At 41.1% G+C, this 144179-nt stretch overlaps 5 protein-coding genes across 7 annotated transcripts; 2 read left to right on the forward strand and 3 right to left on the reverse strand.

Annotated features, from left to right (window-relative positions):
- Window positions 1-8867: 8867 nt before the first annotated feature.
- LOC311503120 (SCAN domain-containing protein 3-like) lies at window positions 8868-10742 on the forward strand (the record flags this gene model as incomplete). The annotated part of the gene is made up of 1 exon (XM_084565654.1): window positions 8868-10742. The coding sequence occupies one exon, from the start codon at window positions 8868-8870 to the stop codon at window positions 10740-10742; it is 1875 nt and encodes a 624-aa protein (XP_084421780.1).
- Window positions 10743-26301: 15559 nt separating this feature from the next.
- On the reverse strand, window positions 26302-38030 carry rmc1 (regulator of MON1-CCZ1). Its single transcript, XM_084566089.1, has 21 exons — window positions 37849-38030; window positions 36120-36196; window positions 35872-35956; window positions 35742-35798; window positions 35564-35650; window positions 35055-35195; window positions 34860-34963; window positions 34677-34766; window positions 33765-33870; window positions 33566-33674; window positions 33441-33485; window positions 33224-33277; window positions 32945-33073; window positions 32114-32220; window positions 31905-32024; window positions 29827-29904; window positions 29607-29711; window positions 28361-28429; window positions 28110-28197; window positions 27371-27508; window positions 26302-26808 (listed from the first exon to the last, which is right to left on the reverse strand). Exons 1-21 carry the CDS (start codon window positions 37945-37947, stop codon window positions 26729-26731), a joined length of 1968 nt encoding a protein of 655 aa, XP_084422215.1. The 5' UTR covers window positions 37948-38030; the 3' UTR covers window positions 26302-26728.
- Window positions 38031-39040: 1010 nt separating this feature from the next.
- On the reverse strand, window positions 39041-47094 carry riok3 (RIO kinase 3 (yeast)). The gene is made up of 13 exons (XM_084566187.1): window positions 46785-47094; window positions 45745-45860; window positions 44346-44491; window positions 44102-44209; window positions 43897-44006; window positions 43112-43255; window positions 42867-42994; window positions 42578-42760; window positions 41895-42054; window positions 41377-41457; window positions 41118-41207; window positions 40756-40869; window positions 39041-40118 (listed from the first exon to the last, which is right to left on the reverse strand). The coding sequence occupies exons 1-13, from the start codon at window positions 46818-46820 to the stop codon at window positions 40005-40007; spliced, it is 1530 nt and encodes a 509-aa protein (XP_084422313.1). The 5' UTR covers window positions 46821-47094; the 3' UTR covers window positions 39041-40004.
- A 3454-nt stretch (window positions 47095-50548) lies between these two features.
- Window positions 50549-55733, forward strand: LOC311503279 (clavesin-1-like). Its single transcript, XM_084565917.1, has 7 exons — window positions 50549-51018; window positions 51700-51870; window positions 52991-53109; window positions 53603-53777; window positions 53863-53973; window positions 54223-54446; window positions 55315-55733. The coding sequence occupies exons 1-7, from the start codon at window positions 50917-50919 to the stop codon at window positions 55391-55393; spliced, it is 981 nt and encodes a 326-aa protein (XP_084422043.1). The 5' UTR covers window positions 50549-50916; the 3' UTR covers window positions 55394-55733.
- Window positions 55734-57776: 2043 nt separating this feature from the next.
- Window positions 57777-97268, reverse strand: unm_hu7910 (un-named hu7910). Of its 3 annotated transcripts, XM_084566151.1 has the most exons (25): window positions 97130-97268; window positions 88942-89136; window positions 85197-85265; window positions 72976-73029; window positions 71823-71951; window positions 70612-70650; window positions 70285-70320; window positions 68541-68585; window positions 67783-67812; window positions 66910-66942; window positions 66658-66693; window positions 65828-65875; window positions 65511-65591; window positions 64669-64710; window positions 64490-64575; window positions 64278-64364; window positions 64038-64188; window positions 63759-63895; window positions 63562-63660; window positions 63315-63404; window positions 61749-61886; window positions 60437-60572; window positions 60260-60351; window positions 59231-59364; window positions 57777-58743 (listed from the first exon to the last, which is right to left on the reverse strand). In XM_084566151.1, the coding sequence occupies exons 1-25, from the start codon at window positions 97167-97169 to the stop codon at window positions 58593-58595; spliced, it is 2178 nt and encodes a 725-aa protein (XP_084422277.1). In that variant the 5' UTR covers window positions 97170-97268; the 3' UTR covers window positions 57777-58592. The 3 variants fall into 3 exon arrangements, with proteins under 3 accessions (XP_084422277.1, XP_084422279.1, XP_084422278.1); XM_084566153.1 differs by lacking the exon at window positions 70285-70320; XM_084566152.1 differs by lacking the exon at window positions 67783-67812.
- Window positions 97269-144179: the final 46911 nt, after the last annotated feature.

Here is a 144179-nt window from a genome sequence, read left to right on the forward strand (position 1 = left end):
CCTACACTGAGCCATACTATGACATCATGCAATACGATGACATCATGCAATACGGTGACATCCTACACTAAGCCATACTATGACATCATGCAATATGATGACATCATGCAATACAATGACATCCTACAGTAAGCCATACTATGACATCATGCAATACGAAGACATCCTACACTAAGCCATACTATGACATCATGCAATATGATGACATCATGCAATACAATGACATCCTACAGTAAGCCATACTATGACATCATGCAATACGATGACATCCTACACTAAGCCATACTATGACATCATGCAATACGATGACATCATACACTACTATGACATCATGCAATACGATGACATCCTACACTAAGCCATACTATGACATCATGCAATACGATGACATCCTACACTAAGCCACACTATGACATCATGCAATACGATGACATCCTACACTAAGCCACACTATGACATCAAGCAATACGATGACATCCTACACTAAGCCACACTATGACATCATGCAATACGATGACATCCCACAATAAGCCAAACTATGAGATCATGCAATACGATGACATCCTACACTAAGCCATACTATGACATCATGCAATACGATGACATCATACACTAGGCCATACTATGACATCATGCAATACAATGACATCCTACACTAAGCCATACTATGACATCATGCAATACGATGACATCCTACACTAAGCCATGCTATGACATCATGCAATACGATGACATTCTACACTAAGCCATACTATGTCATCATGCAATATGATGACATCATGCAATACGATGACATCCTACACTGAGCCATACTATGACATCATGCAATACGGTGACATCATTCAATACGATGACATCCTACACTAAGCCATACGATGACATCATGCAATACGATGACATTCTACACTAAGCCATACTATGACATCATGCAATACGATGACATCATACACTCAGCCATACTATGACATCATGCAATACGATGACATCCTACACTAAGCCATACTATGACATCATGCAATACGATGACATCATACACTAAGCCATACTATGACATCATGCAATACGATGACATCCTACAATAAGCCACACTATGAGATCATGCAGTACGATGACATCCTAAACTAAGCCCTACTATGGCATCATGCAATACGATGACATCCTACACTAAGCCATACTATGACATCATGCAATACGATGACATCATACACTAAGCCATACTATGACATCATGCAATACGATGACATCCTACACTAAGTCATACTATGACATCATGCAATACGATGACATCCTACACTAAGCCATACTATGACAGCATGCAATACGATGACATCCTACACTAAGCCATACTATGACATCATGCAATACGATGACATCATACACTACTATGACATCATGCATAACGATGACATCCTACACCAAGCCATACTATGACATCATGCAATACGATGACATCATGCAATACGATGACATCCTACACGAAGCCATACTATGACATCATGCAATACGATGACATCCTACACTAAGCCATACTATGCCTGTTGGCAGATGAGGACCACCGCTACCACAGCTCTGGAGCTGCTACAGAAGTCAAACTGACAGAACCACGGAGCCATCCCTAGAAAACACAACAACTCCTTTTTACTGTATCAGCCTCTCTAAAACATTATGCTCATTAATGTATGTTGCAGTTTAATCAGGCGCAGACAGTTTGAACTGTTCTAGAATAACAAGGTCACACAATTTATCAGTAGTATCCACATCCACCAAAGATTGCTGGTACAGACATCTTCCCTTCCTCAAAGCTAGTTTTTGCATCTCCAAATCCAACATCTCCAGTGTTTTTCATGTTTAAACTTAAAAAGCAGCAATTCTTTCTGTTATTCAAGTGTTAACCAGCTATTGAAGCACAGCCATCATGCTTATCTTCCTCCAACAAGCAGCACAAGTCAGCTTTTACAATACTCTTCAGGGTATCCTTTGTTTGTTTCGGATCAGCTACCATAGAGTAGTGATGAACTATCCTTATCACTTGTTCCTTGGTACATTGCTCCAGCAACTCTGCAGGGGGAGATTGAATAAATTCTTCCACAATGTCAGCCATAACCAGTCTATAGCTATGGTGCCTCGTTTGATACCATAGCAACCTGGATAACAGAATTGGGGTAAACTCTATAAAATTGTTAGGCTAAACAAGTGGCCAATGAAAACCTGAAAGGCTGGTATCACCCCATCCTAAAATAACTAACTAGCCGACCAAACTTGACCCCAGTCTATTTCTTAGTCATGCCATACGATGACATCCTACACTAAGCCATATTACGACATCATGCAATACGGTGACATCCTACACTAAGCCATACTATTACATCATGCAATATGATGACATCATGCAATACAATGACATCCTACACTAAGCCATACTATGACATCATGCAATACGATGACATCCTACACTAAGCCATACTATGACATCATGCAATACGATGACATCATACACTACTATGACATCATGCAATACGATGACATCCTACACTAAGCCATACTATGACAGCATGCAATACGATGACATCCTACACTAAGCCATACTATGACATCATGCAATACGATGACATCATACACTACTATGACATCATGCATAACGATGACATCCTACACCAAGCCATACTATGACATCATGCAATACGATGACATCATGCAATACGATGACATCCTACACGAAGCCATACAATGACATCATGCAATACGATGACATTCTACACTAAGCCATACTATGACATCATGCAATACGATGACATCATGCAATACGATGACATCATGCAATGCGATGACATCCTACAATAAGCCATACTATGCCTGTTGGCAGATGAGGACCACCGCTACCACAGCTCTGGAGCTGCTACAGAAGTCAAACTGACAGAACCACGGAGCCATCCCTAGAAAACACAACAACTCCTTTTTACTGTATCAGCCTCTCTAAAACATTATGCTCATTAATGTATGTTGCAGTTTAATCAGGCGCAGACAGTTTGAACTGTTCTAGAATAACAAGGTCACACAATTTATCAGTAGTATCCACATCCACCAAAGATTGCTGGTACAGACATCTTCCCTTCCTCAAAGCTAGTTTTTGCATCTCCAAATCCAACATCTCCAGTGTTTTTCATGTTTAAACTTAAAAAGCAGCAATTCTTTCTGTTATTCAAGTGTTAACCAGCTATTGAAGCACAGCCATCATGCTTATCTTCCTCCAACAAGCAGCACAAGTCAGCTTTTACAATACTCTTCAGGGTATCCTTTGTTTGTTTCGGATCAGCTACCACAGAGTAGTGATGAACTATCCTTATCACTTGTTCCTTGGTACATTGCTCCAGCAACTCTGCAGGGGGAGATTGGATAAATTCTTCCACAATGTCAGCCATAACCAGTCTATAGCTATGGTGCCTCGTTTGATACCATAGCAACCTGGATAACAGAATTGGGGTAAACTCACCAAAATTGTTAGGCTAAACAAGTGGACAATGAAAACCTGAAAGGCTGGTATCACCCCATCCTAAAATAACTAACTAGCCGACCAAACTTGACCCCAGTCTATTTCTTAGTCATGCAATACGATGACATCCTACACTAAGCCATATTATGACATCATGCAATACGGTGACATCCTACACTAAGCCATACTATGACATCATGCAATATGATGACATCATGCAATACAATGACATCCTACAGTAAGCCATACTATGACATCATGCAATACGATGACATCCTACACTAAGCCATACTATGACATCATGCAATACGATGACATCATGCAATACGGTGACATCCTACACTAAGCCATACTATGACATCATGCAATATGATGACATCATGCAATACAATGACATCCTACAGTAAGCCATACTATGACATCATGCAATACGATGACATCCTACACTAAGCCATACTATGACATCATGCAATACGATGACATCATACACTACTATGACATCATGCAATACAATGACATCCTACACTAAGCCATACTATGACATCATGCAATACGATGACATCCTACACTAAGCCACACTATGACATCATGCAATACGATGGCATCCTACACTAAGCCACACTATGACATCAAGCAATACGATGACATCCTACACTAAGCCACACTATGACATCATGCAATATGATGACATCATGCAATACGATGACATCCTACACTAAGCCATACTATGACATCATGCAATACGGTGACATCATTCAATACGATGACATCCTACACTAAGCCATACGATGACATCATGCAATACGATGACATTCTACACTAAGCCATACTATGACATCATGCAATACGATGACATCATACACTCAGCCATACTATGACATCATGCAATACGATGACATCCTACACTAAGCCATACTATGACATCATGCAATACGATGACATCCTACAATAAGCCACACTATGAGATCATGCAGTACGATGACATCCTAAACTAAGCCCTACTATGGCATCATGCAATACGATGACATCCTACACTAAGTCATACTATGACATCATGCAATACGATGACATCCTACACTAAGCCATACTATGACAGCATGCAATACGATGACATCCTACACTAAGCCATACTATGACATCATGCAATACGATGACATCATACACTACTATGACATCATGCATAACGATGACATCCTACACCAAGCCATACTATGACATCATGCAATACGATGACATCATGCAATACGATGACATCCTACACCAAGCCATACTATGACATCATGCAATACGATGACATCCTACACTAAGCCATACTATGCCTGTTGGCAGATGAGGACCACCGCTACCACAGCTCTGGAGCTGCTACAGAAGTCAAACTGACAGAACCACGGAGCCATCCCTAGAAAACACAACAACTCCTTTTTACTGTATCAGCCTCTCTAAAACATTATGCTCATTAATGTATGTTGCAGTTTAATCAGGCGCAGACAGTTTGAACTGTTCTAGAATAACAAGGTCACACAATTTATCAGTAGTATCCACATCCACCAAAGATTGCTGGTACAGACATCTTCCCTTCCTCAAAGCTAGTTTTTGCATCTCCAAATCCAACATCTCCAGTGTTTTTCATGTTTAAACTTAAAAAGCAGCAATTCTTTCTGTTATTCAAGTGTTAACCAGCTATTGAAGCACAGCCATCATGCTTATCTTCCTCCAACAAGCAGCACAAGTCAGCTTTTACAATACTCTTCAGGGTATCCTTTGTTTGTTTCGGATCAGCTACCATAGAGTAGTGATGAACTATCCTTATCACTTGTTCCTTGGTACATTGCTCCAGCAACTCTGCAGGGGGAGATTGAATAAATTCTTCCACAATGTCAGCCATAACCAGTCTATAGCTATGGTGCCTCGTTTGATACCATAGCAACCTGGATAACAGAATTGGGGTAAACTCTATAAAATTGTTAGGCTAAACAAGTGGACAATGAAAACCTGAAAGGCTGGTATCACCCCATCCTAAAATAACTAACTAGCCGACCAAACTTGACCCCAGTCTATTTCTTAGTCATGCCATACGATGACATCCTACACTAAGCCATATTACGACATCATGCAATACGGTGACATCCTACACTAAGCCATACTATGACATCATGCAATATGATGACATCATGCAATACAATGACATCCTACACTAAGCCATACTATGACATCATGCAATACGATGACATCCTACACTAAGCCATACTATGACATCATGCAATACGATGACATCATGCAATACGGTGACATCCTACACTAAGCCATACTATGACATCATGCAATATGATGACATCATGCAATACAATGACATCCTACAGTAAGCCATACTATGACATCATGCAATACGATGACATCCTACACTAAGCCATACTATGACATCATGCAATACGATGACATCATACACTACTATGACATCATGCAATACAATGACATCCTACACTAAGCCATACTATGACATCATGCAATACGATGACATCCTACACTAAGCCACACTATGACATCATGCAATACGATGACATCCTACACTAAGCCACACTATGACATCAAGCAATACGATGACATCCTACACTAAGCCACACTATGACATCATGCAATACGATGACATCCCACAATAAGCCAAACTATGAGATCATGCAATACGATGACATCCTACACTAAGCCATACTATGACATCATGCAATACGATGACATCATACACTAGGCCATACTATGACATCATGCAATACGATGACATCCTACACTAAGCCATACTATGACATCATGCAATACGATGACATCCTACACTAAGCCATGCTATGACATCATGCAATACGATGACATTCTACACTAAGCCATACTATGTCATCATGCAATATGATGACATCATGCAATACGATGACATCCTACACTAAGCCATACTATGACATCATGCAATACGGTGACATCATGCAATACGATGACATCCTACACTAAGCCATACGATGACATCATGCAATACGATGACATTCTACACTAAGCCATACTATGACATCATGCAATACGATGACATCATACACTCAGCCATACTATGACATCATGTAATACGATGACATCCTACACTAAGCCATACTATGACATCATGCAATACGATGACATCCTACAATAAGCCACACTATGAGATCATGCAGTACGATGACATCCTAAACTAAGCCCTAGTATGGCATCATGCAATACGATGACATCCTACACTAAGCCATACTATGACATCATGCAATACGATGACATCATACACTAAGCCATACTATGACATCATGCAATACGCTGACATCCTACACTAAGTCATACTATGACATCATGCAATACGATGACATCCTACACTAAGCCATACTATGACAGCATGCAATACGATGACATCCTACACTAAGCCATACTATGACATCATGCAATACGATGACATCATACACTACTATGACATCATGCATAACGATGACATCCTACACCAAGCCATACTATGACATCATGCAATACGATGACATCATGCAATGCGATGACATCCTACACGAAGCCATACAATGACATCATGCAATACGATTACATTCTACACTAAGCCATACTATGACATCATGCAATACGATGACATCATGCAATACGATGACATCATGCAATGCGATGACATCCTACACTAAGCCATACTATGCCTGTTGGCAGATGAGGACCACCGCTACCACAGCTCTGGAGCTGCTACAGAAGTGAAACTGACAGAACCACGGAGCCATCCCTAGAAAACACAACAACTCCTTTTTACTGTATCAGCCTCTCTAAAACATTATGCTCATTAATGTATGTTGCAGTTTAATCAGGCGCAGACAGTTTGAACTGTTCTAGAATAACAAGGTCACACAATTTATCAGTAGTATCCACATCCACCAAAGATTGCTGGTACAGACATCTTCCCTTCCTCAAAACTAGTTTTTGCATCTCCAAATCCAACATCTCCAGTGTTTTTCATGTTTAAACTTAAAAAGCAGCAATTCTTTCTGTTATTCAAGTGTTAACCAGCTATTGAAGCACAGCCATCATGCTTATCTTCCTCCAACAAGCAGCACAAGTCAGCATTTACAATACTCTTCAGGGTATCCTTTGTTTGTTTCGGATCAGCTACCACAGAGTAGTGATGAACTATCCTTATCACTTGTTCCTTGGTACATTGCTCCAGCAACTCTGCAGGGGGAGATTGGATAAATTCTTCCACAATGTCAGCCATAACCAGTCTATAGCTATGGTGCCTCGTTTGATACCATAGCAACCTGGATAACAGAATTGGGGTAAACTCACCAAAATTGTTAGGCTAAACAAGTGGACAATGAAACCCTGAAAGGCTGGTATCACCCCATCCTAAAATAACTAACTAGCCGACCAAACTTGACCCCAGTCTATTTCTTAGTCATGCAATACGATGACATCCTACACTAAGCCATATTATGACATCATGCAATACGGTGACATCCTACACTAAGCCATACTATGACATCATGCAATATGATGACATCATGCAATACAATGACATCCTACAGTAAGCCATACTATGACATCATGCAATACGATGACATCCTACACTAAGCCATACTATGACATCATGCAATACGATGACATCATACACTACTATGACATCATGCAATACGATGACATCCTACACTAAGCCATACTATGACATCATGCAATACGATGACATCCTACACTAAGCCATACAATGACATCATGCAATACGATGACATCCTACACTAAGTCATACTATGACATCATGCAATACGATGACATCCTACACTAAGTCATACTATGACATCATGCAATACGATGACATCCTACACTAAGCCATACTATGACATCATGCAATATGATGACATCATGCAATACGATGACATCCTACAGTAAGCCATACTATGACATCATGCAATACGATGACATCCTACACTAAGCCATACTATGACATCATGCAACACGATGACATCATGCAATACGATGACATTCTATACTAAGCCATTCTATGACATCATGCAATACGATGACATCCTACACCAGGGGTCGGCAATTAAGTTTGGCCTCGGGCCAAATATTTTCCAAGCCATTACATGGCGGGCCACAACCAAAACAATGGCTAATATAATGAATTAATAGGGGAGGAGGGGTGATAATGAAAATGATAGGCGATCTTGAAATGACGGAGCAGACGCACTGAGACATTCAAGCGGGCTGATGTAGGTTAAATTTGTGGACTGACCATTGGGGGCGCTATTAATTATATGCCTGTTTGTTAAAAAAAAAAAAAAAAAAAAAAAAAAAAAACATTTCCACTTGTTGCTGTTAGCTGTCCGAAAAAATGGCACTATCAAAACATCGCAAGAGAAAAGTTGACAGCGAGAACAGGATCTTTCATGATGAATGGACAGAGAACTATGCCTTCATCCTCCCCAGTTTTGTTAATGCAAAGCCCACATGCCTGATCTGTAACGAGGGTGTCTCTGCATGCAAAGAGTACAATATTAGACGGCACCACGAAACGAAGCATGCTAATTTCAAGGTTGCATTCCCTCAGAAGACAGAGGCACGAAAGCGCAAAATCGAAGCCCTGAAAGGTGCTTATGCACACAGCAACAGGATCCTGGTGCGAGGCCTCACATCCCAACAGAAGGTAACTAGTGCATCTCTGAAAGCGTCCTGGGTGCTCGCAAAGCACGCCAAGCCATTCACTGACGCAGAGGTCTTCAAGGAGATGATGGTGACAGTTTTGGAGGAACTTGATACCAACAAGTCGATGGATGATGTGATCGCGTCAGTGAAACAGATGTCGCTCTCTGCGAGGTCCGCTGCCCGCCGCATAGAAGCGCTGTCTGATGCGGTGCAGGGTGCAATTGTCGACGGTGTCAGTCACGCAAACTACTTTTCCTTAGCCATTGATGAGAGCACTGACAACACAGATGTAGCCCAGTTGTGCGTTTATGTGAGATACTTTGATGAGAAGGATTTCAAGGAAGAGCTGCTGTCTCTAATTCCATTAGAAGGGCACACCACTGGAGATGCTATATTTGCGAAACTGGAAGAGTTGTTTCAGTTGCATTCATTATCATTTGAGAGGGTTAACCTAATCGTGACAGACGGGGCTCCTGCTATGGTGGGAAAGCACAGAGGTCTGGTGAGCAGGCTGAAAGAACTCGCCCCCCAAATGCACGGGCTGCACTGCCTCATCCACCAAAGTGTCCTCTGTGCCAGACTGAATGGCGAGCTAAAGAATGTTATGGACAAAGTGATGAAAGTCATTAATTTTGTCAGAGGTACATCAAGCACCCAGCATAGGCTTTTCCGACAACTTGTGGCTGAGTCAGCAGATGCCGCCCACGATGACTTGCTGCTTCACAATGATGTGCGCTGGTTAAGCAAGGGGAAAGCACTGGATCGCTTCTGTGCGCTACTGAATGAGATCAAAGCGTTCCTTGGAATGAGCAAGAGCAAGGCAGCAGCTGACCATCTTATCCTGCTGGAAGATGAAAAGTTCATGTCCAATGTAGCGTTTTTATCTGACATATTTGGCCACCTAAACCTGCTTAACCTTCAGCTACAGGGGAGAGACAAAACCATCGTGGACATGGTTGAAAAACTGGAGTCATTCACGAGGAAGCTTGAGATACTTGAGGCAGACATATCTGCCGGCAGGCTCCTACATTTCAGCACACTGAAGAAGACAGCAGGAGAAGTGACGGAGCTGATGGTTGACTTCATCAAGAGGCTACGAGCCAACTTCACTTCTCGGTTTGATGACTACTCCATCCCAAAAGACATCATTGACTTTATACGTGACCCTGCAGTAAAACCAGCCGACAACTTCTCTTCCCTGGCGAAAGAAATTATCCCCTCTTTAGATCAGGCTGCGCTGGAAATGGAAATTATTGACTTCCAAACCACCTCAGTTGTGCGAGATGCGCTCAGAAGTGCGGAGTCCGTGAGTGCCTTTTGGATTGGCCTACTATGCTCCGAGGAATACAGCAACCTCAAGAAAGTCGCACTTTACATTCTGACAATGTTCCCTTCCACCTACGTATGTGAGTCGTCCTTCTCAGCTATGAATGCAATAAAAACGCACGAGAGGAATAGACTGACTCACCAAAATCTCGAGAACTGCCTGAGGATTAAAGTGACGTCTATTTCACCAGATATCCAGAAAATAGTGGCCAGCGGGAGATGCCACTTTTCACACTAGGTGAGTAATCTAAACCAGCTATTGTGTCTAAAATCTGAACTGTAGCCTATTTTTAATGAATGTCTCGTTGTAGGCTAGGCATAATTCAGGCCTACAGTAAATGTAGCACGTCTGCTCTGTCGTTTCAGGGGCCGAGCACTCCAGCCCATGGTCGAGTGGATTCAGATTTTTTGCTCTGATTTGCTCCGATTTGACAGTGCAATGCATTGTTATAAGTTTACATTTTTGGTGCCACCACAGTCATAGAAAGGCCTAGCCTAAATAACACGCACGCTACGTTTGAAATTCGTGTTTTACTTTTCACAGTTCTATGTACGTAAATGCCTATGTTTGATGTCTGGCTTGTTTGAAGAAAGTCGTGTTTTAATTTTCACAATAATATGAAGCCTGTCCGTTGTTTGAATGACAACTTGTGTTTTAGAGACGAGTTTGGAGTTTCAGCACCAGGCACTGTCCACTGACTTCATTTGTTTTTGCATGTTGAGCGTTCGCGCTGCACCTCGCTGATGTGCGTATTCACTCTCGTATCCAGTTAAACAAATACGCATTTAGATTGAGGAAATTTTTCTGTTCTGGAAAATGAAGTTTCCAAATAAAGAGCATTTTTGAGACTGGCAGTCCAATTTTTAAAAAGTATATTTTATATTTTTATTTTCTTTCTCTAGTTCAAACAATCTCACGGGCCAGATGTCTTTGCTTGCGGGCCACATCTGGCCCGCGGGCCGCCTATTGCCGACCTATGTCCTACACTAAGCCATACTATGACATCATGCAATACGATGACATCATGCAATACGATGACATCATGCAATGCGATGACATCCTACACTAAGCCATACGATGACATCATGCAATACGATGACATCCTACACTAAGCCATACGATGACATCATGCAATACGATGACATCCTACACTAAGTCATACTATGACATCATGCAAGACAATGACATCCAACACTAAGCCATACTATGACATCATGCAATACGATGACATCATGCAATACGATGACATCCTACACTAAGCCATACTATGACATCATGCAATACGATGACATGCTACACTAAGCCATACTATGACATCATGCAATACGATGACATCCTACACTAAGCCATACTATGACATCATGCAATACGATGACATCCTACACTAAGCCATACTATGCCTGTTGGCAGATGAGGACCACCGCTACCACAGCTCTGGAGCTGCTACAGAAGTCAAACTGACAGAACCACGGAGCCATCCCTAGAAAACACAACAACTCCTTTTTAACGTATCAGCCTCTCAAAAACATTATGCTCATTAATGTATGTTGCAGTTTAATCAGGCGCAGACAGTTTGAACTGTTCTAGAATAACAAGGTCACACAATTTATCAGTAGTATCCACATCCACCAAAGATTGCTGGTACAGACATCTTCCCTTCCTCAAAGCTAGTTTTTGCATCTCCAAATCCAACATCTCCAGTGTTTTTCATGTTTAAACTTAAAAAGCAGCAATTCTTTCTGTTATTCAAGTGTTAACCAGCTATTGAAGCACAGCCATCATGCTTATCTTCCTCCAACAAGCAGCACAAGTCAGCTTTTACAATACTCTTCAGGGTATCCTTTGTTTGTTTCGGATCAGCTACCATAGAGTAGTGATGAACTATCCTTATCACTTGTTCCTTGGTACATTGCTCCAGCAACTCTGCAGGGGGAGATTGAATAAATTCTTCCACAATGTCAGCCATAACCAGTCTATAGCTATGGTGCCTCGTTTGATACCATAGCAACCTGGATAACAGAATTGGGGTAAACTCTATAAAATTGTTAGGCTAAACAAGTGGACAATGAAAACCTGAAAGGCTGGTATCACCCCATCCTAAAATAACTAACTAGCCGACCAAACTTGACCCCAGTCTATTTCTTAGTCATGCCATACGATGAAATCCTACACTAAGCCATATTACGACATCATGCAATACGGTGACATCCTACACTAAGCCATACTATGACATCATGCAATATGATGACATCATGCAATACAATGACATCCTACACTAAGCCATACTATGACATCATGCAATACGATGACATCCTACACTAAGCCATACTATGACATCATGCAATACGATGACATCATGCAATACGGTGACATCCTACACTAAGCCATACTATGACATCATGCAATATGATGACATCATGCAATACAATGACATCCTACAGTAAGCCATACTATGACATCATGCAATACGATGACATCCTACACTAAGCCATACTATGACATCATGCAATACGATGACATCATACACTACTATGACATCATGCAATACAATGACATCCTACACTAAGCCATACTATGACATCATGCAATACGATGACATCCTACACTAAGCCACACTATGACATCATGCAATACGATGACATCCTACACTAAGCCACACTATGACATCAAGCAATACGATGACATCCTACACTAAGCCACACTATGACATCATGCAATACGATGACATCCCACAATAAGCCAAACTATGAGATCATGCAATACGATGACATCCTACACTAAGCCATACAATGACATCATGCAATACGATGACATCCTACACTAAGCCATACTATGACATCATGCAATACGATGACATCCTACACTAAGTCATACTATGACATCATGCAATACGATGACATCCTACACTAAGCCATACTATGACATCATGCAATACGATGACATCCTACACTAAGCCATACTATGACATCATGCAATACGATGACATCCTACAGTAAGCCATACTATGACATCATGCAATACGATGACATCCTACACTAAGCCATACTATGACATCATGCAATATGATGACATCATGCAATACGATGACATCCTACACTAAGCCATAGTATGACATCATGCAATACGATGACATCCTACACTAAGCCATACTATGACATCATGCAATACGATGACATCCTACACTAAGCCATACTATGACATCATGCAATACGATGACATCCTACACTAAGCCATACTATGCCTGTTGGCAGATGAGGACCACCGCTACCACAGCTCTGGAGCTGCTACAGAAGTCAAACTGACAGAACCACGGAGCCATCCCTAGAAAACGCAACAACTCCCGTTTACTGTATCTGTCACGTCTGCCGATATAATTCGGACACAAGTCTCAAACACGAAACCCGAAGCCAGTGTAGTTGTGATAAAACCGGTTTATTGAAGGAACAAAGCTGGCTAGTCAGAAGCAGGTTGTGTGGTATTCCGGAGAGAACGGGGGAGGAGGTGCAGGGAAGAAGGCTGGCAGAATGGTGGAGCTGGTGAGGATCCCAAGGAGATGACAAGAGAACTGAATGAGTGGATTGGTCCAGGAGCTGAAGACAAAGAGACAAGAAATGAGTATACAACGCTATACGGAGTATTAGAGCAAAAAACCAAGGCAATGTACCACTATGGTAAGCAGACGATCTGGCGACGAGTGGAGGACTGAACCAGGATTATATTGATGAGGTGAGTAGGTGGCTGATGAGGCTCCATTGCTTGCAGGTGTGTTAGCAGGTGGCTCCAGCTCCGCCCAGCCTTCAGAGAGAGACAGGCAGAACAAATCCACACAGAAACATAGATCCTGACAGTACCCCCCCCTTAATGGGTCGCCTCCTGGCGACCCCCAGGCTTGGATGGATGAGCAGCGTGGAATTCCCTAACCATGGCAGCATCCAGGACAAAAGACCGCGGCACCCAAGACCGCTCCTCTGGTCCATAACCCTCCCAATCGACCAGATACTGGAGACCACGACCCCTCCGCCGCACATCCAAGAGGCGCCTAACAGTGAATGCAGGGTGGTTGTCGATGAGCCGGGGGGGAGGCGGGGGTTCGGTTGGAGGGCAAAGCACACTGTGACGAACAGGTTTCAACTGAGAAACATGGAAAGTTGGATGGATCCTAAGAGTCTTGGGCAGTTCCAGACGGACAGCAGTGGGACTGATAATTTTCAAAATCTTAAAGGGACCAAGGAAACGAGGTGACAACTTGCGGGAATCCGTCTTCAGGGGTACATCTTTGGAAGATAACCAAACTGACTGACCTGCTTGGTACTGAGGAGCAGGAGTTCTGTGTCGGTCAGCTGCTCTCTTGGTCTGGGCAGAGGAACGAAGAAGAGAAGTGCGGGCCTTCTCCCATGCTCTCTGACAGCGCAGAAGATGCTGCTGAACGGATGGCACTGCCAGCTCTTTCTCCTGACTGGGAAACAAAGGGGGCTGGTAACCCAGCGATGCTTCAAATGGTGACATACCTATGGCAGATGAGACCAGGGAATTGTGGGCATATTCGATCCAGGGGAGGAAAGTGCTCCAGGAAGCAGGGTTTGCCGACACCATACAACGCAGGGTTGTCTCCAGATCCTGGTTTGCTCGTTCTGTCTGGCCATTTGACTGAGGGTGGAAACCGGAAGACAGGCTGGCCGTGGCCCCGATGCCCTGACAAAAGGCTCGCCAAACCTGTGACACAAACTGAGGTCCCCTGTCAGAGACAATGTCCACTGGGATGCCATGTAAACGAATGACATGGTTAGTAAGTAGTTCAGCTGTCTCCTTGGCAGATGGCAGTTTGGAAATGGCAATGAAATGTGCTGCTTTAGAAAAACGATCTACCACAGTAAGGATGGCAGAGTTACCTTGAGATACAGGGAGTCCGGTCACAAAGTCCAGGGCAATGTGGGACCACGGCCGACCTGGGATGGGCAGAGGCTGAAGGAGACCCGATGGTGGTGAATTTGAGGTTTTCCCTCTAGCACAAACTGAACAGGCCAAAACATATGAGCGAGTGTCTTGGTCCATCGTGGGCCACCAGAAGCTGCGTTTCAACAAAGTCAGTGTTCTATTTATTCCTGGATGACAGGAGAATTTGCTACCATGAATCCATTGAAGTACTTGGGCTCGGGCAGACTCGGGGACAAACTGAAGGCCAGGGGGACCACTTCCTGGATCGGGTTGAGTACGAAGTGCCTCCTGGATGCAAGACTCAATCTCCCAGGTGATGGGAGCGACTAGGCAGGAGGGAGGGAGAATATTCTCTGGTTTATCTGGCGACTCCTCCTGGCAGAACTGGCGGGAAAGGGCATCTGGTTTGGTATTGCGGGAACCAGGGCGATAGGTAAGTGTAAAGTTAAATCTGCTGAAGAAGAGTGCCCACCTAGCTTGCCGGGGATTTAATCTCTTGGCAGACTGGATATAAGCCAGGTTTTTGTGGTCTGTCCAAACTACAAATGGTTGTACAGAGCCCTCCAACCAATGTCGCCACTCTTCCAGGGCCATCTTCACCGCCAGCAGTTCCCTGTTGCCCACATCATAGTTTTGTTCTGCTGGAGATAGTCGTTTAGAGAAAAACACGCAGGGGTGGAGCTTGTAGTCTGGACCATGGCGTTGAGAGAGGACTGCTCCCACTCCTGCATCAGAAGCATCCACCTCTACAATGAATGGCAAGGAGGAATCAGGATGAACGAGAACAGGGGCTGTGGTGAAGAGTCTCTTGAGGAGGAGAAAAGCAGCGTCAGCTTCCAAGGACCACTGGAAAGGCACTGCAGAAGAGGTAAGACGAGTGAGAGGTGCAATAACTGTGCTAAAGTTCTTGATAAACCTCCTGTAGAAGTTGGCAAATCCAATAAACCTCTGCAATTCCTTACGGTTGCCAGGAACGGGCCACTTTGTCACTGCTTCCACCTTCTCTGGGGCAGTCTTGACCTGTCCTTCCTCGATAATAAACCCCAGGAAACTGACCTCCTTTGCATGAAATTCACACTTCTCCGCTTTAGCATAGAGTTTGTTCTCCAGGAGGCGCTGAAGAACGGCCTGTACATGCTGCTGGTGCTCCTCTAGGGATTGGGAAAAAATCAGAATGTCATCAAGATATACAAAAACAAATCTGTTCAAGAAATCCCGTAGGACATCATTAATCAAGGCTTGGAAAACTGCGGGGGCATTGGTGAGTCCAAAAGGCATCACTAGGTACTCAAAATGACCCAGAGGGGAGTTAAACGCAGTCTTCCATTCGTCCCCTTCCTTAATCCGAACCAAATGATAAGCATTCCGGAGATCCAGCTTGGTGAATATGGTTGCACCGTGGAGTGGAGTAAAAGCAGAATCAATGAGGGGCAGAGGGTATTTATTCTTAACTGTAATATTGTTAAGTGGCCTGAAATCTATGCACGGTCTTAATGTAGAGTCTTTCTTGGGTACAAAAAAGAACCCAGCTCCAAGTGGGGACGAGGAAGGTCGGATAATGCCGGCTGCCAGGGAATCCCGGATGTATCGCTCCATTGCCTCGTGCTCAGGTCTGGAGAGATTGTACAGGCGGCTAGAAGGAAGGGGAGCACCAGGGAGCAGGTCGATAGAGCAATCATAGGGCCTATGTGGGGGCAGAGAGAGTGCTTTAGACTTACTAAAGACTTGCTGAAGACCATGGTAAACCTCAGGGATGCCGCTAAGGTCTGGAGGCTCAGGAGAGGGATCCAATTCTGTAGGAGGACAGTAGGCAGACTTTAAACAGTTCTCAAAACAAAAAGAGCTCCAACTTAAAACTTTCCCACCAGACCAATCCATGTTGGGGTTGTGGAGTTTCAACCAGGGGAGTCCAAGAATGAGTGGTGAACTAGGTGAGGATATAACGAGGAGGCGAATAGATTCTCTATGGTTTCCTGAAACAATAAGCAAGAGGGGCTGGGTGCAGTGAGTTACCCTGGCCAGGACTCTCCCATCCACAGCTAGAGCAGTCCGAGGCTCCTTCAAAGGCTCTAGCGTTAAGCCGGCTTGTTCTGCCACCTGTTGATCTAGGAAATTCTCCTCTGCCCCCGAGTCCACCAACGCCAACATGGGTAAAGAAAATGTGTTACAACAGAGGGAAGCCGGCAACTGAAAACGATTAAGCGGTTCTTGGGGGAACGTCGTTTGGCTCACCAGGACCCCCACTGCTACTGGTGAGCTTGGTCTTTTGGTCGAATTGGGCAGAAGGCAATAAAATGTCCTCTTTTGCCACAATAGAGGCACTCACCTGCCTGGCGCCTTTGTTGCCTCTCCTCAGGGGTAAGGCGAGCCCGACCCAGCTGCATGGGCTCTACAGGGGTACTGGATGGTAAGGCAAGAGCTGTAGCAGAAGCGGTCGGCTGGTGGCTGGTGGTCGGCAGTGGCAGAAGAGACTTAGACCTGGGGCCTGGAGTCTTCTCCAAACGACGTGAGCGAAGCCTGGCATCAATCCTATTAGTCAATGAAATCAAAGAATCCAAGCTGGCCGGCTCATCTCTTGAGACCAGCTCGTCCTTCAATTGTTCATTAAGTCCTTTAACAAAAGCCGTTCTCAGAGCATTATCAGTCCAATCTACCTCCTCTGCCAGAGTCCAGAACTCAATGATGTATTCAGAAACTGGCCTAGATCCCTGGGACAAATTCATTAATTTCATTGAAGCGTCGCTCTGATAATCTGGGTGATCAAATACTCCTTTGAATTCCGCCAAAAAATCCTCAAAACTCAGATCAGAAAAAGAGCGACGAGAAAAGCGGGCCTCAGCCCAGGTTAGTGCTTTTCCTCTTAACAGACTACAAATATACTGCACTTTGGAGACATCAGAGGCAAAAGAAACAGGTCTTAACTGGAAAACGGTGGAGCACTGGAAGATGAAGCCTCTACAAAGATTGGGCTGACCAGAGTACGGTTCCGGGTCTGGGGCTTTGGTGTCCCTGGGTTCAGGACTCACTGGAACTGCAGCAGCAACAGCAGCGGTGAGGGGAGCTGAGGTCTGCAAGGTAAGAAGGGTGGTAATCTGAGAGGTTAGTTGCGATAAGTGTTGACATACTTCTTGGTTGTGTTTGAAAAGGTCACGAATGTTCTGCTCGTGTTGTCCAAGGAGGTGTCCTTGCTGGGAAACAGCATGGCGGAGGCGAGTTGATTCAGGGTCTGTGTCTGAGGTGTCCATATTGTGGCCAGATCGTACTGTCACGTCTGCCGATATAATTCGGACACAAGTCTCAAACACGAAACCCGAAGCCAGTGTAGTTGTGATAAAACCGGTTTATTGAAGGAACAAAGCTGGCTAGTCAGAAGCAGGTTGTGTGGTATTCCGGAGAGAACGGGGGAGGAGGTGCAGGGAAGAAGGCTGGCAGAATGGTGGAGCTGGTGAGGATCCCAAGGAGATGACAAGAGAACTGAATGAGTGGATTGGTCCAGGAGCTGAAGACAAAGAGACAAGAAATGAGTATACAACGCTATACGGAGTATTAGAGCAAAAAACCAAGGCAATGTACCACTATGGTAAGCAGACGATCTGGCGACGAGTGGAGGACTGAACCAGGATTATATTGATGAGGTGAGTAGGTGGCTGATGAGGCTCCATTGCTTGCAGGTGTGTTAGCAGGTGGCTCCAGCTCCGCCCAGCCTTCAGAGAGAGACAGGCAGAACAAATCCACACAGAAACATAGATCCTGACAGTATCAGCCTCTCTAAAACATTATGCTCATTAATGTATGTTGCAGTTTAATCAGGCGCAGACAGTTTGAACTGTTCTAGAATAACAAGGTCACACAATTTATCAGTAGTATCCACATCCACCAAAGATTGCTGGTACAGACATCTTCCCTTCCTCAAAGCTAGTTTTTGCATCTCCAAATCCAACATCTCCAGTGTTTTTCATGTTTAAACTTAAAAAGCAGCAATTCTTTCTGTTATTCAAGTGTTAACCAGCTATTGAAGCACAGCCATCATGCTTATCTTCCTCCAACAAGCAGCACAAGTCAGCTTTTAAAATACTCTTCAGGGTATCCTTTGTTTGTTTCGGATCAGCTACCACAGAGTAGTGATGAACTATCCTTATCACTTGTTCCTTGGTACATTGCTCCAGCAACTCTGCAGGGGGAGATTGGATAAATTCTTCCACAATGTCAGCCATAACCAGTCTATAGCTATGGTGCCTCGTTTGATACCATAGCAACCTGGATAACAGAATTGGGGTAAACTCTACAAAATTGTTAGGCTAAACAAGTGGACAATGAAAACCTGAAAGGCTGGTATCACCCCATCCTAAAATAACTAACTAGCCGACCAAACTTGACCCCAGTCTATTTCTTAGTCATGCAATACGATGACATCCTACACTAAGCCATATTATGACATCATGCAATACGGTGACATCCTTCATTAAGCCATACTATGACATCATGCAATATGATGACATCATGCAATACAATGACATCCTACACTAAGCCATACTATGACATCATGCAATATGATGACATCCTACACTAAGCCATAATATGACATCATGCAATACGATGACATCATGCAATACGATGACATCATACACTAAGCCATACTATGACATCATGCAATACGATGATATCATGCAATACGATGACATCCTACACTAAGCCATACTATGACATCATGCAATACGATGACATCATGCATTACGATGACATCATACACTAAGCCATACTATGACATCATGCAATACGATGACATCATGCAATACGATGACATCCTACACTAAGCCATACTATGACATCATGCAATACGATGACATCCTACACTAAGCCATACTATGACATCATGCAATACGATGACATCATGCAAGACGATGACATCCTACACTAAGCCATACTATGACATCACGCAATACGATGACATCATGCAATACGATGACATCATGCAATACGATGACATCCTACACTAAGCCATACGATGACATCATGCAATACGATGACATCCTACACTAATCCATACAATGACATCATGCAATACGATGACATCCTACACTAAATCATACGATGACATCATGCAATACGATGACATCCTACACTAAGCCATACTATGACATCATGCAATACGATGACATCATGCAATACGATCACATCCTACACTAAGCTATACTATGACATCATGCAATACGATGACATCCTACACTTAGCCATACTATGACATCATGCAATACGATGACATCCTACACTAAGCCATACTATGACATCATGCGATACGATGACATCCTACACTAAGCCATACTATGACATCATGCAATACGATGACATCCTACACTAAGCCATACGATGACATCATGCAATACGATGACATCCTACATTAAGCCATACTGTGACATAGATAGATAGATAGATAGATAGATAGATAGATAGATAGTTTCTTTATTAATCCCAAACTGGGAAATTTCTCTGTTGAAGCAGCAATGTACAGGCATTCAACCATACATAAATATAACAAAAGCTAAAATCAACAATAAAAATAAAATAAGTATACACAATATTAACAAGATTATAAGATAAGTGAATAAGTGAATATTAAAGGTGAATATTAAAAAGAAATGTTAAATTAGATTGCAATGAGGTATACTGAATATAGGTAAGATTAAAAATTTACAGCCATTTACCTAAAACAAACATGTGCAAATGTGCAAGAAAAAAACAAAAGTCCAGAGTGTCATCTGTCACACACAGTTGAGGAGTTGTACAGACTGATGGCTTGGGGCAGGAAAGATTTCCTGTAGCGTTCTTTGAGACAACGAAGTTGTCTGAGCCTTCTGGAGAAGGTGCTCTGTTGTCTCTCTATTGTGTGGTGGAGAGGGTGGTCAGGGTTATCCATGATTGATAACAGTTTGTTCAGAGTCCTCCTCTCCACCACCGATTCAAAAGTGTCCTGTCTGCAGCCAATGACAGAGCCAGCCTTCCTGATCAGTTTGTTCAGTCTGCTGGCATCACTGGCTGTAATGCTGTTCCCCCAGCAGACCACAGCGGAGAAAAGTGTGCTGGCCACAACAGACTGGTAGAAAATCTCCAGCATCTTGCTGCACACATTGAAGGACTTCAGTCTCAGGAAATAGAGTCTGCTGCAGCCCTTCCTGTACACAGCTGTACTGTTGGTCCTCCAGTTCAGTCTGTTATCGATAGTCACTCCCAGGTATTTGTAATCCTCCACCTTCTCCACATCCCTTCCCAGGATGCTGAGGGGCAGAGGAGCTGTTCCCTTCCTCCTGAAGTCGATCACCATCTCTTTGTTCTTGTCCACATTAAGCAGCAGGTGATTTCTTCCAGCCCACCCCACAAATCCGTCCATCAACCTTCTATACTCCTCCTCATCCCGTTCACCGCTTATACACCCTACAACTGCAGAGTCATCAGAAAATTTCTGTATATGACATGACTCTGAGTTGTGCTGGAAGTCAGTGGTGTATAAGGTGAACAGGAACGGAGAAAGCACAGTGCCCTGTGGGGCTCCCACACCACTCACCACCACATCAGACAGGACATGACCCAGACGCACGAACTGTGGCCTGTCTGTCAGGTAGTCAGTGATCCAGGAGACAGTGGACGCACCAACACCCATCGACTGCAGCTTACCACCCAGCAACAAAGGCTGGATGGTGTTGAAGGCACTGGAGAAATCAAAGAATGTGATTCTCACTGAGCCTCCACCACCATCCAGGTGTGAGTGAGCTCGCTGCAGAAGATAGATGACAGCGTCATCCACCCCCAGACATGGCTGGTAGGCAAACTGTAGGGGGTCTAAAGAAGATCTCACCTGTGGCTTTAGGTGGGCCAACACCAACCTCTCCAGCACCTTCATCACATGGGATGTAAGGGCAACTGGACAGTAATCACTGAGGCCAGATGGAGATGACTTCTTAGGCACAGGAACCAGGCAGGTCTTCCAGAGAAGCGGCACCCTCTCCAGGTTGAGGCTCAGGTTGAAGAGATGCTGGAGAACAGCAGACATCTGGCTGGCACAGGTCCTCAATATCCTGGGGCTGATACCATCAGGGCCTGCCGCCTTGCGTTGGTTCAGTCTCTCCAGCTGTCTCCTCACCTGGCCGGTCGTCACAGTCAAGCAGGGGGTGGGGGTGGGGGGAGTGTCTGTGGGGGGGTGAGTAGTGAGCTTAGTTCCCATTGTCTGATCCTGGAGGCTCACCGCAGGGGGAGGAGTAGGGGCATGAGATGTGGGAGCGTTGGAGGCAGTGGGGAGGTGTGGGGGGTAGGGGTAGAGGAGACAGGAGTCTTGGAGCTAAACCTATTGAAGAAGCTGTTAAGCTCGTTCGCACGCTCCAAGTTGCCTTCAGACAGCCTGCTTCTCCCCCCACAGCCCGTTATGTCCTTCATTCCTGACCACACCTCCCTCATGTTCTTCTGCTGGAGTTTGGCCTCCAGCTTCCTCCTGTAGGAGTCTTTGCACTCTCTGATCTTGTCCCGCAGTTGGTGCTGTACCCTCCTTAGCTCCTCCCTGTCTCCAGACCTGAAGGCTCTCCTCTTGTCGTTCAACAGAGTCCTCAGGTCGCTGGTAATCCAAGGCTTGTTGTTGGAGTAACAACGAGCAGTCCGGGGTGTTATGACGGTATTCTCACAGAATTTTATGTATTCTGTGATGCAGTCCGCCATGCTGCTGATGTCTTCCCCATGAGGCTGGCAGAGTGCCTCCCAGTCAGTGTACTCAAAGCAGTCCTGCAGGGCCTCCTCAGCCTCTGGTGTCCACCTCCTTACAGTCTTTTTGGACACAGGCTGCCGTTGGACAAGCGGGACATACTTAGGAGTTAACAGGACAAGGTTGTGATCTGACCTGCCAAGGGGGGGAAGGGGAGTGGTACTGTATGCATTGAGGGTATTTGCATACAGCAGGTCCAGGGTTTTGTTGTCGCGGGTGTGGCAATCCACATACTGGGTGAAGTCTGCGAGGGTCCTGTCCAAGGTGACATGATTGAAGTCCCCATTTATCACCATAAAGGCGTTTGGCTGCTGCGTCTGCAGACGGGAGATGGTGGTGATGATGACGTCAACAGCCACTTCGGCCTCGGCTGATGGGGGGATGTAGGTGGTGATCACTATGGCGGACGTGAACTCCCTCTGCAAATAATAGGGACGAAACCCTACAGCCAGCAGTTCCACGTTTGGGCAACAGAGACGTTCCTTAACGCAGATATGTCCGGGATTACACCACCGCTCATTCACAAACAGCGCAATCCCGCCTCCCCTCTTCTTGCCGCCAGTAGCCACGTCTCTGTCCGCCCGCACAGTCACAAAGCCAGGTGTTGCAATGCTGTGGTCCGGGATGTGCCAGTGCAGCCAAGACATCATGCAATACGATGATATCATGCAATACAATGACATCCTACACTAAGCCATACTATGACATCATGCAATACGATGACATCCTACACTAAGCCATACTATGCCTGTTGGCAGATGAGGACCACCGCTACCACAGCTCTGGAGCTGCTACAGAAGTCAAACTGACAGAACCACGGAGCCATCCCTAGAAAACGCAACAACTCCCGTTTACTGTATCAGCCTCTCTAAAACATTATGCTCATTAATGTATGTTGCAGTTTAATCAGGCGCAGACAGTTTGAACTGTTCTAGAATAACAAGGTCACACAATTTATCAGTAGTATCCAAATCCACCAAAGATTGCTGGTACAGACATCTTCCCTTCCTCAAAGCTAGTTTTTGCATCTCCAAATCCAACATCTCCAGTGTTTTTCATGTTTAAACTTAAAAAGCAGCAATTCTTTCTGTTATTCAAGTGTTAACCAGCTATTGAAGCACCGCCATCATGCTTATCTTCCTCCAACAAGCAGCACAAGTCAGCTTTTACAATACTCTTCAGGGTATCCTTTGTTTGTTTCGGATCAGCTACCACAGAGTAGTGATGAACTATCCTTATCACTTGTTCCTTGGTACATTGCTCCAGGAACTCTGCGGGGGGAGATTGGATAAATTCTTCCACAATGTCAGCCATAACCATAGCAACCTGGATAACAGAATTGGGGTAAACTCCACAAAATTGTTAGGCTAAACAAGTGGACAATGAAAACCTGAAAGGCTGGTATCACCCCATCCTAAAATAACTAACTAGCCGACCAAACTTGACCCCAGTCTATTTCTTAGTCATGCAGTACGATGACATCCTACACTAAGCCATATTATGACATCATGCAATACGGTGACATCCTACACTAAGCCATACTATGACATCATGCAATACGATGACATCATGCAATACGATGACATCCTACACTAAGCCATACGATGACATCATGCAATACGATGACATCCTACACTAAGCCATACTATGTAAGACTGGGGTCAAGTTTGGTCGGCTAGTTAGTTATTTTAGGATGGGGTGATACCAGCCTTTCAGGTTTTCATTGTCCACTTGTTTAGCCTAACAATTTTGTAGAGTTTACCCCAATTCTGTTATGCAGGTTGCTATGGTATCAAACGAGGTACCATAGCTATAGACTGGTTATGGCTGACATTGTGGAAGAATTTATCCAATCTCCCCCTGAAGTGTTGCTGGAGCAATGTACCAAGGAACAAGTGATAAGGATAGTTCATCACTACTCTGTGGTTGCTGATCCGAAACAAACAAAGGATACCCTGAAGAGTATTGTAAAAGCTGACTTGTGCTGCTTGTTGGAGGAAGATAAGCGTGATGGCGGTGCTTCAATAGCTGGTTAACACTTGAATAACAGAAAGAATTGCTGCTTTTTAAGTTTAAACATGAAAAACACTGGAGATGTTGGATTTGGAGATGCAAAAACTAGCTTTGAGGAAGGAAAGATGTCTGTACCAGCAATCTTTGGTGGATGTGGCTACTACTGATAAATTGTGTCACCTTGTTATTCTAGAACAGTTCAAACTGTCTGCGCCTGATTAAACTGCAACATACATTAATGAGCATAATGTTTTAGTGAGGCTGATACAGTAAACGGGAGTTGTTGCGTTTTCTAGGGATGGCTCTGTGGTTCTGTCAGTTTGACTTCTGTAGCAGCTCCAGAGCTGTGGTAGCGGTGGTCCTCATCTGCCAACAGGCATTTGACCAAGTTAAGAACCTGAGTCATCCTCGCTCACGTGCTTGCGGCAGACTGGACTTGCGTTTCCAGTTGGTAGTTTACGCAAATGATGTTGGGGTTGGAGCAGTGTTACAGAAGAATGAAAAGGGCTAGGATTAGACCAGTTAGCTACTTCTCTAAGAAGTTTAAGGTATACCAAGTCATTACTTAATCATAAAGAAGCGCTTGCATGTGTCTGAGCAGTCTCTGTGTGTCTCACTTCTTTAGTTGGGTTTGGTTGAGCACATGACAGATTTGCTGACTGCATTAACTTTATTTAAAAGATTCATGTGTGGTCTCCACATTTTGTCCTTTGAGCCGGGTTGTGATATAGTACGATATGATGTGCCATAGTATTAAGATGTGACACTATATAGTATGAAGTTGTAGGATGGTATGTCATGTAAAGAATGGTGTTACAGTGTAGTATGATGTCATAGTATGGCTTAGTATAGGATGTCATCGTACTGCATGATGTCATAGTATGGCTTAGTGTAGGATGTCATCGTATTGCATGATGTCATAGTATAGTATAATGTTTCAGCGTTCTAAAAGTTGTTCTGTATGTGTCAGTGTAGTAAACTGTTAGCATGATGTTCTCATGTTGAACTTTAGCATACACTTTTCTGTGCTTGGTGTATTAGTTTTTGTGAATGAATCCCAGAAATCCCCCTTGTCAACACCCATACCTGCAGTTCTGTTTTTTTTTTTTTATTTAGTTTTACACAGAGCCCACTTTAAAGACACGTGGACATAATATATTTCATTTTAGTATCACTGAACATCTTTAAAACACATTAGTTTCTTTATACAGTTGAATTTAAACAGACTTCTCTTCATCTTACAGAATGAACACGTTTACAGCTGGTTCCTGTCTTATGTCCATATAAGACAATAATACACTGTTCCAGCGCTGCTCCTTACAGGTGCAGCTTTTGGCCCCGCCTGCAACAGGTGACATCAGAGCGACATGTCATTGGAGTGGGTTTATTCTGATGTCTTGATGCACACCTGAGCAGGTATGTCTGGATGTTAAAGTTTGCTTTTCCTCTGGGGCGTGTTAAGGTCTCTGGAAGCGTGACGCCTGTGTGCACATGCACGGCGATTCTTGCCCCGTTGGCTCGTGTCTTTGGTTCAGACGGTGGAGGGTTTCATCAGTGCCTGCTCCCCAAACAGCTGCTTGAAGTGGACCACATGCTCCTCACAGTGCTCTCCTGGTAACACACACAGTTTCTGTTCAGTGATCACAACATGATGACAGCTATTAGACATTCATCACACAGGCTGCACCTAATGATTCTTTTCATTAGTGACTATCATTATTATTCACTCCATTAGATCACTACAACTGGAAGCTGAATGTTAAAAAAATAAAATAAAAAAAATACTAAACTATAAAAACTTCAATGTACTCACTTTTCCAAAACGTTAACAAACATCAAACAGAACCTTCTTATAAAAGTAAAGTAACCTTTAACTGGACAAAATACTAAAAGATGATTCAAACAAGTTGAGCTTTTCTTAGTTCTAAGTCAGAACCACTATTTATTATTTTGTGAATTAAAACTCTTGAAACAAAATAATGAAGCAAAAAAGGTTTCAAAATGATCAGTATTCTTCCTGCAACTTCTGGCCACCAAATAATGAGAAAAACAGGAAGTTCATCGTCAACTCTGGTTTTTTCCAGTCATCTTTTTAAGGTGAACCTCTGTGTGTGTGTGTGTGTGTGTGTGTGTGTGTGTGTGTGTGTGTGTGTGTGTGTGTGCGTGCTCTCACCAGGGTTGAAGCTGGGACTTCCTCTGAGCCGCTGGTTTCTCTGCTGGAACGACCGGAACACGGTGTAGAACAACATCTGGTCTCCGGTCTGCCGCGCTGCGTCCAGAAACTTCCGAGCCGACACGTTGTCATGGCCGCCTGCTCCAGGACAGAGACCACAGGTTAAAGACAGACTCCATGATAAGTAGAAGGTAAATGTAAAAATGATGAAACACACACAGTCTCTACGGCAAACCTCAGACCATCGGTATGGGGCCGATTTAGAATTCATTTTTAAATTGTACGAACAAAACAAATAACTTCCAGTCTTTTAGTTCTTGGTTTTAGGTCTGCTGTAAACCAAAACCACATCCCTGTACTGCTTCTTCTGTTTTAATGGCGGTTAGCTAGCGTCAAAGCTGCTGACTTTCCTCAGACAGCAATTGTTCAATGTGGATGTTTGGTGAGGTGGTAGTAGGAGATCATCTTTCAATACTACCAACTAGAAAAAATAATCACTAAACAGACTCCACTCAGGCAAAGGAAGAAAAACAAGGAAGAAAAGAAAAGCCTTTAAATGTTCTTGACAGTCATAGTTTAAGATCAGATCAGATCGGAGCATAAAGTTAACTTTAAAAGCTCCAGAGCACTGATTGATTTGATCCTGAGATCAGCCTCAGCTAATGATCCACCATTAATCCCAGTTTATTGACATGTGACCATGCTTTAAGTCTGTGTCCATGTCAGTGAATTACCGTACCGACACTGCGGATGAATCTGAGCGCGCCCAGAACCTGCTGCTTGGACAGCAGCACCTCCACGATCTCGTCGTTGGCCGTGGACAGACGCTGAAAACACACACAATAAGTACCATGCTCTGCAGATGGGTTGTTTTTCTTTTTTTAACAAACCGAAACATGATAAAAACCAGTTATTCTGTGTGACAAACAGCTGAACCTCGACTCTAAACTTGATTTCTAGTAGTTCATTTTTATTTCAAGTATTGGATACCTTCAACATGTCCAGAGACAGCTGGTGTGCAGGAGGATACGTACTCTCCAGTGACAGAAGCAAACAGGCCTAGAAAGACCAAGAAACACAAAATGAAATAAAAGAACATGTAGCAGAACTAGAACATTTGGATTTACAGTCCCAGAAGTTTCTGGAACGAGTTCTGCTCGTTGGTAGATTCTGGTTTCTTTCTGTCCTCAGTTTTTACAAACAATATAAAAAGGAAAAGTAAATAACATTGACCATCTTGTGATAATTCAATGTTCTGCTGGGAAACCTTTGGACCTGGCATTCATGTGGCTGTTACTTAGACATGCAGCACCCACCTAGACCAGACCAGGCCCCCTCAGAAGGCCCATGTCCATTCTCTGATGAGTCAGAACAAGGGAGACCTTCACAATATTAGGAAGGTGGTCATAATGTTATGCCCGATCTGTGTATTTTTATACTACAAAGTAAAGGCCTCAGAACTAAAGCTGGGTTACAATCAATAATATATCTTTGATCATATCTTTCATCCTTGATTTCAAAGATCTGATATCAATTCATCAAGTCCTCTGATCAATTTTCTAAATACACACCAGTTCGTGCATCCTCTGGTTAGGAATCTGTCCTGACAGAACCACTGTCATGGATTAAACAGTATGAGGACAGAGAGGAGCTGTGAAAGATGTGAGTCTAGAGGGAACATCTTGAGGAACTACCATAAATCTTTGGAACCAATGACAACATTAGTTTTGTGAAATTCCAAATCATAGCCCAGTAAAATGGTTTCATAACAGAAGTACGTCTAAATGAATTAATGTTGATTTGAAACAGGACCTTGTGCATCAGAATCAAATCAGTAGTGATACCCAGCCCTATTTAGGACCTTTATAACATTTATTTATGCAACATTTCTGTCTATACGTCTCCAACAATATGTTCCAATTAAAGCTTTAAAAAAATTCAAATTCAAGCATGCATGGTCTGTCATTATAACCTCAGCACACCTCTGTAATTTAGGTCTATTGAATGACAGCATGAACCGATGACAGTCATTTCTTTATGTGGGAGCTAAACCTGACACCTGGTCTTTACATAGTGACGAGCTTTGAGCTGTTACAGGTCCGATGAAGCTATAAATGTTGAGTTTATTGATGGACCGCCTCTAACAGAGCTGCAGTAACTGTCTTCCAGCTGGCTCAAGGCAGGATTTACATTTTGGTCTAATTTGATCCAGTTGAGGACGCATTTCTAAACTCACCAGCGGTTTGGAGTCACTGAGGACGTGGTACTGCAAGAACTGGTGCAGCATGTAGAACAAGTTGTGTTGCACCAGCGTCTTTATCACCAGCTCATACAGATAATGCTGGAAGACAAACAATCAATAACAAACGCATATTAAGTATTTAATCTTAATCTGAGTTAAAGGCAGACCTGATGAGGTCTGAATCAGACGTAAAGACAGATCTGCTCAGTTTCACCTGCACAGTGATCTGGTACTGGTTCAGAGAGCGGATGTACTCCATCAGCACGGCAATGATGAATTTATGGGAGACCCCCTGCAGAAAACAAGAAGACATAAAGCCAGTGACAAATCAAAGCATCATTAAGACCTTTCCTCTGCAAGCGTCTGTCAACTGATTTCATTTTAGTTTAGTTCAACCTGGCTTTAAGTCACTGTATATTTCTGTTCAGGAAGCTTTAGTTCAAACTACATTTTCAAACTAACTTTTGAAAACAAAAAATACTTAATTAAATCATCTTCTGGAGCAATTTTTGAAGTGAAGACTGATTTCAGCTTCACATATTTTCAGTTCTTTGTCTTCTGTCACAGTAAACCAAATACACTGTGTGTGTGTGTTTTTTTTTTTAAATGAACAAAACAAGATATGTTACACAACTTTGGACTGTAGGGGCCTCTGTGGAGGTTTGTTCAGCACTGACACTTAACGAATCAAGCAAATAGTCGATCGATTGACAAAATAATTGGTATAATTGACCTTTGGCTAAGCCCCGCCCCCCTTAGTTACTGTTGCTACGTCCGACATTCTCTTCTGGGCTCGGGTTTTCTGGTTATCTATAAGGCTCTGGTATCAATATCAAGGAGCAACACTGTTCATGCAAAGCTGGGTACGTCTCTATTCACTTCTATAATCGTTATTACGAAGCAAACGGACTAACGTTACGCACGTATAACGTTGTATTTCTTCAGCGTGTGCTAGCGTATCAACAACTATGAAACTTAAGCTGTAACGGTGATGTTTTGGTTAGCTCCACAGGGTTTTGCGCGCACATCATTGGGCTTATCCATACCCTGGATGCTGGATATATACCGACAGTATAGCCTGCCGAGACCGAAAATATGAGACGCCTGCGTTAAAGTCAATGGAGCGCTGTGGAAAAAGTGTCGGACCCCTGTGGGAGCTCTCTTGGCTGTGATTGGTCAATCTACATTCTAGGGCGGGGCTTAGCCAAAGGTCAATTGGCTCTTAAGTCCTAGGGTACTTGAAGGTGAAGCTTGCCTAATAAGACATACCTAAAACATTCTGGGTAGGGATGCAGCAAAATGAAAATTCTTGGCCGAAACCGAAAATCGAAAATGGAGAACCCAGGGTCGAAAGAATCCGAAACACCGAAAGAATCTGTGCAAGGTACAATGTAACTCAAGACTATCAAGGCATTCTGCAGCGAAATGTGCTGCCCAGTGTCAGAAAGCTTGGTCTCAGTCGTACGTCATGGGTCCTCCAACAGGATAATGAACCGAAACAAATAGCTAAAAACTCCCAAGAATGGCTGAGAACGAAAAATTGGGACTATTCTTCTAGTTTCATTAGTTTGATTTTTAAAAATGATTCTGTTAAAACACAAATCAAAAGCAATGTCTGATTTTCATTAGTCAATTTTCAGTAAATCTTTATTTATTACTTGAGTTATTTTAGTGACCACTGTGGGTTTTTATTTCTTTCTACAAAGAATTTTGTCCACGTGTGTGACTGTACCAAGTGGTTATAGAAATACACACATATTCTATAAAGGTTTTAGTATAAATAGTACCAGGTGGACCATTTGGACGACCAAAGTACCCAAAGTGTACTGAGTTTGTATCTTTTTGAAAGGAAATATGACCACAAAATACCACAGATTCACGCTATACTGTACACACAGCAAACTTTGGCCATTTTCTTTAGCCTGTGCATCATTTAATTCAACCACTGGGCACATTATAGGTCCATGAAAATATTGATATTTCTTCCATATGGGGAAACAAGTAACTGAGGCATGTCACATATCAATGGAAAGCTGACCTTCAGTACAAGATGGCAGCATTGTGTTTATTAAACTAAAATATTTATTTTAGTAAGAAACACTTTTGGAATAAAATACACTTGGACAGTTGTTTTTATAGGTTTAAAGCATGATCTGTTAGAGACACTGGCAAAAAGGCCACACACCCTATGACCTACTTAGTTACATAACATTCTGCTGAACCTGTTTAGGAGTTTTTCAGGTGGGAGGACTAGGAGTATTTAAAGAGATTTTACGTTGTGTGTTTGAGTACCTTCCTCTCAGTGAAAGACGACAACACGTGTGTGTACATGTCCGATTGATCGATGACCGCCTGAGTTCTGACCGGACGCTTCTGGGCAGCGTTGCCTCGACTTGAACCAGACTCCATGGCCTCGAAAGAGAAAATAACAGTTTAAATTGCACATCATGTGTGGTGGTGTGTGTTCAGAAACCTTTAACACAGGCAGTCATCTCGCTCACCACAGTGTAGCTCTGTTCTGCCTCCAGATATTCTTTATAGACCTGGTTGAGTTTGTCGAAGACGGTTGCCACAACAGGAAGACTTCCCTTTTCTCCACCCTGCAGGACTATGAGAGAAGAGGAAGAGGCTTCAGCTTCAGTCCAGGGTCTCTTCTCATCATATTAGAAAACTGCATTGTCTAAAAACATTGTTCGCGTTATTTGTTTTCAATATGCAGTAATATTATGTGTATGTTTTTAATTTGTCAAATAAGTGAAAATAATTTTATCTCCAGTTTGGATTTTAAATATGTTAAATACATATTAATCAACATTGCTGAGTTTTGTTACTGATGAGAACACTTTATCTTCTGAGCAAGGTCTCAGATTCAGGCTGATTTTGGACATAGTTGGTTTAGACTTCTGCGTCAATTTGACACAGTAGCTAGGGGCAACAGCCCAGAACGTGCTCAGACCCTAGTGCCATAGCTGACATGCACCTCCACATAAATGTAACTACGCACAGTGCCGGCGCAGACCTCAAAGAGCTGTGATTGGTCCTGATTGGTAGTAGCATGTTTCCGCTTTAGTATTTCCAGCTGCTTCTCCTCTCCGCAGTTTTCAAATTGATTGTTTTGGATCAATATAAATGGAAAACATCAAGGGAAGGTTAACTGAGGAGCTTTGGTGATACCAACATTTGTAGTATGACTCATCTTCGGTGAAATTTCAGCGAAAGTTTCAGTTGTCATTGTTGAAAGTGAAGGAGGAAGTGGAAAGTGAAGCAGGAAATGTGCGTTGTCTAGGCCCCCAGTACCCTAAAGAGCCTTAATTATGGACAGTCAGACATACTCTGAGAGCAGACGGACAGGATGACCATCTTGCAGTCTCTCCGCCGTAACAGGAAGTCCATCAGTTTGCCTTTGTCCTGCAGCAGGTTGACGGTTGGAGGCAACTTCACCTGAAGGTACCACAAGTAACCTGACACAAACAGACAGGCATGAGCCAGAGAATTCAGTGTTTTCATTTATTTTAGTGGTGAACAATTTGTACGGTGCAGGTTTTTGTCCACTGATGCATCGACACAGCACTACTCTTGGTGCATCCTCTGCACCATACATCCCCACCCACCTTCACTGGCACTGATGATGATATCGGGTTGGAAGACACTCCAGGAGGAAGAATCTGGAGCAACGGTCAGGGAAATAAACGCCTCATAGCGAATAGGAGTCTGGTAACACACCATCTGGATCTCATTTTGAGGCGTGGGTCAAAACCAGACCAACGTTTCAGGCTAGAGAAGACACGTTAAGACAATCAAATACCACAGCTTGAGTCAGTAGGATACAGAGCTGGCATGGGACTGGAGGCTGAGAAGGAACGACCGCTGGACCTGCAGAATCAAGAAGAGAGGATCAAACTCTCAGAATACGGAGGAGGAGCCACGATGAAGGTGTGTTAATGTGTGGCTACCTGACAGAGGTATCCTGTAGGGGTGTATGGACCTGGCAGGCAGGACGGGCTGGTGAGTGTTGACAGCACAGTCCGGCTCCTTCAGCTTGATGTCAAAGATCAGAGACGTCTAACGCACAGACAATAAATGATCTTTAAATGTGGGACTGGTGGGGTGAGGTGTATCGTGACAGCGGGAACAGGCTCTCTAAAAGCTAACCTGGGAGCTCTGGTGATGAACAACCACCAGGTTGTCCACGATGTTGAGGGCAAACTTCCCCGTCGTGTTCAGCTTCAACACGTGACTCTTCTTACAGGTACCATCCCTAAGATTGACACCAACACGTTGAAGGACGGTCCACATATAGATCTCCATAAATTTAACCTTTAATGACTGATCAATGAATCGATACAGAATAACACTGATTTCGCCATGAAAATTGGTTTTATCCCATAACCAGAATGGAAACGATCATCTGTTGTTCAATATCAACAGGGATGTCCTTGAATTAAGTCTGCCATAAACCAAAACAACGTCCCTGTAGCATCAAAACATCTTGTTCTTCTTCTGTTTTAATGGCTAGCTTCTTTTTGCTAGCGTTAAAACCAATAATCAATAATCAATCAATAATAGCACAAGAAGTAGAACCAAGATCACATTACTAAACATGTCTGCTGTGGAGAGGAAATGTACTCAGACAACACAGATCATCATTCAATACTACCAACACCTACAAAAGAATCCATGGAGTCCACTCAGGCAAAGGCTGCACTGAAACAACAACAAACACTGAACGCTGCGTTTAGAAGAAGAGAAATGTTTCCTGGAGACAGCGTCAAGGAGAAAAAATGTTCCAGAGAGGGTTAGGGAGTTTATGGCGTTGGATGACCAGAACATTTCTGGAGTAGAGAACACAGGTCTTCTGGAGCTAAGGAACAAGCTACCCTCTCCACTAAATTCATTTATTTTATCCAGTGAACCGGTGGAGTGAACATTTCAGACACCAGTTAATCAAGAACGTGACTGACAGTTTAAGTAGTACTTATTTTTTTTTTTTATTTTTTTTTTTACATCTGAAATAAAATAAAACCTTCAGCCTAAGAAGCTTGATGCTAGCTCAGGTGTATTTACCTTGTTAAGTGGTACAGCACCACCTCGGCGCTTGGACTGTTGGCTGTTCTCGAGTGATGCTTTAGGTACATCACATACAGCTGACCGTAACTAAAGACAGAGAGACAGAGAAAGAGAGAGAGATGGCTCAGTCCACAGCCAAGCAAACGGACTCAAAACTAATGAATTAAACGCGTGGCGTACATGGTTGCCATGGCGATGTCTCGCTCAGACAGGCTGAGTTTGGCAGGTTTAGGGACGACGGGCAGCTCGATCTCAAACTTGGACATCTTGGACATGGTCCCGTTCTGAAACATCCACAAGGCGATCAATAAGATGACGAATAAATAAACGGTTGAAACTGGAATAAGAATATTTAACAGACATCTCTCTCGTTACCCTGAAGGTGAATGGCTGCAGGATGTTTCCTTGCACGGTGGTTGACAGCAGGATGACGGCGGTCTCTGGACAGTACTGGTACCAGTTTACATTAATACTCTGACTCTTCAGCAGCTTCAGACTACGCTTGTCTGGAAACACCTGAACACATGTTCAACACACAGCTCAAGGTCTACAGACAAAACGCTGCAGTGGGAGTTTGTCGTCATTAATAAACATGGATCAATACTTCTTCACCCTGATCAATCATCCTGATCAGAGCTGAACCGCTTACACGGAGAGTTAAAATGTGTTTGCATTAAAACATCAGTCACTACAGAACTTTAATGACAAAGTGGTTCTGCTGCTGTGGTAAACGTTCCTTTTCGACACAGTCAGTGCTTCCTGTGGTTCATCTGATATTTCTCTATAACTGTACTTCTCAAGAAGAAGGTGCTTAAAATCCAAACTTCCTCAGAAACAATGAACAGACTGACTGCTGCCCTAAAACGTGACAGGGATGGGATTACCTGGTAGAACTCTATTCCCTGGTCAGTAACGAAGATGATCTCATTCCAGTTGGTCCAACAGAAACCTAAAACGTTAGCATTCTTCGTCTGCAGAACACAAACCACAACAATTTAGACAGAGCCAGTCTCCACCACCATAGGGCGCTCGCGAATCAGGAGACGCACTGACGAAGCATACCTTGCACTCCTGCGTGAACTCTGTGTGTGGATAGTCAGGTATGAAGTTGATGAAATCCTGCAGACAGAGTCAGCGAGTCAGTGTGTGAAGCTGCCTGACAATCCAGCAAATACGCTGGGCCTGAACTCACCACAGACTTTGAGGTTCTCTGCACGGCCAGGATCTTATTCCCGATGGAGAACTTGATGCACTTCACTTCTCCTTTATCGTCCATCCTGTGGTGGGAAACAGCACAACATGTTCACATACATGTTACTATTGGAGGGATAAAATCAGATCTCTTGTTGAGCACCACATGAGCCAGAGGTACCTTGGAAAAAGAACATTTTATGATCACTAAACCGTTCTCCACAAATCTACAACACGAAACAGACGTACCTGAAGGCAACACTGCTCTTGTCATCTGGGCCTTTGACCACTACACCTGTAGCTCCACCGGAACGCACCGCAAACACCTGCAAGCAGAGTAAACATTTGTCCTAGAGTTTAGAGCCCCAAAAGATAGATATACAGTGCAACTTAAGAATTTGATCCCATCAGAATTTTCTACATTACTGCATAAAAATAACTCAAATTAGAGTCCACGAGTTCAGGAGTGTGTGCCATTATGATGAGACTCAGGTGTCATTTAGTGCTCCGTTTTGTTTTAAAAAAATTTTTTTAAGAAAATCAGTGATTTGTCTCAGTCTGATCTTCACAACACAAGTGTATGATGACATGGACAAAGGAGCTTTCTGAGGATGCTGATCATCCGGCTTGAAAAGGTTACAAAACCAGGGTTTGGAATCAACAAATCCACAGTCAGACAGGTTGTGATCAAATGGAGGAGATTTAAGACGACTGTTACCCTCCACAGGAGTGGTCCACTAACAAAGATCACTCAAAAAGAAGGATGCATAATAACGTGAGACGTCACAAAGGAACCCAGGGAAACTTGTAAGCAACTAAAGGCCTCTCTCACATTGGCTAATGTTATGAGTCCACCATCAGCACTGAATAACCAGGATGTGATGGCAGAGTGGCAAGGACAACGACACGGCTCTGCAAAAAGAACATTTCTGCAGTTTTCTCAACATCATGTGGACAAGCCAGAAGACTACTGAGAAAATGTTTAGTGGGCAGATGAGACCAAAGTAGAATAGTTTGGTTCATGTTTGCAGATGAAACAACACTATACTCCAGCATCAGGACCTAAAACTTGGGCACGGTGATGTCCTTGTTTGGGCCTGTTCTGCCGCACCTGGGCCAGGACGGCTTATCATCACTGATGTACTAATGAATTCTGAATTATAACAACGACTCTAAAAGAAAATTTCAGGACATCTGTCCATGAGCTGAATCTGGAGAAACAGGGTCATGCAGTAAGACAACGAGCCCAAGAACACAAGTCGTTCTACAAAGTGTTTAGAGAAGAAAGTTTTAGGATGGCCAAGTCAAAGTTCAAAACAAGGGTTCACTTACTTTTGCACCTCAAAATGATCCATTTTCTTGACTAAACAAATATATCTGTTTCATTTGTTTAATTGGGTATCTTTGTCTACAGTCATGACTTAACCCACTTAAGTTTTGAGTCCCTTATGCAATGTGATTGACAGAAAATTCTTTGTTTAACACATATAAATCAACCACAGTTCTTTACAAAAACTTGAACAAACGATCGATCAATAACACAAATAATCATTAATACTGGCAGGGCCTTAAAGTGGAATTATCAAATCAAAATCTGCAACAATTAATTGATTCAAATTTATTTGGACTGACAGTTTTCAATGTTTTCGGGTGCTTTTATGCTTTGATTAAATGGTTAATAGATTAAGTGTGAAAAAAAGAATCAGATAAGACAATCACATCAGTTTAGTGTGTGTGAAGTCTGACAGTTTCTTCTACAGTGGTGTGTTTACTTATTTGATGATGTACTTTACTCAATTTGTTTAAGCTAGAAATCAGAAATAACTCGTAACCCATATTTGTCTTAAAAAATAATTACATGTCTATCCCCATACTTTAAGAAATATGTTGCATCATTACACTTAAAGTGAAAGCTAATGTTTTTAAACAGTCAGCTAGCTACCTAGCTAGTGACATCGACGTTAACTAGCTAGCTCACCTGCTTGTTAGCCTCGTCGAAGAAGACGTTGTTGACGCTGGAGGCATGTTCAAACTGCACCGGGTTCTCACTCAGCTCCAGGTAATGCTCGTCCGTCATCCTCACACACTTGTCGGCCGCTTTAGTAAATGTTTTTACTCAGTTCCGCGTCCTGACTGTCACCGAGAGCAGAGCCGTGACGCTTCACGTCAACTGACCACCACGTGACTTTTGCCCGAGACTTTCACAATAAGAGCGGATGAAATCATATAAACTGATAGCTTTCTTGATATGAAAAAATAAGGTGTGCTTTGGCAGCCGACTGATTTATTATCATAAATCACATATTACTGTACACACCGATCAGGCATAACATTATGACCACCTTCCTAATATTGTGTGGGTCTCCCTTGTGCCTCCAAAACAGTTGTGTCTCACCAGAGACTGGACGTGGGTCTTCTGAAGGTGTCCTGTGGTGTGTGGCAACAGAATGTTGTTAGTGGGGAGTTTTGGGGCCTCTGTGGATTAGACTTGTTCCAGTGCATGCACAGATACTTGATCAGTTTGGGATCTGGTGAATTTGGAGGCCAGGTCAACACCTTGTGCTGTTTTTCATTATTTTTGTTGAGTTGTTCCTAAACTATTTTTGTGTGTGTGTGTCAGGCTGCATCCTGCTGGGGATGGCTGCTGCCATCAAGGAGTGTCATTGCTATGGGGTGGGGGTGCCTGGTCTGGTCTAGGTGGGTACTACATCTCTAAGTAACATCCACATGAATGCCAGGTCCAAACGTTTCTCAGCAGAACACTGGACTGTCACAACATGGTTAGCGTTAATGTTGAGGCTGATCGGTGTATATAGTAATCAAACTTCAAGCATCGTTCATGATCTGAAATGTTTCATTAAGTTAGAAGAAACAAAGATCATAAGTTTTGATAATCATATTCATTCAAAATAACAGCAGACATTTCTCACAAATCAATGTATTTACCTCTCAGTTCATTTTTTAATTTGAATTAATAGAGAAGTTTTAAATAAATGTGAATTTATTTATATTTTATTTTACCGTTTCATTTCTTTTCCTTTTATTCTGAGTCTTTTTCAGCTTTTATTGTGAAGGTGACAGGCTGACTTGTTTCCCCTGCTGACAGTCATGTGACAGAGTGCCTCCTCTCACCACCTAGAGTCCAAAAGTCCTATGTTCTTACAAAATGAAAGTCGAAACAAAAGGAGTTTAATTCGTCATGCTTTGTCATTTAATCTGAATATTCACCATAAAACCAACACTTTCCATCCAGACATTAGTTTTAGCAGATACAGTCAAAATAAAGTGACCAAACTCCCCACTTCCTGATTGTATAACATGTTTTCTTTCCTGCTGCAAATGGAAGTCCTTTGTTTCCCCTACATTTAATGACACGATGTCAAAGCAATTTAAAATTCAGTGATAATTCCAACTTTAACAAACTGAACCAAAGGGAACGGGCAACAGAGAAACAGAAAAGGGTTTCAGCTTTAATACTCTGATAGGCGCAACTGGTAGATCCCTGTAGGAGCTCTTCTTCAAGGTTGTTTCTATTTGATTTATAATCATCTTTAACTGCATCTTCCATTTGTTAGCAGGATTCATTCAAACAATATCAGGTTTATAAAAGCACCATCACTGCTGAAATTCACCAAACTTCTGCTTCTCATTCTAATAAACGCATTCTTCTGTTGCCAGCTTGATAATAAATCCACCTTGATGAAGCTACATGCTGAAAATGTGAAGTTGTCTTGAGTTGCTAGTTTTACCCAGAAGTCAAACTATAATAACTGCAATGTGGTGGAAGGACCGGAATTTAGAGTAAATATCAGAGAGTTTGAGAAAAGCTCAGCTGGAATACGAGTTCCAGAGTGAAAATCTTTGTGTTTGCATTTTTGCTATGATTACAAAGACACACACTATCATCAGGATTATTAGCAGGAGGTTAAAACGTGTGGTCTCAGCTTCAGGAAACCATGTTGGTGCCTCTCAATCGTTCTGATTTCAACATCCAACACCGTAAAATCCTCCCAGCAGCCAGGAGGAGGCGATCCGTCCAGCTGGTTTAAAGGATGTCGGAGGCAGCAGAGATGCCTCCTCTGTTCGTCTCTTCCTCACAGTGGGATTGTGAAGAGAGAGCGAGCTGGGTGGGCGTTAGTCATCTTCGTCTGGTCTTAAAGGAGGGCCAGCGTCCTCAGAGTCCACGGGGAATGATTTCTTCCCCCGCCGTTGCACGTGATCCTCGTTCCTCTTCTCCAACGCCACGATCTGTGAAAGCAGAAGTTAAAAGAACATGTGTGAAGAGTAATAAATTGAGATCAGCTTTGGCTGCTAAAGAGTTTGTGAAATCCACTGAATTCACAAACAGCTAATCTGTCCCCAAAAATGACTGAGTTTAAAATGCTTTTCTGCACTAAACCTGACTCTTAGGTGCTGCATACTGTCTCACGCTCTGGTTCTGCTTTTAAATGTTTTAATCGACGAATGGCACAATCCTCTTCCTCATCTTCATCTGCTGTGCTATTTCATTAAACCCTTCTAATATCAAACAAATTGTGGCATGACAGAACATATCTGAGAACCACTGCATTAGAGGGAGCAGCTGTTGCAATATTTTACTGACCACATGATGGCGCTGGTTATTTACATACAGAGAAACCGAGAGCAGATCTCAAGTCTGAATAGGCCCAACATGGACACCATCAGGTCAGGTTATAAATTTCAGCTATATAGATATGTGATACACTGAAAACAAATAGTTTGAGGAATGCCAAAGTATAAATGAATCAATCAGGCCTCGAGGAAAACTAAGCCCAGGTGTGTGTTAAAGGCTAACCTTAAATTCAAGGAGAGAAAAATAAAAATTTGAAGCTACAAACTAGAACAAGATGTCAAAAAGCATTACCTCAGCCATGAACTCGGCCTCGCTCTCTTCACCAACAGGAATGTTCAGTCCGGACACGGCATTGAAAAGGTCGTACATGCTCATTGCCTCGCTCACGCCTCTCTTCTGGAAGAACTAAAATGCACAAACACATCTCTGAAGTTGGTGCTAGGTTTTATTCTGCACATTGAAATAACATGTATGTGATTGGATTCCAGGATGTTGACATCCGTAAATGTATGGGAGTTGCAACATTGCATTAATCATTATCAACTACTTTGAGAATCGATTATTTGTTTTAAGTCTTTATCACATATGATGCTTTTTCTCTGTCACGGGTGACTGTAAACTGAATATCTTCAGGGTTTTGGATTGGTGGTTACCGTGGAAACGTTCCTGCAGTCTCTGAAGAGGAACTCCAGGCCGTGAGGATGGGTTGGCTCGACGGACTGACTGACGTCAATCAGCCACACCTACAGGAGGAAAGGGACGTCCATAAATTCAGTCGACAACAGAAAGAAAGAAAGAAAGAAAGAAAGAAGAGATGGAAAAGAAATGAGTGAAGGCACGAAAAGAAGGAGGAAATGAGGGGGGAAAGAAAGAAACAGATGGGAGGATGATATCTGAGGATGAAAGTCGTACCTTCCCTTCGTGCCACAGCATGTTGTATTCACTGAGATCAGCGTGAACCAGATTACACTCCTGATACAGCTGCTGCATCAACTGTACACATGAAGAGAAAAGTCACACAGAAAATTAATTTATCAAATATAACTACATGCACTCTGATCCTTTATTTTACAGGTCACATATTTTACAGCTTTCCTGGAAATGTTGCTGCTATTTAGCTCAAACTGACAGAGAAAGTCAGTTCCATATTGAAGTCATGGTTCGCTATGCTTTTGGTGCTGCAGAGAGAACTACTGAAACTCCCTTTTTAATCCACACAGAGTGTAAAATGAAATCACAAAAAGTGAAGAGGCTTTTAATTGTAAATTGTGACTGATCTCAAAAATAAAATTAACGATTTCATGACTTCTTTCCTCAATTAAATCTTTTTTTTTTGCTTCTGCAGCTGAGTCATAATGATATCTCAGGCAAAAAAAAAACAAAACAAACAAAAAACCAGACAGTGCACCACTTCCTGTCTGTGTACGTACGTGTAAGGCCTGGTAGTAGGCGTTCTTCATGTCCTCAGAGCCCAACATGACGTCTTTGAGTTTGGGAGCAGGAACTTGGTCTTTGCCTATAAATGACATGACCAGGATGTGTTTCTTCAACAGCACCACCTCCGGACAGGGAATTTCCGCCTTCTTCATCCTGAACACACACACAGAATCATGTTTTCATCACCTCAGAGGACGTTATACTGACTCACATTTGTGTAGGCTGACCTTAAACCATCATTCCTGTCCTGCAATGAAGACAAAAGGACGGCAGATCTGTTTTTTTTTTTTTTTTTTTTTTTTTTTTAAAACAAAGACTGTTCTGTACCGCTGTTAGACTGTTCAGTTTAGCTACGTAGCACGTGGTTAATGCCAGGTTCAGGCAGGAGGCAGAAGCACCATGTATATTTAAGTTCACCATGTAGCACTTAAAGTAGATGTGTATGTTTCATAATTTATTTTGTCCTAACAGTTTTATTCCCTTTATTTATTTATTTATGTTTGTCTTCACTATTTTTTGTTTCTTGAATGTATTAGTGTTGAATAGTTTGTCCCTTTAAATTACTACCAACTTATCAGTCAGCTATAAAGCCTGTAAGCAAAGTGCTACACAAACAGACTGATTAACTACAAGGCTGTAATAAAAAAGAAACCATGCCCAGCAGTAGTTTAGTCACCTGGTCAGGTTGTGCATCTCCTTCTCGGCCCACAGCCTGATGATCTTGCGCGGGTTCAGCTTGCTGAAGCGGTCGATGAAGCGGTAATCGTCTTTGATGTAGCGGTCTCTGTTCCTGAATTCGTTCAGCGTCGTCTTAAACACCTTCAGCACCACCTCATCTGGGACTGGCTGTTCCTCCAGGCTGAAGCACAAAAAACTAAATAGTACATGCTGGCAGGTATGCTTTCATACTGCAAGACATTCTCTAGATGTCTGGTTTTTCCTTTCCTGACTTCCTCCTCACTCACCTCCCTCCGTCAGCATGGAAGACGACAGACTCTTTCCCAGTGCTGATGCAGCCATTGATGTTTTCAAGCACACCGGCGTTAACCATTTTAAACATGAGCAGACGAGTGCGATGGTCCACTGCTTGTTCCTGAGGAGAGAGAGAAGTCTCATTGATCATGAATGTCGTCAGAGATGTGTCTGATCAACGCGGTTGCAGGACTCCTGCTAACTGTTTTCAGGTCTGAAGTTTTGTTCCTGTACGTACGGCAGTGGAGTGCTCCTTCTTCTCATGCAGTCTGGCACTGCGTCTTTGCTCGCTGTGGCAGTGCTGCTTCAGAGAGTTAAACACCTGATTGGACAACTTCAGGTCCATCCCCAGCCCATCGCCGACATGGACCTCTGGAGCAAACTGCAGGAAGAAACAAAACAAGAAGGAAACATTAGTTAAAAAAGTTAAAAAGGCTTTGTCACTGCACACAGAATCACACAATCACCTGGGTATCGCTACTGATTTAATGAATCAATTTAGTATCAACTCTTATTTCAGTTTCAGTGTCCAGACAATTTATTCGAAAACTAATGTTGTCACTGGCTCCAGATATTTGTGGTATTATTACAAGGCTTTCCCTCTAGTTTCACATCTTCTTTCCCATGCCTTTGCTTTTGTCTAGCTCTTCTCTGTCGTTGTACTGTTCTTAAACGGTGCTCTAAGAGTTCGAGCTTCTGTCGTGTTCTGGACTTAACTAGCTCTTAACACTAAATGCTAAATGTTTCGCCTTTTTAAAATTAAAGGTGCTTTTTAGCTACCAAAGAGACATAAAAGTCACTACTCAATCACAGTTAAAATACCAATACCAAGACATATGCAATAAAACTGACATAAAAATATCTGCCTTTACATTTTGAAGTTATAAATAATATCCACAGAAATATGTTAAGTGTTGTTTACGTCACATGAACAAAACTTTTTAGACAAAAAAAAGCATACATAAAACTGAAGTTGGTTTGAGGATAATGAACACACATAAATGAATATAAAGGCAGTCCTACATTGTCCATGCGAGCGGTGTTCTTGCGGCCGCAGGTCACTTCGTCATGTTTAGTGGTGATGTTCTTGCCCTTCCCAGAGAAGCCTCTCCTGGGTGTTGTCTGGGGCTTTTCTGGGTCAGAAAAAAAAAGAAGAAATTATTAAAACCAAAGTGATACTGAATAAAATACACTTGACAACGCTGACGCTGGTGCTCTTTAGTATTACCGGCTCTGTAGGGGTCGTCTCTAGTGTCCTGCCAGTCCACCTCATCCTCTGAGCTGTCGCTGTCCTCATAAGGATGGACCATACGGTAGTTCTCGAAGGAGATGGACACTGGACGGGAAGCAAAAACTTTAATTTACAGAAAACTGAACAATAAGTGTGAGAGCACAACGACCATCTATTATGATAAATGTTTGAAGAAAACTTCAAATTCTGCACACTGACAGACAGATGACTGTGTTTCTACCTTTGCTGTCCCCGTTGAACTTCTTCTCCTCCCGGCGGAGCTGGTTGTCAAACTCACGGTCAAACTGCATCTGCAGCATCTGAGCGAGCATCAGGTCGCTGTCTGTTTCAGGGGCTTCATCAGAGAGCAGATGATCAGCGCCGGCACTGAGAGAAGAACAGAAGCACAGAGGTAAGATTAATTATTTCTGACTTGACGTCTTAATAATCTAAATTCGACAAGAACCACTGAATCCTTTGTCCTCCATATGAAAGCCGTGTTTCATTTAAAAAAAAAAAAATGAAATGAAAATAACAGCTGTGTTTGTTTGGTACCAATCTGAATATTTTAGTTGAAAAATAAGAGTCCTGTAAATATGAGGGACAGTGAAAATGGAACACAAAAGTACACACAATCCACTCTGCCAAGTTGGATGCCATCTGAAATTAGAGAAGCTTGGCTGTGAAACACGAAGCCAAACTGTGTCTCAATATTACATCAAAACCAAAAACTATTGACCACAAATGCATTTGATATTGTTTTATTTCCTTTTGTGGTCCTTTTGTGCATATCCACAGGATTCTTCAAGAACCATGCACCACATGCCTGAGAATTTGAGCCCCGCGTCTCAATTTCATACATGGTCACTTGCCTCCGACTAGTGGGCTAATGGTGGTACAACAGATAGCAAACACAATGTCGCCATCTTGTACGGAAAGTTAGCTTTACACTATTATGCAACATTCTTCTGTGATTAGTTTCCTTAGACAGTTACATGTGTTTACAACAGCCATATGGAGGAAATATTAATATTTTTATGTTTCTATAATGTGCAGATGTGGTAGAATCTGATGATGTACAGGCTAAAGAAAAAGGTTGAATTACATACACATTGCCTCCTGTAGTGGGAATCAGTAGTATTTTGTAGCCACATTTCCTTTCAGGAAGTAAATACCCAATGTGGCACACTTTGGTTACTTTTTAGTTACATATCTACTCATTCACTCACACAAGCACACATACAGTCACACACCAGTGCCAAACACTGGGAGCAACTGGAGGTTCAGTGTTCAATTCGGCATGTTCCAGGGATTGAACCATTAATGGACAACCTGCTCTACCTACTGAGCCACAGTTGCTCCAGTTAGTAGCATCTGTATCATTGCTATCAGAGTGTTTTCTATTATGTTAATTAAAATGTAAATTTCTCTTTTAGTTCACAGACTAATATTTCAGGAATTTAAAGGGTATAATAGTCTTTCAAAAAATAAATAAAAACCTTTAAATGATCCTGTATTCAACAACAACAGCATACTGAGATGTTGACACAGTTAAATTAGCACAATCAACATGCAACCAGATCTGTAGAGGTGAAATCTGATGCTTGGCCATGTGTGGAGGCATCTACTGATGAGCTTACTCTGAGAGAGTAGGGAAGGCGTTGTTCTCCTCATCCAGCTGCCGGGCCAGCTGCTCGCTCATCACCTCAGCAAGAGAGCAAGCCGGAGCTGCCGGGGCCACCGACCCCCACGGACTCTGAAGAAAGCAAAAAAGTCACACCGATGAGCTTGTCGCTAACGTGCACCTCAGGATTCGCAGAGAGGTTGAAGATGGACACAAGTTTCACTATACGTTTGAATACTGATATTTTTACAAAGATAACCCGTTTCAATATTGTTTAGTAAGTCCATGGACCTGAAAGCTCCCTGTTGCCTCTATGTTTGCACATTTGTTATGTCCCTTTCTACAATGAAATTTCCTACATATTACATAATCAACTTCTCCAACTCCACATTTAGCTTTTTTTGTAGAGAGAAATAAGCGAGCGGATGACTTTAGGGAGTGACTCAGACTAACCTGGGTCAATAAAACGAACTGATTTGACTACGGCTAGTTTAATCAGCCCATGAGCCATCCGGAAACAGGTGCAGTAAAACCACAAGTGAGACATGTTCAGACATGTCTGAACCCAGTCCCTCCCACATGTGGTTGGAAAGTAACATGTGTATTTTTATATAAATAACATAATGAATGCTAGACTTTTACTTATAATATATATGAAGTACTCTAGAAACTCATATATACATTTTTTTACAAATTAAAAGATCTGAATCGTACTTATAGACTTGGGGTGAAGGGTGAGGACTGTCACAGAAATAGAAATATACTAATTGGTTTCTGAGTCTACCGCCTAGTCAGCTGCTAAAGTTAAGTTGGTTATCATAAATACCACATGAGGTCATGTCCAAATGTCTCAGAGACCAGCTCTTGTCCCATAGTGGACCCGGTGACCCACTTATCGGTCAGCCTTTTAAGGAGAGGACTGCCACTCAGGCCATGTTGGATAAGGCCTGATATCAGCATTAGCATCTAGCACTACCAAAACTTCCAGTAGCTCCGTGACATTACAAATAAACAAGAGACACCGTGAGAAGACGGTAGCACAAAATATCTTCTTACCTTCGATGTCTCGGCTGCGACTCCTGTTTGAGCCATGATTATGATATCGATTAATCGATTCTTTCTTCAGAGAGTGAATGGTGGCTACCCGCTGGGCTAACGTTAGCAAGCTCCGAAAGGGCAGATTTGGCGACAAATGACACGAATAACAAGCGTCCCGCGCGGTGACACCTGAAGACAATAGTGGTATGAACTTCAGAGAATATAAAAAGATAATTTACACGACGGTAACAGAGGTGTTTTAAATAAATTAAAGGTAGAAACGAGGTAGAGAAGCTTTGACAGAGGAGTTTCCCCAGCACACTGAACCTTGGCACAACAGGAAATACGTCACATTTGAAAAAAAACAAACAAAAAAGAGCTTGCGCCTTCACAATAAAAGCGTTCATGCTGTTCCAGATGAATTTAATGATCTTTATGATCTAATATGTTAATGATTATATTTTTATCAACAGACAATTTAGAAGTATAATTAACATTACTAGTTATTAATTCATTCATCTTCTGTAACCGCTTGTCCTGTCAAAGGTCGCGACTGGAGCCTATCCCACTTTAACGATCATTTTAAAAGAAAAAGACAAACACAAAGTAATTATAAAAAATATATTTGGTTTAAAAATACAGAATAAATATATAAATGAATAACAATGATTAGCTACAGCCATGGGCTACCTAAAAACGATCAAATTAGAATTTTTAACAGTAAATTAGGCAGATTTACTATTTTGTGCATAAATACAGGTTTTGTTCTCATGACACCACGTAAGTACAACGAACGACTGTCCATTTATCCATAAAGATGCGACCCTACACGCATGCGCAAGCGCGTGTACGACCTACAAGCTGTCCAGGTTGACTCGTGAACGCGCACCATCAGCTGCCGTTACAGTCGGGAGCGTCCAGGTGTGTGAAGTCACACACTCCGTACGTTCACGAGACCGGAAACAGGCGGAGTGCCTTCAATATAAAACATAGATTTTTTTTTTTTCTTTTTTAATTAAAAACAGAAAATGTAAGAAAAAGTATATATGCATTATATCTTGCGAGAAATTAAACTGAGTTAAGTTTTTCAGTTTTGTTCTGTTTTATTTATATATATGGAAATTGAATAACTGATGGTTTTGGACAGCTGGTGGACCAAACAAACAAAACAAGTAATATAAAGATGTCACTTTATGGCAGGCATTATTCACTCTTCTTTAAAAATCTGATTAATGACCTAATGATTAATTAAAATGGACACTGCAGTTAGATAGTCAACATTAAGGGTTAAACTATTAACTACTACTATTATTCAATATATGTCACAGCATGTCCTGTATTTAGCGACATACATTGCTGTGATATAAAATAAATATAGAATAAAGTCAAAATTAATATTATTGAGCCATTTATTGAATCAAAATTAACTAACAATGACAGTAATTGCATTAGATAGTAGTTTTACTGATGATTATGTTTTAAATTTTACTTAAAGTACCAAATTATTCACATTAAAATACAAAGCAATCCACCGGAAGAATCTTTATTAAATTAACTGTTGGTTCATTCAAGTGTTCATCACTTTAAAGTCACCGCTGGCATATCTAATTCCCAATTTAATCAACAGTGACTAAAGTTATCAAATACATGCAGTGGAGTGGAGTTACCAATTAAAACACAAACCTCAACACCATGTGCACTAACACACAATATATTTACATATCTATACGCCTTGCTGCGCAATGGAGGATGGTCTCATCTTATTTTAGGTTTTACTTTGAAGGTGATGACCGGAAGTGGTTTTGGTTCATTCACACTGACTTGATGGTGTCGGAGCATCCTGACGTCTTCTCTCTGAACACAAAATGAAAACGCACCTCCTCCTCCTCCTCCTCCTCCTCTTCCTCCTCCTCACGCGTTGTGATGCCCACACTGACTCACAAGGACGAGGTTCATCCTCTCTGACGCCTTCAGGGACATTTATTATTTTTATGTTCTCATTTTTATCTTTTGTCTTTTATTTATTTAATTTCTTTTAAATTAGACGGATACATCTTTTGTCCGATGGCAGCCTCCTCCTCAACCACCATCCCCAACATCAGCACCACCGCCGGAGGGCCGTCGGGCCAGTCAGGACGGCCGGGATTCAACCAGCACACCTAGCAGGTCGCTCCATTGTGAGTTGTTTCTGTTTTTGACGACATTAAAATAGATCTAGGAGAATGTGCAGTCTGTAAGAGGATACTCTTCCATTATTTACTTATTTATTTATTTATTGGAGGCTGCACATCATGACTGGGGTCACTTTGATTTTCAGGGATCCATACAGTTTATTTCCTTCCATCATCCATCCCCCACAGATTTAAAAGGCAGCCCTTTGGGACCTTTAGATGCCTCCGGATTTTTCATTACGTTGTCTCGGTGGACACAGATTGGAGGACATGTGACACAGTTAATGTGAGCGGCAGATGGAGGACGAGCTGGGGGCGGGCTGTAGAGAGACCAGAGGGTGGGCAGGGGGTCATCAGCTGGAGAAGAAAATTAAAAAGAAGAAGAAAAGAGCTGATTAACCTCAGCACAGACTAGAAGACGGCAGCATCTTCTTAAATAAAACACCAAAACACAAAAATGAATGAAACGCACACCAAAATATTGATCAAAAATAATAGGAAATAGGAAAACTGTAATAAAAATGAAACAATAAATGATAGCTGAGCCATTTAAAATGCCATATGATCAGTGAAAATGTTTTGTAGGAATGAGTTTGAAACAAGTTTGAAAAAGGTCTGTTGTAACGAAAAAACAAGAGAGACTTCTAAATGTCCAATTTCACATATCACTTACTACAGTTGTGATAGCTGCATTTGAATAATTCAGATTTTGGTTTTGAGTTTTACCTGGACTCCAACTGTAAACACAGATGTCAACTCTCTGCAGGTCGTTTCCAGCCTGGGCGCCAGGCAAACCTCCCCCTGCCCATAAATGCTTTGTAGAAAGTTGGTCTCGAGCCTCTCCCTTGGGAACTGATTATGCTTCTGCCGGACTTTATGTAGAGATGGATAGAAGAGTAACAACAGCGTAGTTGTACATTGTCATGAATTAAACAACGTGGCTCTGACTGGTTGTGGGACCATCCAAGGCTAGCTCGTTTCCATTCTGATTGTTAGTTACTCAGAAAGAAAGCGTGAATCAAAGCGTTTTGGTTCCAGAAAACAAATGCTTTCTCAACAAAAAACATTATACATAGTAGTATACTAGTTTGGCTTAGCCCCTACTCATTTTCTGATGAGAACCGAGTCTGGCCACTCATATGGACTTGTGGGACATGTTTCAATTTGGATAGTCCTCCAACCAATCAGAGGAATGAAATATGTGGGTTGTACTTCTTGGCAAATTGTGTCTGTCCTCTCTCTTAGGTTGCAGAGTGCCGTGTTGGAAAGAGCTGCCTTACCTGACCATTGACTTTTCTCGGATGCCCGACTGAGTTCAGAGCAACGGGACTTACTGTTGTTAAATCCTCCAACTCCAACCGGCCTCATCATGACGAAGCAGAGATTCAGCTCCACTGCTTGGTAAAACCTGAATCCAAAGCCTGAAACAGCAATGACTGAGAGCTGGAGGAGGAAGGAAACTGAATGGGAAATTTAGGACGAAAAGAAAGTACATTTGTCACTGACCCAGCATCAAAAAAACAGAAACACATTGTTTTTTCCCACCAAAAGTTAGAACAGGACCTTTCAGCTCCCAAAGTGTCAACAATGTAGACAAAGAGCACTGACGATTGTCGGTCTACAAGCTGCTGCAGTCAGAAAACCAACCACTGGAAACCCGGGAAAGTGCAGTGGATTGTACCACAAACGCAATAAGACCACGATTGTCTTCTACTGTGAACCTTTTAAAAGGGATCAAACTGTTGATCTGTCGCTCACGTTTAACGCTTGTAAATGTAAAATCTGAAATCAAAGTCATCACAAACACTGACAGCAAATACGATTGTGGATAAAAGACGCTCAGCAGGATTATTCAAACAAAAGAGCTGCAAAACACTGAACATCAACGCAACTGAACTGTCAAGAAGGTTTGATCCTGATTGTCTTGGACTTTGAGGTCCAGAAGTTGGAATAATCATTTTCGGGGAACCAGAGAGTCCATGATGACACACCTACACGCCGGCCTGAGCTCCGAGACGACGGAGAAGGCCCGCTTAGAGCTGAATGAAAACCCTGACACGCTGCATCAGGACATCCAGCAGGTACAACAACAATCTGTGTAACAGCTCAATGTCCAGCTAAAATTAATATTTCATATTCTAAACAGTTTAAGAAGCAATGGTTTATTGCTTGTTTCAGCTAGATATGCCTTTACTGGATTAAAAAATAACATTTCAGGTTCACCACGATTACAAAATATATCAAACTTACACTGCACTTACAGAAATAAGATGTTGAATCTACTCTAAAGGAAGCATGTTGCAGAGGATCAAGTTTTTATATTGGTCACTTGATCCCAGAAAAGGTTGTACTACCTTTTCAGATGTCACCCTTAGATTTTGCTGTTTGTATTGAACATTAACAATCACCAACCAAAGACCTAGCACTTCCATAACTCGAGTCCATTCTCATAGACGCTGTGTGTACGTTCCTGCTTCTCAAATTGTCCTTCATCAGTATTATCATGTCCATATTGGGTGCATCAGTTCTAACCACCACACTACCGTGCCGCCCCAGTGCTACAACAGTTTTTCATAATATGCCATTGAAGGATTTTTTTTTTTTTGCCTTCATTTGCTCTTTTAAAATGAAAACTAATCTTTTACACGAACTCTTTGTTGCACCGAACAATGCTGCTTTTATTATGCAATTCGTGAACCAGTTAACAGCCTGTTGTAAGGTTTGTCTGATTGCTAAAATATTTCCGTCCGTGTTAAATGAAGGTGCGGGACATGATTGTGACGCGGCCGGACATAGGTTTCCTGCGAACAGATGACGACTTCATCCTTCGCTTCCTTAGAGCCAGAAAGTTTGACCAGGTGGAAACCTTCAGACTGCTGGCCCAGTACTTCCAGTTCAGACAGCAGAACCTCGACATGTTCCAGAGCTTCAAGGTATGTTTTTACCTGGGATTTCTGCACTTTGTACAACAAGTCATAGAAGTGTTCACAGTGTTCAGTCAGTTGGTGTTGGTGGAATCGCTAGGTGTCAGTGAGATTAATAGTCAGTCTAGCGTAATCTAGGTCTGCCCCGTGGTCTCTTTCTGGTTGGACGTGCCTTGAATAGCTCCCTATGGACATGTCCGAGTGCATCCCAACTCATAAACAAAACTCAAAATACTCAAAATGGGAATGGGAGTACAGGATAACGCCATCTGCAAAAAACAACATTTCTTCACTAAGTTATGAGAAATGTGCTCTTCATCTTCAGGTCTGTATCTCACACTCATTGAAAGCCAGTCTGTCATTTAAAGAAGAGTTCAGGCAATCCCCGAATCCTGCATATTTCTGTGTTTATTACAAGGAACCATATTTGCTGTTACAGATGTACAAAAATGAGACTCTACCTAATCATTTAAACACTGAACAATGACCACAAAAACACCAACACAACTGAGCTATCAAGCAGATTTGATCCTCAAAACTACAAGTTCATCTTAGACTTTGAAGTCCATAAGCTGGACTAAAAGAAGTACTTGTGAATTTGTAAAAAAAAAAACAAAAGCTATAATTTTTGGAAACGAAACCAGAGACTCCATGATGACTCACCTACACACCGTGCTGAGCTCTGAGATGATGGAGAGGCCTGCTTAGACCTGAATGAAAACCCTATCACTCTTCACAAGCTGGAATAAAAGTAGCACTTTTTCAAAAAGTTGTTTTGGGCAACTTTGTTCATTTTTGAAAGTACAGGATCACATCAACCGTAAAAAGGCAGGAGCACAAGTCTGTGTAATCTGTGTTAGATTCTTTAACTTCAAGTAGCAAGTTAGAGCCGTCATGGATCAGACTGCACATCCCTCAATAACTTTTGTGTGTTCTCTCTGACCACTGTCAGCAGATAGAAAGTCTTACCATTTCCAGAGAAACAGGCAGAGGTTCTTCTACCCAGTAGTCTGTCCTTGACATTTTAATCTTCACATGTACCCCTGTTAACAAGGCAGTCATCATTATTGGATTCATCTGTGTAATGCTTTCTATGTAACAGACACTGACTCCTTTGTGTGTTTATCAGGTGGACGACCCTGGCATAAAGCGAGCGTTGATGGACGGTTTCCCGGGTGTGCTGGAGACTCCGGACCAACATGGCAGAAAAATCCTCATCCTATTTGCTTCTAACTGGGACCAGAGCAGGTGAAATATAGACATTTGTATGTCTGTCCAATATTAGAATGTCCAAAGATTTTTCTGTCAACCGACTTATTCATTTCTAGCGAGGGCCAGTAATATTTCTGATCTGGGCAAACACTTATTTGTCTACTGATTTGTCCCAGCTGTACAAATCAGACTTGCAGTTTTAGCAGTTCCATGGTCAAATTTCCCACAGTTTAACATAAAACTAAATAGAATTTCCAATTCCAGATGATTTCTGCTAACTTTCCAGCAATCCTCTCTCAAAGTGAGGACACACTGTCCTCACAAGATATAAAATTCACACTGGTCCCTACAAAGACATACAAGACGTACAAGCAAACACATAGCCTAAAGAGTAATTTCTGTTCTTGAGACTAAACTAGACTACACACAGTCTGGTGAGCTGTAGTTACCACTAAGAGTTTGAAGAACCTTCACGCTCTCTTTAACTATTGATCGGCTGCTGATAAATACCGACACTTCCCTCCACCAGGAACTCATTCACAGACATCCTGCGGGCAATCCTGCTCTCTCTGGAGGTTTTGATAGAAAACCCGGAGCTCCAGATCAATGGTTTCATCCTGATTATCGACTGGAGCAACTTCTCCTTCAAACAGGCCTCCAAGCTCACACCCAACATTCTTAAACTGGCTATAGAGGGCCTTCAGGTAAACGCCAGAAACACCGACTTTACCCAGCTCCTCTAAGACTTCAACGAATCCTACTCATTTCTACTCTTGCTCCTCTCTTCAGGACAGTTTCCCGGCTCGGTTTGGAGGAATCCATTTTGTGAATCAGCCCTGGTACATCCACGCCATGTACACCATTATCAAACCGTTCCTCAAAGACAAGACCAGGAAAAGGGTGAAAACACATTGATATCTTTGTTCCTTCCATCTTCATCTTCATGTTTCTCTCCTCATTTTCATGATGTTCATCATACCGTTTTCTTGCCTCCTCTGTCCTTTCTATTCTTCTCATTTCTACTTCAGCTCCTCTCTGCTTGCTATATTTTCACCTTTATTTGTCCTTCATTTTTGCAAATTGTTTTATTTCTTCTACTTCTTCCTCTCTTCATACCCACTTTATTCCCTCTTCCGTTTCATCCCGCAGATCTTCCTCCATGGCAATAACCTGAACTCGCTCCACCAGCTCATTCAGCCAGAGTGTTTGCCATCGGAGTTTGGTGGGACTCTGCCACCGTACGATATGGGAATCTGGGCGCGAACACTGCTGGGACCTGACTACAACGACGAGACCGAATACACGCTGACCTACGATGCCCTGCATGTCAGGGAGAACTGTGGAGGAGGAGGAGACAAGGAGATGATGAAGAGGTGAGGAGGAAATGGATGACAAGAAAGAGGGCCCGTTCAGACCTTGCATGAAGATACGACCTGGGGGCGATCCGATCATGTAAAAGGCAGGTGTGAACACGCCCGGGATGCACTGAGATCGCATTTGAGAGATCTGATCTCTGACTACATTTGGAGGTGGTCTGGGTCACATGTGTCCGCATTCCCTTGGTAGTGTGAACGCAATGCGTCCTGAGTCACATTAAACAGGGGTGCTCCTGTGTCAGGGAGTCTTGCCTCATTAATTTAGAAAAAAAAAAAAACATACAACCACTATTATAAATGATCAACTGAAAAGGAAAAATCACCATAAGTGATGTCTGTTCATTAGTAATGAGAGCCTTTTAAAATGTTCTGTCCTTGTAGCTGTTAACTAACTAAACAATAAATAGATTTAAGTAAGAATTAACAAATTCAAACAAGTATTTAATATGAGTACATAATGTACATTTGGAGATGTGACGTGGATGATACCAAGTTGGACGTGATTGTTTATCTTGTATTTATTTATTGTTTATGAGATTGCGTCAAATCTCAAAGCTGCATAAAATTGTAGAAGAAAATGAGTCCGTCAGACAGCAATTTGTAAATTGTGTAATGTGGATGTTTGGTGAGGTTTACTTAATTTCGGAAAAAGCTTGACTGGGACATCCCTGGATCTCACAAACGTTTTGGTTCCTACTGCGAAATTCACCATGCTGGTATCAGGCCCTTGTTCCACTCAGAAATAAAAAGGAGGGTTACCTAGGCAACCAGAGCCTGGAACGTCCACAAGAGACCAACTGTATATTTACAAAGAGATGGACGTACAGTATGTGTGGAGACTCATCAGAGGTGTTTTGCGTTTCAGGTCTCAGTCGGCAGTGGAACAAGGAACTCTCCGACAGACGGACAGAGAGACGAGCACGCCACTACTGGCCCTGGACTGAACACACACACACACAAACATCGATCAACAAAAACATGCAAAGATTTACTCCAACACGTTCTTAAAAACACATAAAGCACCAGCTGTGTATTAAGCTGTAGGATTTTAACTCGTGTCCTGTTGACGTGAACTCTGAGAGTGACTCAACTCAGGACTCACACATTTGTACTTCTATCTTTGTGAGGACTCTCATTAACATAATAAATTCACTATCCCGGTGCTTTTTTCAGAGCAGCAGCCTGAACCACACAACCTCCAGAGTGGTCCTCTGCACAATTACAGAAAAATACGGTGCTTGAATAAAGGAAACATAAATGAAACACAAATAAATAAATGAAATTGTGACATAAAACACAAAATGAAAAGAAATGTATAAATTAACAAATTATCAAGTAGCCTATAAACTAAACCAAATAAAAAACTTTAACATTTTCATAGGCAACTTAAATTAATCTCTATAGCCGGAAGAGCAGTTTCAGCTTTGCACAAAGTAACGCTGCCTTTGTCTTGTTTGAGTAACCTTTATTAAACTCTGAATGGACTTTAGACAGACTTATTCAGTGCGAGCAGAGAAGCTGATTTAAAATATTGCACAAGATTCACAAAGATAACAGAGTCTGTGGCTTAAAAGGCTAACACTACTAGCATGCTAAAGCTCTAGCACATAGACATTCTTCCTTGGTCTGGATGTACCAGACCAAGGAAGCATTACACCACTGAGAGAGATTTTGATAAACCCTGTCTCAAATGCAATTCAAACCTGAACCTAAAACCAACATGTCCTCACTCCCAAGGTCTTATACATAGGTCCTCACAAAGACAGAACTACAAACACACACACATACAGTCTGTCCTGTCTCTGAGCCGTCTAATGCCTCCCAGCTGAGCCTCTTTCCAGCCAGCAGCATCTGTCCTGATGTCCACAACGACCACAACACAAAGCGTTGGTGTGTCGTCTCCTGTGCTGTTCATTAAGCGAGAATTAATATGTGATTATGTTTCTGTGATCTGTGAGCCAGAACTTTATTTAAACAAATAAGACTTTTAGCTCCTAGTTTTGGTTTTACATGCAAATATCATGCCTCATCTGGTTAGAAAAAGCCACTGTACCCCACCTGCTCAGCAACAAACTCCTGACAGACAGTTAGAGATGAACTTTGTGGAAAATTTAGAAGCTAAAGGACAAGCTGGTGGAGACCAAAAACGGAGCTAAAACAGACTGAAATTTGAACTTCAAAGTATGAAAGCAATGGCTTATACTAAAACCTATATATGATAATAAATTGCCAGATGTTTAGTTACGGTTCGTTCCGAAGCTGGTGTAAAGTGATAAACCTTTTTTGGAGAAACCCAAACTTAAACCTGGTCAAAGTCAAAATCTAGGTTTTGACTTAAAAGTCAAATATTTGTGTAACGAAATAGGTTGAGAGGTCAACATTTACACTGGTCAGTCTGCAGAGGAAAGGAGCACAACGGAAAAGAGATGTCACTTTGGTAGAAAAATTTCACCTTTTTTTTTCTTTGACTTTGCACAAGGCAAAATAACAGCACTGTAAACACTCCACTCACATGCATGGACATTTTGAAAAACACTGTTCTACCAGAGTGAAATATATCACAGGAAGCCAAACTCTCCCCTTTAACCTCTCCTGCCGTGAAGGGAAAGATTGTTTTTACTGAATCTAACTTATTTAAAGATTGTATATTATTGTTATCAGTATTATTACACTGCAAAAAAAAGTCAGTTATTGGCGGGTTTGTCAGATTGTTATTATTTTTTTGCAGTGCGTCTGACTCATCAGGGCTACACTAAGCAGTGATCTGATATTCACTCGACTGTAATGTATTTCCAATGTATTTCAATGAATGTATAGAAATAAACATTTACACCAACATGTAGTTGTGTTGTGCTTTCTACACCAGCAGAGGCTTTTATTTTGAATGGGAAACTTTTGCTTTCCTCGTCTTAGGTTTTGGTGCTACAAGCAAAGACTAGAAAGGAGAAAAAGGAAGAGAAAAGATGAAGGAAAAGAGGAAGGGCTCAAGGAGGGAAAGAAGAAGGTGGAAGAGGAGGAAAAGTAGGAGGAGGATGAGAAGAAAACAGTAAAAGGGGAAGAGGAAGAAGGACAAGAATAAGATGAAGAAGGTAGAAGAGAGAGGACAAGGAGAAGAGGGAGGAGGAGAAGGAGAAGGGTGAAAAGAGAAGACAAAACAGAAAAAGAGAAGAGGATGGAGGAGGGCAAAAAGAAAGAAAGCAAATAAGAAAGTAGTAGGGGAAAGGAAGGAGGATGAGAAGAAGAAGGAGGATAAGAAGAAGAGGGAGAAGAAGAAGAAAGAGCAGAAGGGGGAGAAGAAGGAGGAAGAAGTTTCTTTAGTAGAAGATGACCAAGACGTCTCCATGTCTCCAACGTTGCTGTCCACATAGATTCCAGCTTGGTTCATCTTTTCAAACACTTGTTTTAACTACTGTTTTTTCTACCTCCATGTTTCTGTCTCTCCTGGAAACTCATCACCTGATATTTACCCCACGGGGAGCAAACATGCTTAGAAAGAATTGAATGAAGACAAAAAAAGACACCTTTTATGGTTGCAGTTTTTTGCAGTGTTTTTATTTTTAATATAAATATAAATCATCTTCATTAACATCTCGTATTACCTTGTTATTGTGCAAAAGTGATGAAACTAAAAGTCCACCTGGATAAACTGAAAGAATGCATAGTGGTCCATTTAAAATAAAAACGTTTACATGACATTATCAGACTGTTCAAATCAATAACTTTTTTTTTTAGTTTTTCAGTTTTACTGAGTATCTCCAAATCACATAGATATGAAAAAAAGAATGTGTTTTGTTTGGAGAGTTTGGACGTTTAGCAAAGCTTTCATTTTTCAGACAGAAAATAAAGAATTTGAGTGTTGACCCAGAAAAAAAAGGTACCGCATGAGTTGAGTTTGTTGTCAAGTCAGTAGTATTACCAAGAAAAACATACTTCTTTCAGTCTGATGTGATTCTTCAACAGTCGTAGTAGTTCGTCCACAAACATCAGTCAGTCAGTCCGTCGGTCAGACTCGTGCTTCCTCTCAGGCAAACAGCGTTTTTATCCACAGAAGAAGAACCCCCCTGATCACAGCCCGTTACACAGCAACTCTTACCGGTCCTGCAGTTCATCTGCCGGCCGCTCACTCGGCGTGTTTCGGCTGGTCTAAATTGGGCTCAGAGTCTGGCGCTGGTGCTGTGTTAACTCCGGATGCCAGACGTCCACAATGAAGATGAGGCGGTAACTCTCGGCGTCCTGCCAAACCTCGTGCTCAAAGGAGTCGTCGAAGATAAGGACTTTACCTTCCTCCCACTCCCTGCGACACAGGACAGAACAGTTCAGCATAATTCATGATTGACAAGACAGAGGAAAGGCGGCTAGCTCAGTTTGTTAGATTGTGGTGATAACGCCAACATTGTTTTTTTTTTTTTTTTCTGAGCCCATTGAGTGATCTGGTCTCTGACCACATGTGGAGGTGGTCTGGGACACAGCTGACCAGATTAGATTGAACTGATCAGGATGGAAATGCATTCCTATACCCAACCAAAAAGTACTCTACTGTATATATCTGGCTGCCCCAAGTACAAACAACTTATTTCCTGATATTAAAATGGGTGGGGCAAGAACACATACAGATATATGGACTGTACTTGATCGGATGGTTCTTCACCTTAAGATGGGGAGAGGTAACAAGGCAAGGAAAGACAAACGGAAACGAGACAGGCAACGACAAACAAATTAAAGGAGTTGAGGAAAGGAGGGAGAGAAGCAGATGAAGAGGAGGATGAAGATGAGCTGAGCACCTGGTCTGGTTGGTGCAGCGGATCCTGCAGCCTGGTTTGGGGATGACGAGGCCGAGGTGCATCCTCAGTCTGCAGTTGGTGGGCCCGGTGTGAGGCCACACATGAGTCCCTGGCTGCATCACGGAGAACTTAATCTGAACAGAGACAAACTCAGAACGTCAGGGAGGATGACGCGAGCAAGATTAAAACCAACACACATATTGCATACACTGAATTATAGGTCAAACGTTTACTGATTTTGCTTCGAAAACATGACTTTGTTTAAGACTTAAGCTTTACTCTCAGAACAGATGCGGTCCAGATGCTAAAAGCCTCAGGATGTTTTAAGCCATGAACTCCTTAAAACCAGCTTACTGACACATTTAGCAGCCGTAACGCATCCATTTAAAAACAGGTTTTTATTTTTATCCCTGTGGCCCAAAACTAAGGGTACGTACACATCAAAGAACCCTTGGCAATGGAGTCTGACTGTGATGTCTCCAGTTTCTGGAGCCAAAAGTTGCTTTTGAACTCACTATAAAGACTACAGCCAATGGGCAGCAGGTAAATAACTCTTCATACCAGGGGTGTCTGTATTCATCTGCCAAAAGGGGAAACAGGTAGAGCTACTATTAGCTGGGAGGATAGGAAGTGCTACTGTTAGCTGTGAGGATAGGAAGCTTGGAAGCGCTACTACTAGCAAGGAGGCTAGTGAGCTAGGAAGAGCTACTGTTAGGTGAGAGGCTAAGAAGCTAGGAATAGCTATTAGCTGGGAAGCTAGGAAGACTTATTATTAGCTGGGAGGAAAAGACAATCTGCTATTAGCTGGGAGGCTAGGAAGCTAGGAAGAGCTAATATTAGCTGGGGGGGCTAGGAAAATCTACTATTAGCAGGGACACTAGGAAGTTAGGAAGAGCTACAGTGTCTTACAGAGCTGGCCTCTCCAGAATCATACTAATCAGTTGGTCTACACTTCATTCATTCTAGATCATTACTTGTCCTCAGTTGGAGTCTCAGTGTATATGTGTCTCACTGCTTTATATTTTCCACCTGTCCTCTCTTGCAGCCCGTAGCTTCAGGGAACCTCTCCAGCAGTGAGCAGGTCTTCGGGACACCCTGACAGGAATTTCCAGCTTTTCTCCCTGAACACACAGAAATTACACACGACCATTAAAATATTTAAACATTAGAGAAACTGGAACCGGAACATTTTGGATGAGTGTTTACCTTGCTGCCACAGAGTGTATTGACCCCACTCTCCTTTCTCTCTGAGGTTTTCCTCCTCGGGTATGAACAGTCCGGTGTTTCGGTCCATCACAGCCAGAGCCTCGTCCCTGATCGTCTTCCAGTTTCTTTCCAACATCTGAACACACATAAAATATTTAAATCACCTGAACTGTGCACATTGACCGTATATTTACAGTCGGACAGATGTGGAGTTTTTACTGCTGAAATGCCGCCTCTATTATCCACCCAGGGAATTTCCCGCTGTATTTTTGGCTGCTGTTTATATCCCCCTGCGAGCTAACTCCACGACAGTGCTCAGCACAGTGAGAAGGACTGTATTTCCTAAATATTATCAACTTGGGGACAGTCCCTCTCGTGATAAGAACACACTGGGTCACGTTTACAATAACATACGTGGTGCATACAGGGCTGCATCTCCAACCTTTCTCTCAGCCAGATCAGATAAAGACTGCTGAGAAAATCGCCGGGACTCCGCTGTCTTTCTATAGAGGATCTACCACTGCAAAGTTCACAGGAGCGCTGCCTCCAAAACCCCAGCACCCCCAGCACGGACTGTTCACAGACAGGCCGGAAGTACAGAAGAGTGAAATGCAGGACTTCCAGACTAAGGGCCTGTTCAAGCCTCGCATTAAAATCCGATCTGAGCAATCTGATTACGTAAAAGACGGGTGTGAGCAGCCCCAGGACACATCGAGATTGCATTTGAGAGATCCGATATCTGACCACATTTGGACGTGGTCTGGGTCGCATGTGTCCACATTCCTTTGGTAGTGTAAACGCAATGCTATTATAAATGATCGCCTAAAAAAGGAAAAAGCACCAAAAGTGATGTTTGTTCATTAGTAATGAGAGCCTTTTAAAATATTCTGTCCTTCTAGCCGTTAATTAACTAATAAATAAATAAATCTAAGTAAGTGAAAAATGAAAGTATTTAATATGAGTACATGAGAGTGATTCTGTGTTGATTATTGATGCGGTCATGTTGATGTATTTCCTTAATCACAGATGTCTTTATTTACCTTAATCACCAGGGATTATGGAGCAAATGGAAACATTCAGGGTTGGAGTTATAATCTGAGTTTTGTGCAGGTCTAACTAACGTCAGGGTATAGATCAATAAATATGTGCCAAGTCATGACACACATATTTATTTCTATTGTATTTTTTACGTTCAGTTTTTTAAATTTGCCTTTATTTTGTATTATTATTTATCTATTTTATACTTTATATTGTTTGGCATTCATTGTGGATAGCAAAGGAGGAATTTCATTGTACAGGGAAACATGATTACCTTGACCAGATCGGTGTAGCCTGTCTCTTTGGCCGTCCACCAGGGTTGCGCCTTCAGTCCATCCACGTTGTACAGAGACCTCTGCCACACCGAGGCAAAATGACCACGTTTGTGACCCAACTCGTACCAGTCATACGCCTGGACAGACAACCAAATAATATTGTGTTTATTCATCAGAGTATCCTGCATAACACGGGGCGGCTGTGGCTCAGTAGGTAGAGCGGGTTGTCCACGAACCAGAGGGTTAGCGATCCCCGGAATGTGCCACATGCCGAAGTGTCCTTGAGCAAGACACTGAACCCCCAGTTGCTCCCAGTGCATGGCACTGGTGTGTGAATGTGTGTGTGCTTGTGTGAGTGAATGGGTTGATGTGTCTATGATTGTAAAGCACTTTGAGTACCAATAGGTAGAAAAGTGCTATATAAAAGCAAGGCCATTTACCATTTACCATAAAGCATAACTAAACAGCTTTAAAGGTTGCTGAGTAGACACAAAGGAATTAATGTCAGTTAGCTCAGTTGATTTTAAGGAAACATTAAAACCTAAGCAGGCTCACATCTCACTCACTTATCAAAGTCTGGTAACTCTCCATCTGGACTTCATTATAGGGTGCTTTTAAATTGATACATAAAGACTTGCATTTCAAGTACGCTGCTGTTCCAATTCTGAAATGACTATCCCCCAAGCCAGTCTGTACTTCAGAATCAAACTCGTAAAATCCGAGAACACAACTGAAAACAACCAAACAACCAAGTACACAAGTCTGGATTACTTGGTATTGATAAACTTTAGTCCTGGGAGAGGTTTGTGTTGGCTTTAACCCAACCTTTAACCCATTAACCCTCATACATATATGTATATTTATATATATATATATATATATATATATATATATATACACATATATATATATATATATATATATATATATATATGTTGTGCGTATACGTATTATGTTGCACCAACACATGTTGGTTAATATTTTGACATTGTAATCAGTAGGCTAGGCGAAATAACAGAAACACTTTAACAGCACTACAAACTCTATCCTCCAAACTGATCATTCGATTGAAGTAACACCTTTCTGATGCTGTTTCAACATCAACTGAACATTAGAACAGTTATGAAGGAGGATTTAGATTAGAATACATATTCACTGGTGTACCTAATGAATTGGCAAGTGAGTGTACTACAAGGAGGGACTAATGAACAACCTACAAGAGTTGCAGAGTCCAGAACAAATATCTCCAAACGTGACAAACTTTAATCTCAGACGAACACATGGGTTGTTATCACTAGTTCTTCTGAATATGTGTTATCAGACTACTGCCACATTTTCTGCTATCAAACGTGACAAGACTATATAGATATAGCACACATTATTTGGTTTAATTAAATATACTTTCCATAACTGCTCAGGAAACTAAAGGCGACATCTTGGTACTGGTCACTTCTAATCTTTAGCACCACCTGGTGGGCAGCAAGTAACACTGCAGGACTGTATTGTTATGGTTAAGAACTTTTAAAAGACTTCAGTGTTTGAAACTGAGTGATTCATGTACTCACACTGTCATCTCCGACCCTCTGTAGAGCGTCTCCGAGGTGGAAATAAAAACGTCCATCGTCTGTTCCCGGCTCACCTGACTCCAAACCCTCCTGGACAGAGACAGAGAGGCAGTGGTGAGAGATATGATCTCTGAAACTATGTGTTCAAGTTTCAGCTGTGATAGTCAAGACATTCCTGGGAAGTATTTTTTTATTCTGTTACTTTGAGGTTTAAAGCTCAGTCTTATTGCAAATCTGATTTATTCACCTTCAGGTATGGTATACTCTCCGCAATCTTGTTCTCCGACTTCAGGATGAAGCCGTAGTGCACCTTAGCAAAGCCGTCGTCTGGGGCAACCACCAGAACCTAAGGTGGGCGAAGAGTCAATCAGTGAAAGACTTTACCACTGAACCTCAACAACCATACCTCAACGTTATTTAGTAACGTTTTCAACATACACTCACCTCTTCGTAGACCTTTTTGGCACCCTTGTTGTCGCCTAGCAACAGGTAGGCAACGCCCAGGTCATTCTTCAGACCGATGTCGTCTGGAAAGATCTGAACCAGCTTCTCTAGAGTCACCAGAGACGCTCGCATCCGTCCTGAGAGATAAAATCATAGTATAAAACATAGAAAAACCAGAACAGAGTCACAGAGATACAGAGATCTAAAATATATAAATATATAGTTTATATATAAATATAATGATGGTATTATTGTTACAATAAGTGCATGCAGTGGTACCCAGGAACTGCTGCCTCTCGGCTCGTCTCTTCAGGGTGGCTCTCAGAAGGTCAGGGGTCGCGTCAGGAAGCTCAGCTGCCTCTCTGTAGGTGTTGATGGCTCTCTGCAGCATGTCGTTACTGCGCATCTTCTCAGCCATGTCGTCCTCTGCCTGCACACACGTATGTGCAGAGATTCAGAATGCTTACTGATTCGGTTTTGGCTCACTCGACTACAGCATGCAGCAGCACTGTGCGGTACCTGGGCTTTCCCGTAGCGAGCTCGGGGACTCTGAGGATACTGATGGACCAGCAGCTCAAAGGCTTTCAATGCTTCCTCCGCCTTCCCCTGATATGACAGAAATGAACAAGAGGATAAACAAGTCTAACAACATCCACGTCGTCCAAACTTGTCAGGAAGACGGTGTAGTTATTTTAAAAAATACGTTTTGTATTGCATGTCCTTGTGACTACCTTCTTGCGAAGCTTCTCTGCTGCATCAATTTCAGCTTTAATGGTTTTATCAAATTTGTTCAGTAATTTAGGTTTCTTCTTCTTGGCTGGAGGAGAGAGAGAGAAATAAGAAATAAAGAAAGATTAAAGGACACAATTAGAACATTAGAGAGGAAGTTGTTAATCGTTTAAATCATCACCTTTTTCTTTGAGCTTCTCTTCAGCCTGTTTCTCTGCTGATCCTGTGACACGGGAGAGGAAACAGAATTTAACTTTAATGTTCAAATACGGAGAAGGATTTAATTTGATAAGGATGATCTCAGTCTCTGATGTGAACGTATAACATGAAATAAAAGAGTGAGCTAACAGGATCTGTACTCATTTTCAGTTCACGTAGGCCAGTTAGCTCAGCTGGTCAGAATGTGGCACTATAAGGCCAAGGTCACTGGTTGGATCCCATCCCAAATGATCAAAGGTGCAATCAAGATGTCTTATTGTCACATGCACAGTAAAAGCAGCAGTTGAGACCATACTATGAAACTATTACCGTATAAGTCTCCCTTACTAACAACAATAAAGAAATATAAAAAAAAACGAGGTGCGGGACAAATCTGTTAAATTAAAAGCTACGTTTTAGAAGATTTAAATAGGAACATCTATGGGAAACTCACATGACTAGGGTCTGTTACTTAGTACTATTACTACTTACTACTTAGCTACTAATTGGGGGAAACTGTTTTAATCCTGTTAAACTTGTGCACATCAAGTTTACGTCGTAGGCTACGGCGTAGAATTGACTTGACCTTTAGAAAGAAGCTTCATGAACACGATGATAAGAGGTGGTGAAACAGTTGTATGCTGCAGACTTGGAGGCTTTGTTGTGTATTTTTCTGCATGCAGCTGAAGTGTGCTAGTTTTTTGATCTCTGATCGAGTCGACAGCAGACCAATCAAACAATCAGACTCATCACATTGCTCCACATATAAATTCTTTTGGCTGCTGCTGGGTCAAACCATCATTTGGTGTATGAGTGTATGCTCACCCTCAGCATCTGCATCACTCTTTGAATCCTTGGGTGTCTCGCTCTGAGGTTCAAGTTCAGGCTGCTTCTCTGCTTCCAGTTCTGATAGAAGGAAAATCAAACACGTCGGTCAAGTTTAGGTGTTCAATAGAGCACGTCTCATTAACGTTTACAGATAAATCTCCTCTGCTTCCGTCTCTTAATATTACCATATGGTCCGATTGCTCCTCATTAAATATAGAAAATCAGTGACAGACTGCAGGCACAGACACAAAAACACAAACCGCTAAACTCTTTCCATTCATGTTTAAAACTCTGAACGCCAAGTCATACTGCACCTGCTTCCTGTGTGAATTTGGAGCTCGTCAGGTGTTGTCCAGACGCCACTACAGAACAAACCAGAATGATTGATTTTGTTTACCACATGCAGTCCAACGTGCTGTGAAGTCAGCACCTCCAATAAGGATTATAAAAGCAGATGTACTGAAAACAGATTGTATCTGATACCAGATCAGCTTCTGAGGTTTACCTGATTTCATGACAGTTTTAGGACTTTGTTCTTTGGAAACCTCACTGAACTGTAAGGCTCCTCTGATTAAACACATCATTATAGGCTGATACTGCACCTCTATAACAAATGATCAGAAGAATCCTAGATCATTTCCCCAAATGGTCTCCAGCCCCAGATATGTGGCCTGCTTTGTGCAATTACTTTTAAGAGGCACTGTAAATATATACCAGCTATGCATGTACATGATTGGTTGTTATAATTAAAACACTGTAGAGTGATTTACCTGCAATTTGAAGTACACTAAATAAAGATCTTTTGAATCGGCATCAGACAGACCCTGTGATTGGCTGCAGAAATGCTGATCGGAGCACTCCTGTGTAACTGTTCACCTTGTTTTACACACATGGTGAAATGTATCTAGTAAAATAAAACCAAACTAATCTAATCAACTACAACAAACTATATCAAATAGAAAACAACCAAAGAGACACATCAGAACACAATCACTTCCGTCATGTGCAATACCTTCTCTGTGCAATAAATATGAAGGAACATCTGCGCTATTAGCACTCATTATTTGCAGAAGTTAACTTATGTTAAACGATGTTTTATTTCTTTTTACTATTCTACAGTATTTAAACTAGCTATTTGACTCACTTATACTCTCCTCGGGCGGGGGCTCCTCCACCAGAACTGCAAAAGAAAACAAAAGGAACACAATCAAATGTTGTGCTTATACTGTATTATGTGTAAAAGTAAAAACTTAATAGATATATGCTACAAAAAAATAAGATAAAAAATGTTGTGTGTCAGCAAAGTTATAATTGCAAAGTTTTTGGTCTGTTCTAATGTATCTATTGTTACTACTACAACATCTACTGCTAATAAATGATATGTGATATGTCTCACCGCCCGTGGAGTCGATCGTGGTGGCTTCCTCCTCTGAAAGAACACAAATCAACAAAGATTATTCTGAAAGCAATGGACATTTAGTGAAGGTAAAGCTAGGCTCAGACAAAAAGAGTTTCAGGTTAAGTTATCTCATGATTCGCAGCTCACTACGATTGGCAGGTAACTCCAGTCCGGACGTCGCTTTTTATCAAGATTGAGCACAAATTATCTGGTAATGTGAGGCATTTACAGATCCGCTTTTTAAATCCTGAACTGGCCCAATTAATTACAAACATGTTGGATATTTAGGATTTCCAATTTGGAGGTTTATGTCGGTGCTTTAAGGATAACAAGAACGTGGAGCAGTTCACAGTGTTTCCAAGCAACGGTAAACATTGTAGACCTCCAGGCTAACACAAACTGATCTCAAAATCTCAACTCCAGATCACTCTGAAATATAGACACCGAAAAATGTTCTCATCCACACTTGTTTAGCCTTCTGCCTGCAAAATATTTACAAATTCATCTTCTCAGTTTGGTTTGATTGGCAGTTTTTAAACATATTACATTCGCACTACCACCACCTGCTGGACTAGAGTGTCAATCAGTAGATTTACAGGAAGTTGTTTCTTCACAGTCTCAATTTTGTTTACATTACATTTACATTGTTTACAACACTGTGAGGTTCTGTAAGGTGGTGCATTCAATGGTCCTTGATAATCTAAATAATATCATGTAGTGTGTGCACGTTTGAGATCGGAGAGAAGAATATCTGTGAAGATTCTCCTCTAGTGTGCCATGAGACCTGATTTACAAATGAGAAAGGACTTTAAAACTCCTGCAGTCTGAGTTCAGCTTCAGAGGACAGTAGGCGTTGGATGTTGATCTGACCGTAAGGATGTGCACTGTCTCGAGGATCATCTACAGCAAAGACAAAGACAGGTACATGTACAGTATGTGAGTAGATGTTTTTTAATGAACTTGTAACACATGGTTTAATGACTGAGAATAGAACAAAAGATGGAAGAATCAAGGCTACTGTAGATCTCACTGTGTATATTTTAAGTAATCAAGTAGTTATTAGTATTCTGAAAACATAAAATCTAAGTTGAAGCTGGAAGGCTAAAAAAAGGTTTTAAACAGATGTACATTGAAGGGATATTTTTCAATGTCAACATCTCAGCTGTGCAGAAAAGCTCCCAGCTAACTTCATAAATCAGTTCACATTGACAGTTAATGTGGATAACTTTGTTCTTGCCAAAAAAAACCACATGGACTTTGAAGCTGAACTCGACATTTAAAAGACCCCTTTCGTTATTAATTTCTGCTTGACACTTTGTTCTTCCTCTGGTTCTTGCCTTCTTCTTCCACTTCTTGCCTTGTTTTATTCTTTTCCTTCCCCTTGTTTTCTTTTTTTCTTCTTCTTCCTGCCTTCCTCTTCAGTTTTGACACTGCAGGGCGTATTACTGTAGCCCTCTCAGCTGCTCAGTAAAAGCTCCCTGCTCAGTTCACATCGACAATTTGTTCTTGTCAAGATTATTGTTTATTACGATTGTTTACCTTGTGACCACCTCCTTAATTCAGACATCATCATCCATATAATAAGATTATTATTAATAAAAGAAAACTAGGGGGTGTATTAAACTGACCTGGCACAAAGTCATCTTCCACCACTGAAGGTAGAGGAACAGCAGCTGAAGACACCAAAACACAGTTAATCAAGCTAACACACACTGTGTAATGAGACAAACAAAGATGTTAAGCTACCACCAAGACAAGACAAATATTATGTGAACAATGATCGTGATGAGACACAAACTGTTTCCATGAAGACTAAATAAAATAATGTGATCAGATATACACCAATCAGGCATAACATTATGACCACCTGCCTAATATTGTATAGGTCTCCCTTGTGCCTCTAAAACACTTGTGACTCATCAGAGAATGGACATGGGCCTTCTGAGGGTGTCCTGTGGTGTCTGGCAACAGAATGTTGTTAGTGGGGGCCTTTGGGTCCTATGGGTTGAGGGGAGGGGCCTCTGTGGATCATCCCACAGATACTTGATCAATTTGGGATCTAGTGAATTTGGAGGCCAGGTCAACACCTTGTGCTGTTCTTCATGTTTTTTTGCTGCCATCAAGGTCATTGCTATGGGGTGGTGGTGCCTGGTCTGGTCTAGGTGGGTGCTACATGTCTAAGTAACATCCACATGAATGCCAGGTCCAAAAGTTTCCCAGCAGAACATTGAATTGCTGCAAGATGGTCAATGTTATTTACTTGTCCTGTCAGTGGCTTTAATGTTATGGCTGATCAGTGTATGTGTTTACATCAAAACATCAATCACTGTAGAACTTCATTGACAAAGTGGTTCTGCTGCTGTGGAGCATCACATCTAATCGAAATAGAACAGAAGAAGGCAGAGGAGGAAAGTGGGGAGATAAGAGAGGAAGAATAAAAAGGTGAAGAACAAGCAGGAAAAGAGAGGGAATAAGAGAAGATGAAGAAGGAGGAGAGAGGAGGGAGAAGCAAGAGGAGGAGGAATATGAGGACACAAAAGGAGAGGAGATGGAAGAGGGGGAAAAGAATAAGAAGGGAGAAAAAGGACAAAAAGGAGGACACTAGGATGAGGGAAGAGAAGGAGGAGCAGTAGGAGGAAGAAGATGAGAAGAAGGAATAGAAGGAGTACGAGACAGGTGGAGGTGGATGAGAGAGAAGAAGCACATAGAGCGATGAAAAGTAAGAAGGAAGAAGAAAAAAGAAGAAACAAAGAGGAGAAGTAGAGTAAGGAGATAGAGGAGGTGGAGAAGGAGAGGGAGGAGGTGGAGGAGAAAACAGGAATGGAAAGGAAGAAAGGATAAGGGGAAGAAGGAGAATAAGAAGAAAAATAAGAGGAAGGGTTGGCAGGAGGAGGAGGAGGAGGGGAATGATGAGGAGACAGAGGAGAAGAAAGAGGAGAAGTAGGAGAAGGGGAATTTTTTTCTCTGACTTTCTCAGTCCTGAATTGATAGAGTAGAAGAAGATGACCAAGATGTCTCCACGTCTCCAACGTTGCTGCCCACATGGATTCCAGCTTGGTTCATCTTTTCAAACACTTGTTTTAATAACTGGTTGCTTTGCTACCTCCATGTTTCTGTCCCAGAAAGAATGGATTTATTCCAGCCGTTAGTAAAGGTTTACACCAGCCCTCTACAGCTGATCCATCAGTCTGATCTGATTGATGCAGTTTTATTCTGATTGTTAGTTGAAAATGAATTAGTTGTAAACACACAGAATTAGAACCAGTCAGTCAGACCAGATGAGACTAAACACATTCAACACGCAGGCAGCTTCACAGATGTTAACATCAATTCATGCAGCAGCTCGTCAGCCACAGTGAAGGCAGCACCAACCTTGGATTTCAGACTCCACATCCTGAGATCCAGAGACTGACCAGACACAGACACAAGCCATAATGTTACTGATCTCTAATCAGGTGACAGACAGCAGGTAGAGTGAGCACATCACATCCATACACTCAGCTGCTCTGGATACAGGTAGGCCATAAACGCTGCATGGCTTTAAATATCGGGCACCTGTGTCCACATACTTTTGGCCACGTTATTATAAAGCAGAGACAAATCATGTGAAGTACAACCAGCAGGAAATATAGGTTTTACCTTTAAATATATATGTGGTTTAAATGTTAAAACAGAGGAAAGAAAAAAAAGAGATCATACCTTGATCATCAAGGACAGATGACGGACCGCTTTCTAAAACTGGAAAGAAACAACAGATTAGCAACTAAAAGCCTTTTAGATTTTTATTATTTTAAGATAAAATCAGTATATTTTTGCTTGACATGTTTGCTTTAAAAAATGGATCTTAAAACATTCTAGTTTATAGTGCGACTAGTTCTGCTGCTTTTCTTGTTTTGTTTTTGAGAGCCAGAGACAATGGTGTGGTTCATTTCTGTTGCAACAAACAAGGTCGACAATTAGTTTAGTGTTTTTAAACGTGGTCTGTAATTTCTGCAGTGGGTCGTCGTACATGTACAAGCAGATGAGTGAGCTACAGATTTTGAAGGCTGTGTGATGTTGCTTCATGCCTCCTGTGTCTGGAGCAGAAAGTTGCACTTGAAAGCAAAGACTACACACAAAGACTACTGCCAATGAAGAGCTGGTACATATGTAAATAACTCTTCATATCAGCAAGTGGCAGCAGTCTGTATTCCTAATTTAAGAGGGAAAATAGGAAGAGGTACTATTAGCTGGGAGGTTGGGAAACTAGGAAGAGCTATGATTAGCTGAGGTGTAGGAAGCTAGGAAGACCTTCTATTAGGCGGGAGGCTAGGAGGCTATGAAAAGCTATTATTAGCTGTGAGGCCTGGAAGTGCTACTATTTGCTCAGAGGCTAGGAAGAGTTCCTGTTAGCTGGGAGGCTAGGAAGCTAGGAAACGCTACTATTAGTTGGGATGCTAGGAAGCCGGGAGAAGATACTATTAGCTGGGAGGCTAGGAAGCTACACAGAGCTACTGTTTAGGTGGGAGGCTAGGTAGCTTGGAAGAGCTACAAACCGCTGTACAGAGCTGGGCTCTCCTGAATCACGCTGATCAGTTGGTCCACACTTTATTCATTCTAGATCATATTTGTGTTTGTTTCAACGTGCAGATGAGATGAAGCTGAAAAACCTTTAAACTTTGTTATTTTGTTTCACATTCATTAGAGTCTGAACAGCCGGATCAGTGTGTTGCAGTTTTGTCACACACACAGACTCATGGGTGCAGAAAACATTCATTTATTTTAAAAATTCCATATCTGTGAATCCTAGGTTGGTCATTTAGGCCTCCATGAAATATTGCTGAGACAAATTCCTCCTCCACCAAATTTTTGAACTGATCCATATTTAATAGTGTGAATTTTTGAATTGTAAAAACACACAGGACACACACCTGGAGTTGTCTCCTCAGTCGGGGTCTCAGTCGATGTGGCCTCTGTTGGCTCGTTCTCCGTCGGCAGTTCCGCAGATTGCTGATTGGTCGGTTTGTCCAAGTTCTCACTGGTTTGTTTGGTTTTTACAACTTGAATTTGGGGGAAGAAGCAACATGACAATTTTACTTAAGTAAAAGTGACTGTGTTTGGCTATTAATGATATCGTTTGTGGCTCAATCCCTGGCTTATGTCAAATCATTAAACCAAAAATAGCTCCTGAGATGTTTGTGTGTTGGATTAACTCTAAACAGACATGTATTTCATCATCAGTGCCTCAATTTTTGGAAATGGGTTTAAGAACCGTACATTTTCAGGTGATACTCGGTGTACTCAATAAAATCACATTCAGTCTGAAATTGAGAAAATCAGCAAACGGACCTGTAGAGTTTCTTGAGAACGTAAAGCGAAAGTAACTGCATACATGAGGGGCAAAACATCAATAAACTCCACAAGTCAAGTTTCAGATTTTTTGGGATAAACCAAAAACACGAAAGTTGGAATGTTTGCGACACTGAAAAAGGGTATTGCTTCACTGCTCAGGTCAGCCTGTGCTAAGTGAATTTAAAGCCATAAAATCCAATCTACCTGCATTAAAACTGAAGCAAACAACACTAGAAAGTAGTCTCAATGCTACTGAAAGAGTATTCAAAAATGAACAAAGACAGGCTGTGAAAGTGAAGCAGGGTGTAGCCAAGATAAGCTTCATTCAGACTGTGCTCAGGCTTTTGTTGGTGCAACACAGACAGAGGTCAATGTTAGCATTACTGCTACACCCTCAGGTTGGAATTCACAGGTGGGAACGAGGTGAAACACCCACTGGCTGCTTTTCTCAGGTATTAAGCCAATGTCTGCTCAATTGTCTTGGTGACACAATGTGTGTGTTAGTTTTTATTAAATTGTGGGGGACAAAATCTTGTGGAATACTAACATTGTGGGGTCATGTTGTTCTCATGGGCCCATTTGTCAGGGCCCCACAGCTTTTTGGGGGGTAAAAGCTGTAAAGACTTGGCATTCATTTACAGTTAGGTTATGTTAAGGCATTTGGCTATCCAATATGTCAGTGAAAAGTCCTTTCAAAGATAGAAACACGAGTCTCTGTGTTTGTGTCCTCACCTGTTTCCTGCTCAGGTAAATCTCGCACAACTGGTTTCATTGCTTCTTTCAGTCCTGTTCGGTGTCCACAAAGTGACAAAATGTAATACACACTCACAAACCTGTGACCAGTTATTTTGTTACCTTCAAAGGCACTATTCAGACCTTACATTAACATCTGTCCTGGGAAATCCGAACGCAAGTGTCCAGCTTTATGTTAAGTTCTTCCTTTTTTGCACCTTAAGCTGGTCATTTGGAATTCGATTTCCCAAGACAGATTTTAATGCAAGGTGCAAATATCCTCAGAAGAATTAATTTATTCCAACCAGAGAAAAAAAAAATAACTGAACCAGAACAAAACCAAAACCAAAAGTACACTCTTTTAAAGACACACACAAATTAACAAATATTGCTAATAAATATAGAAGAATTACATGAAGAGTTGGAGATGTAACAAACACAGTGTGCATAACTGATATGGTTTACAGTTAAGTGTGACCATGCCTTACAGGAAACAGAAAACTGTTCAATGAACCAGCAGTGAGGAGCTGACTAACCACAGCACCCTGATAACTTTCCTGTGGAAGGAAATAAAGAGCTGATAAGACCAGAGCAGGGAGTTAAGAGGGAGTTTTGGTGGAGGGAGTCAGGACTGAACAATCATCCATTACTCCCTCACAGAAAATTCACAGCAGATGTTTTTCTTATATTGGTCTTCTGACTATAGGCTATTATATATAAGCTGTCCATGATATTTCTATCACACCATGAAAGAGAAAAGACTCATCTTAATTAGAGAACCAAGATTTATTATCAAAGATTTTCTCAGGTTTTGAAGGAAAAGCAAAATTATTTCAAAGTAACTGCAAGAGAAATGGCCAAGCCACAATAATTCTTTTCACACCTCTACAACAGCCTGAAAAGCTTTATCATCCTATCCCAACTCTGTTTCTTCACAAGATTCACTACGGACATTTAACTAAAGCCCATAAAATTCAACTTCTACTGGCTCTGACCACGAAAGGACACCAAAACCTTCATGTATCATTATCCTCATCAACTAGGAGACATTCACAAAAACATTTGAAAAAAAAAATAAAGACATAATGAAACAAATTAAACTCTTAACACCATTATTCAGCTTCATACTATATCCGATTTCACAGACAACGAAGGATAAAGACTGCAAAGAACAAATAGAAAATGAATTCTGTGCGGATGCTGGTATCTACAGTTCGTTTATATCTGAAACAAGTAGTTCTCCAGGCTGTCTCATACAAAGTTCTCAGAATTATTTCCAATTTGTTACAAATACGTTAAACTCAATTTTCATATTGTTATTTGAGGATTTTGAGGTACATGTTAAGAGCATCAACCCTCCAACTGTATCGCACATAACTGCATGCAAAACAATGACAAGCACTGTCCAAACTTTTCTCCAGAATAACGTTAAAGGGGACATCAGATGGCCATTTACACAAGTAGGTACAGTATGTTTCTTACATGACTTGAGGGAATCTCTGTTACATAGTTTAGTTAAAAATTCACAATAGTTGTGTAAAAGAGACCCCTATTCACCAGGTCAAAAACAGCCCTTTTCCCAGCCAGCTGTTTTGGTGCTATCCCCCTTCCTTCTGAGAATGAGCTCCTGCTACCCTGCCTCTCTAGTAGTGTTGCCTTGGCAACCGTTTAGTGTATCCGTAGAGTACGGCACCGCATCGCTGTGAAGCCACATTAGTCCATCTACTTGTACCAGAGTTGAATCCAGGAAAAAAGGAGACCCCTGAAGAAGTTTGACAATAAAGGTTTGAACAAGACGTTTTTGAATGTTTTGTGAACTTAATGCTACTTTGAGCTGCTGTTTGCTAAGCCGCCATGTAGCAAACAGCATGAAATGAACATGAGGTTTACTTTAGTACAGTATATTGACTGTTACGCTACATGTCTGTGGTATTTTAACGGTCATGATAAGCAGATTTTCTGGTAAATGTATGCGTACATTTAACTAAGTAAAGGCACTTTGCTCTTGTTTTTTCCTGAGGCGGTGTAAAGACGTGAGCCTCTACCGCTGAGCACAGAGCAGCAGCTCAGGGGTGGTCTGTTGGTCAGAACATATGGCTCAAATTTGAAACGGCTCACTGCAAGACACATTTTCACTCTCAGGCCACTCATAGCAAACCAACAGCATGGATTTTTATCATTTTCTTCTGAGCTGGCAGACATACCACACACCGTGCTAAATGTAGAAAAAGGTCCTAAAGTGAGAATTGCATGCTATGTCCCCTTTAAAGGTTCTGAGTCAGCTAGTGGTATTCAAGACATTTAACCCTAGGGTTTATTTGAGGATTTACTAAACATTAAGTATGTAAAATAGGGACTTAGGGAATAGAAGACTTCTACTGCAGAGTACTGCCAGAGGTAATTGGCACAACTCGGTAAAGTACCGGCATACTGTACAACAGATAAGAGCTGGAAATGCATTAAGTAAAGAGATGCTAGATTACAGTAAATTAAAGATGAAAAGCTAAAAAGTAGTGTTTCTTCGAACGTCTGTCATAATGCCTGGAAATAAATCCAAATGTTTTATTTCATTCATTAGCTCACTTCTTTGTTTGACTCTGATAAAGCTTTCAAAATGTCACAAAAGACCTAGGCTCTTAGTGCTAAAGTTACAAACGCATCATTCTACACATAGAAGGTTGTTTCTGAATACTTGGATTTATGAGGTTTCATGTGATTAAAGCTGGTAGGGAGGTGTACAGTTTGTGTCTGGACACTGTGAGACCACAACAGAGAGCACATCTGACAACCACGCCCAGCAGAGATAAGTGGGAAACGTATCAAATTACAATTCAAGATGCCTCCTAGCTGTGAGGAGGCAGGCCAGTCAGTCAGTCAGTCAGTCAGTCCTAGCACCATTTGCAAGCTTGTCACTTTATAACACAATATCATTTCTTCTTCTCTTCATCGACAATCTTCCCTCTCCTGAGAGCCGACATACTCCCTCTCCCAGTTTTCTCTTCCACCATTGGAGCTTTTGGTTGGGAGGAGTTTGTTTTCCTCTCCTGAACCTCCCGTCTCTTCATATTGTCCTTTGCCAGCCTCTCCGCCTCCATCCTGTCCCGCAGAGCTTTTTCTCTGGCGACCCGCTGTCTCTCCATCAGTGCCTTCTCTCTGGCGACTCTTTCCTTCTCGGCTTTCTCACGCTCCAACTTTTCCTTTGCCATTTGTTCTCTCTCCGTCCTCTCCCTCTCTCTTCTTGCAACCAGTTCTTTCTCTTCTCTCTCTCTAGCTGCTTTTTCTTTCTCTAATCTTTCTTTCTCCTGTGCGATTCTTGCTCTTTCCCTGGCCACGCGCTCTTTCTCCATCCTTTCCTTTTCTTGCTTCTCTCTTGCTGCTCTCTCCATCCTTTCCCTTTCTGCCTTCTCCTTGGCCATTTTCTCTCTTTCCTTAGCCATGCGATCTTTCTCTAGTCTTTCTCTTTCTTTTTCTTGTCTCTCTTTTTCAGCTTTCTCCCTCTCCTTAGCGATGCGCTCCATCTCCACTCTTTCTTTTTCCGCTTTCAGTTTGGCCATCCTTTCCTTTTCTAGTTTCTCCCTCTCTTTGGTGATGCGCTCCCTCTCTTGCCTCTCTTTTTCTGCTCTTTCTTTGGCAATTCGTTCTTTTTCTTGACGCTCCTTCTCTCTGGCAATTCTCTCCCTTTCTTTAGCAATGAGTTCTCTCTCCAGACGCTCTTTCTCTGCTTTCTCTCTGGCGATCCTTTCTTTCTCAAGTCTCTCTCTCTCTAGTATCTCCTTCTCTGCCCTCTCTCGCTCTTGTCTCTCTTTTTCTTTTGCGATGCGTTCCCTCTCTTTCCTTTCCTTTTCAGCCTTCTCTCTTTCCAGTCTTTCTCTCTCCTGCCGCTCCCTCTCTGCTTTTTCCTTGGCAGCTCTCTGTTGTTCCCTGGCCAAGCGCTCCCTCTCCATCCTCTCCTGCTCTGCCCTCTCTTTCTCCAGTCGTTCCCTCTCTTCTCTCGCTGCCTTTTCTTTAGCCAGTCTTTCCGTCTCTTGTCTCACTTTCTCTGCCCTCTCTCGAGCCTGCTTCTCTTTCTCCATCCTCTCTTTCTCTGCCTGTAACTTTTCAATTCTCTCTTTCTCCATCTTTTCCTTCTCCATCCTCTCTTTCTCTGCCTTTAACTTTTCAATTCTCTCTTTCTCCATCTTTTCCTTCTCCATCCTCTCTTTCTCTGCCTTTAACTTTTCAATTCTCTCTTTCTCCATCTTTTCCTTCTCCATCCTCTCTTTCTCTGCCTTTAACTTTTCAATTCTCTCTTTCTCTGCATTCTCCTTCTCCATTCTCTCTTTCTCCTTCTTCTCATTTTCAATCCTTTCCTTCTCCATCTGCTCTTTCTCCATCCTTTCCTTCTCTATCCTCTCTTTCTCCGCCTTCTCCTTCTCAATCCTCTCCTTTGCCTCCTTCTCTTCTTTCTCCCTCTCCGCCTTCTCTTTCTCCATCCTCTCCTTTGCCTCCCTCTCTTCTTTCTCCTTCTCCATCCTCTTCTCCTCCCTCTCCCTCTCCTCTCTCAGTTGCTCTTGGGTGGCCTTCACCTTCATCGCCCAGGCCGCTTCCCTCTTCTCCTCCTCCTCATTGAGGAAGGCCCTGATCTCGGCCAGTGCGATGCGAGCGATCCTCTTGGCCTCCATCTGTTCATGGATCATCCTCAGCTCGTCTCTCAGAGCTGAGCGCAGCTTGGCGCCTCGCGCCGGATGGTCTGAGGTTCAAGGTTACAGGTTTAAAACCGCTGCGTTATCGAGGGTAACTGTCCACAAGCTCATTGCCACAACGTGTTAACGAACCAACACACAGCAACCAGGAAATGTTAGATGCTAGATGACGGCATCATTAAAAAACATGCAGTAATCCGTATTTGAGAGGCTGCATTAATGAGTTATCTGTTACATAAATGATCAAAATCAACAAATCTTTTAATGTTCATTCAAACATACGATTTGTAACAGTAGTTAATTATTTCTGTCCATGGATTATACTAGTAGTAGTAGTATGTTCAGTTCACATCAGTAGATTTGTGCCACGTACAAACCTTTAACGTCTTGATCTGTGGCCCCTAACGTCTCCTCTTCTAGGATGAAACACATCACAAGTGTTTGATACCAAAGGTCTGCACGCTGATGATACGTCACATTGACACACCAGGCAGATCCGAAATGCAACACACTCAGCAGACAAATTCATTACAATCACACAAAACAGCTCTTCTTCTGCTGCTGTTGAGTCTGTATTATTCAGTGTTTTGAGACTAGAAGTTTGAAGTCGTGTAAGAGAGAAATACAGACTGGATGTATTAATGTTATTCATGTTTAGATATCTTGTTGTATTTATTCTTTCTTTCTCTGTACTCTCTCAAACAGTCTCTCTTTCTCAGCTTTCTCCTTTGCTTTAGGTATTAGGTATGGACAGATCAGGCTGCGCACACATGCAGACTTCTGAGACTGTTCAGACAGACTTCAGACTGCTCCACACAGATCCACCAATGCATGCCTTTTGAAGGCGAAAATGAGCTTTGCTAAGTTCAACAGTCAGATTTTTGAATTTGAATTGAATTTTGAATTAAAAAATCTGCATAAAATAATAATTTTTATTGAGGCTGCCATGTGTGCATTTGTGAAATTATTTGTTCAGATTGCTCCGTACCCATTTGTGACCACCCAAATTCATGCGGAAATCATTGTACACATTTGTGAATCTCACGTTTCACTTGTGGATCATGGAACCAGATTTGTGACTATTTTGTGGGTGTAAATCTGCACAGAAGGCTGTAGATCATGTTTGTGATTATAGTATTTCAGTGCATGCTAGTCATTAGTTCAGTTTGAACAATGAGTTTTTAAGTAGCTGCTGACTCTAGTAGTTCACACAGCCTGCAACTGAAGAAGTACTCTGTGGCCTTTGTGTGATCACGTTGTTGTCCGTCGTAGACAATGACGTGTTGTGCGTCATGCCTTGCTTTTTTTGTTCTACCTGGTCAACCACAACACTTCAACACTATGTGGTTTAGTACAGAAACTACAAATAGGATGTGAACCCAAAACACTTGCAGTGTTAGGACCACACTTTGCTCATTTAGTCAGTCATGCAGGAAAACAAATACAAAGCAAATACCTTTTATTTTACCTCTCTTCTTCACCTCTTTCTTGTCCTCTACAAGGTCTATAAGCAGATACACCTGCCAGGTGAGCTATCAGCTGATCAGTGGGATTTTGAATTGTATTGTATTATTATTGTACAGTACCTTTTCTCAGCCGGTCTCTCCTGAGACTGTGACCTTTCAATGACTTCTCATCTGAACCGACAGACAGGAAAGGACAGTGATGAAAACTGTCATTTTACAATCAAATAATCTACTGATCCCTGCGATTCTAAGCACAATGAAAGCAATGCTATGGTATAAACTTAAAACTTATGTGCTTATATAGATGGTTTAATTTGTCTTTGACACAGTTTCACTATATACATTTAGTTAAGTTAATGCAAAAAAGTGAAGTTGCTTGGAGTGTGCAGTAAATACGAGGGATGCCATAATTTTCAATATAATATTGAACCACTCGGTACAGGATCCACAACTCAATACTTTCCTTTCACCTCACCATTGGTTCAGAGGGAAACAAAAAGGAAATGATAAGGGCAGCAGGGATGATCGGAAATGATGATCAAATGTCATCTCATGAAAAGATTTTGCTTTTAAGTAAAATTAAGAAATAGATTTTCTTCCTTAATCTATTACAGTAAAATTTGTCTATGAATGGAAAACACTCAAAAAAACAGGTACATATCGAACCATGGATGGTTGCATCTCTAGTAAATACTTGCTGGAAACTGGAAATACACTGTGTTGTCAGCACTTTATGTGAGCACTTTAATAACAACTGTAGGTTAAAACACAAAAATATGGCAGAGAAGTAAATATGATCTACAAAAGAATTAAATAGCAAGCTGCAACTAGATCCACAATCAAATGTGAAAATTTAAAGGCAGAAAACTGTGAGTACTTCTTATAAACATCATGTTACAGAGCACACAAAACAAGCAGAAGACTGTCAACTACCCTGATTGAGACAAACTGCATCTCCACATATATCACAACAGAAAGGCAGAAATAAGAAAGAATGTTGGCCTCTAATATGTCCAGTGTTAAAATGCACATTTTAAAAATCTACATCACAGCATGAGGATAAAACAATTCTTATTTATACTGTAAGTAAATAGTCCCTGTGACCTACGTACCCGCATTTCCCAGAAATTATGTACATAGACAATTAGTTTGTGACAGGACACTTTATATTTTGTAAAGCTGCAAATATGTTGATAAATCACCACAGACTTCCTTTTTTAATTGCCAAAATATCCAGTTCAGCCGAACAACTTTCACTTTCCGTGACTATCATTAACTCTCCAGTAGGGCTGCAATGTCATCAACCACGTCAATTCCGTCAATATGTCGGTTTGCACAGAATATGGCGACATATTGCAATGTTAAGAAAAGGCCCAAACCCAAACGTCAAAAGTGAGGAAATTCATTAAACAACAGATACCCTGACGCCCAAGAGATGTCTGTTGTTGCAAATATTTTTATCCTATAGAGGGCAGCAATACGACCAGTAACTCAAACCTGTCAGAAAGAAGACCATTTTTGTACACTTAATAAAATTTAAACTGCTCGTAACTGTAGCTGAGCCTCTGATTATTTGGGCTATTACAATGAATTAAGTCTGATTGTTGGTTGATGGTCAGAGCCTGGGAGCCGTCGTTTCAGAGAAAAGAAGAAATCTAGCATGGTAGCGCTGTTTTCCAGTGCATTTACAAGTTGTAAAGCAACAAGTTTGTTTCTGTCTGCACATGTCGATCTATAAAACTAAAAGACGAAATTTCAGTCAATGTTTTGTTCAAAGTGGGTGTTAGCAATGTTTAGCAGTGGTTAGCATCACTACATTTCTATGTGGAGTCTCCATGTCCAGGTCTGCTGAGTTTCCTCTGACAGAGGCTTGACTGTGAGGTTGATGTGAGTATGAACGGTGACCTTTCAATGGCTCAAGATATTGAAGTTAAATCATACTCAATGTATAATAAAAACCTGATAAAACTTCAAGTGTAAAATGGGGTTTTCATTCATACATGTGCATGTTCAAATATGTCATCATTATGTTTAAATAAATTTATTAGGAAAGAATTTTGTTAGATTTTATATATTAGTCGACTAATCTAAAAAATAATCAACAGATTAATTGTTTGTTGCAGTCCCACACTCTAGTCAAAAGAACCGAAATGGAACTGACTATGACCTATGACTATGACTATAACAAGGTTTTATTTGGCAGCAGATTAGAAGCACCAGGAAAATCAAAACTGGCATTTAACTTTTTATGGTAATATGTGGATACTGGTAAAACCTTGGTGAAGCGCTGAGGTCTTGCTGTGATATTTGTAAGTTCTGTATGCCCACCATGCACCCTGAGCACCTCCTGGTGACTAATAACAGACAACAGCCAGCACAATGATAAGGCCACCACAACTTTAAGAATAAAGGAGCAACAATAAATAACAAGCGCAACAAATGGAGTAGTGCCGCCATCTTGTCATACTATGATTTGACACATAGGGACAGTTTATCTAAAAATGACTCTTATGGTAAAATGACCAAATACATGACTTGAAATAAGCCAATAAGGCCTAAAATGAATGTATTTCCTGTAGTTTCTTTGTACTGCTTATCTTATCCATAGATGTCAACATCTCAGCTAATGAGCCAATAATTTTACAGGTTTCTGGAATGAATTGTCTCGGTGTATTTAAAGTGTGCTGCCCAGTGTGGCCCTGCAGAGGAAACCAGGTATCGGATCCTCTGCACCACAACAGACACAAGCCATCCTCCACCAGCTGGACTGTAGTCCAAGTTTGATCCTCGTCAGTTGGTAGCAGGACCAGGCAGCCTTCCTACTGGCTCTGCTCCCTGTCTTCCTACTGGTTCTGGAGGTCCAGCACAACCCCTTTAACCTCCCCATCTGTGGAGGAGGTTGTACCGCTCTCCTCCTGCATTTCAGCCGTCGCATCCTTCCCCTCTTCCTCCTCTTCTGCCTTACCCCGTTCTACAGGCGACGACACTACATCATAAAGGAAGGTGAAGAAGCCATAGATCCAATCAGAGCCCTCGTCTGCTAAAATATTAAGAATCTCCTCAAGCGACTCGGCATTCGCACTACCACCGCCATCTTTGGTCAAGCCTGACGAAAGAGAAAGACGAAAAGAGAAAAAAGGAGGAGGGGAGAATAACATGGAGAAGAGTAGGAAAAGAGTAGAAAGGGAGGAAATGGAAGGAGCGTGTAGAAAGAAAGGGGAGGAGGAAGGCTATAAAGGAACGTATTATAAAAGAAACGTAGGACTGGAAGAGAAGAAGTAGGAAGGAAGGAAGGAAGCAAGGAAGGAAGCAAGGAAGGAAGGACGGAAGGAAGGAAGGAATGGAGGACAACCAAAACAAAAAACGGGGCAAAAAATAAAGGATGTTGATGTGAGACAAGAGAAAGATAGTGAGTTAAAAATGAACCATAGACATTAAATAAGTCTTAATCACTGTCTAATTCTAGCCCCACTGTCTGCTAATTAGAGGATCTGCCATCTTGTCTGTCCTCCACAGGCTTTAGCTTTTACACAAAACTTCCTACTAGATTCCATCCCTCCTACTGATCTTTGCATGCTATGGTGATGTTTGAAAGCCCTGTCATGTATATTTGATCATTTAAAGGAAGCTACAGAGTTTCCGGCTAAATGGCAGCTGGAGTATTTATCTAATAATTTACAAGGTGTAGGATTTAGAAGGATCCAGTAGCAGAAATGCAATATAGTATTCTTAATTATGTTTTTATTAATCACCGGTAAGAATTATTAGGCACAGAATGAGAACGTCGCATCTGAAGAACAACAAACCAAACTCTAGAAAAAGGCTGAAAACATCGTCTGCAGCAACACAGCTAGACAACGGCTGCATATTACATTTGCAGTCTGGTGAGTTTTCTAACAAGAGGTTGCAGGAAATGGCATGTGTTCAAAAGATCGATCCAAGGACTTTATGAGTCAATATTGGATCTTTCAAAAGAAGATCGATTTAAATGGGAAAACAGATATTTTTTAATCCCAACCCTAGACTGAATCAAATAACTTAATACCCAAAGATCAGAGATTGAAAGAGATGTTAAAAAAAGGTAAAAAAAAGAAAAAAAAAAAAGATGTAACTGTCTATCTAATCTATTTTGTGAACTGAAGATTTGCTGCTTTACAAATTCCGACAGCTTTTCTCCACAATCACTTCCTATGCCTCTAAAGCCAGCTACATGCTCTGACGTTCATTTCCACATCCACATCTCTCAACAGCCGGACAAACACAGACTTGACAAACTCTCACACCAGTGCACAAGTATATTGGACTTGCAACTATGTAAAATGTAGGAACTATGAATGTTAATGAGATTCAGAACCCACCACTTTCACCATGCTAATAGCAGGTTCGGAGCATCAGGTAACCCAGATGGAGGTATTTTCTTTTCGAACTGAAGAAGAGCTCCATAGGCTAGCAATATATTTTTATGTTCTTGTTTTATTCAGAAATAGTTGTGGTGGAAACATGCAACAGGAATCCACTAGCGACTAGCAACTGTCAGCTACAAAGAGACGAATGACAGAATTGGTTTACATGTGGACTCAAAACTCACTCAGATGAGTAACCACGACAATCCTAGAAAATACTGAAGGTGCACAGACCCTGAGACCACACCCAGGGTAGATTTTCAGCATTAAACATTCAGTATTAAATGAATTCAGTTTCTCATTCTGGGTTCATTTGCCTGTTGGGGCTGTGCTTCGTGAACCTTATAGGCCTTGTTGCAACTCTTCACCTTCATATTCTGCAAAAGAGCTGGAGGAGTCGAGGCCACTCTGCCCCTTTTCATAATACATAGCACTCCTTCAACATGGGACATGAATATTTTAAGTAGAGATGTCCCGATCGAGTTTCTTGCCCCTCAATCCGATACAGATCTTTTAACATTATTGGCCGATCCTAATCTCCAGGGGGAGATTAATAAAGGCTTTTCTTATCTTATTTATATTCTCCTAGATCACGTGTGCACTGTGCAACTGGATTCGTTCCAACAAATATTTCTGTCAAAGTTAATACCTTGGTAAGTACCTTGGCTCCAGAAAACCTGTGTTCTCTTCTCTAGAAATGTTCTGGTCATCCAACACCATGAACTACGTTCCCTCTCTCGAATATTTTTCTCCTTGACGCTGTCTCCAGGAAACTTCTTTTAAACGCAGCATTCAGTGTTTGTTGCTGTTTAGTGATTTTTTTTTTGTAGGTGTTGAATCTAGTTCGTAGTACTCAATGAAGATTTCCTACTACCACCTCACTAAACATCCACATCGAACAATTTACGAAGTGCCGACTGACTGACTTCATTTTTCAGAGTAAATACTTCCACACAGTAGACATGTTAGGTCACATGATTTTGGTTCCTTTGCTTCTTCGATTTTTTCAGCTTAGATGCTAGCCAACCGCCATCAAAACAGAAAAAGACATTTTTGGTTTATGGCAGAGCTAAAGTAACTACAATAAAAAAAAATCGTCTCCAACCCCTAATTTTAAGCAACATCTTCCATTTTACGTCATGAAACAACATTCCATAACCAACTAGAGTCTCGAGCATCCGCTAGAGACCAACTGTCAGTTAGAAAGAGATGGACCCCATGGATTAGCTTTACATGTGGTCATGGCCTAACTGTGAAAACAGCCCAAGACTTTTTTGTGAATCTTTCAGATGTGCAGAAACACACTTGCAAGCCGAAGAGTGGTACATTTACTTCCAACAGTACCATGACAGTGTTAACATGGAGGGTTAAACTACTGGTTATTAGCCTAAAATAAGACAAAACCTTTTATATCTTTCATTGCCCTCATGTCCAACACCATAAATGAAGTAAACCTCAAACCAGGCATCGCAGGTGCTAGCATTAGTTTGATCCACTGACAAATGGATTTAACTGAGCTCACTCACTCACTCACTGCTGAAAGCATGGTGCACGATCGGTTAATGTTTAAAACTAAGGCACTGGCACACGACAGTAAACCACATCAGTCAGGCATTACTGAGAGAAAACAGGCAGAGTAACAATAAATAGGAAAATCAAAGAGGACTTGCCGAGCAGCACTTTAGCGTCTTCCACATCAAAGTCTCCATCGCCATCTGTGTCGTATGCCGTCAGTTTACCTGATAGAGAAATAGGAGGACAGTTGAACATGCGTACACAACATCCTGCTTCCTGTCTATGAATCCTTAATTAATATGTTTTATTTAACATACGAATGTTTGCCATATGTACACTACTGTATGTGGCTCTATGCAAGTTGCAGTAGCGGTTGGAATACACAAATCTTTGGCAACATGCGATGGGTGGGTATCAGGTTGAGCTATGGTCAACTTTTAGGGGAGGGCTAAAGGGAGCGTCTAATACAGTTGACCTGAAGGAGACACCGTCCACGGCTATGGTTCTTACCACCAAGTCCTACATGTTGATAGAGGGCTCGGAGTGGCAGGTGAACCCAGATGGAGATGTGTGTCATCTGCGATATTTTCTTTCGAGCTGGAACTATACAGGAGTGGTACCTAGGCAACCAGAGCCTGGAACATCCACTTTTGTTCCTACCATCAAATTCACCATGGTGATAACTGGCTTAGACTGTCTGGTGAACCCAGATGGAACAGCAGCGTTGTCAGTCTCTAGTGGACGTTCCATAGTGTGGTTTCCTAGGTGACCTTAAATATCCATAGTGGTAGTAGATTGTTGGACATTGCTGTTAGTCTTTCCTTGTGTGTGCGTCCCTTAAGTCCAGCAACTCTGAATCTTTGTCTATGACCATATTTTGCTGAATGTCTTATTTCATGAAACTTTAATAATAACTTTATTCCAAATATTGAAAGAAACAATAATTAGCTTTGGATAAAAGGCTTGAACATTAATACAGACTGAAGCACTGAGCACATGTTAAAGTGCATGAAGCAGGACAAACTTTATGACATGGCGAAAAGAGGAAGGATGTGATGACTTTGATGTCTGTCAGACAGAAACAGAAGTGTCGCATGTATACAACCACAAAATCTGAATCAACTCCAGCAACCAGAAAATGCTGCAAGACTCTTCCGTTACTTCTGAGCGCTGATATGGTCACCAACCAAGATTTGTTTTTATAATTTAAAACAGCTTAGAAGGGTATATAGAAGTGCACAGAAAATACTGTATATTGGTTTTGTAACGGCATGTTACCCAAGCAAGTTCTGCTCTTGTGGTCACAAAAAAGACTTTGCATTAAGGTGATGCATAGTTTTTCTTCCTGTTGCGTATTTTGACATATTTGAAACCACAACGAAACAAGCAGTTTCATTTTGGCTTCTCTGTCTTGGTGTCTTGCACCTAATCTTCTTACAACAAGTCTTCATAGTCAGAGTCATGCAAGTTACTGTATGTTAGTTACCACCACTGAATTTGTTATGAATCTTTTTCGTCTAAAAATAATGGCAACCTCTGCATTTCAACAATATCAGTGAATGGATAAATGTATTTAATTTAATTTATTTATCTTATATATAACAGTATACTCATTGTTTTACACTTATTTGACAGGAAGCTCTATTACTAGACAGCTCTCATGCGGTTTATGGTCTCTACATTAGTTTCCTCTCAATGTTCAACTTAGCTCACGCCACCATCTCTACTTTAACTTTTATCATACCTTGTCTTTTCTCCCCATCTTATTCCACATGATTTAGTAACACAATAAGGGCCTGTTCAGACCTTGTTTAAGATCCTATCTGGGTGATCCGGTCACATAAAAGACAGTTGTGAACACCCCAGGATGAATTGAGATCACATTTGAGAGATCCACCTCTGACCACATTTGGAGGTGGTCTGGGTCGCATGTGTCCGCATTCCTTTGGTAGTGTGAACACAAAGCGTCCTGAGTCGCATTTAAGACCTCCTATAATCAACGGCGGTGCTCCTGCATCGGTGGAGTTTTGCCTCATTCATTCAGAAAAGAACATAACGCTATTATAAATGATCACCTGAAAAGGAATAAGCACAACAAGTGATGTTTGTTCATTAGTAATGAGAGCCTTTTAAAATATTCTATCCTTGTAGCTGTTAACTAACTAAAAAATATTTAGTAAAAAATAAATGAGTAAGTGAAAAATGAAAGTATTTAATATGAGTACATGAGTGTGACTCTGTTAATTATTGCTGCGGTCATGTTGATGTACAAGGGCCCATGTGAGGTTAAGTATTTCCTAATTTAACCATGTCTTTCTTTACCTTTACTATCAGAGATTACGGTGCGTAGGAATCTATATTATAATCTGAGTTTTGTGCAGGTCTAACTAAGGTCAGGGTGGACATCAACAAATAATAATTTAACGCGTGTGCCAAAGTCATGACACACATAAAACAGGGCTGTTCTCGGTTGTGGAGCAGCAGTAGAGATCCATTGGAGATGCATGTTAGGGTCTGAAGTCATGTACCTAAAGCTGGTCATTTGTGATCGGATAGCCCAGATTGGATCTTAATGCAAGGTCTGAAATGCCCCTTAGCTCTTAGTATGATAGGATGGATGGAGTCATATTACTGGATGCTTGAATCTTGACACCATACCTTGTAAAACTTCAGAAAAGTTCATACGAAACTCCTTAGCTCTGGCTGCATGCAGAGATGGAGGAAAAGGAAAAGAAGGAACGTGAATAATTGGATTAGTACAGACATAGTAATTACAGAAGGACTTATAGTTTGGGTTGTATCTCAAACACTGTGAACCCAGAGTAAAAATAGTTTTCTCAAGAGGAAGTCACTTGCACCTCTGGAACTTGTATCAGCTGCTGCCATCTGACTGATGTGTGAAAGATGCCGTCACAAAGTCTGCAAACGCAAACCACCGCTTGTACAGCACGTCCTCTTTGCATTATGTATGTCCCAATCAAGTCCCCCTCAATCTGATCCTGATCTTTTAATACTGAGTATCGGCCAGTTTGAATCCTGATCAGATATTAAACAAACTACACATCTCTCCCCTGGAGATTCATAAAGGCTTTTCTTCTCTTCCTTGTATTCACCTAGAGTCCAATAAATAAGGCGGACAAAGTCTGGAATATTTTTCCTCCTTGATGTTGTCTCCAGGAAACTTTTCTCTTCTTTTGAATGCAGAGTTCAGCGTTTGTTGTTGTTTCGGTGCAACCGTTGCCTGAGTATACTCCATGGATTCTGTTTGGTAAACGTAGTAATTTATTCTGTAAATACACAAACTAATATTTCACTGTATTCTTAGTGTATTTTGTAGAAGGAGATTTTGTGAGACACAGCGCAGTAGCTGTGCTTAAATATCACAACCACATGAAAATGTAGACAGGTTTCTCTATGAAAACCATAGAGACTGTGTGTGTGAGAACCAAATCAAGTCAATGGATGGGAACCAAAAACTAGGTCAGCAAATCTGACAACAAAGCATCATCCCACATCCTGAAATCATGAAACTCACTCGTGCTGTTTCATCACATGTTCATTAGACATTTGTTATGTGTCGAACAATATTAAGAGTATGACTATATTTTCAAGTTTCTCTGCTAAGGATTCAGGTCATAAACATCATGTCCTGATCGGTATCGTGGGCCGATCCAGGTATTTTGAAAATGATTGGTTCAGTATCAGGCTTCAGCTAAGCCGATACTATCGGTATCGGCCTTCAAAATCCTTTATCGGTCGGGCTCTAGTAGTTACTTATTAAAACTGCCATAAACCAAAACCATCAAAACGTCCTCTTTTTCAATTTTAATGGTGCTTGGCTAGCATCCACTTATATCCACAGTAGTTTACATCCATACCCTTTACATACATCACACTTACCAATGACAGTGTCGTAGTCCACAATGTCGAAGTAGACCACAGCCACGGAGCTCCAAACGCCCAGCAGAGCCAGCACCACAAACCAGGTAAACATGGAGTATTTTGGACCTCCTCCTGCATCTCCTCCTGCATCTCTTCCTCCTCCTCCCTCTGTCCTCTTTCCATTCTTGCTTTCCACTGGTGCCGTCTTCCCCTCTGAGGAGAAGAAAATGCTAGCATTAACTTTTTAAAGGGCAGCAACATGTCAGGCAGCAACAGATCTAAATCAGGTCTGCTGCTGCCTGATTTAGAGCAGTGATCAAACTGTTCACAGGAACTATATGTCTTAAATGTGCTGTTGCAGCCTTTGTGTCCCACAGAGACACAGAGGTGTGGGTTATTGTGTAGACTAAACATTGGAATAAAAAGGTGAAATCAGAGTTACCAGGTCGTGTCACAAAAAACAAGAGCATGTCCATGTACGTACGCGCTGCACCTTGGAGGAAATAACTCTTCCTACTAGCTACTATCAGCTGAGAAGTTATGAAAAACTACTATTAGCTCAGAGGCTAGAAAGAGCAACGAGCACTCCCAATATGTGCACTATATCTATTATTATATAATTTCTGCATGCTAGGGGTGTAACAAATTACCGATATGAATCGGAAATCGGTTTTGATTTAAAAGATGTGAGAGCATCGATACACAAGCCCCTGGACCGATCTAAATGTACCACGAACCGGTCGATGGCCCGATTACAAAGTTATGAATCGGGTTATTACCGTAATTTCCAGACTATAAGGCGCACCTGAATATAAGCCGCACCAGCTAAATTTTGGAGAAAACTACAGATTGTTCCATATAAGCCGCACCCGACTATAAGCCGCACCCAAGCCGCTGGTGTTTTAATGTTTAATTACCGTAAGGGTTTCTTCTACCACGGAGGGGATCGTCGGGACAGAAATGACTGTTTGGAAACGCAAAGCGTCCCATTTATTTACATTTGAGAAACACAATAAATCTTTCAATCAATCAATCGATCAAACTTTCACATCTTTGACATTACAAACAGCATTCGTGCAGTGCACAAATAATACAACGGTGCGCTCCTAGCGCACTTCCTGCAGTCATAGTACCGTAGTAGTGCAGTATAACAAAAAACAAAGCTTACAACGCTTGACGAGGCAATAACGTTAAATGGCTAAATTTAATTCGTTTTTAAAAGTGCTTGCCTGTAACACGGCAGCAAAAGTGCAGTAACCCGGCTGCTCAACTAAATAACCAGCATCTTTTTCTTAAACAGCCAACACAGCAGTAAAGGTGCAGTAACACGGCCGTTTACTGTATCAAAATAACCAGCCTACTATACCAGAAAAGTCAGCCAGATCGATCGCCTTTAACTTAAAAGCAGCTCTCAAGTACCTACTGCATTTGGACTCACTTGGTTTGTTTTGCTCTCGTTACCTGGCGCAAACTGTCTGTCTCGCTCCTGCGCTTCCATGATAGTGCGCCCCTGGTGACCGTTAGCTGTAAGAATCCATAATAAACCGCAGGGTCCAAAGCAAGTGACAAAAGTAGCGGCTTATAGTCCGGAATTTACGGTATATCAGCAATACAGCTGGAAGCCCCGCTTGCTTATTCTCTTTCTCTCTCTCTTTCCCGCAAAAATCTCGCGAGACTCTATTAAACTTATCACTATGAAGGTAAACAATATCACATTTTTAGGATTGATTTAGGATCATTCATAATGTAAAATGTCTACTTTAAACAAGGAACTATATCGGATTACTCTCTAGGCAATTGAATCAGGTCAACTGGACTTGGTTTTTGTCTGTGTCTGCTCGTCAGACTTGCCTGCTAGTCTCTCAAACTGATGAAGCCACTTGGATAAGGAGCGAAACGTCTTCACAGACAAAAACCAAGTCCAGTTGACCTGATTCAATTGCCTAGAGATGCCTTTGACCTGGACAAATGAGAATTTGCACAGACTCATCGGATTACATCATATTGCACTGAATCGTACCGAATCGTACCGAATCAGATCGGATCGGATCAAATCCTACCGAATCGAATCGAATCGAATCGGTTGTTTTTAAAATGTATCCTTCCTGAATCGTTTCGTACCCCATGTATCTAGATACGTATCGAATCGTCTTATATTGGAGAGATGCACACCCCTACTGCATGCTGTTGCAAACTGCAATTTCCCCATTGTTATCTTATCTTATCTTATTAGCTAGGTTGCTAGAAAGAGCTACTATTAGCTAGGAGGCTAGGAAGAGCTACATATCCTCATACAGAACTGGCCTCTCCTGAGTCATGCTGTACAGTTGAGTGTGTCCCCCAGCTGCACAGCTTTGAGGGGGTGGGTTTTTCAGGGTTGATGCAGATAGACACGACACAAACACTTTAAGGAATCATGGTGTATATGCCTTCCTTTTAATGACAGCAGTCAGTATAACAACTGAACTGTTGAACTGTACATTTAACTAAACATCGAAATATTTTCCTCAGTTCATTCTACAATTTGTATATATAATGGTATAGGAAACACTGCAGTTGATCTACACGTTATTCATTCTTGATTATCATACTGTTGTGAAAATATCTGTGAATCTGAATGTTCAGATCAGGTGAATATAAAAAATGGGAAGAGTTTCATTGCTGTGTTTAATCAATTCCTGTTTCTCTTCTGGTGCCCTGGTTCTCTATGGTGATTGGCCAATCACAGTGATCTCTCTGACCAAAGCTGCTGATGACTTGTGATCTCGGGTCATAAATGCTCCTACCAACAGTCCAACATTGGTGTGTTGCAGCCTTAAGGTACACCTAGCTGCTGCTTAGGTGATAAGGAGCTAAGAAGTTTAAGCCTCATATGTAATGAACTTATTGTTATTTGGATGTGACATTTAAAGACATCTGCCTCTGGAAATTGTTGATGGGCATGTTTTCTAACATTTTACAAATCCACTGATCAGAAAAACAACTGGCATATTACCTGACAATGATAATAATCATGGGTAGCCATGAGGATGAATGTTAAGGAGGGAAAACCACGCTGACACTCATGCTATTTATGTGCTTTTAAAACGTCAACCATTCTGCGACAGAAACTCAGACTTTGGGGGAGACACAGAGGAACAGGAAATGATAAATTTAAGACATAATCTAAAAAAAGACAAAATGGCTGCAGCTGGAAGGGCAGGCTGACCCAGGATAAGAGCAGAGAGACACAGAGTAAATATGACCCTGACAGAGAGAGTTAACAGTTGTTTCAGGGCTGAAATGGCTGTAGTTAATGACAACAGCTGTCTGCTTTTTGTATCTTAAATGCGTCTAATTAATGGCCTCAAGGCTGTAGACAGAATCCACAAATAGCCTGGTCCTGTATTAAACTCTTAGTTCCCATTCAGACCTTGAATTAACATCTTGCGTAATCCGATCACAAGTGGCCAGCATAAAGTACAGGACAACACCTCACACATCGAGGACGCATTCGCAAGATCTAAGCTCAGTCCACATTTGGAGGTGGTCTGGGACCATTCCTTTGGTAGTGTGAACACACGATGAGTCCTGGGTCACATTAAAGACCACCTACTCAACAGTGGTAGCCTGTGAAATAGGAGTTCAACTCATTCAGGGAACAAATATACACACAATTGTTATAAATGATCACCTGAAAAAAAAAAAGCACCGTAAGAGCCTTGTAAAATATTCTGTCCTTGTAGCCGTTAACTGCCTCTGCCTCAACTGTATTCATGAAACTCAGCTATTTTTTTTTCTCAATGTAATGTACATTTTAACCAAGTTTCATCAAACACATTGCAAACACAGAATTCCCCAGATGTTTACCCCAAGAAAACATCCTCCACCACTTTGGTTCCTACCCCTAAATCCACCATGCTGACAGGGGGCTTAGCTTGCTCCATCCATACACTAGCAATATTTTTATATTCTTTAGTTATTTCACTCAGAAATATTTGCAGTGGAATAAATACATGGTCCACTAATGACTAGCAACAAAGAGACGGACGACGAGAGAATTAGTTTACATGTAGATTTAGAACTCACTTAGATGATTAACCATGACAACCTTAGAAATACTGATGGTCCACAAACCCTGAAGACATAAAAGCTAATGGAGGGATGTCAACAACCACACCCAGGGTAGAGTTTCCGTATTAGACATTCAGTATTAAATGAATTCAGTTTCTGATTCTGGGTTCATTTGTCTGTTGGGGCTGTGCTTGGTGAACCCTTTTGGCTCTCTTGCAGCTCTTAAGCTTCATGTTCTGCAAAAGAGCTGGAGGATTCAAGGCCACTCTGTCCCTTTTCAGCATGGGACGTGAATAATTTAAACAACATCACAAAATTAGCAAAAGAATTTGTGAAATTGACGTGAACATTTAGTCCCGTTTGAGCACCCAGATGACTTGTGTTTTAGTGTTGAAGAATACTGTCTAAAATGCAAGGTTAGCTGTCATTAGTTAAAGCAATGTAAAACCAAAACATATCAGAACAGTCTCAACAAGTCAAACAAACACCTAACTCCTCCCCTCTCTCGAGACTCTGCAGCACCTGCATAATAAGTGATGGCCTACATAGCTCTGACACTGGTGTTGAAAGCATGCTACACACCATACAAGGTCAAATCAATCCAGGCCAAACCAAACTATGCTAGTAACACAAACACTAACCCTTTGCTGGGACTGGGCAAACCATGCCAAGTCAAGAGCCTTTCTTACCCATCTCCTGCACGACAGACTGCACTTCCTCCTGATGTTGTGTGAATTCCTGCTTATTTACTTCCCCTAAACAAGCCAAACCAGTCCAGGTAAGAGCAAAGCCTAATCTGAAACAAACCAACCCTAATTTGTCCATTAGTCCTACCTGTCTCCTGCACCACAGCCTGCATTTCCTCCTCATACACCTCCTCTTCGCCGTAGGCCGTCTCCTCCTCGGCGTGGATCTCTTCTACAGGAGCAGCAGAAGACGAGGAGGAGTTTGAGGTGCCATAGTGGCGGTAGCGCTGCATGGACCGTCTTGGGTCTTTGAGCACAGCTGAGCCAACAACTGGGCCTAGCTGGGGAGAACCACCAATACACAATGGGGTGCTCACTAAGCCAGGATCAGTACTACAAATATTTGTTTCACAATAGGAAGTGAACAAAATAAAAAATCAACGATGGAACCAAAACTATTTTCAAATAGATTTCAGTGTACTGAGAACACTGTGCAAATAAGCAGTTTAAAAAGTTTGCGCGGTAAATCAATGAGGTGATGAAAGAAAGAGAATAATCCAAAAGAACAAAAAGTCAAAAATCACTGATCATCAGATAACAGCAAGAAAAAAAGTCCAAAACTACTGCATGAGGACAACTACCTGCTGCAGCTCCTGACTGAGCTAACCAAGAGAAAGAAGACGCTCCTCCTCCTCCTCCTCTCAGCGGTATAGTGATTGTGACGGGCTGCATTCTACTGGCCATCCAGAACCTGATCCACACTATTATTAGAGCTGACAAACACGTCGAAGCTGTGTGGGTGTCAGATGCCAGAGGGGACAGAATAGCCCACCAAATAACCTTGACACGTTGGGACCGTCCTGGAAGACATTCATGGTCCTGCACTCCATTGTTCACATTCAAAGTGAGCTCCCACAAACTATTATTTTTGCAGTTAACCTACAGTTTATTTTCTGAGACGATGAATCATTTGATTGGCCACTCAACAATAAACACAACCTTCCCTTTAAAATGTTTGTTCAAACATAATGAAGTGAACTGGAAAGCAGAGTCGGCATGCTAGGTATTAACATCTGCTCCAGGGAGTGTTTGTAGGGCGCTTGTCTGAAACACAACTGATGAGGACACAACAAAGACTCCCAGGCTCTGACCTGCAACCAACCATCACTCAGCTCACTGGAACAGTTCAAACACTGAAGTTTTTGTTGTTTTGAGGTTAGGTTGCTGGTGGATCTTCTCTGTTGATAAGATAAGATAATCCTTTAATTTATCCCACAGTGGGGAAATTTGCAGTATTACAGCAGCAAAGTAAACATTAAATGTATGCAAAAATAGAAAATTAAATACAAGAGTAGTTCCATATATTGGGTCCACTGGGAGCTGGCTCACAGCCTCACAGCAGCAGGAAAGAAGGACCTGTGGTAACACTCGTTCACACAGTGCGGGTGAAGCAGTCAGCTGCTGAAGGCGCCGTCTAGTGCTGTTGTATCGTTATGGAGTGGGTGGGATTGGTTTTCCACCACCATTCCCGCCCGCAGACCACTCCATAGAAGATGCAGTTGTGCTGCTGTAGGGGGCCGTTTCATATTTACTAAGCATGCAACTTATTTTATTTTTTTACCACATTTTTGTTTGGATTTTCTTCATTGTCGGATGACAGTATCCTAATCCAAATCAAGGCATGGGTACAGTACGTTTCAGAAGCTAGTCAACTGTCTGTCAAGCACTACCGATGGAGTACACTGGACTAAAGCTGTGCTACACAACAAGAACTGATAGAACTGGTTTAATACAAGATCAGCCAGAAAACATACGCGAGGCTTCACTATGAAAAAGTGCACCAGACACAACAACTGATTGTTTTATCTTGGACATCCCAACACAACACCAGCCTGAAAAACAGACAATCTGTATTGTGACCCTGCACCATAGATGTTTCTAGGTTTTCCCCACACATGACACATACTGCATCTAGTTGTTTATAGTGTTGTTACTGGAAGTCTCAGGGCATTTTGCAGAACTACATGTGTACTCGGTAGTTAAGACTTGACAAGTTTATTATATGCAGCCTTGGCAATACAACAAGTTTAAATAGAAACATTTAGCAAGAAGTACTTGACAATTCAAGTTGCAGTCGAAAGCATCTGGAAGGGGCTAAAACACAACATGAATTTCAACAAGCTGTCTTTGTGTGTGCAGGACAGAAGTCTGCTGTTCTTATTTGCATCCCCCAACATAACAAAAGCAGGTCAGAGTGTTAGCTTCCTGCTTTACAGACACTGTGAATACCAGACACTAGTGTTTCTTCATTTCTGGATGCCCAGAACATCCATTGTTAGCACCACCAAATTTAGATGGAAATAACAGACACTGAGAAGTTTAATGGGACAGATTAAACCAAACTGCAGTCATAAAAACATTAACTAAACTGTGACTGTCTATGTATCAGGAGCTTGCAAATGTGTCAGCATCAAATATCTCAACACCTTATCTGAAAAACCGCGGAGACCACAAGCATGTGAATACCAGTTAAAGACGATAAGATCACTAAACGTTACAGAATGTATACTAGTTATTGATCATTCAGGCAAATTTTAAGATCATGAAATAACTTATGCATGTCTTATGTGTGAATAATATGCTTAAAGTGGGTTTATCGGAGTTTGCTCTCCGTCTGATTAGAACACACAGATAAGAGATGAAACTCGACCGATAACTGCTGCTTGTTTTGTTTTTGGTTTTTTTAAATTAAGAAGTTAATAGCTTGTTAGCTTCTGTTAGCAGGCTATCATTTATAGTAGCTAGGTTAGCTTGGCGTCATTCACAAGGCCACCTCCATACAAGCATTGGTATCACGCGTAGAGGTCTCACAGAGCCTTACGACTTATCTGTTTAGTTAAAATTGACAGCTTATGACATTCAGGATATTTTGGGAGCTTGCACAAAATGGCTAAACTAGCTCTGTTTTTTTTGTATCGCGATAACGTCAAGCCAGATTCCATTCAAAATTCCGCCAGTTAAGAATTCTTCTGTGTATAGGAAGAGCAAACGCCTTAGAAATGTATTACCACGACATGTGCATGAAAATATAAAACACACTTATTGGCTCGGTATAAATCTATACTAAAACTATGATTGCTTTATGATCGTATTGCGTTTGAATGGACGTTAACGCTGCTTCCAGACGCCCACCAGGACGCACTTTTTGCCTGTAGAAGATCGTGGGAACTATGGGCGAACCAACTGAGAAAGCTGTAGTTTGTGTTGAACAGTGTGTCGGTGTGTTAGCCGCATTGAAGACTGCATCTTAACTACTCATTAAACAATTTCGGCTTAGTTCTACCAAGTGTGAAACTTTACCAATACGGAAAACAACTTTAAACTGCGGAAAATCAAATGGGATTATGTGTAAAAGAAACAGAGGCGCGTCCCCGACTCCGAGAATCCACCAAGAAAACGACACTAACCTTTTTTGGAGTGGTTTTTGGGATTTTTCCTCTGCGCCATTGTTGGTGTTCCACTGAAGTACCTAAAAACTAGCAAGCTAACTTATTTATAGTTATCACGATAACGTGAACAAAGCAACCGCTCCTGTCTGGTTTCTGCTTTCTGCTTTCTGCTGTCTGTGATGAAGCTACCAAAATCACGTCCTCACTTGGATACCAGTAAAGCCAAAGTCCATAGTAACCGTGATTGCTTTTATATTCAGCCATTCAGAATCGCAGAATCAGGATATAGGCGTGGCTAAAGGAGGGTCTTCGAGATTTTTCACCAATCAGATTCTGGTCCAGCTTCCCGGTGCCGTCCCTCTCTTTGGAAAGGAGCAAAAACGTGGCAAAAGAGGAAGAGGAGTTTTAAACATCTGGGGCGGAGAGTAACGACTATTAGAATTTTAATAAACTTTATTGATACCATTATTATTATCATCATTATTATTATTATTATTATTATTATTATTATTATTATTTCGACCACTGTGGAATAAATCAAAGGATTATCTTATTTTATTTCTGTTTTATGGATTTTAATAATTATTCAAATCCACATTTCTGGCCTCAGCATCATCTAGTAATACTGCCATGATTCCACCATATTGGGCGTATTATATTTATTCATTCATTCATCTTCTTTAACCGCTTGTTCCTGTTAAGGGTCGCAGGGTCTGCTAGAGCCTATCCCAGCTGTCATCGGGATACACCCGGGACAGGTCTCCAGTCTTTCGCAGGGCCAACACAGAGAGACAGACAAGCATTCACACTCACACTCATGACCAATTTAGAATCACCAGTTAACCTAATGAGCATGTCTTTGGATGGTGGGAGGAAGCTGGAGTACCCAGAGAGAACCATGCAAACTCCACACAGAAAGGCCCAGTAGGCCCATGGATTCGAACCCGGGACCTTCTTGCTGTGAGGCATCAGTGCTAGCCACCTCGCCACTGTGCCGCCATATTATATTTATACTGATTATATTTACGGAATTTATTTCACAAGCCTGGTTCATGAATTCGGGGCGGCACAGTGGCGAGGTGGTTAGCACTGATGCCTCACAGCAAGAAGGTCACCGGTTCGAATCCATGGGCCGGCTGGCCTTTCTGTGTGGAGTTTGCATGTTCTCCCTGTGTCTGCGTGGGTTCTCTCCAGGTACTCCGGCTTCCTCCCACCATCCAAAGACATGCTCATTAGGTTAATTGGTGATTCTAAATTGGCCGTAGGTGTGAATGTGAGTGTGAATGGTTGTCTGTCTCTCTGTGTTAGCCCTGCGATGGACTGGCGACCTGTCCAGGGTGTACCCCTGCCTCTCGCCCGATGACAGCTGGGATAGGCTCCAGCAGACCCCCGTGACCCTTAACAGGACTAAACGGGTATAGAAGATGGATGGATGGATGGTTCATGAATTCGTCTCAGGTTCACATACAAGATATCTGCAATTTTTCACCAACTGTCTTAAAATACTGTGAAGCTGAAATGTCATGTGTTTACAAAGTCTTGCATGGCCCTGCTCTAACACTATAACTTCAGATCTTCAGGACAGCTGCAACTAAACGAGGCTATTGATAAACTTTGGAAGATCCCCCCCTCTTCTGATTTCTGTGTTGATGCTTTTCAGAAAAATCTTAGGTTGTACTTGTTTCCAATCTCTTTTGGTTGGGCCCTGCGGGAACCTGGCAACCTGTCCAGAGAGTACACCACCTGTCAGCAAATGATAACTGGGACAGGCTCCATAGCAGATGGATATTTATTTTATTCTGCACATTAGTCAGTTCAGTTAAACCAGGAAAGATAATAGTATAGCTGGGCCCCTGGAACAGACAGTATACCTCTGAACCTTAAGCAGCTTCTTCAGCCACAGACTGCTGCACCCATAGTGGAAGACACTTTAACATCAGTATTTCCTCATCTAAAAAGAGTATTTTAGCTGTAGTTGAAGCAAAGTAATTTTCTGAATAAATCACAATTGATTTCCTGCTTTAAAGATGGTACCACAGACTGTATCTAATAGATGCATCTCCATTTCTTTGCATTGGTCAAACTTACAGTAGAGTTCCAGGGATAGGGGTGACGGTAACTTGCGAGTTTGGAGGCAGAGTCTGCACAGGACAGTCTGAGACTGGAGCCGCATGAGCCACATTATCGTTGACCACCCACACTTCCTCTAGTCTAGACTCACTTGCGTTTTCATTTTCATTTCATGTAACCTGTTTCTATAGCGTCAAGTACAATTTCTATAGCGTCAAATACAATCTATAGCGTGTAGCAAATGGATTGGTTAAAAAACAGAGAACAAACTCCTTGAATGTGTATGTATAATTGGTCTATAAAACTTCTAGATGGCTCTTCAAGAAACCCTATGAGCTCCAGGAACAAGCACAAGATGGAGAGCTCAACTAATGGGCACAAAACAGAGACAAAAGAAAATTACAGACATCCAGAAGATGGAGGCAGAGAGCTAAACAAAGTACAAGCTGCATGAAAGGGACGACGAAACGACGACAGAGTAATATCAAGCAGGTGAAAAAGAAACTTCATAGGTGTAAAAATCATGCAGATGGGGACATTGTGGACAACAACAACTACCTGGGGGTCCACTATGACAATCAGCTTGACTGGACTAAAAACATGGACGCTGTCTGTGAGAAAGGTCATTGTCGCCTGTGCTTTCTCTGGAGACTCAGGGCCTTCAGTGTCTGTAGAACCATATTGCAGATGTTCTGTCACTTAGTGGTAGCCAGCCTCCTACACTATAGTTTGCTGAACAAGGTGAACACAGCTGACGCCAACACACAACATTATCAGGAAAGCTGGCTCTGTTCTGAGAGTGGAGCTGGAGTCTTTGGTGGATGCTTCTCACCCCCTGCCCACCACACTGAGGTAGCTGCTGAGACTGCCAGAGGAGGTCTTTCATACCGATGTCCATTAGAGTATAACACTCCTTACCTTTCAGCGGGCAGAAGAGATAATTTGTTCATAAGTAATGCAATACCTTTTTATTACTACTCATATTTCTTACTGTTTATAAAAGTGTATTGTCATGTTGCTCTCTCCACTGTCATTTGCACTTTAAACATCCTTTGACTTTCCTTTGGTTTTAACAAAGTTATATCTTGTCTCATCTCATCTCATCTTATAATGATTAAGTGTGACTGAAACATCTAATTGAATGAAAACATACACTATGTTGGAACCAAATAAAAGGTGAAGTAAAATTATGACTTGTGAGTCCACAAACACCATTAATAATAATTACAAATTATTTCATTTGTGCCCTAATTCTCCTCATGATACACATTATTCTCATTTCTGAGAATAGAGAGTTGTCTTGTCTGTACTGCAGAGGCTGTTGCCTGTCACTGTTTACAATATATATAGCTCACCATGGTGTTCATTTTATCATGATATTACAAATGTAACTGCTAAAATTGTGAGCGCTGAAAGCAAAAGGTCAAAGGTCAAAGAGTTTTTTTATAATCATTTCAACCATATATAGCAGGTGCAGTACATAGTGGGATGAGGGGACATTCCTCCAGGATCATGGAGTACAATACAAGGAACTGAGTACAAAGTGCTCGTGTGCAAGCTTATGCAGACAATACAAAACAGTGCAAACAGTACAAACGGTACAAACGATGCAGACAGAAAGTGTCTTTATGAGTTTTAAGCAATACTTAAATACTCAAATTAATATGCTCAAATGTGGAAATTTGCTGGGGATGTCCTAATCGGCATTTGGAGAAAGGAGAAAAATATTCCAGAGAGGGTTAGGCAGTTTATGGCGTTGGATGACCAGAAGATTTCTGGAGTAGAGAACACAGGTTACCTGCAGCTGAAGCACAAGCTACCCTCTCCATACTCCATTAACTGACAGAAATATTTATTGGACTGAATCCAGTCGAATCTTGGAGAATACAAGGAAGAAAAGAAAAGCCTTTAGGGATCTCCAGGGGAGGGACATTTTGTCTTCTAAAATCGGACTCTGACTCGTATAGGTTAAAACAAGTATCCAATAAAATGTTGAAAAAGTGTTCTTTAATCAAGTCTTAAAAGTCAGATTTGTGTCTTTGACACTGCATGTCAACCAACTTAAATTTTTAATCATCTAGAAATGATTTTAAATATATTTCTAACTAAAATGACACGTTGCATTTGGATCATAAATTACTTTCTCTAAAAAGCATGCTTTTAGATTGCAAGTGACTGCTATTCTAATTTTGGGTAAAACAAATAGTTAAGCTGGAGAAACTGCAGATTTTAAGTTGAACTTCCTTAAAGTTGAGCTGCAGCAAAAGATATGGTTCATTTTAAAGAAATCTAACAGTTTAATTACATCTGACATCTAAAATCTAAAATGGTAGGCTTTCAAATTTGGGTTAGATGAACCTAATTCAATTGTTACAAATTGAACCAATTCAATTAAGTTGGTTTAACAGTTCACATTTTTCCAATGTCAGCAACATCATACAGTTTATTCTGCATCAGATTGGCTCAGACAGGATCTTAACTCGGTGTGTTTTTATTCATGTTTTTTTTCTTCCTGTTAAAACAGATGAGCTGTGTCAGTTCATATCTTATACTCTGCTCGTTCTTTGTCACCCTCATCTCTTCAGGCCTCATGAAGCTCATGAAACTTAACGGCCTAACAGCAACATAATACAAGAATCTGTTTGTTTATTTCAAAATTGAATTACCCAAAGAACATGTGCAAATATCCAAATAACAAACTTGATGACTTTGCGTGATGCTGTGAAGTGACTTCCTGGTTCAGAAAAGGTAACACATTCAGAGTAGTCCCACCCAGAGGCCGCTTTTAATGCATTGTTTAGAGGTAACCGAGCAGAAATGAATCTCAGCTGTCTTTTCAGAGACAAACAATATGCTAGCGTTGCATTAAACGTGTCAAGTTTCCACATTCGGACGCAGTGTTACATCAAGTTTAAAATACACAGCAGTGGTGGACTGGCCATCGGGCGAACCGGGAAAGGTGGAGCAGAGAGGGAGAGAATTAAAAAGATAAAAGCACTGGCCACAGATGCAGCAAAGTGTTGTAAAATAACTGACATGTTTGTCAGTAAGGGAGCAGGTAAGACATTAAACACTAGTGGTGACAACAGACCATCCAGCACGACTAGCTTAATGAGGAGGTTAGCTGATGGGCTAAAACTAACTTCATCAAACAAATGAGAATCCATTACTGGTTCTTATAAGTTAGTTGTTTTTTTGAGTGAGTGACCATTGTAACATTTTCTTTCTTTCTTTTTTACTCACTGTGACTGTTTTATCATATTTCAATGTTACAGAGAATACATCTGCATCTGCACATCTACACATCTGCAGTGCACCACCTGTGTACCTCTCACTTGTGGTATGATACTATGGTTGACACAGTGGTCAAATTTATAACTAGTCTGGTACCTGTTACATTAAAAATAGGATTGGTCTCAAGTTTAGGTGGATGATGGTGTAACCTATTTTATTTAATCTACTACTACGCTGTTAAATGTGCAGACTACACATTTAACAGTGTAGTAATAGATGAAATAGAATAGAAATTATGTTCATTTATTTTTTTTAATTTCAGTTTATGTGATCTGAGTACAGGTTATTGCAGCACAACAGAAATATTTATTTTGTAGGGGAAAGAAACAGAAAAAGCTGTGTGTGGGAGCATGTGGAGCCTTTGCTTTTTTATTTTACACTGTCACATCAGTAGGCACCCAACCTAACTCACTCTTGGTGTTTTGCGCTAATCGGGTTGTGGTGGCCTGGGATGGTATCAAATTCCCGGCCTGAATTATTGTCCCAGTCCGCCCCTGATACACAGAGAGTATTTTACATTTCTGTTTTTGGTCACATCTTGCTTATTGTAACAGCCTTTTTACCTGTCTCAAAAATAAATACTCTCTTGATTTCAGACGGTACAAAATACAGCTGTCAGGCTTTTAACCACAATCAGGAGATGGGATCATATAATTCTGGTATTAGCAGGTCTCCACTGGCTCCCAGTATATTTTAGAATTGAATTTAAGATCCTATGAATTATTTTTGAAGCACTGCATGGCTGTGCCCCTGGCTATGTCACTGACCTTTTAGCGCCATACAGGCCAGCACGTACCTTTAGACCCTGGAGCAGAAGGCAATTAAATATATCTCTGTCTCTCTCTTTATTTCACAGTTGTGGGAAAGGATGCACTTAGGGGCTGCGATATGATCTTACAGAGGAAATCAGGTCAGCTGACTCTGTGTTCTCCTTTAAATCTCTACTTAAAACATACTTTTACCTGAGAGCCTTTCCTGGTTTGAATTGATTGTTTAACTGTTTTATTGTTTTTATTAACTTCTTTTTAAGTGCATGTTGCTAAAACTGCATTTTTAAAATATATTTGTTATGCTCTTTGTCATGTTAATTTGAAAAGTGCTATAGATCATTAAAATACATCTTACACTTTGGAATCGGTGCTGTGTACGTGAAGTAAAAATCAAGAGCAGTGGCCTGTAAAGAAACAACCAGCACAAAACAAGGTTACACTACTGAAAGACTTTAACCAGGAAGACTTGGAGAAAACTCCTGAATCTGCTTTAAACCGGCCGGCCTTTGATTTGATTCGTTTTTTACTTTTTTAAAATACGACAGGTCTGTCCCATAGACACTATCAAGATGGATGTTGGAACTGCTCCTCAAATGTAAAGCCAAAGCAATTAGAGCTCCCCCTGGTGACTGGCTCCCATATCCCGGATAAACTAGCGTCAGTTTGACCAATGCAAGGAAGTGGGGACGCTTTGTCCATATTTATATACAGTCTATGGTCTGTCCAAGGCTGTTTCTTGACCTGCTTCCACGACAGAAGAAAGCAATGTAAACAGATGTGGCCAAGAGAGCTCAATGTATGACAGCTTAAGAAAACCCATGCAAATCAACAAAACATAATCAAAGAAAGGAAATGTCCTCATTGGTTTGGCAACATGTGAGATGCAAATAGAGCAACACAGAAGTCAAGGTCACAGTCATCTTTACTGTCAGACTAAAAAAAGAAGAAAGCAATACAGAGCAAGCAGCACAAACAGAAATATTTCCAAGGGCCATTGAGAAGTGAAAAAAATGTTGAAATGTTATCAGTGTCGTCAACCTGCAAATGAATTGTGCAGTCAGTGTAGTAGTTATTAGATTTTTCAAGCAAATAAAATGAAAAAGCTTATAAGGAATAATGCTATTGAGTTGTTAAAAAAAACTAACTCCAAAAGTCATGTAAACTTTGAACAAGCCATGCCTCCCAGCAGGTGTATCACTTTTTTCTGGAATCCCTCTGGAAACATCTCTGTTTTCGTTTACTATTCTTGCAGCATGTGACTGGATTTGCTGGTGTTGTGAGTATTTACAGCACATGTGTTGTCAAGTGAATGGGGACATTTTCTGACTTTTCTTGTGTTGGTTACTTGAATTGCGTTGAGCTTTCTCTGCCACTGCAGTAAAACTCTGAGAGGTCAGGGAAGACGCCTGTCAGGTCACATTCCAACTAGGAAATCATGCATACTCCAGTGTCACATAGTTTGGGTTAAATGATACGTTGAAATATTTTATCAACTTGCTTTTTCTTCCGTGTAGAATAGTTTAGTTAATCAAATCAAATACCTGCCCCACCTGTTTCTTTCCTCTGAGTTTGTGGCCAATGATTAAACAGCATTAAACTGCATCATACAGGACGCAAAGAATTCAGGTTTCCTGAGTGACTTGCGTCATTGAACTTGTCAGGCTCCGTGTTCCTCCTACTTCAGCGTCAGCAAGCATCAGTTAATTCCAGCTGGTCAGTTTGATTCACCTTGTTAATGTCAGCTTAACCCTTACGCCCTCCCCAAATTTACTACCCTCTGGACAACTTTGTGGCAAAAATGTATATGCACAAAGAAACTTCCATAAAATCCTCAAAATTTCAATAGTTTTCAGGATTTTAACCCTTTAAATGCTAATGATTAGAAATATTTCATTATCTCTTACAAAAAAAAACACAAAAACTCAGTTATTTTTCATAAAATAAACAGCAGGGGGATGATGTTTTGGTGGTGAGTCTTGGATATGTCAAAGATTAGCAGTAAAACTGATTTGATTTGCATTAGTATTTTTTATGTAGTACCTAGTTCCTCTGGACACCAATAATGCCCCACAGAGTTACATTATAACCACATTTTTTAATTGCACTGCCATTACAGTATAAAACCATGCATTCTGTGATATGAAATTATTTTTTTGTGCCAACTTGCATGTCAGAGCCGTTTCTTGCTATAGATGGATTCAAGGAGTTTTATTGTCATTACACACATGTTGGTGCATGAGATGGAACGGAATTAGTTACCCTGGTCCCACTGCCAAAGCAGAAACAGTAAGAGTATAAAATTAGAATAAAATTAGCTAACTGAGTATAAAAAATAGGCAAGTAAAATAAATATAGAAAGTGACAATTGTGCATTACTGGAGTCTGTGCAAAACGACTACATTCAGTGCAAAATGTATCTGTGGTTGGTGGTTTTCATGAGCATCTTAAGTTGAGCCAGTGCTTTGTCAGTGTCAGTGTCAGCGGTCTCTCATATATTTGACACTTAACATTATTTTAGCATTACTTAGGATTCATTTACAAAGTTTAGTGTGTATTTTATAGGCCTCTAATTAGAAGTGTGCTACTCTTTTATAATTTAAATAAATATTTTAAAGGTTTGTCTTTTAAGTGATTTATAAATATGAGGTATTGTTTTTATTTTAGAGTGCTGTGTCAGTGTATAATTCATCTTAGTTTTATTTCTTTCACTAGTCCTATGCGTAAATGAATGCAAAAAACTCTTAAAAGTGACAACTTTGTAATTGGGTACGCTGTACATCACAATGTTTAATATAAAAACTGATTTATTTTAATTTTCTGTATTACAGCAACATCACTGCAATTATGAAATAGGAATATGTGCTAATGATCTATTTTACGTGATAACCTAAGGAGCCTTGTCTTTGCAGGAGCAATTCTAGAATGTTTTGGAGCTCCAGACGTTGAGCCAGAGGATCTTCTGAACTTCCTGACCAGGAAGCTCCAGGATCATCACATAAACACATAAACTGTTATTATTACTATGATTAAGTATATCAGGTGTTATGCTGATAAGTGACTGTGATGTTAAATCAGCATTATTTTTAGTGATGTTTTGTTTTCATTGTTGCACTTTAAAATAAATGTTGGTTTGTTGTATTTTCTTATTTAAAGTAAACATTTTTATGAACACCCAAAATCGATTTTATTTATTGACACATAGAGGATTGTTGTTTTCCTTGTATTATGGTTTTTTATCAGTTTAACTTGCCTGTGTGGCTCAACTTAAGAAGCTCATGTAGTGTAATAGACAGCCAACCACAGATACATTTTGCACTGAATGCAGTCGTTTTGCACAGACTCCAGTAATGCACAATTGTCACAACTGTCTATATTTATTTTACTTACTTGCCTATTTTTTATACTCAGTTAGCTCATTTTATTCTATTTTTATACTCTTACTGTTTCTGCTTTGGCTTGCACCGGGACCAGGGTAACTAATTTCATTCCACTTCATGTACCAACATGTGTGTAATGACAATAAAACTCCTTGAATCCATCTAAGGGTTAGTAATCTCTTCATCATAGTTTGACAAACTAGGGGCCCCCAAACAGCATCTTGCTTAGGGTCCCCACGAAGCTAGAAACGGCCCTGCTGCATGTTTACCTTTGGCTGTGACAGCAGTTAGGTACATACAGACACCAATAGCTGTTTTTGTTTTTGAGTACAGCAAAGGCAGGAGGCCATAAATTTACTCATCATCTCTTGAAAGACTCATAAAAAAACATCCCTCAAAAGAATGCTACAGATTCACACACACTGTCTCTCTTGCACACTACAGTTTCCCCTGGTAGTCACACGGCTCCATAATACAAATGGCAAGATTTCATGCATCGACCTACGATAAGAATAACCCACAAGTAACTTCAGCTGGCATACAGGTTTCTCTACAGAAAAGTGGTGTGCCTGTTTTTAAGATGCACAATAAGGAGACACTTGGCTGCACGGTTGCGTTGCCAGAAGAAAGCCATTCCTACCCCAGCGTTGAACATTATGTTAACAACCATAAGGGGGCCATTTCACTATTTCCTTCTAGTTATGCTTTGTTTAATGATTGTGCTTTTTTATATTCCTCGTGGTTTAGTTTGAATCCCATTTAAAATACATCAGTTTTGCGTGATTAAAGAATGGTACACATTTTAACAAGTGTATGTAAAGGTATGAGCACAACTGTATATAAATAAAATAAGATGAGCTTGAGGTTTGTTATGCAGAAAGCTAAGGCATCCTAATTAAATGAAACAAGTCATCAGTTGCACTCCCTGTCATCAGGTAATGTTGAATGTGTGGTGAGAATGAACAGAAATAAAGATCTTTGTCTTATGGACATAAGCTAAATGAAAAGTTGCATTCATCATCAAGTCGTCTTTCACTGGGTAACACACAGAGAAAATCCATTTTGAGAAACTTTATGTCTTGTCAGATTACAGCAGTGTTCCAGATGAGCTTTAGTTTTATTAAAATCACATTCGTCACGTTGTACAGCTGGATTTTAACCATGCTGACCCACTGAAATTGATAAATAACCTTCCAGTATTCAGAACAATAGACACTGTGGCTCATAACATGTAGAAGGCCAATGTGTCTGTGGTTGTAAATGTTAAAAAGTCATTAAAAATGAATGACATAAAGATTTTTGGATTTGCAAATCCTTACCACTAAAATTAAATTAAAGAGCAGATTTATAACAATGCGTGTCACACATTGTTTCAGTGTGCAAATGGAAACGTATGCATGATTCCAACATTTCAGTGACTGGAAAAGGGAGGCCTGGCATTCTTCCTATTGCGTGTGCTTTGTTGGACAAAGCTCATCTGGCACATGATCAGAAACATTTCCAGTTCTTCCAGTCGAGCCGATCTGAAAAGAACGAAGCACCGAGGACGCTCTACATTTCATCTGGTGATGTCGAAGGAGAGGCTCCAGTCCAGACTACAGGTGAGGGTGAGTGCTGATGAATCTGAACGGTATCAGTCAGTGAGGTGGTATTAGTGCTTGGTGTGATCCGGTTCGCACTCAGAAAGACAAAACCCGGAGTTTGTTTGTGGTTTTACTGAGGCAGTAGGGAGAAAATGCCAGAAGCTGTGATTGAGCTGAGCTGCACTTCAGCCCTTCCTTCCACTGCAGGATAAGCGTTGAGCCTGCAGGTCACAATCCTCCAAAGGGTCATAAAGATAAAGCAGCATTTATGTCTTGGACTTCTCTATAATATGTTTATGGATTTGTGCACTTCTTTAAATAAAACCTGAGAAGTTTAGACTTACAACTGCTGAAACAGATAAAGGGCTCAAAAGGTTCTGATTTAATGCCACAAACTATAACAATGAGATTTGAAAGCCGAGGATTAAGCTCAAGGTGCTTTGTTGCAGTGTTTTTGTCCTTTTATGTAAAATCCTTCAGCTGTTAAATAAAGGCGATGCGGTAACAATAACGTACTTCCTGAAGTAAAAAAAACATTATCAAATGGATATACTCAACTAAAACATTTCAACGAGTCTAAAAAACTAATCATCAACCATAAGTCATCATGGCTATGTAGAAATCTGTCGTTAATGTGTAACAGCTGAGGTTACGTGTGCCTTGAAATGAAATCTGGCACGCTGTCAAACTGCTTTCATGCAACCAACAAGCTTTCTTCCCGTTTCTACCTGGGTCAACCAAAGAATGCATACAGGTGAAATCTGACACCAAGTACATATGAGAACATTTGTTCAGGTAAGATAAAAATCACGCCTTTACTGTCAGTGGTTAATGTGTCATTGGTGACGACATGCTGCAAGAAGGAAATAAACCCACCCTGGCTTTAGTTTTAGATACACAAGGACAAAGTAAAACAGGGAAAAATTGATCTGCAGTGTGTTTTTCAAGACCTTTCTAAAGAAGGATCACTTAAACAACTTTAAACTTGAATTTGCATTGGTCTGCAAGTGGAATCAACAGAAGGCAGGTAATGACTTTCTCATCTGGAGCTCACAGTTCTCTTAGTGTCTGTTATTCTTTTTTCATGACAACAGAGTTAGAGGTAAAATGAATCTGTTCAGCGTGCATGCTTTTAAATAAACGAGACAGCAGACAGATTAGTTATGCAAATGTTATTGAAAACAAATGACAGCAGTGCTGAGAAGTCATTTGTTACATTCATATTTTAAATATTATTATTATTTCATTCTACTTTTTCTTTATTTATTCCACTGCAGTATAAGCAGAAATTTATTTAACTGTTTTAGTTAATTAGCAAACTTTGGTTTTAGAAACTGATTAATGGTGTACACTGCATTAATCAGACTTTACTTCTGTTGCTCTTTTTCATACAAATTGAACTGAAAGTGATTTTAATAATGGTAGATAGTTTTACATTACTGATTAATAGTCTATTAGACCTAACCTACTTCAGATAAATTAATTGAACGAAGATAATAAAAATAGAACTAAATATTAGACAAAAACATACAGACTATGTATACAAAATATGAAATATTGTTACATTTGTGTGTTTATTTTTATATTCATTATATTGTTACTGACGAAACTACCAGTATTGCTCAAATAGCTCGAAGGTGCTTATTTATAGTATTAATGAATCCATAACTTATATATTTTTTATTTATATTCTGCAGCTGCTGTTAATCTAATCAGATATACAAGACAAAAAAAGAATTTCAAATTACTTAATGAGACGCAGCTCTCATCAGAATATGTGTCTGCTAACACGCTATTGGGATTTTGTTACGGAGCATGTTTGAAGTGGTTCACCCTCCAACCAGTCAGAGCCATTTAGTTATAAAACTAATTCAACTCCACAGCTCTCAGATGACGTGTATGACTACGTCGCTACCTCCCGTCCATAAAGCCTATCCAAATGATTTGATTGACAGGCAGATCTTAGCTGAAGCATATCAGTTCTCAACGGAGAAACTCCAGACCAACTACACACCACAAAAATTGTATAGGCAAAGGAAGTTGGTCTGGCTTGCAGGTTAAAAGTCTTGTATAAACAAATATATTCAAATATTTGTCTGTTCACTTGTCGAATTGCACACACGCCTGTGTGCTATTGAATGCTAGTGTTGCTGACACACCCGCATGTTTATCTTGTGATTCTTTGTACAGAGGTCACCATGATGCTCTGTGACGCATACGGGCTTGGAAACAGGATGAATGAGCCAACAGCAGAGGACAACAGATACAGGCTCAAGCCTGAAGAGTAAGGACAGACTGATTTATACTTTACACAGACATGATGTGCTTCTTCATTTTGTGATCAGATTAAGTACAGTAACAACTGGCAACATGGGTTATGTCTGAACTCATTTAGCTCTCTTCAAATACTGTTTACTATATACAGGTTGTTAATATTACTACAACACACTCAGTAGACTCAGCTTTAACTCTCAGCTGACATTTTCTATGACTTGGAGATTCTACATTTTCATGCTTTATCTTTCATCTTTCAGAGACCACCAGTCTCCAGCAGCCATTCAACTGCAGATGAAGCACAATCAAGAGAAAGGTTTCAACCTCAACTTGCAACCTGCAGTCGTCAAGTGAGATACCTTCTACGTAATGTGTAGAAAGCAGCATTTTGAGTAACGCTAGGTTAGCTTATCTTAGCATAAAGATTGGAAGCAGTGGGAACCGCTTGAAAACCTACAAGTAAGCCTCTGAAAACATTAAACAATATAATGTTAATTGTCCTTTGGGTACGCCGGCCATTTTTGAAATGCTTTCTTTAAGACAATTTTCAGCATTTTACCTGAGGATGATGCTACTCCTACTCTAAAATAATCCATCATAACATAATATTTATTCCAGTGTATTTACATGTTTGTGACTGTTTTGCAAAATTACATTTTTACATGCAAAACATGATGCGTTGATCAAAACTCTTAAGTCTAAAGTTCTACAAAGGTGTATGTAAAATGACACATTACATACCCATGCATTGTGACAGGTGACAGGAAATGAGTAGGACAGAAAATAACAGAGTGGTTGTTCTCCCGTGTTTAGTATACTTTTAAAAGTGAATTACATTTTAAAGGGTCTGCACACTTCATCCACCAAAGCCAGTAGACCATTTTGGTTACGTTTGAACAGAGCCAGGCTAGCTGTTTCCCTTTCCGTTCCCTCTGCTTCATACTAAATGGCATTTACTGGTTTTCCTTTTTGCATTCCATTCTTAGCGGTTCAGTATAGTAGTATAACAGCAGTAATTTGTCTATCGTGTCTGTCAGCCAAAGGATATTTTTTGTAGGTGTCTTCAATACTGAGCTTCCAATTTCATTTCAGACTTGCATGTGTGAGGACGAGCAGTAGAGGACACACTCCGAATTTCTAGATTCCACCATGAACCTTTCAGTAAGTTTGCCTCTTTCATCAAATCAAATCCTGTTTTTTGTTGTTTTTTATTTTATTTTGTTTTTTCTAAGTTCACACATTTAGTCGTTTCATTAATTATCTTGTCCTCTAAAGGTCGCTGGGGGTGAGCTTTAGCCTATCCCAGCATTCATTGGGCCAGAGGCACGGTACACCCTGGACACCTACGGCTAGTTTAGAATCACCAAGTAATCTGATGAGCACGTCTTTGGACAGTAGGAGGAAACTGGAGTAACCAGAACAAACCCACTCCTTCACAGGGATGCAAACCAGAACCTTCACAGCCTGTAAAGTGTAATGAATCCTTGCAGAGTGGCTTCTGATTGGGACTGTTTGACTGGGCTGAGGAATCTCTTTACATGCTGGACATCCCTACTAGCTGCTGGGAGCTCTTCTTCTTGTGAGTTGCCTGCCTTCATGTGACTAGAGCTGTTGATATTCAGCAGGACAACTGTTGTTTTGAAGCTGGTCATTTGAATCACTAGCCTAGAATCTAGACGTGCCCCTAGCGGCAGCAAATTACATTTGCTTCCAGGGGCAGAGAGTGCCCAGACCCTACATTTAATGTGGGTCTGGCTCGTCAGGCTATTGAATCACAGGAGATGGCGAGAAAACTAAAAGCAATGTTAAAAAGTGGGATAAATGACAGGATTATCTTATTATAATTCTCTGCAATCAAGACCTAAAATGACTTTAAAAAAATAAGTGAAACAGAAGATTAGTGCTTCAGTGTAACTTTTTTGCTCTTTCAGGCCCCTGTGTGTACAATTTGAATGTTTATTTTGACCCCAACCACAGTCTTTGTTATTTCGTTGACGTAGCATTATGTCCCATTCCTGTCTAAAAAGGCATTTTCAAATGCAGGATGTGTTTGTTCATCTGCTCTTACAAGCCCTGTGTCAGGTTTAGAGAGATGTGTTGGTAACAATGTATTCTAGTGTTCATAGTTGTGATTTGAGTATAATCTCCTAAAAGTAAGCATTGCTGTGTTGCCGTTAGGATAAGCTTGTTATATCCACATAAGGAGTACAGTAAAGTAGCCCAGAACAAACCAAACACTGACTCAAGAGAGGACCTGCTGCATGTCTCTCCTACATGCCTGGAAAGGGAGGGTGGGGTGAGGAGTATTCCGTTGGTTGCTATCTGCAAACTCACCACCAGACGCCACTAAATCCCTCACAGCAGTCCTTTGAGTCGGATACGTTGTAGATGACGGCATATTGAACCGTTTAGTGCACACTTGGTTCAGTCAGAGCAGGGTGCTGCAGTGTTTGTTTCACTGGAACACTCTTTTAGCACGATGCATGGTCATTAATTGTTAATTTATCTTTCCGTCTGCTTGGATAACCCTTGCTTTTCTTTTTTTTTTTTACTATTTTGATTGTGTCTGTCACACACATCAGTAATTTTGTGAGATAATAATGTACTATAGAGTCCCAACAACAACAAAAGATTGTAGAATTCTATTAAGATCATAGATGGTAAATAGTGCTTTTATAAAGTATGTCCACATCTACAACTTCATCATTATTATCATTATTGTTTTGTTTTACATATATATAAAAACAGAAATATGATGCAAAGCTTGAGCTGTGTTATCCAGACCAGGATTTTATGTTTCTGGGTTCAAATGGATATACCAAAAACTGATCAGTGTATTGTAAATTTGGTGATTTTAACCAGGATTCCATGGAAAAAGGCTAAAAAAAGAAGATAAATATATACTATAAGGAAACAAGAACAATAAAAACACTTTTATGTATTTTTTAATTTATTGTTATCTTGTTTTTACCATCATGCTTGTTTGGTTGTAAATTTTTAATCTTACCTAATTTCAGTACACCTCATTGCATTCTAATTTAACTTTTTTACTATTCACTTATTCGCTTATCTCATATTTTTTGTAAATATTGTATATACTTTTAGTTCTTTTTTTAAATTCTCTATTCTTTTTATTGTAAATTCTTTTTAGCTCTTGTTATATTTATGTATGATTGAATGCCTGTACATTGCTGCTGCAACAGAGAAATTTCCCAATTTGGGATCAATAAAGAATCTATCTATCTATCTATCTATCATGCTACCATTTTTTTTTTAAATATAATTTCATTGTAAGAGTGTCTACAGGCTGTTTATACCTGTATGTATTTGTTACATGGTTTCGTAAATAAAAATGAATATTTAGGAGTCAGTCTTAAAGGGTACTTTTTAGATAGGTATTATACTGTACTGTCACATCTCCATACATGCTGGAAAATACCTGTTCATAGAGTGAAACATTCACCACAAATTGCTTATCATTGAAAATGTGGGTATTTACAGAAATGTTTCTGAAAAAGAATAATATTGTAGAAAAAAAAAATGTTCATGTTGCTCCGTGTAGACGCCATTTTTTTTCACATCACAATGATGATCCGTTTTAATGACACATTTAAGCGTTTACTTAAAAATAAAAAAATGTTTATAAATTCAGATGTGTGTCAATTTTCCACATGTCAAAGAAACTACAATTTTGACGAATTAGAATAGGCTATGGTTAGTTTTTTGGGCAATGGCGCCTCCTCACGAGAAAAGAAGGGAACTGAAGCATATTGCACACAAATAAATAAATAAATAAATAATGCACTTTAATTGGTTGTTAATTTTTCTAACATTTTCTAAATTAAATATAAGCAGTCCCATTTAAGTCTATCAGTTCAAACACTGATTATGAATTGATAGCGAAAGAGAGAAAGTAAAAGCAGCGGTGCTTCGACCATAGAGCTGGTGCCAGAAGCATAGCATCAGAAGTTCCGTAGGTAAAGGAAAGAGGCAGGGCTGACGGTGAATCTGTCAAAGTGTGATTTGCACAGGCGACAGTGATGTACCTTGGCAACGTGGTGGGTGGAGGTCAGGTTCGTGGAGAGCATGTGGCTTGTCCCAAACACCCGAACTGAGCTTCACCGCTATTTATTTCTATTTAAAGAAGAAGAAAATTAGAAATGTATGAGGGGGAACGTTTTGATAGAGGAGATCAGATGTGAACCTGTGACTCTCTCCTTTATCCTGAGGAGGGTGCTACAGGTATAACATTTGGCATTTCCTCATACATGGCTAGATTCAAAGAGTATGGTGACAATATTTGATTTTTTGTCTCGTACTTTGTTTAACTGCCACAAAGCAGAGAAGAAATACGAAACACAACAAAATAAAAACACAGGAAATGATAGCTTAAAGCCGCAACCTATGAAATTTCTCCTGGGTTCACTAGAGGAACTGATTATAAGAAAGTTAAGGCACAATACACTGATCAGGCATAACATTATGACCATTATGCTGAGGATGGCCGCTGCCATCAAGGAGTGTCATTGCTATGGGATGGGGGTGTCTGGTCTGGTCTAGGTGGGTGCTTCATGTCTAAGTAACATCCACATGAATGCCAGGTCCAAATGTTTCCCAGCAGAACATTGGATTATCACAAGATGGTTATGTCAGAGTTCATCTATTAAAAAATTGTGTCTTCTAACATGATTTAACAAACAACACACTAAACGTATCAGGATTCTTTGAAGGGAAGAAAAAGGTGTGAAACTTCATTTCAGATATTAAATAAATCTCAGATTGTTTCTCATTTTAACAAAAATGGGGGAAAAAAGGCTTCCTGTTGAGCTGTGGTCTCTCCATTGGGATCTGATTATTCTCCAGCAAAGATCTGCCAAGTCAATCAGACTGGTGGGGAAGGCTTCGTGTGGTGATGGGCAGAAGAGTTCTCTACAACTGAATGGCTCTGATTGGTTGGATGACTACCGACTAAAAAAACTTAAAAATACCATACATTTTAAAAGTGAGGAAACAATACAATGAGAGACTCAAAGTTGCTAACATGTGGCCTTTATTATTTGGAGTTGCAGATATCTGGAAATGAACGTTGAGGTTATATAACAGAATTGCTGGAAAATCTATATTTGACATCTTGTTTTTGGTGTTTGTGACAGCTTGAAGCTATACAAACAGACGTACGCACGCACAAACACACACACACACACACACACACACACACACACACTATTGAGACAGCTGAGAGGTGCCAGTTAAACTCTCATTAACTGGGGAATACTTTCTTAAATTGAATAAAAACAAAACTAAGCCTGGTATGTAAACTATTTTTAAAGAGACCCAAAGGAAATCCATATGATAATAATACTTAAACATGCACCACACACATGGTTGTGACACACTGACAGTAACTGATATAAAACACTAGGGGGAGACTCTGGTACACTTCTCACTGTGGACTCAACGCACGTTTACTTTTATTGATCCTTGATGGGGAAATTTCATCAGGAAATTTTCTCCTCTTTTCATCCATTCATTCGTGCATATAGCAGTGTGCATGTGCATAGGGCTTGCTCAAGGCGCCTCAACAATGGACATAGTGGGGATCGAACCCGTGTCCCTACCGGTCACAATAATTGATGTGGCGCGATCGTGTGATTAAAACGTCTACGTCCTTCGGGTTTATATTCTGTGCTGCTGCTATTTCTTTTTAAGACACTTTTCAGAACGACAGACTGGCACTGTCGTGTCAAGTGAGCAATTTCTAGCTTTTAATTTTTTTTCGTTTTTTTTTTTTTTTTTTTCACTTTTTTCTTATCTCTTAAGTGTCTGTTTGAAACCATGACCAGGCTCAAAATGGAACTTGGCAGTGAAAAGGTATTTAGTCCCAGAACTTTTGCTGATCATACCATGAACTGGATCACCAAAAGTATGTGGACACCATAAGTTGATCCTGTTCACTTTCACACATTAAGAAGGCATTTTTTGTGTACCTAGGTCTTTGTTGTGTTGAAACAGGAGCACACATTTAAAATCAAGCTGGAGGAACACTTTCGTCTGAACTGTAATCATATAGGCTACCCGACTCTCATCCAACATGCTTTCGGCCATACAACTGCTAGTCAGGGCTGTTTATTGGGGTTTGTGTGGGCGTGCCCCACTAGGCCATAAACAACTCAATTAATCGTGATCAGTTTATCACGATTAATTAAGTGCGTCCAGGCGCACGAACAAGTATACGCGTGTCTCACTACACGCTTGATTGCGCGCGTCCTCGGTCACCACAGAACGGGGCAAACGGGAGTTGGGGCGTAACCTCGCGATACTCCACTCCCTCCCTGTTGTCCCTCTTTCCGACTTTCTCTCTCTCTCTCTCTCTCTCTCTCTCTCTCTCTCTCTGTTTCCGCGTCCAGGGGGCGATCAAGCGGCGGGGATGATGGGAGTCCGGCCGGTCAGCGCTGTCAGCATACAGACTCACCGAGACGCAGCAAATGCTCCATCTGACGGCACAACTTCCCTCTTTCTGCATTTAAATCATTTCTGCTGAAGGAAACAATAAAAGCAACAGCTGGAGCCTGGAGGGGACTTTTATTTTGGAGGCGTCTGCTCTTGTTAAGTATCACACTTGATGAGGATGAGAAAAAAATGAAATTCCTTATCTTGAGGTGAAGGAGTGAGTTTTTCAGGATTAAAAAGAAAATCAAAGAAAGGTGGAGCTGCTCCCGGAGGATTAAAGCGCCCGAAGTTGGGAAGATGCGGGAGGAAGCGGAGCAGACAGAGTGAGAGCCCGGTGCGCACTTTCCACTCCCCGGCTGGACTGAAGCGCTACAGTCGGCTCCGGTGCCGCTGCTGGGGGACACTTCAGCGCGCTCTTTCCTCTCCTCATTTATTTTATCACAATTTCCTCTCTGCTTGGATTTTTAAAACAAAATCAAAAGCAGAACAAGCTCCATCTCCTTCACCTTCCTCTCAGAGATTTCTCTACAAACACTTTTCTCCCCGTCGCTGCGCGGACTTTTTTCCATGGATCGGCCACTTTGCGCCTCGTCTCCGGATGGGATGTGGAGGCAGTGAGCGGGACTCGGCGGAGAGGTGATGGTGTGACCGAAAGTGAGATTAAAACCCGCAGTTTTCAACGCAGGAGTTTCACATGTGAGTACATGCGCTTCTTTTCTATGATTGCGTAAAGGTTGCTGAGCGGTGAATTCTGACCTTAGCTGATCCTGGCAATCCGAAACATCTGCGACCCCGAGCCCGAACTACTTCTGTCAGTTTTTATTTGAAAATAATCAGAATTGGACGCCAAGTGAATTCACAGAAATCAGATACTTAATAAAACTACACAGAAATTACAGCCTCGAACGTAAATCACATGAAATAACACGTTTGTGGAGTTTGCAGTTGGATATCAAAGCCTCTCTATCACCTGGGTCAAACCTCCCTGTGGTCCATCATTCGGATACATAATAATACTGAGAGCTCTAAGTTCAAAGTAAACGTTGAATCCTCTCATCCCTGTTTTGAGCTACTTTCACCCTCGGGAGACTCCGTTTTCTCCGTTCCTATGCAACCTCGCTCGTTATCAGGCCGAGCCGTGCCACCACTTTCCATTAATTAAGCGCCTTTGTTTATGTCAGAGCAGATTCATTTGGGGCCAAGGAAGCTCCTGCTTGTCATATTTTCACCTGTTTACTTTCCCCGCTAACTGTAATATTCCTGTAGTATCACTGCCGAGAGGTGAGCTGCGCCTCTGGCACCTCATTGTTTTTGTGGCTTTTCTGCCATTATTTTCTGATATTAAAGTGTTTCTGTCAGGGTATTCTCACAAACGGGAATTGTTTATGTAGTAGCAACTTCCCAGGACTAATCTCTACTGTATTTAGCTAAATTCCACTGACTCTGGTGGCACTTGCTGTTTTCCAGAACAGTTCAATGTTGCTGCATTTGCTTCATTTCTTCTGGTATTTTTACACTACCCTGAGGACATCCAGTGTTTAAGGTGGACTTATTTCACAGTGATGTGTTCTAAGTTAGATTCCAAATGGGTTTGATGACTTTGTGTCCGAGACATTCAGACCCTACAGTTGCTTTATTTGACTTTTGACCTTCCACCTTCTGGATGAATCCATTTCCTTCATGTTGCTCCAACACGTTACATTGCTGGCACAGATTACTCCCTCTTCAGTGGCGTGAAGCCGGATCAGGTATGAGACTGATCCGGCTGTTTTTTTTTTGTTGTTGTTTTTTTTTTTGTTTTCAGGCGATTAACCACAAACAAACCGTCTTAACATAATGAAACCTGAGCTGATAATCAAAGCATTTGACAGTATTAATAGCGCCATAAAGTTCATAAATAAAAAGCGGATTCAGTCTTTATAAACAGCTATCTTTAACCTAAACGTGTGCATCAGCTTTTATTCTGATAATAAAAGTAAGTGACTTTAATGTAATGGAGATTTCATAATAATGATTTAATAATTTATTTAGCATATTTGTAAAAATAAATAAATAAATAAATAAAAAAATCCAAGATTTTTGTTTGTTCAAAGTGTCTTTTTTTGGCCAAAAGTTGAATAAATCCAAAACTATAATAAAATAAATAAGTGATAACGCTGAGAAGACGCTGAAATTTGGAAAATATTTGTCTTCACTGAAACTGTTCATTAAATATTCAATTAAACATTTGTTTTTGTCAACTAATTAATTCACTGACTAATTGTTTCAGTTTAGCTTTGAATAAATGAAAAGACTGATGTTGCGGAAACTGTCATAAAACCGCCCACTGCGGCTGCCGTTTAATTTCACATTGGATTGTCCGAAGTGTCCTTGAGTGAGACTCCAGACGAGAGGGCTGTTGCCTAAATGTTATGACCTCTGACCTGTCCTCTGGTGGGACAGTTCAAGCACTTATCAAGACGGAGCAGAGTATAGGTAGGTAGACATGTGAGAAGACACTGAGGGACAGGGTGTTGACTGGAAAATAAAGTTGGTAAATGGAGATGAATGACAGAAAAGAGGTAGTCAGGAATCAGGAGGCTGTGATGCAGTGGACATCTGAAATGATGCCTCAGAAGAACAGAGGCTAATTGATGGTATCCATATTTGTTTGCTTAAAAATTCAGACAAGAGTGAAAGAAGCATTTTCAGTCTCTTGACAGTCACAGACAGAAGAGACTCTAGATGAGTTTAGCTTCTGTCCACAACTTCATCACAGTTTGTTTGCTGAGCAGGATATCTGAAAAAACAACTGATCTCTTACGCAGATCCAGGAACTTTTTAGCACTAGGATAACTAAAGAGAGAAAACCATCTGGGCTTTGAAATCAGTGGAAATCTGCGGAAACATCTCGTCTCCATCATTTCTCTCGGCTGTTTGATCTTCATTGTGGCAAAGTTTTCCTGAGCTCTCTCACAATCTGAGCTGAGGCCGTTTAAAAGTTGTCTGCATGCCAGTCCTGTTCCAACAAGCGACTAACACCAGTGTGAAGTGGAAACTCGAGACCTGCATTGTAGACACACTGAGAATAGACTGTCAGCGATGTAGAGACATCTCATATCCAGTAGTAAGACATATATTGAATAATTTGGATTCTTAGAAAAAGGAAGAGGTTTTCATTTGAAGAGTTTCAGGAACATTTTAAAACTTGTTTTAGAATTCTTTAACAGTTCTTTAAATCATGAATGAGTGTAGGAATGTCCACTGTCCGTACGAGGAAGTCTCCTAAAAGTCAAAAGAAACTCCTTGTCAGGAAATGATTGTTGATTAAATGAATGAGCTGGAAAGTGAGGGGAAACAGAAATGGTTTCATGCTAAACTGCACAGATTTGAGTTATGTGGAGGTTTCTTGTGCCAAACAAACTGATGTAACACCAGGTTTCACAGAGGCATTTTAACCTGGATGTGTCTTCAGTGTCACACCAGCTTAATGCAAGTGAGTAAAGACTGGCTAATTTTAGGTCTAAGACATCATCTACTAGGCTAACTTTGACCTGTTCCTAAATCGTTACGGTGAAGTATCTTCTACCCAGACTTCTGGCAGTTTGTTAGATCTAAACCACGGCCTACTAAAATGTGCCTTAAATTGCCCCCCGGGGATGAATAAAGTTTTCTGAATCTGAATCCAAGTCCTGTTCAGCATCTGAAGTTGTTGCAGAAGTTCCTGTGTCGCTGCACTGATGTAAAGATGTTCTCAGGGTGGGGCTAGTACCATGCCACATCAGGTCCAGCCTTTAAACTAACTTTTAACCAGAGAAGGATGAAACTGTGATTTTCAACATGCTTCATGGTCCCAGCTCTGCAACAAACAGCCTGTAGCTGCTGCTGTGTCAACACCTCAACATGACTCTGCTACAGCCCCACAACAGGTGTCCCAGCGCTGCACCGCCTGCCTCGCATGCATCGCATTTGTGTGGGTGTGCGGGAGTATAAAAAGTGGACACGTGTGTGTATGCGAATCCATGTGTCTCTGAACCCGTATTTGGCGTGTTTGTGTGCGCGTGTGCCTGCGTGTAGGCGATAATGTACGTGTGGCTGGATGCATCTCAGAGTGTGTTCCTGTGTGCGGCTGAAAAGCCCCACACGGTGTTGTGCTGTTTGTTCAGTGTTGGAGCAGCAGGCCTGACCTTTCCTGTGCCTGGCGCTGAGACAACACGAGCTGCTGTTTGAAGGACGAGGCAGCGCCGCGGCTCTCTGACATCAGTTCTGCGGGTTGAAACCAGCTTCCTGCTTATTATCTATAACCTTTGTACAAGAAAGCTATATGAAACCTGAGAGCAGCTCTATAGCTTTTATCGGAGCTTAAAAACCCACCAGAGCCCATATAATCCACCTCTCTGCGTTTGCTTTGCATTCATGTCTTTTTGTGTGTGTGTGTGCTCATGACCATTTACTCCCATGAAAGACACAGACATTAGTGTCATATCCTGAATAAAAAGAATCAAATTGTCTGGAGCATCAGTGACTGTTTTCAGTCACAAGAATTGTTAAACCCTTCTGGGAACTCAGGACTGTCACCTGCATGTCTGGGGAACGAGGTTTAAATTTAGTTCTGTTCTCCAAAATCTCCCTGCTCTGCAGATGGAGCTTTCTAATGGACCAAGAAGTATGTCAGCAGCATTTGGTCCAACACAGACTTTGTGGCTGCTACAATTTGAGTTGATATATTTAAATCTATGAAGACTCTTTCTGTCCACAAGTGTCCTGAAGACAGAATTTGCCCTGATTGGCAGGCCAGCGTCCTGCAGGGGCCTCTGTGCGTGAGGCATAAATTGCAAAGCTCTTTGTCCTTTAAGTCACAAATGTGCTATTTACACACCGTCCATTTAGCATTGCTTGATTTTTCTGCGCAAACAGAAACGGAACACAAAACTGATTATTCCTGGCCCTCAGACAGGTGTGCTTCCTGTCAACAGTCCAACATCCATTCAAACAACAGTGAAACAAAGAAGAGCGCGAGTCCGCATGCTTTTTAGTCCATTATCGATCTAATTTGTTTAATCTTTGTGGGCCTGCAGACGCAAGTATAACAAACATGAAACCAAGTGGCTAAAATGTCAATGATTTTTCTCAGCTCAAGAACATAAGGAAGTCCAAATTTAGCTCCCATAAACCAGACAGAAGTGGACTGGCTCTGCTTTTCTGACAACCGTGGTTATTTTCTGGCATTTACTTCTTCCTCAGTAATGTGTGAAAGCTGTGCAGTGGACAAAGTGGTCCCATTATTGGTCTACTTTAACTAATCTTTCGTCTTGGATGAGGTGGCCGAAGGGTTAAGGCAATGGACTGCTAATCCAATGTGCTCTGCATGCATGGGCTGGAATCCCATCCTCGTTGCAGTAATAGAAACTTAATTAAGTTAGATTAAGTATCTATCTAGCTTCACTGCTCTTCAGGTGCGGCGGGCTTGTTCCTGGTCTCTTTAGTTCCTTGAACTATATGTTCACATTCAGAAGTGACTTACAAGTGTCTTTCAGCTGAGAATGATTGTTGAGGTTGAGCCTTTGATATAATGTTTTGATTTTTGTCATTTGTAGTAGCCTTCAGTCAATTCCTCTGAATTAAGGTAAATAAAATAGCCACAGGTTTGACTGTAAAGAAGAATAACAAAAATAAAAAATTTGTAAAACTTATGGGAAATTAAGTTCAGAGAGCCACCATTTGACCATCATGTTGCAGTAAACAGTCTGTCATGTTGTACTTCCTCTTGTAGGGCCTGTTCAGACCTTGCATTAAGGTCCGATCTGGGTGATCTGATCACATAAAAAACAGGTGTGAACACCCCCAGGATGCACCGAGATAGCACTTGAGAGATATGATCTTTGACCACATTTGGAGGTGGTCTGGGTCGCATGTGTCCTCTTGTGTCTGCATTCCTTTGTTAGTGTGAATGTAATGCATCCTGGGTCACATTTAAGACCTCCTATACTTAACAGTCTAGAGTAAAGACATAAAAAAACATTAATGTCATTCCTGTCTACATGACAGGAATCATTTTAATAGCTGCTAGGTCATTTAGACAAGGGTTATATTTCCTCTGTGTTGTGTTACAGTAACACAAACACAAAAGATTCTCTGTTAAAAGAAAAAACAACTTTTTCGTGAACACCGTTTGTTGAGCTACTGGTTGCGGTCCGGTCACCCAGTCACCTGATCCAAAGGTCCAGGCCGAAGCCGAAGGTGACTCAGCGGCGTCACACAGCAGCTCCATGCCGAAGCTGAGTCAGGACGGACGGATCTGCTCCTCTGCTGCTTTAATCTCCATGATCCCCTCTCCCAGAGAGCACAGAGCCGAGAGCGCTGACAGTTTAATTATCTGTTATTTCTCTGTTAAAGCAGCTCGCTGAAATACTCTTAAAAGTGACGCCTTCTTTGAGTCCTTCAACAATTTTACTGCCAAAATCAGCAGGGCTTGTTTTTTTCTCTCCTTCATATTAATACGCGCTCATACTGAATGAATATACGCTCAGTGTATTGCACCTCATGAAAACTACTTTGGTCTAATCCCACAGTGCTGCAGCAAATTCTCCTTCAGTGAGTTTCTAATGTTCTGTTCATGCTGGAACTTTCTTCGAGAGGTGCTGACAGGTCGTTTTTGGAGGATATATCAGATTGTGGAGTTGTTGAACTGAACGGCATTTAACTGAAAGGTGATTCTGTTATTTAGTCCGAGCTCATTGGTATGAATGGGAAGGGGTTGACACAACAATAGCAATAACATAATACAGCTCAACAGCAGCATCAACGTTCTAAACTGAAGGAGGATTCACTGCAGGACTGCTGTATTAGACTGGCCCACTTTTGTCTTTTTGCTCCTGTCAGGAGATAGAAATTGGAAATAAAATCTGCCGAATCAAAAGTTCAATTCATTTATCTTTGGACTGAACTGTAGCCTGGCGTAGAGTCAAGTTCTACACAATCAGAGTCTGGTAACACAGTATCTGGATTTCATTATGCAGCGTGTTTTAACTGATACAGAGATAAAAATACCTCTGCGTCTATTGATAGTCCTTCAATCAATCAGAGCCATCCAGTTGTAAACTCAACTCCACGATGCTCAGATGACCTGTATGACTACATCACTGTTACTCTTCTGTCCATCTCCACATAAAGCCCACCCAATCTGTTTGATTAGCCTGGCAGCTGCTCTCATAGTAGTAATAAAGAGCTGTAGTAGTACATGTGACCATCTTTATACCGGACTGAAGCAGACCGTGAGATGTGGTCAAAAGCTCGGAAAAGGGCTTTTTATTAATCAGTCTATTGTTTGTCAAAGTAAACTGCGGCTCGTGTTGTGCGGCGGCGGTCGGTTACTGCGTGTGCGTGTTTTCAGACGGCGCTTCAGATTCATCATCGAGCTGTCAAAGCATAATGAAAGTCACTGGGTGAAGACACATAACTCGGTGAATACAATGAATACATGGTGTTATATGTCAGCGTGTGCGTGTGGTTTATTAATAGGTCGGAGCCGCCTGTTGTTGTTTTTGTTGAGTTCAGAGCATGCCGGCCTTTTGACAAAACACAATATCAGTTTTTGTTCTCAACCTGAAAATACTGACCTTACTATTGGTGCCGAAGCTAAGACCTGTTGAATGATGCCATTAAGGACACACTTTAGACACTTCGTCCAATACACAATATAAAGATTTAACACTATTGCTATATTTGATAGAAACAGTCTGCACCTAGAAAATATATGCATCTTAAACACTTTTAAAACATGTTCCTTGGTACTGCAAGTATAAATGCTATTGTTAAATGCTGCAGCGTTCTTTATAGGGTTCCGTTTTATCTTCAATATTCTTTAAAAGCCGCTCTAAAGGCAGCCGCGCGGGTGAGTCATATGAAGTAAAATACCAAAGAGCAGCATGTGTCAGCTTTAATAGAGGTCTGACAGGCAACATTTTTCTTAAGTGTCTGTTCAAGGCAACATAAGGCAGCTTACAGAGGCACAAAGGGGCCAGATAGCTGCTGCCAAACTGTTCCAGCCTCAGCCATAAAGACAGATAATGGATGAAGAGGATCATTTTTGGGGGGAACAGGGAGAAAGGGAGAAGCCGTGAAATTATTACTAATTACTAATAATGACTTATTTTGTTCTTTTTAGTTCATACTGCATCAATGACACATGACGCTGCCTCTGAAGAAAATAATTTGAGTGAAAAACACTGGAGTGTAAGTCAGGAATCAAAGTTTCACGTAACACACTAACTACTTAAAACTGACACTCAGTAAGATTACTCATTAGATTGCAGCATTGGCTCTGTTCACGTGGTCAGTATGTCTTCAACCTGATCTTTATCTCCAACAATGAATTGGTAGAGTAGAAGAAGATGACCAAGATGTCTCCACGTTTTTCTACCTCCATGTTTCTGTCCCTCCTGGAAACATCCTTACCTGATGTTTACCCCATGTGGAGCAAACATGCTCAAACAAAATGGATTTATTCCAACCAGAGAGAAGCCAGCAGATCAAGAGTTCACATGGTTATTAGGAGACCAGAGTATCAAAGGTCTACACTACCTCTCTCAATCTGATTGAAAACTACCAGTCTGTTCTGATTGAGGAGGTTACACAAGGCTTTATAAATCTGATCATCAGAGGAACACTAGTGTTGATGGAAATGTAAGTGATGTTAGTGATTTTAGAGCAACCACATTTGAATTTTAGGTTGTAGAAAGTGGAACACCCTAATTCCCCTAATTCAGAGCAGACTTTCAGAATGATAAAATTAGACCCTAACTTCTCTTTGTTGAATGTTTTCGATACATTGCTGAACAACAGATTTTCATCCGATTCTAAAAGTATGTTACTCTGTTTGCAATTCAAATGAACTCACAGGCAGCCAGTAGTTAGTAGGTCAAAGGTCAGAGGCCACAGCAGGTTGACATCAGGTGTGTGATGGAGAGGTGTTGTGGATTTTTCGGCGCTGTGCTCCTGATTTATCTCCACCCGCTCTGTGACACGTCCACTTCTCTCTGAGTGTCTGTGAGCGTAAATCAAACGCACCTCGCGCCTTTGTCATGCCTCCACATCTGTGTTTAGCAATGAGATGATTGGCCGGCCTGCAGTTGTGTAACTGTGTGTGTGTGACCGCGGGAGACGCTGGTGACAGAATATTTCTCCATCTTTTCATTAACGGCCGTGAGTTTGTGCGTGCGAGTGTGTGAGTGGGGGGTTTGTAGTGGTAGTTTATGGCTTCGGAGGTGCAGGGCAGGGCTATCAATCACACTCTGTGGAGGTGTCTGCTTCTCAATCATCAAAAAATCATTGAAATGTAGAACACACACACACTGTGATTTCACCTGTTCATAGGGATCACCACACTGTGCTCCAGGATCAGGTTTCAGCACCGCTTCATAAATTCCTTTCTTAGGCTGTTAGTACCTTCTCACCAGTGGCTACTTATTAAACTGTGTCTGACCAGTCAAACATAAGAAATGCCTGTGATAACAAAGCTTTTAAGAATATGGAATGGTTAATAGTTAATGTCAGTGGCAGCTCTGTCTCCTAGAAATGATATGTATGTATAAGAAACTAGCAAACAGGTTTGCAACCAGAACTAAGCGCTCCTGCTGACCTGTAATAGTGCTCACGTCTGACTTGATAGTGTCTCCAAACTGGCCACACCCTATGTTGCACTTTAACTCTTCAAATTGTTGTGTCGGTTATACACTTCACATCTTTTCCATCCAGTAATTCCATTTAGTTACAGCCAAGCTCTACCTGAGACCTAGTTTGTGCTCTGCTTTAATTTAGTTTGAATTATGGGGAAGGCAACACATCACATTACATCTAGGCCACAAGTGAACGCTCACACAGCTGCTGGAACTGCTTCCTGAACTCACAGCTGTAACCCTGGCAACAGTGGAACCATAGCAACTAGTGTCACCATCAACAACAGACCCACTGGAGTCTTCTTTATCTTTACTTTCTGTCTGGGACTCTTAAATAATTTTGGGATCAGCACACCGGCAACAGAGAGGACATCGGCCATGTTTGCTTTGATTACTGTGGAGACTTTGGGGTTTTGTTGCCTTTAAATCACCTCACCGGCTTCATTTATTTGTCCCTCTTTCCTCACCTTCACTCTCTGTTATTTCCTCTGTAATGCCGTCAGGTTAAAATCAAGCAGGGAGCACTTAGTGACAATGTAATGTGGTGGAGTTGAAAGTACTAAAGGCCCCTGGAGGCAGGGAAATATTTTCTCCACAACAGGCACTGATCAAGCATCCAATTATAAAAGCATTTATAATTTGGCTCATTTTATGCTGGAAAATGTCAATTTTAATTGGAAAAACGGGGGTTTCAAATCTTATTCTTCACTTGTAAATAAGCAACAAGGAAAGTTTGAAGAAAAACATCCTTTCTTTTTTGTGGAAGAAACGATTGAGTGGTATAATGTAGAGTGAATGTCTGCGTCTAAGTTTACATTTATCAAAATGAAGGACTAAATGATCATTATTAGCAAATTCTATGCCACAAATGGGTTTTAACTAGAGATTTTGAAGTACTTTTGTTATTTGTAATGAACAGAATTCTAATTTTACACCAACCAGGTGCTCCATGTATACATTAAGGGCCGACTTTTAAAACCACATGCTTCTGTGACGTTCAAAGGTTAGACAAATAAAATGACTGTTTAATTTTACTGTGGGGCCACCCTAAACACAACCACACACACTCTCCCTGCTGTTTATTGGCAGCAGGTCGGCCTCTGGCTGCAGGGGTCAGCTGACCTTGGAGACAGTTCATCTGCTTTCAGGTCTTATGATTTATCAGGGACACATGGAGTCCCTCGACCTCCTGTTAACACCGACAACACTCCCTCTCCTCCTCCACCTGTTCACCCACCAGCACCTGCTCTCTGTGCTGCTCCTCCTCCTCCGCCTCCATCTTCTTCTGTAGAAATGTGCCATTCCAGCATTTCATTCATTCTGGACTTCATTTTCCATATGAATGATCATAAAACCCATGACCTGTTCATCGGCGTGGTGTTTTTCAAATTGAAGGAGAGAAATAAAACTTTACGAATAATGGTAATATTTCTTCAGATGCAGTGAAAAATAGATTTAATCTCTAAAGACGAACCAAATGAATTAAAAACGAGACCAAAGGTTTTGTTTGTTTTTGCATTGACAAAAATATTTTCTTTTTTAATAGAGGACAAAAGTCGTGAAAGTTGAAAGTTTGTATGGGTCAAATATAAGTTTTATTTATTTTTTAATTGTCGACAGTAATTGCATGATTTATCTGAATGTTTATTCGGCCTTAAATCATTTAATTTTTTTTAAAGCTCTTTATGTAAATTCAGCTTAACATCTTTCTGTAGCGCCCCCTGCTGTATGGAGGTCATTGATTTAGGCACCACACAAAGCCTGATCATAAATGTTCATACTCCTGCTAGGGCTCTACGCACAGCCTGCTCGTAGTAGCCTTTAGCGGCTTTTCTTTACCAACTAGATATCTGAAAAAAATGCCTTTTGTTTGTTGATTACAATGATATTCTGTGTAAAAGGTACATTTTAAAGATGTGTTATGTACACCTTTTACTTTACTTGTGGTTCTGTTTAGAAGTTTATAAAATCAGACAGGAAGTCATACACTATTCTATACCCACAAAATACACAAATATTACGATTCCATATATTTATTTATGCACAGAAGTATAGACTTATAGGTTGTAAAATGTAAAAAATATTTACTTCAGTTCTAGGGGGAGGAGTCGGAAGCCATGGGATTGATGGGAAATGTGGTCTTGTTAGGAAACAGGAGCTCTGTTGGTCTGCAGAGGTGTTCTGTGGCCTCCGTGTCACTCTGCCTGGTTTACAGTCGTTACTCTGCAGCAGAAACATTAAAAGTGACTCAGATCTGCTGATGATTAAAAATGAACCTCGTTGTTGCAGTAAATCACCGCTGCTCGCTCCTCTCAGCTGCAGGCCGACATTTTAAAACACTTTGCAGCTTGTGATTTATTTCGACGAGGGGCGGCCATGTCAAACACCTTCATCTCTCTCCCTCCCTCTCTCTCCGTTTCCTCCCGCCGGGATCTCTCGGCTTACTCCTGTCTGTATTTACATGTCCTTTTTTGTTCCCCTGTCTTGCTCTCTGTGTCATTTCTCCTCCTCATTCTGTTTCTTGACATCAGTCACGCGATCCTTAAAGAAACCTGACAGCCACAAGAATGTCTCCTTTACTTGTTGTCAGTAAAGGTTATGAATTGATCAGTAATTCATTCTGCATTAGACCACACATGGAACTTTTAATTAATAATCCAGCTTAGTTTAAAGAAGGAATGAGCCCATTTTAGATATGAAAGTAAAGAAAAAATACTGATAGAAAGACTCAAACAGGTGAGCAGATCATTTGCTTGAGTCCTCCACTATTCTTCTTTCTGTTTAATGCAGACAGTAATGTTATTTGGGAAGTTGTATCTGTTTAAGTCTATACTGAATTGGGAGAAAGCTGTTAACTTTGCTGCTGCACGTGCATGAATATTGTCAGCAAATGTTTTTTTATTTTTATTTTTTTGTCATATGTGTTTGCAACCATGGTTTTAGTGCTCCTGCCTATTTTGACCAGGACGCTATTCCAAAAGATTTATTTTTTGTATACTTTTATTTGTGATTAAATAAAAATCTGAACAGCAGTAAATGTGCTGATTCAGGGGAAGAAGACTGAAGTTGGTGTATGGCTTCATCCCCTTATTGAGTATGGCCACTTGTTACACTTGAAAACAGCAGTGTCTTCATATGCTGGACTCATGTCGCCACACAACCATGATTTTTTGTTGCAAAGCTCGTGGCCTGTCTCTATACATCGCTTGAGTCATTGGTATGTTTTTATTTTATATTTATTTCTTATATTTATATCAGTCAGTCACAATCTAAAGATGGAAAGCCAGTTTTACTGGGTCTGCTGCAGACACACACTAACACTTTTTTTAGTAGAGGTTTAAATAAAAAGATTTTGAAGAAAATTTTATAGAAATTCAAAAGCGTGAAATAAGTTTTAAAAATGTTTATTTCACACGTCATAGTTTCTACTTATTGCTTGGAAAAGTTTCTATTAATTTCCTAAAAATTATCTTAACATTAGTTCTTAGTTACAAAGATATTTCCAAGAAAGTGGAAAATATATATTGCATAATAACATATGTAGTCCATAAAATTAAATCGATCAAATTCCTTGTTTAGAGAAGATGAGCCACACATCATTTTACAGGTCTGCTCTGTGGAAACCCAATATTTTTGAAAATTTAACTTTATTTTCCATTTTCAGGAACTTCCACTGCAGCAATTTAAGTGATATACAGCACAGACATCAACCAAATAAATATTCACTGATTAATAAGCAGACATATAATCTATAAAATTGGATGCAGAATCTATGTGAATTTTGTGCAGATCTTTTTTTTTATTATTATTTACTGAAGGTAAAGACCAAGAACTATCCAAAACAATCATTTCAATTTAAGTGTACGCTATATTAAGTACAGTATAGTAATTATGAGGATCCTAGAAAATACCTTTAAAGCCAAATGAAATCAAATAATTGTTCCTATTTTTTCTTTATCTTATATTTATCTTTTCTCCAGAGGTGAGTTTATGGATGGATTAACAGCAACTTTCATTTAAAACATTTTTGTTTCACTGACTATGGAACAGGTTCTAAAGAGTCACCTGGACACTTTACTTGAAATGTAGTTTTGAGAAAAATTTCCAATAAACTCTCTGGAGAAGAATTAAAAAGTTTCTGTTTTCTGGTTGAGCCTTTACAGAAAGCTTTTAGGTTTTCAAGTGAAACTAAACAGCTAAACGAGCGCCGAGGAGATGATGTTTATATCGTTCAGTCAATACAACATTATACTGCACATGCATTGGCTTTTAATGGTCATTAAACACTGGGTGCAGAATTAGAACAAAACATTTGAAAGCAATTTTTCTGGTTTTGAAAGATCCTTCACAGGTTTTTATTTCTTCTTGTCTTACTCTCTTTTTTCTTAGTCCGTCTCTCTTGTTCTTCGTCTCTTTTTCTTTTTTTATTCTTTAATCTTTGCATAACAGCATCTACGTAAATCACAGGAGGACCTAAGGACGTCAATACAGAATCAGTAAAGCCAAACAGACACAGTGTCTGAGTCTCCATCAGCCTCTCCAGTTGTTGACCTTTCTGTTAGTGTCTGTCATTTCTGTTCTCTCTCAAACTGCCATTACATGTCGTCTGCTAACATGCAGGAGATCCTGGAAGAGAAGAGCAACAACAATAAAACCTGCTGATGACAGTAACAATCGGTAAAAAGTGGCCATAAAAAACAATCCAATGATTTCTCTGTGTGCCTCAGATGGATATTATTTTAAGTTTTCGGAGTGAAGCAGGTGGATCAGCTTACCAGTAATTATGAAGCTCCTTATTTTTTCGCCTCACTGTCCCATGTGGAGGGCTGGTGTCTCAGCTGGCTCCTGTACAGGCTGGGACACGACCAGCAGGCGCCGGCCAAGCGCTGGTCTAGTTTTGGCCCGTGGTCGATGCCATTCTTTTCTGGCAGACACTTTGGCGACCGTCCAGTCATCATTTTGAGTCCTAAAGAGGACTTCCAGGTGATGTAACTCACCCCCGCTGCAGTCATGATGCAGGCCCTCACCTCTGTGTCAGCACACATTGTTTCAGTAGAAAAAGATCCTACAGAAAACTCTCCAGCTTATGGTCATGATGGGACTGGAGTAGATCCCAGCATGCAAAGGAGAGAGATAGACAATCACTAGGGCAGTTGTTTCTTTCTTTGTAGTTAGATGTTGTTTCTGCTCCCTCTGTGTTCAAGCCATTGATCAGGCTTCTACATTTCTGTAAAATAAATCCGCTGACTCTCTGATTAGAAGCTTCTGGAAAATGGAGAACATGTGAAATGAAAATAGAGGCTATCGAGGCTAACAAAAGACTGTCCATTTTGAGCCTGGCAAGGTTTTTTGTATATGTAGACCAGCTAACATCTGTAAGAATGAAATGAAACCCCTAGGAGGAAGCAAACTGGTTTAAATATGGTGTAAGGCAGCTGGAGATGCAGTTTGTAGCTGCTGTAGATAATTTGCAGCCTCAGTAGCCGGTGTCCACACACTGATGTAACAGCTGACCCGTGACCTTGATGACTGACAACACTAACAGTCGTGAAGGATCAGCTTCAGATGCAACACGCGTGTGCAGTTTGTTGAAGATATGTAAGATGAGCGGCGTCTCTTCATGTTCGAGGAGGAAAATGCCCTTCAGGTGTTGAAGCAGTGGCTCTGAAGCGCAGATGACATCACTTCCTGTTGTTGTTCAGAACAGTGAGGAGTCTGAGAGTTGGATTAAACATAAAAACTAAGGAAACTTAAGAGCAGTCTCTCTCGGCAGGGACGAGATAACAAGAGCAGACGGCTGAGCCTGTGTTTTGTAACACAACAGGCGAATATGTATTTTTTTATAATATATTTGATTTTAATGCACAACTGTGCAAATGAATACTGAAAACCGTAATCACATAATATGATAAATATGAATCAACAGGCCCACAGCATCAGAGCATCTGTCTGAAGTGGCTGGGAATGTTTCTTGTTGGAAAGGTAAATTAACACAAAGAGAACAGAAGACAAGGAGTAATGCATGCAGTTTTTCCACAAACTGATGGCTATGAAAAAAAAGAATGCAGAGCTACCACAAATGTGACGCAAACTACCATTAAGGAGTGCAAAGCTGCCAGAATGAAATGTGAATTGAACACATATAAGTGATATAAAACAACAAAAAAGGAGATGCATAATTACCAAAAAGATGCACAAACAGCCCCAACAAAATGTGAAAAGCCACACAAATTAATTACCACAATGAGACAGAGATTAATCACAAAGAGACCTAAAATGCTCAAAATAAGATGCTAATTGACCACAAGGATGAGAGGGGCTTTTGACGTGAGCGTGTGCCCAGGGGCCTGTTGTCTCTGTTCAGGCTTGTTGGCGGTGATGGACAGCCTTTAGCTGGTGATATGTGTGTGTGTGGGTGTGTGTGTTGGTGGAGGCGGGGGATGGGGTCGCCTCGGGGTCGTTGCCGGGGTCAACCGGGTTAAGCTAAGCTAACTGTCCCTCAGGACCAGAATAAGCTGCAGAGAGTTCATAGCAAGAAAAACATTAGCATTTATAGATCGAAGCAGAGCGCTAACATGCTAACCAGCAGGCATGTTGGTCAGGCAAGCACACACACACACACACACACACACACAGCAAAGCTTTGTGCTCTTCATTGCTGCTCTGACCTGCAGACTGACTGTTTGAGTTTGTTGCCCTGAATGTATTCCAGCCTCGAACTGGATCAGCCATGCAACATGAACCAGAGGTGACACCTGCTGAATCTGAGGAGGATTTGTGCAAAACTTTGAATCACAGACCAGACAGTCAGACCAGATCTCACTGCTGTTCTTTACTTAACCCGGTAAAAGCTTTTCATATTGTTGAACTAATAAATACATATACAGTTTAATTTTTGCAGATTTTTTAAGTAGTGTTATCTCCAAACTGAAAATATAAAATAGAAAGACATCCACTGTGTTACAAGACAAAATAGCAAAGTAGTAAATAGATTTCCTGTTATATCTGTCACAAACATTAATAATGTGCAACAAAATTAATAAAGTTAAGATTAAAAAAGTCATAACTCCCTTCATAATTTGTTCATCATGAGCTACATTAAGCAAATGTCTCCTGTTAATTCATTCCTCCATGTTGCAAACTCTCTACTGTTTCATCAAGAATCATTAAAGTAATTTCAGCTGTTCCCATTTGTGGTGTTTAGATCAAGTGAAACAGCCCAGACTGGGGTGCTTCTCAGCTTGGGCGTCTTTGACTTGTTAGAGATAAAGATCTGAGCCCTTAAACGACATTCACCTCCTTGACTGACTGATTCTAAAGTGCAACTTTAGGAGCTTTAGTGTTTTTTGAGCCATTGTTGTTGTTATGCACATCAGCAGCATTTGGAGGAAGTTTGGTTTGAGTGTTCCAACTAGTCCTGATAAAAGCAAAGCGTCTTCAGAAAATCCAAGTGGATAATCAGAGAGGATGTACAGAGAGAGATAGAGATCGATGACAGACTGCCATGTTCATCAGCATGTGATAGGCAAGGCCAGGCTACGTGTGGTTATAAAGTGTCCTTGAGGCCCATGTGCAGCTTCATGCGTTTACTGCAGCCTAAACAGACAGGAAACAGTCATTCAGACGGTCCTGAGCCCTGCAGATCATCCATCAGCTACCGTACAGACTGACGACATGGCCTTGTATCTGCACTCCGAGTGTGAGTGTGTGTGTGTGTGTGTGTGCACATTAAAAAGAAAACACAGTAACTTAGGGGGGTGATTGGCTGGGCAAGGCTTCCTCTGATGTCTAATGGTTTCTAATAGTCTTTCATGGTCTTTACTGCTCTCTGTTGTTTTTAATTTGTGGTTTGTAACATGAAGGCAGATTTAAAAAGTGGAATAATGGTAAATGGTAAACGGCCTTGCTTTTATATAGCACCTTTCTACCTATTGGTACTCAAAGCACTTTACAGTCACAGGCACATCTACTCATTCGCTCACACAAGCATTCACACACCAGTGCCATGCACTGGAAGCAACTGGGGGTTCAGTGTCTTACTCAAGGACACTGAGATGAAGCCTGGAAGCCACATCAACTATACCTATTTCTTGTGAAAGGAAGTTGTTCTGAAGATCTGCCAGGCCAGTCTAATCGTTTGGTTATTCATAGATGGAGAATTTTATCAAAGTGTTGTGTGCAATTTCCTCCAAAACCAAAAGGCTGTGACAAAGCTGGTCAGGGTATAAGATGGCTTCTCATTATTCTTACAATAATAAATACGTGGTTAATGTTGGAGAAGTTCTATCTTGTTTTGCTGTGATTACTAGGGGTCACTTCCACTGGATCATTAACATGTTGTTTTATAGGATTTGCTTTTGCGACTGACTGTCTCAACTCTACATACAGAAGTGCTTTAAGGCTGCATTTCTGCTTTCATGATGGGAAATATTAGCCTGGCAGCCAGCTCGACTTCCCTGCCCTTTGGTGGTGCAAAGTTGGTCTTGAGTCTCTCTACTGTATTTCTCTCTGGAACTGATGATGCTACAGCAACGATCTGCCGGGCCAATCAGATTGTTTGAATGGGCTTTATATGGTGATAAACAGAATGTAACAGCAGTGTAATCATCACTCCTTATCTGAGCGCTGTGGAGTTGAATTTGCTCACAACAGAAATGCTACTGATGTAGAAGCTATTTGTTTAGAGTCCACTATCACTATCATACTCCCTGCTGTATATTAACGAGAGGGAGGCCGACATGCTATTCATTTCTTTTACTGAGCCATAACGCTTCTTTGAACCATGCGCATCTTGACCTGGTCAGGTTACACAAAGATCCAGCTAACATAGATCATGCACGTAGTTACCATACGACTAGCTGGTAAATCGAACAGGTGGTAAATCAATACACCACACTCACAGAGAAACTTTAAAGTAACATTAGCATTGTAACATTAACAGCAGCAAAGGAATTTGTTGAGAATGTCTTAATCACCTAATGTCTCATATTAGCTGTGATTTGTTGGAGGACTATCCAATTGTGTATAGAGGGTTTTTTTCTTCTTCTTCTCTGTATCAGTTGGAACAGACCCCATAATGAAATCCAGACAGAGTGTTACTGGACTCTGATTCTGAAAAGAACTGAGCCTGGCTACTCTATGAGACGTCGTAACATTCCTCTCAGATTCTACTCCACATCAACATGATTTGTCATTTTAATTTCATTCATGTTGCCAATCTCCCATCATACCACATCCCAGATGTGTTCTGCTAGATTCATATCTGCTGATTTTGGGGGCCACTGAAGTCTAATGACCCCACTGTGGCCATTAGAAGAGGGTTGACTGTGGCCATCAAGGGATGCATGTGGTATACTCAGCAGCAGCGGTTGGACAAACTGTTGGCACAAGTTGTCTCCATTAGGGATGGGCGATATGGACTAAAAAATTTATCCCAATAATTTCTGGTATTTATCACGGTAACGATAAAAATGACGATAAATAAACACCAATTCAGCCTAATCTTTTTGACTGTAATGCATCGGCAAGTTTTATCTGAGTTGTTGTTGTTTTTTTACCGGACTCTTTGGATGAAGTCAACGGTGCTTCTGCATCCTTGCGCATTTTCTGGCATTCTTCATATTCTGGTTTGTGCTTGTGTTTGAGGTGGCGGAACAAATTAGTGGTGTTACTGTCCTTTTTATGCACTATTTGTTTGCAAACCTTGCATTTTGTAATTTGCTGCTCCGCATCAGACTTTTTAAAACCAAATAAGTTCCAGATAATGGAGGTGGAGCCTCATTTTAGGAACGAGCTCCTCACTACCCGGCGTATCCATAGATATATATACATAGACCCCTCACTGAGCGCTGGCCCGTACGTCAGCGTGGCCGCCATATTGGATCTGTCCCGCGAACTAATACGAGTCAATGGAAGGAACTTTATTAAGCGTCTTCTACAAAGTACTATAAGCATTTGCACATTCACACAGAACGTAAGGAACCAAAAACAACGTCTGTAACATTAACTACTCAGAATGTAATCGGATGTTGTTTTTGGTTTGTATGAGTTTCCTGAATATATACGTTCGTGCGTGAATATGTAAACGAGAGGCATTAACTTACAGCACTTTGTAGAAGACGCTTAATAAAGTTCACTCCATTCACTCATATTGGCTCTAGGGACAGAGCTGCCTCCTCCAATATGGACGTATCGCAGCGACGCTGACGTATCGCAACAACGGGCCAACCCGCTCAATGAGGCGTCTATGTATATATGTCTATGGGCGTATCTGCTCCGCCTTCCGCCATCGTCAATTTTTCAATATTCCACACGTGTTGGGCTGCGAGTGTGTCGCGCACATATATACGTCATCAATGGGAATTTATTGTTTTTATCGCGGGATGACATATTCTTACCGTGGCAAATGTTTTTGACGATATATCGTAAATGATAAAATATCGCACATCCCTAGTCTCCATGTATGTACGCTGTAGATTCTGACCTTCCATCTGCGGCCTCACCACAAATGGAGATTCATCAGACCAGGTTGCATATTTAAAAACAAAGTCAACTGGACTTGAACTTGAGTTTTTTTTTAAGACGTTTCACCATTCATCCAAGCAGTTTCTACAAGCCAAGAAGTCCAGACCCGAAGAAGCTACAAGGATGAATGGTGAAACATTATCTAGAAAACTCAAATAAGTCCAGCTGTTTGAGCCTTGTGTTTTAGATATGTCATGAACTGGAAGACTGACATATCTAATGAGGCTGATTCTTTCCGCCTCCAACTGTCCAGTGTTGGTGAGTCTGTGTCCACTGCAGCCTCAGATTTCTGCTCCAGGCAAACAGGCCTGGAACCGGACATGGCCCTCAGCTGTTGGAGTCCATCCACCTCAGTACTGAGCAGCTGTAGAGATTTGAGTCACTGAAGCCTTTCTGTCAGCTTCAGCCAGTCTGACTTCTGAACTCTCTTATCAACATGGAGTTTCCGATTCACAGGGCCCCCGATCAGATTCAGTATCAATTCATTTACACATATTTCAGTTTTGAAACTATTTTACCTAAAACTAATAATTATGTATCTTTATTTGAACTTGAACTGACACCCCAATCTCGCAGTCTGTATTCAAGCATAAAGAAGAAAGCTGAAGGAGGGGATGATGGGATGCCCTACCGTCTTGAATCCAGGACAGACGCTGCAAAATCAACAGGGACAGCCAGAAACATCCCACTGTGACCAGTCAGAAAAATCACAAACATGAATTTCTAAACGTTTCTGCTCTAAAGTTTCAATCTTTGAATAGATTTGAATAAAAACACTGGCAGCTGGGATGTGTTGACAAAACCAAAAAGAGAGAGAGAAAGAGAGAGACAGGGAGAGGGAGAGTGTAGTCCTAATAGAAACTGATTTAATCAGCCACGAGGGACGACAGGGAGAAGAACAAGAGAACAGCATGACACACACACACACACGCACACACGCACACACACAGAAAGAATAACAGAATTGAAGAGACAAGGTGGGGAGGACAGAGACTCAAATAGGATGAATCTAACTGGGTCGCAGTGTGTGTGCATGTGTGTGTGTGTAGAGACAGGCAGAATCAATAGAAAGCCTATTAAGCTGATCAGCATCATGCCAGGTTTGCGACGGGAGGAGAGCGTACACACACCAACATGCACACCCACACACACACACATACATGTCCACTTATCTAGGCTAACAGTTTCTTTAAACTTTTTGTTTCCTATTCTGTCTTTTTTCATCTGCTTTTATTGTTTCTGTGTTTACTTCCTTATTCTCTCATGTCTGTGGACCTTAATGCAGTCAGACGTAGCATCTTCCATAGTGAACCAGCATAGTTTTATGTTGGAGTGTTGGGGATTTCTGTTGGAGATCATTATTGGGAATTTACATGAACCTTGCATGGAAAAATGCACCAGACTTGTTCGAAATGATGGAAAAGTTTTGGTGCTAACTCCCAGACATTTAGAGACCTGGATCACTGACCTTGGAGACCTCTGACAACCTACACTCTCACTGTCAAGTCAAATAACATATGTTGGCAGAATTTGCATCACTTAAACTCAGAGGTGGGTAGTGATGAGTTACATTTACTCCGTTACATTTACTGGAGTAACTTTAAAAATAAAAAAATAAAATAAAAACTTCTAAGAGTAGTTTTACTGCACCATGCTCTTACATGAGTAGATTTATGAAGAAGAAATGCTACTCTTAATCCGCTACACTAGCCTACACTCAACTCGTTATTTGTATTCTACACACTAGATACGCCAGAGAGATGCTGCCAGTGGACGTACCGCAGGACTGTGTTTCACCAATCAGACATAACCATGCAGTCACATGACCACCCACCCATGTGTTTTTAGAAATGTTCTCCGTCTTGGCATCTCTGCACTTCAGAAGAGTCTGGTCCTGAGTTTTGCTGCCATGTGGACGGAGATTCAGGAGGTCACGCTCTATTGTAAATCTTATTAGAAGTATCAAGCGTTCATGTAATGCAACATCTGGATATGGACGATGACAACACGCTGGCCATCTCTGTCTCTCTCTCTCCAGTCAGTCAGCTTGCAGCGGTTGCCGTCGATTTACAGCCTCCTCCAAGATCTGCTGCAGAAGTAGAGCAGAATGGATGGTGTCTGTGTGTGTGTTAGCACGCGTGACGAAGCTATAACAGGGTGATGAGCTCGCTTGTCTGACCTCCTTTGGTGCTAAATTAAAATGAACCTGAATATTGATGCCTAATGAAGGAAGGTGTGTGTGTGAAAGAGACTGAGCGATGACAAGGCTTAAAGACGGCCACTCTGGGAGATTACCTCAATATGAGTTTCACAGGAGAGGAGACACACACAGACACAGACATAGACACACACATGCAAGTAGGTGTTCACTGAGTTTCTCATTTTGACTTGAAAATAACAATCATAGTCTGTCTCTGAATGTTTGCACAGCTGTCATGTTGATCTCTATAAAGTTGATAAGGACCAACTATAAAGAAAGCTGAAATTGTGTCTCATCGAGAAAAAGTAAGAACCGGCTCTTTGTTAGTGAAATAATATTAAAATGTAGAAAAGAAAAAGACCAACTAAAACTTTACAAAGAAATATTGCACCTGTGACTGCAACATGTCTTTATTTACCTTCTAACGTGTGTGGTGGAACTTGTGGCATTTTTGGAAACCTCAGAAGTGAGAGCTGGGCCTGTGACGGGTGTTACTGTGCGTTCTGTGACCTGTCAGACTCTGTGACCTGCAGTAGTCCAACAACAGCTTGTTATCCTCAGAATTAATATCATCTTTGCTGTGTTGTTTTGCACCAGAAATCAGCCTGTGCAGGTTACAGAAAGTCATGAGCACTGATTAAATAACATATCCAAATTAAAATGGCTGTAGTATCTGAACCACACTGACTTCGTGCACAAAGGAGGAGAAAAAAACATTTCAGAGTTTCTTGTGAAAGTATGGCTTGTGGCTTTGTCTGAATGTGTAGATCAGGGGTTCCCAATAAGTCGTTGGGATTGACCGGTTGATCTAGCTTACAACGGTTTCAGGTGTAGGTAGCATAAGACATTTTCATCTGGATGAAACAATGTTTATTACTTATAAAAGATAAAGCAGAGAGATGGAATTGCCAACAGACAGGCCAGCAGAGGACAGCGTAGAAGCACAACTGCTAGAAAAGCCATCCACCTCTGGAAAGGGGCTCTTGAAATCCATAAGTAGCAAATCCACCAACAATTGGACCAGCCCTCCTTCAAATCCTGGAAGTATAGAGAGGAATTTATCCAGTATAGATTCACATGCACCATCATCAACGAGGTCCAACGTCCCCAATGTGTAGTGTGCACAGAGGTTCTGGCTTATGAAAATCTAAAGCCTGGTATTCTCTACAGTCAGATGACTCCATAGATGTATCATACTCTGCCCAGCTCCTTATATTAATCAGATACAGTTTTGAAGGAGAACTTAAAAAAGAGATGCTGTGTTCTTGAAATGGCGGTAAAACTGGTCAACTACATAAAATCACGTCCCCTTAACATGAGAGTGTTTGCTACTCTCTGTAATGAACTGGGGTCAGAGCCTCAGGGCCTGCTGCTCCACACAGAGGTCAGGTGGCTGTCATGAGGGAACATGCTGAGCCGCCTGTATGAGCTGTATTGAACATGGATCCCAGCTTACCTTGATCCTGACTGGCTAACAAGGCTGAAATATTTGTCTTGTATATTTGAAAAAAAAAAAAAGGTGAAGACATCACGTCACTGAATGATAAACTTCAGGTATTCACGAGGAAACTGGAGCGCTGGACAGCACGAGCTGAAATGGGACGAGTGATAGCTGGAGGAATTCATGGAGGAAAATGCATTGAGTGTAAAAACTGTCAAGAAATCTATCACTACTCACCTTCAAGCACTTCTGGAATACTTTAACTTTAAGTACTTCCCAATGGAAACTGCTCCGGAACAATATGAGTGGATACGATCACCGTTCACTGTAACCACGGCAAATCATCTGACGTCTGATCTGGACGACACGCTGATTGAACTTCCAACTGATCAATCCTTAAAGACCACTTTTGACTCCAAGACGCTGGGTGAGTTCTGGATATTGCTTGAGAGGGAATGCCCACAGCTGTTCAAGGCTGCTATGCATGTACGCATGCATGTGTGGTGCACTGGGCACACCATTTACTTGCAGAGCATGCATTTCAACAGGGTATCCCTGTTTCAAATATGAAACAGAAAGTTTTATATTTGCACTGCCCGGAAATGATGGCAATGTTTGACCGGCTGATCCATTGGCACTAGCTGATGCATTTGGCAGAAACAAATCATTACAGGCTTCAGAAATGAATGATTGTATTGATGACCTCTACTCAACAAGAGAGGTGGTACTTAGTGAAAAGGACATTTGTATGGGATGGTGTTTACTGGTCCAATAGCTACAGCCGAAGCTTCCTCAGCAGTCATTTTGTCCTTCAGCTATTGCGTTTCACACTTCCCACCATCTTTTGGCTTTTGAACTACTTCTACAATCACCAAGTCAAAATGATGTACCAACATACAATAAAAATGCTATGTATATATACAGTACCGGTACAAAGTATTTGCACACCTCAGAATTTTCCACATTTCTCCATAACTGACTCAAAACATCACCATTAAAGTAGACAAAATGAACCCAATCTAACAAATAAAACAAAAATATTATGCTTTTGTATTTGTTTATTGAAGAAAATGAGCCAATATTACACATGTGCGAGATGCAAAACTAAGTGCAAAAGTAATTTTCAAGATCAAATCAGAGTCCATCTGTTCAGAAGTGTTTCCAATCAATGTGATGAGACTCAGGTGTTGTTCAGTACTCTCAAAAATCAGGGATTTATCACAGTCTAATCTTCATAACACATGTTTGTGGAAGTGTATGATGGCATGGACAAAGGAGTTTTAATACAACTGTTACCCTCCACAGGAGTGGTCCACCAATGAAGATCAAAGCAAGGTGCATAATTGTCTGAGAGGTCACAAAAGAACCCATGGTAACTTCTAAGCAACTAAAGGCCTCAAAAAATTGGTTTAAATGAGAGGCTCACATCTAGAGATGAAACAACATTGCATTCCAGCATCAGAACCGCATCCCGTCTGTGAAACATGGGGGTGGTAATGTCCTTGTTTAGGCCTGTTTTGCTTCATCTGGGTCAGGATGCCTTGCTATCATTGATGTACCAATAAATTCTGATTTAAACCAGAGAATTTTAAAAGAAAATGTTAGAGCATCTGTCCGTGAGTTGAATCTGGGTCATGTAGCAAGACAACAACCGCAAGAACACAGGTTGCAAGGACCTGAAGCTAGCAGTTCATGTGAAGAAACCCATCAAGAACTGAAGTCATTTTGTACTGAGGAATAGGCTAAAGCCCCTTCAAGTTGCTGTTGACAATTATGGTTATTGTAGATGCTTAGTTGCTGTTTCTGTGAAGGTTCTCAGTCATCCAGGTCATGGTATATCCAAAAAAGGTTCAAAAAAGGCAACTGGACTTGTAGATTTTTAGAGAAAGTTAGTTGCTGTTATTCCTGCAAGGGGGGCCATACCAGATAATGAAAATTAGGGTTCACTTACCTTTCCCCCTTACAGATATGTACAAATGATTAATTTTCTTGAATAAATAAATACAAATTAGTTTAATTGGGTTCTCTTTGTCTTCTGTCAGGACTTGCTGACTGACTTGCTCGTCAGAACATCAAATGTATATTTGCACAACTGCATAACTGCATTAGCCCTTATAGAACAATACAGTTCAATACAATCCTTCTACCATGGTAATGGTAAGTTTTTGGTGTTTTACATTTTTATACCCCTTCTTTAGTCGATATAAATTGCAATTTACCAGTCGATTAAGATCGATGTATTGAGCACCGCTGGTGTAAATGCATTTATGGTCTCAAAACAGATCATCATCAGATGTTGGAGGCGTCATTTAACTTAATCTAATGAAGCTGTGATGATGGTGTCAGCTGTCAGATTTTAAGATGAAATTTCATTATCACGGATTCACAGCTCTAAACATGACTTAATGAGGATTTCTCAGTCAATAAAACTTTATTAAACGAATAGTTGTTTTAGGATAATTACATATGGAGTCAGTGACATTGCATATTAATAGGTTTATGTTTAATTTGCACATGCTTCTCTTCCTGCTTTTTTTTTTATTTCCCTCCATTCCTGATTTTGTCCAAACAACTGAGCTGTGTTTTTCAAAAAGATCTTAAAAGTATTTTTGCACATACTATGTTGACCTCTCCATTAATATTTAATTAGAGCAAATTAGAAACTACTCTCAAGGACAACTGATCAGAATTGAATTATTTCACATCCACAAGATAGCATTTTTGTCATTTAATAAAGGAAAGATCTATACATTTACTGAGGTCAAAGCCACTAAAATACCAAAAAATCTAATTCCATTTTGTCTAAGAACACTTTGACACACACACACACCTAAGCACACGCACACACGCTGTTATGCATCTGTGGACTCCCATGAAGGGACAAAGTTAAGTGTGGGTATTATTAGAGCACTATTTTGTGCCAAACACAGACACAAACACACACACCTAACTGACAGGTGTCCCACTGCAGTGACTGCTCAAAGCAACTGCAGGTTGAATTGAATACTGTTGTGTGTCTGTTTGTGTGTGTGTGGTCTTGTTTCTATTAAGTTGTGGGGGCCATTTTTTGTTGAACACTAACACTGTGGGGCCCAGCAAGATGAGCCCTTAAGGACAACATGCAACGAGATTATTTGAGTAATCCAGTTGCCTCTGAAGGGACTCAGGCTTAGTTTATAGTCACGCTTCATTTCTACGTCGTAGCCATGTGGGCCAACTTTAATTGGCTTGCAGCAAATTCTAAACATGTAATGGAATATGGCCCGCACTTGAAACGTGACATTGACTGTATTGTACTATTTAGTTTTAACAATGGGGGGTGCTAGCCACTCAAATGTTGCAGAGTCTCCACAAAACAAAATTAATCAAAAAAGACTTCTGCCACAAGTGACCAAAAATGGCATGGAACCAAAGGAATGAAAGATAGTC

The sequence above is a fragment of the Chelon labrosus genome (genome assembly GCF_963514085.1).
Source record: "Chelon labrosus genome assembly, chromosome: 18".
Classification (NCBI taxonomy): Eukaryota; Metazoa; Chordata; class Actinopteri; order Mugiliformes; family Mugilidae; genus Chelon; species Chelon labrosus.

What these genes read in the sequence shown, in the direction of transcription:
- rmc1 (XM_084566089.1), bottom strand. Translation starts at nt 37,947, where the DNA reads ATGACGGACGAGCATTACCTGGAGCTGAGTGAGAACCCGGTGCAGTTT. An exon ending in CGTCTTTCACTGAGAGGAAG is followed by an intron (nt 29,905 to 31,904) that starts GTACTCAAACAC and finishes TGTTTTCTGCAG; the next exon opens with GGGGTCTCCCATAAATTCAT. An exon ending in AAGTCCCAGCTTCAACCCTG is followed by an intron (nt 26,809 to 27,370) that starts GTGAGAGCACGC and finishes GTGTGTTACCAG; the next exon opens with GAGAGCACTGTGAGGAGCAT.
- unm_hu7910 (XM_084566151.1), bottom strand. Translation starts at nt 97,169, where the DNA reads ATGGCGCAGAGGAAAAATCCCAAAAACCACTCCAAAAAAG. An exon ending in CAAAAACCACTCCAAAAAAG is followed by an intron (nt 89,137 to 97,129) that starts GTTAGTGTCGTT and finishes TCTTCTCCTCAG; the next exon opens with AGGGGAAGACGGCACCAGTG. An exon ending in AGAGAAGCTCAAAGAAAAAG is followed by an intron (nt 64,576 to 64,668) that starts GTGATGATTTAA and finishes TCTCTCCTCCAG; the next exon opens with CCAAGAAGAAGAAACCTAAA.
- LOC311503279 (XM_084565917.1), top strand. Translation starts at nt 50,917, where the DNA reads ATGATGACACACCTACACGCCGGCCTGAGCTCCGAGACGACGGAGAAG. An exon ending in TGGCTATAGAGGGCCTTCAG is followed by an intron (nt 53,778 to 53,862) that starts GTAAACGCCAGA and finishes TCCTCTCTTCAG; the next exon opens with GACAGTTTCCCGGCTCGGTT. An exon ending in GACAAGGAGATGATGAAGAG is followed by an intron (nt 54,447 to 55,314) that starts GTGAGGAGGAAA and finishes TTTGCGTTTCAG; the next exon opens with GTCTCAGTCGGCAGTGGAAC.
- riok3 (XM_084566187.1), bottom strand. Translation starts at nt 46,820, where the DNA reads ATGGCTCAAACAGGAGTCGCAGCCGAGACATCGAAG. An exon ending in AGACGACCCCTACAGAGCCG is followed by an intron (nt 44,007 to 44,101) that starts GTAATACTAAAG and finishes TTTCTGACCCAG; the next exon opens with AAAAGCCCCAGACAACACCC. An exon ending in AGGCCGAGTTCATGGCTGAG is followed by an intron (nt 40,119 to 40,755) that starts GTAATGCTTTTT and finishes CTGCTTTCACAG; the next exon opens with ATCGTGGCGTTGGAGAAGAG.